Genomic DNA, 144179 nt, shown 5'->3' with positions numbered 1-144179 from the left:
CAACTCCTAATCAAACTTATGAACATTCCAAACCTTCAAATTTCTAACTTTCGCTAAAATGCATTAAATCAATCCACAGACCTCTAAATCCAAATCCAAACATACATCTAAGTGTAAAATCACCATACGAAGCTATTGGAATCATCAAAATACTATTCTGGAGTCGTCTACATAAAAGTCAAACTCCGGTCAACCCTTACCACTTAAACTTCTAAAACAAGAATCATCCTTCTAAATCAATCCTGAATCATCCGAAAATCAAACCCGACCATATAAGCAATTCACAATACGAAGCTAGTCGAGACCTTAAGCTACTGAACGAGACGCTAATTCTCAAAATAACCGGTCGAGTCGTTACAGTTATTCATACATGCCATTCGATACCTCATAATAATGACAAAAAGTAATCCATTATGTCTATGAAGCTTGTATGGCAATATAAATAAATGAAAGGCTGAATACATACGGAGACACTTAAAGTTGACACCATTTTTCATTTAGACACCTACACTGAAGGATGTTCCTATTGAGCACTTATACTACACTAAACTTGTTACAATTAGGCACTTCTTGCTGAGTTGGCACATAGAGTTTCACTCAATATAGGCGCGTGAAGAGCCCAAAAAATAGATTTTTTCTTCTTTTTTGTCTTTTTTATTTCCTTCTTCTTCTTCTTCTTCTTCTCCTTCTTCTTTATGTCCACCACCTTTCCACCATTGCCTCCTCCACTTTCACCGTTGTTATGCCTCCACCATTGATTTAGCTCGAAAGTTTGAACCAACCCTTCATCTTCACACAAAAAAGCAGTCGCCAGCCCCTTCTCCAAACAACCAGTCACCGCCAAGCTCCCCCTCCTTACCACCGAATCCTCCACCACACCATTAGACTCAGCTTCCACAAAAAGCACCCCCTACTCTTTATAGTCAATCCCAATACGACCATCTTCGTCCCTACACATCCTCCCCGCCATAGGATAAACGGCACAGGTGCTTTGCTAAGTGCCTCCTTTAGCACTTTTTCGTCAAAGAAATTTGGGGATCCCGTCGGCCTGTAAAAATAAACACTTGGCGTGTGGAAATTAGGTGCGATCAAATCCACATTAGAGTTCCACAGCCTCTGTTGTAGCGTCTCCGCCGCCGGCTTCACCATCGTCGATTCTTCCACTACGATCTTCATTATTGATCAACCGGTTCAATTCCCTGAAATGAATTCCAAAACTTCTCTATAATAACTAATTGACTACTATGAATGTGATCGTCCACCTACTTTCCATGTCAAATACCTATTATTAAAATAGTTTTTCCTCTTTTTTTTAAACTCAAAATGGTATATATCCTTTTTTTATTTATCATTCGCCACGCCAGCCGCGAGTGCATTACACACACTTTGTAGGTTTGGCTAATTGTCAAAAAAATGCCTAATTGGAACAAGTTTAGTGTAGTATAAGTGCTCAACAGGAACAACCTTCAGTTTAGGTGTCTAAATAAAAAATGGTGCCAACTTTAAGTGTCTCCGTATGTATTCAGCCTAAATGAAATGACGGTGAAAAGAGTCGCCGACTATACCTAAAAAAGAATATAAATGTCTCTAACATCACAAGAGTACCCCGAACATGAAATGGGGCTCACCAAAAGACTAGGAGATGAGGAGCTACCTAGAGAGGGTCCACGTCATCCAAAGTATCAAGACTTACATCCACAAAAGAGATGCAGCATCCTAGTGCAGGGATATGAGTACATATCGACAAGTACTTGTATGCATCTTTGACTCCCTCACATAAAATGGGACAGAACATTTAAAGATAAACATGAAGAAGTAATATTTAATTCAAAACACTATAAATTTCATTTAGTAAAATATTATAAAGTTGAGATTTAAACAAAATTGTAGCTTTTAGTAGGAGGTGCATTAATCACTCACATATTTATTAAACCACCATGTGTATGGTTTGGAGTCCGATCTCGAACCAATTGGTTAAGCCATCTCATCATAGTGTCATGTGGTTCGACATTTATTATCTAGTACTTTATTAATCCCAACCAAGGGAGACTATCTAAATATCCAAACCAATGATGCGACCATAGTACTACACCAGCACCTGCAACTTCGGGTATTTGGTACCTTTGGCAAATATCTTCTCAGTTATTTATGTGACTCTCAAATTGTTTTATTTTATTTGGCACCTTTAGTCCTTAATCATAATCCTTAACTTAGGCTCAATAGCCAATATATCCTTCTTATAACATTTGTATATTCATTTACCTTTATCATTTGAAAACTATAGAATTACATCCATGTTCTTTGAAAAACTTTATCATCATATTAATTTTCATTTAAAAACTTGAAGCATTTATAATCATTTTGTCATGTGAAGCGTAGTACTTGAAACTATAATATTTGAGTGCAAATATGAATAGTGTATAATTATGTGCCACCTACAATTATATACTAAGAATTTAAAATTCATTTTGTCATATAGCTATATTTAGAAGATGTGAGCACGTGATTTTTGTTTCGCACGACAATCGCTCCAAAAGGAAATAAAAAATAATAATTGGCCCTGCTGTACAAATTTTGGATTTCTGTGCGGCACCTTGTTGATTTATTTGTGACTTCGGCCCATTTTTATTTATTTACTTTATTAAAACAAAATTCAAAAATATATGTGTCCTGCATAATTAGAACCGTAATCCGGTCGTTAAATAGAAAATCATGAATAGGCATCTTCGTCCGTGATTTTATTTTATTTAACTTTACCTGTTTTGAAATATTTTAGTGTGCAAATAATTGTATTGAGTGTGTATTTAATTTTAATTTGATTTTTGGCTTAGTTTTGTTTTAAAATAAAAAGGAAATAAAAAAAATATATATATAAAGAAAGGACCCCTTCCCTTCCGGACTTGGGCCAATTTTAACAAAATTGGCCCAAACAAACAGCCCAAGACCCAGGCCTGCCCGGTCCAGACCACCTGATACCCAGGGTGTCCAAACGACGTCGTTTGGTCGTGCGCCGTTGATCTCAGAGTGATCGACGGCCAAGATCAATTCCCCATAACCCATCAACAAACCCGACCCGTCTCACCCGGACCGAACCCAAACCCTCAAAACGACACCGTTCCATTTAAGCCTTCAGATCCAGACCGTAGATCTAGATTGATCTAACGGTCGAGGTTCACCCACCCACTAACTATATAAACCCTTCACCATACCCTGCCCCCCCTAGCCAACACCCCTGCCTTCGTCTTCACCAAACTCATCCCCTTCAAACCCTAGCCGCCCCTGCATACCTTCACCAGAAACCCGGCGGCCTGAACGCCGGTGACCTCCACCTGAACACCATAGAACCCCCATGCCATCCTGAACCTAAATCTACCAACCACACACTTAGAATCCTACCCCACCTTCTCGAATCTTCATTTGAAGATTCGAGTCGGAACCTAATCTACACCAACCAACCCAAGCTTCACACCAGACACTCCCCAGACTCTTCTCGTGACCAAACCATACTTGGTTTGGTCCGAATCTGATCAGGGAAGCCTGAATCCCAGATCTAAGTTTTGAAAGTTTTGTGTTCTTTCATCACTGGCCCATGCCAGTCCGAGCCAAAGAGATTAAGGTCTAATGGACCTTAATCGAAGTGTTTCTCATCTGAGAAACACTTCGATTAAAGTCCGTTCAGCCTTAAGAAAGGTCTGTCCAAATCCGGGTTCAAACTTTTTAACTTTTCAAGTTTAAGGTGAGTCTGCTTTCTTTCCTTTATTTGTTTTTAGTCCGTGTGATTTGTTTTAAAAGACTGTTCATATTTGTTTTAATTTTATCAACTTTTGTTTGTCCACTTTGTTTGAACCTCTGTGTTTGTTTGAATCCCTCCCCTCCTATTCTGATAAGGCATGTGTATTGGTTGTATTCCAAATTTGTACTGACTAACTGATTCCTCAAAGTACAATTCTATTTTAATCAGTATAAGTCGAGTCATGTGTCCCATACTTCTGAATGTCTGATTTTTGGCTACGATTGTGTATGTTAATGCTAATATAGTCGAGTCGACATGAGTCGTCAATTAGTTTCAACTGTCTGAGCATAGTAAATCGATTGCTTCTGTTAAACATTTGTTGAATCAATTAAGAACCAATTTTGTTTATTTATAACTGTTGAATTGATCAGTAATGTAAAAAGGGATGTTTGGTTTAAATTCTGAATTGGGAGGCATGTGCACTCGTGCACAGCATGTGCACTGCTGCACCTCATGTGCTTTGTGCACAGCCTGTGGCCTGCATAAAGGTCTTTGCTAAGTTTTAAACAATTTGACAGCATATGCTGTCAGATACATCCTACTGCCCATACTTGGCTTTAGTTTAAAGAAGTATTTAAACCTTTTAAAAGTTAAATCTGCCAGGGAATGTTGATGGGGTTTAATACTTAATTAGCTAAAGTTGGAATTGAAAATGGAAGGCACATGGGAGGGGTACTGGGGTATTCTGAAAACAGGCTGTTAAAAGAGATAGTTTTGAGGTTTATAAAGGGAGGGAGATATACAGAATTGGGGAAGAAGAAGATATACACATTGAACCTTAAGAGATGAAGAAAAAAAAACAAAAAACACAGATAGAGAGAGGTGAAGGGATAGAAGCTGTACAATCAACAATCAGAAACTGTTTCCTCCTATTATTGTTCGGGTCTCAGCTGTTCAATTTGTTCAAAATCAATTCTGATTCTTTGAAATTCCAGTTGTGTCTACTAGTCGAGTGCTTTTTGGTTCACTACTGGCTTGGTCTGTCTGGAGTCCTGAGTCTACTCCACTGGGTGTTGCTGTCATTTGGATACTGCTTTCTATTGGCCATAGTTGCACTTCTGCACTCGAGCTTGTTTCTTGCTGTATTGCTTTGTCTGCTGCTATTCTGCCCTGCTGCTACTGATAGTGCTGTGATTGCTGCTGCATTCTGTTATCATTGTACTCTACTGATTTCCCTCTTCTTCAATTGCAAATATTCCCAGGTACACAACCTTTGAACCATGTATTGTTGAAAGTTTGAAGTTGAAGCAGAAATAGAGAAATGAATATCAGTTTATATTATAGCATTGGTGTAAAAGATAGTTCGAATGTTAGTTGGGCCTGTATTTTTACTGCAAACTGCAAATATTCTGCATAAGCTAGCATACATTCTGTTTAAAGTGAACTGTTAGATAGCATGGCTCAACAGTAATGACAGTATGACCTAGACAGCATGTTTGATTTAGTATACATTCAGTTTAGTATAACACTTGTTTGGTTTAGTTATGACTGTATAACATAGAGCCATGGTAAGCACTTGTATGTATTTTACATAGACCTCTGAATTGACAAATCTATGGTATTAAGTCCGGGATAAATGTATCCCAAACAAACCCTCATGCAGTCACATTAAGAGTTGGCTATGAAGGCCAGCTTTTCCTGTCAGATTATGTGCTCCAATATAAGTTCGATATCGGGTTTCGGTATAGATTCTTTGTTTCGAAATAATGTGATGATTGTTGGGAGAAACTAATAGTCATTTCGAGTTCATTTAGTAGTAATTTTCCTAATAAACAGCCGATTTCGTTTATCAATTTCAAATAGGTTAGAGTGCTAAAACGGAACTTGGAGGTCGTTAAACATAACTCAATATATGTTGTTAGTTTGTTGCAATCTCACTTAGCAAATTAAGAAGCGTATTCACTCGATGAAGACAAAGCGTGAGGCAACTCTCACCTCATGAACAATCAATCAGGTAATCAAACAAGTTTAGGTTCGGCAAACATAATAAGGATTCAGTCTGTATTTGTTCAAACAAGTAAAATTTGGCATCGTCCTTCTCTTTTAAGAATAACGTAGTAGAAATGTAGCCACTGTAGGGTACCCTTCTAAAATAATGAGACGAGCCTCGCCGAATAAAAATGCAAATTGCGGGGCCCTCAATAATTGATCATGATAAATACTTAGAATTTGGGACGGACTGTTTAGTGAATTCCACTGCCTTCCCCAAAGACAATATTGCGTTTAGATTTCTTTAGGCGCGACTTTAAGTAAATTATATTCTTAAAAATCGGGTGCACATTGATGTGATCCAAATCCAAGTCTCAACGGAGTCAAAAATGTGTTAACAACTACGGGTGCATTGATTGTGACGTGGTTCGAGATGCATTTTCACGACGTTGCAATTCTATAAAATAAATGATAATAATAAAAGCGGTTTAAACTCAATAAAAGCATATAGGTCACAACCTGTATTTAAATCAGATATTTAGCCATTAGAACAATTTAAGCGACCGTGCTAGAACCACGGGATTCGAGGGTGCCTAACACCTTCCCTCGGGTCAACAGAATTCCTTACTTAGAATTTCTGGTTCGCAGACTTCATTTGGAAAATTCAAAAATTTCCTCGATTTGGGATTCAAGATAAACCGGTGACTTGGGACACCAAAAACCAAACCTTTCCCAAGTGGCGACTCTGAATTAAATAAATAATCCCATTTCGAATATTGTCACTTAAATTGGAAAAACTCCACTCGCGCATCTTACCCCTCGGGGCGGGCGCGCAAAAAGGAGGTGTGACAGCTCTGGCGACTCTGCTGGGGACGGTTGAACCCAGAAACACTGGTTCAGGGTTCAAGAATTCGAGCTTAGAATAATTGTTATATTTGGCTTTATTATCTGGTCTTTATTACATGTTTTTTGCATAACTTGCTAAATGTTGTTTTTTACCGCTTTGATATTATCTGAACTGTATATAAACTGTGCCGAAACCCTTCTCTTCTTACCACCGGGGAGAAGCTCGCTGGTCGAGACTCCCTATTCTGTTAGTGTCAATGCCCGAAATAAGAAAGAGGACGGATAAGTTACGAAGCCGGACGGCCTTTTGGTTCCCGGTAAGTTGCCCCTCCTCGACTCGAGTTGTCCGCTCAGGTACACAGTCTAGAACAAATACCAAGGTTTAAACCTAGTATAACTCGGCTTCATGCCGGATCCCTAGTAGGAACGCTTATTTGCATCATGTTGCATTTGACTTAGGGGGCTCAACACAGGGGTTGGGTCCATCTAGGACAAGCAACCTGAAATGAAAAGACCACCCTGCTGCATCCTATTTGTTTTGCGCATTTATTTGCTTCGGTTCCGCATGCTGACCGGTTTCTAAAAAAAAAAGAAAAATAGCAGCGTAGGGAGATAATTACTTATTTTGGAAAAATAAAACCAATGTCCAAGTAGTGTCGAAACCTCATCGGAATTTTTCTAAAAAAAAAAGAATAAAACCAAAAGTTGCCTTTTAGTTTGATTTATTAAAAAAAACATATAAAAATTGTTCTTTTCTTTTAAGAAAAAAAAGAGGGTATTTATTTCAAAAAATAAACAAAAAATGGAAAACTCATAATTCAAAAAATGTGTTGTTTCTTTTGTAGTACCCTTTTATGAATTCGGACTAATAGTCCAAATATTACAAAAAACAAAAAAAATATATATTTTTTAGTATTTATCTTTCTCCAAAAATAATACTTATTCTTGATTGCTAGGTTTATTTGATTTTCTCTATTCACGATATGACCGAACTACGCCGGTTTGATTCTCGCACGGGGTGAGATACGTAGGCAACCCTCGGCGGGTCCAACCTCCCGTTTTTGCAAAAAAAAAAAAAAAATCTAGATAATTTTAATTTTTGAGTCTAATAAAGTTTATCGCCCTAAATAAATGTGCATGATGAGCACGATACAAAATGAATCGTTCTCAATAATGACCAAGATCCCTTTTGAGTTGCGATTATGGTGGAACGACTTAGGCAAAGAGGGGCGAGGCAAAGTGAGGAAATATCTGAAAAATCTCCCGGATTTACTAGACATTCAGCCTCGGGGTGATATTATCAGATCATTGGTCACCTACTGGGATTCGGCGCACAATGTATTCCATTTTTCAGACTTCGAACTCACCCCGACGTTGGAAGAAATAGCGGGATACATTGGGGGTGATGAAGCTCCGTTAAGGTTCAAGTACTTGATTGCACCTAGGGCCGTCACGGTACACCGATTTTTGGATTTTCTGAAAATACCCCGAACATTTCACCATCCAGATCTTTCCAAAGGTTTCTGCAGTCTCCATCTCATGTATGCTAGATACGGTCATGAGGGCGGGTTCAATAAGCCGGATTTCAAACTATGTAGTAAAGGCAACCGACAAAAATGGGACGAACACAGGCAGTTGGCTTTCATGACGGCTTTCTTAGGTCTTATAGTGTTCCCGAGGAAGGACGGCAACATCGATCTAAGAATAACTGGGGTTGTCAGTACTTTGCTTACCCAAGATAAAAGTACTCTGGCGCCTATGATTATGGCTGACATTTTCCGGGCTCTCACTGTTTGTCGAGCCAGGGGTGACTTTTTCGAAGGATGTAACCTACTGTTGCAAGTGTGGATGACCGATCATTTATGTCATCGCTCCTCACTTTTGGGTTATGGTTCGCCAGAGAAAACTTGTATTGGAGAATTCTACACGAGAATCAAAGGGCTCAATTTACCTGAGGGAGTCACATCATGGACCTCATTTCTCCGAACTCTCACCGCCAGCCAAATCCAATGGACGCTCGGATGGTCACCTATCGAGGAAATCATATACATGCCGGCAACCCGGCCTCACTTTCTGTTGATGGGACTGAAAAGTATCCAACCCTATGCACCGTATCGGGTTTTGAGGCAACTTGGGAGGTACCAAGTGGTACCGAAAGATGAAGATTTGAGTACCCAAGTGATTGAAATCAGTCCGAACGGTCATTTCCCTGAAGAAGAAGTTCGCCAAATCTGGAGTGAATGCCAACATCTGACAGCAAACACTTGTGTGATCGATACGGCAAAAGGGGAAGTCGCCCCAGGATATCACGCTTGGTTTAGAGGTAGCCTGTCTTACGAAAGACCGGCTAAGAGGCCGCATCTCAAAGATTTCGTAAAATCATCCCAAGGGCAATGAAACTGGTTAGCAAAAGAGAAGGGTTATCGAGCAGAGATTGGCGATTTGAAGCTACAAATAGATAGTTTGAAATTCGATAACAGCGTACAAATCGCGGCGGATCGAAGCGAAAAGAATAGGTTGATCCAAGAGAATGAAGAACTTAAGGCCCAAGTCCAAAAATTGAGATTGTCTCTTGATGAGCAACCCAGAAGTCAATCAGACCAGCGGTTGATAAAGGGTTTGAAAAGAGAGATCACGGAATGGCGAGACAGGTTAGAAGAATCCGAAAAGGTCATGACAGAGTTCAAGGAACGGTGGGAAACAAGAGTAGATAAGCATCGCCGATGTTTGAACCAATTGAAACGTGACCACGAGAAGGCTGTTTCCAAAATAAAGAGGGAGATGGCCACACTTGAGTTTAAAGCAGTTAAGCAGGCCAGGGATTTCCAAATGGAGAGTAGATACTGTTACGACTTGTTGGCCCAAATGAAGGAAGAAGTGCGGCAGCTGAGGGATCAGCACATACAAGACTCACAGGTATTCAAGACGTGCAGCGATCAGATAAAGCACCTGCTTGTAGAGAAGAAGCAAACCAGGGATAGGATAAAAGCCATTGCCCATGCCATCATCAGACGATGTCTGCGATGTGAGAACATGTCTAGTGTTACCTTCCCCTCGGCAGTAATGGTTTATGTCAAGCAGACTATGCACAAGCTGGAGCAACTTGAGAGGGATCTCACGCCTAGGACTGCGGCGAGGCCGAACGATGCCCCGCGGAAACCAATTTTTAAAACCATAATGCATTCATAGGTCAAATCTGTATTTTAGCATCTTCTGCCTGTTTTTTCATCAAGGTGATTTTCAGTCTATTTTGAGTCTAGGTTTATTTTCAAAGTTTGCTCTTTCTTTTGCAAAATGTAGCTTGTAATAGAACGTTTCAACAATAAAGAGGTTGTTTCTTTTACGCTCATTTGTGTTTTTCGAACTACGTAATGATCTGATTCACGTAGGCATCGTGATACGTAAGCAATCCTCATCGTATCCGGTCGCATTTCTTTTACTATGAAAAAAAAAATAATAATAATAAAAGGAAAAGAAAAGAGAAAAAGAAAAGAAAAGAAAAAAGGGGAAAAACTAATAAGAGAAAAAAATGCCGGAATGATGCATGCTCTCGTAGCAAACATATAGTAATCCACTTAACTGTATAGGTGCATCATGCCCAACGTGAGATTAACTATCTGTTATTTGCTGCAAATTAACCGTGCGTTTGTCATTGAGCATTTTCTCAGGGTTTTTGAAAAGACGGTTGGTTTGGTGAAAGTCTGGCCTCGCACTCATACTTCATGAGGTCAAGGAGAGGTGTTCAACTACCTGTTGTTAGGACCAGAAGCAGTACTCACACTTACTTCACCAGGTCAAAAGGAAGTGTGGAAATGTCTTCGGAAATTCCATTGCAAACAGTCCCCGTCTCTGAGGAGAGCTCAATCTCAGCCGTCCTCACACCTGAATCTGCAACTGCGGAGGAAAATAGAATCCTACGGCTCCGCATGATGGAAATGCTGGATGACTGGAACAATGGGAAAGAGCCGCCAAGTGTCATCCCCGGATTCCCTGAATTATTCTCCAGGTCAAGTGGGACTTCTAATGTCCCCATAAATTACCCTGCTACCCCATTTGGATACCCAGCCATCTCTGCCTTCTATGCAGGATCACCTTCTGAGCCTCATCCCCGAATGTCGGCCACTGATGCAAGCATGAACATCTTTACTGCATCGCCTTGCCCAGCTACGGCACAGCCTGCCACATACAAGCCAAGCTTTGACTCATCCTCTTTTACATTCCAAGCACCATCGTTCTCAATGGAACCAACTAGGTTCGCTACCAGTACTAATCCTCTACCGCCTCAGTGCGAGCTCGCACCAGGACAGGATCAGGACCCCAGAGTTGTAGAACAAAATGAGATTGCCAAGAGAATGAGAAGCCTTGAACAAAGTCTGAAGAATATGCAAGGATTGAGCGGACAAAAGAGCGTCTCTTACGCCGACCTGTGCATGTTCCCTCACGTGCACCTGCCAACGGGTTTCAAAACCCCCAAATTTGAGAAATACAATGGGCACGGTGACCCCATTGCACATCTTAAGAAATACTGCAACCAATTGCGGGGAGCCGGCGGAAAAGAAGAACTGCTAATGGCATATTTTGGGGAAAGCCTAGTAGGGATAGCTTCGGAATGGTATATGGATCAGGAAATGTCCCGATGGCATATATGGGATGATCTCGCCAGAGATTTTGTAAAACAATTCCAGTATAACATCGACATTGCGCCAGACCGAAACTCTCTGTCGAATTTGAAGAAGAAGCCTTCGGAAAGCTTTAGAGAGTATGCTATTAAGTGGCGTGAACAGGCGTCGAGAGTAAAGCCTCCCATGGATGAAGTGGAAATGGTCACTACCTTTCTCCAGGCTCAAGAGTCTGACTATTTCCAAAACATGATGTCGGCCATGGGTAAGCCATTCGCGGAAGCGATCAAGATTGGAGAGATGGTGGAAAATGGTTTGAAAACGGGTAGGATTCTGAGTCAAGCAGCCATAAGGGCAACTTCCCAGGCCGTCCAAATCGGGTCTGGAGGAATGACAAGGGGAAAGAAGAAAGAAGAAACGACTATGGCAGCCTCTGAAGCAAGGGAGTATCGTCCTCCCAGGCCCCATTTTCCGGAAAGAGCCCCACAACACTACTACCCCCACTCAAATGTGGCATATGCTCATCAACCTTATATGATCATGAATGCCCAACCTTATAACCATTCACCACAACAAACCAACCGAGGCCCAGCTCCACCTCCCAGAAATCAGCCTCCTTACCGCAACCACTATAACCCACAACCCCCGCAGAATAATTACCGCCCCTAGGAACCACCCCGACGGCGGACTTTCACGCCCATCGGTGAACAATACTCTACTTTGTTCCCTAAGCTAGTCCAGTTGGGTTTCTTGCAACCAATTCCCCAAACGAGGCAAAACCCAACATCGCCTTCTTACAAAGCCGGAGTCAGATGCGCCTATCATTCAGGAGCCGAGGGACATGATACAAACGACTGCTGGTCATTGAAAAGAGTGGTCGAAAATTTGATAGAGCAGGGGAAAATAGTGCTAAGAGATGAAGAGATCCCAAATGTGACTAACAATCCATTGCCCGCTCACAATAATGGGCCGCTGATCGGCATGATTTGTGAAGACAAAGAGTTTGACCCTGCTTTGAAAGCCATAATTGCCATTGTCGACACGGGGAAGAGGCCTGAAATAGACCAGAAATCAGAAAAGGGGGAGGAGGCCAAGGCTGCAGAGAGCAAGCCTGAAAAGAAGGTGGAGAAGAAAGTGGTACCAGCAAAGGGTGGAGTTCTTTACATACCACGAGGTCAAGCCAAGAAGACGCAGAACTTCGGGATCAAAAAGACAAAACCTATGTACGTGCCTAAAGGGGCCTATGTGGTCCGGGGAACGATTCAACCACCTCGGCTGAATGAGCCAGTGGTTATCGGACGCGTGCCACAAAAGCCTATGACCAACCCGTCCACAGTGCCGTGGAATTATCAAAAGACTTTGGTGATGTACAAAGGTAAAGAGGTCATGGGAGAACTCCCAGAAAATACTTTCGTTGGAAGGTATTCAAATACCCAAGAACTGAGCAACGCCACACAAAGGCGCTTCCCGCCAAAGAAGCCCGTAAGTGTTGAGGAAGCGGAATTGTTCTTCCAACAAATGAAAATGCCGGATTACGAAGTGATAGATCAGCTGCGCAAGTACCCTGAGCAAGTATCCATGCTGTCATTATTGATGAGGTCAACCGAGCATCAAAAGATCCTGCTGAAAACCCTGAATGAAGCATATGTACCGGTTGAAACCTCAGTGGAGCAACTAGAGCGGATGACAGAAAGATTCTTCGCCGTCAATCAAATCTCTTTCAGCATGAATGATTTACCCCCAGAAGGAGCGGCACACAACAAGGCTTTGCATCTAACAGTTAAATGCGAAGACTATTATGTCAAGAGGGTAATGTTGGATGGAGGCTCAGGCGTTGACATTTGCCCACTCTCCACGCTGCAAAGAATGGAAATTGGGGCCGAAAGAATCCGACCTAACAATGTCTGCGTAAGAGCTTTCGACGGCATCAAGAGAGACACTTTGGGAGAAATAGACCTGTTGTTGGTCATAGGACCAGTCGAATTTTGAGTAACCTTCCAGGTGATCGACATGGACACATCCTACAATTTTCTCCTTGGCAGACCTTGGATCCATGCGGCAGGAGCCGTGCCTTCCACTCTTCACCTGATGGTGAAGTTCGAGTATGAAGACCGAGAGATCGTGGTCCATGGGGAAGATGAGCATGCCATTTATCGGGACCCATCCATCCCGTACCTTGAACCGAGAGAAGGGAGCGAACATACGGTCTATCAAGCTTTCGAGGTTGTACTGGCAGAGCAGCACGAAGAGGGAATACCCTGCCCCCAGCCTTTCTTATCTAACGCTTCAGTCATGGTGGCCAAAGAGATGATCCGGCACGGATTTAGGCCAAGGAAGGGACTTGGACGAACCCTTCAGGGAATAACATAACCCATTACTTTGCCAGTCATCAAGAAACCTTTTGGACTAGGTTTCAAACCTACTCCAGCAGATGAAAAATGGGCAAAGAAAAGAAGAAATGAGGGCTGGAAGTTGCCTCAACCACTGCCAGATTTATATGCGACTTTCGTCAGGCCAAGGTACGCTTAAGAAGAAGATGATGAGGTCTTCACAGCTGAGGAAATCGAGGAAATATGTGGGGCGATGAGAGAAATGCTCTACGAGGTCCACATGGTTCAACCAGGTGAAGGCACAAGCCCTGCTGAGATGCTGTACATGGGACCGAAGGCCCAACTTCAAAATTGGGAGGCCACGCCATTCCCGACTAGACAGAAGTCCGGGTAGACCTGCCCTGCCACCTTTCCTGTATCACAAGTTATCTCCGGGACATAACTTGAACGTTTTCTTCTTTTCAATTGTTGTTTTGAATTCCTAGTTGTAAACATTGTTGTCTTCCAACTTCCCAAAGAAAATATACAAAAATACAAAAAAAATCATCATTGCTTTCCTATTCTTTCTTTTGTTCTGATTTTTATTACTTTTCCTCTTATCTTCCTTTTCAGTCCTAATAATACGGCTTTAAATATGACATGCTTGCGGACTTCACGCCCAGATCACAATGAGCTATTTAAATGTGAATTAATGAACCCAGAACCAGAATATGATGCGGAAGAGGCTTTTAGGGAGATAAACCGAGAGTTGGAATATTTCGAGAATAAACCTAAGCCAAATCTGAATGACACTGAACCGGTAAACTTAGGAACCCCGGAAGAAGTCCAGGAGACCAATATAAGCATTCACACGGACAAGAAAACGCGAGAGGCAATAATTCAACTTCTTCTTGAATTCAAAGACGTGTTTGCTTGGTCATATGATGACATGCCGGGACTAGGTGTTGATCTAGTGGTTCACAAATTGCCGATTCATCCTGATTGTCCTCCAGTTCAACAAAAGCAACGAAAGTTCAAAACTGAGGTCAGTGACAAGATTAAAGAGGAGATCACCAAGCAGCTGAAAACGGGAGTGATCCGGGTAGTCCAATACACAACATGGCTGGCGAATGTGGTTCCAGTACCGAAAAAGGATGGGAAAACTCGGGTATGTGTAGATTACCGAGATCTGAACAGAGCAAGTCCTAAAGATAATTTCCCGCTGCCTAACATCCACATCCTCGTTGATAATTGCGCCAAACAGGAGATACAGTCTTTCGTAGATTGTTACGCTGGATATCATCAGGTGCTGATGGATGAAGAGGACGCTGAGAAAACTGCTTTCACCACGCCTTGGGGCACTTACTGTTATCGGGTCATGCCATTTGGTCTAAAGAATGCTGGGGCTACTTACATGAGGGCCATGACCGCCATTTTCCATGACATGATGCATCAGGAAATAGAGGTGTACGTGGACGATGTGATAGTCAAGTCCAGGACGCAGGATAACCACATCCAAGACTTGAGGAAATTCTTCGAGAGGCTAAGGAAGTATGACTTGAAGCTAAATCCAGCCAAATGCGCTTTCGGAGTTCCGTCGGGCAAACTTTTGGGTTTCATCGTAAGCAGGAGAGGTATCGAGCTAGATCCAACTAAGATAAAATCCATCAGAGATTTGCCTCCTCCAAGAACAAAGAAAGACGTGATGAGTCTTTTGGGCAGGTTGAACTACATCAGTCGGTTTATTGCCCAGCTGACAAGCACGTGTGAGCCCATATTTAAGCTGTTAAGGAAAGATGCGGCGATTAAGTGGACAACTGAATGTCAAGAAGCCTTTGATAAAGTCAAAGAGTACCTTTCGAATCCCCTGGTCTTGGTCCCTCCAGAACCGGGAAGGCCACTTTTCTTGTATCTAACAGTCTTGGAGGACTCTTTCGGCTGCGTCCTCGGGCAACACGACGTAACCGGAAATAAGGAGCAAGCAATCTACTACTTGAGCAAGAAATTCACTGGCTACGAGGCCAAATACACTCTCTTGGAAAGGACATGCTGCGCTCTCACATGGGTTGCACAAAAGCTGAGGCATTATCTCCAAGCCCACACTACATTCCTCATAAGCAGGTTGGATCCTTTGAAGTATATATTTCAGAAACCAATGCCTACTGGGAGACTGGCTAAATGGCAAATCTTGCTTACGGAATTCGACATAGTTTATGTCACCCGCACGGCGATGAAAGCCCAGGGTTAGCAGATCATTTGGCCGAAAATCCGGTTGATGAGGAATACCAGCCATTGGATACCTACTTTCCAGATGAAGAGGTAAACACCGTAGAAGTGATCTCGGAGGAAGCTCATGTTTGGAAGATGTTCTTTGACGGAGCCGTGAACGCCAAGGGTGTAGGGATTGGGGCAATTTTGATCTCGCCTTCCGGTCAGCATTATCCCGCCACAGCTAGACTTCGTTTCTTTTGCACAAACAATACAGCCGAGTATGAAGCCTGCATCATGGGCATGCATATGGCAATCGACCAGGATGTTGAAAACTTACTGGTTTTGGGAGATTCTGACTTGATTATCCGACAAGCTCAAGGCGAATGGGAAACTCGGGATGTCAAACTTATCCCATACCGACAACATGTGGAGGACCTCAGCAAGCGTTTTACCTCAATAGAGTTCAGGTATATTCCGAGGTGTCACAATGAACTGGCAGATGCACTTGCTACTTTGGCTTCAATGTTACCCTACCCGGGCAACGCCCACGTCGATCCTTTAGAAATCCAAATCAAGGAAAGACACGGTTACTGTAGTGTAATCGAGGCGGGATCAAATACGCAGCCTTGGTACCATGACATTAAGAAATTCCTGAAGACACAAGAATACCCCGAGCACGCTACTGGAGATCAAAAGAGGACCATTAGGCGACATGCAAGTGGTTTCTTTTTGAGCGGTGAATTGTTATATAGGAGGACCCCAGACCTCAATCTCCTAAGATGTGTCGATATCGAGGAAGCGAGGAAAATCATGCACGAAGTACACGCAGGTGTGTGCGGACCTCACATGAACGGGTATGTCTTAGCAAAGAAAATCCTTATAGCAGGTTATTACTGGATGACCATGGAAAAGGATTGCTTTGGCTTCGTTCGGAAATGCCATCAGTGTCAGGTGCACGGTGATTTGATTCATGCACCTCCCACGGAACTGCATCCCATGTCTGCGCCTTGGCCATTTGTCGCTTGGGGCATGGACGTCATTGGACCAATTGAACCAAAGGCTTCGAATGGACACAGGTTTATACTGGTTGCCATCGATTACTTCACAAAATGGGTAGAAGCCGTCACTCTCAAGTCGGTCACTAAGAAAGTTGTGGTGGATTTTGTACACTCAAATCTTATCTCTCGCTTCGGTATTCCTGCGACTATCATTACAGATAACGCAGCGAACTTGAACAGTCACTTGATGGGAGATGTATGCGAGCAATTCAAGATAACGCACAGGAATTCCACTCCCTATCGGCCGAAAGCCAATGGTGCCGTGGAAGCAGCAAACAAAAACATCAAGAAGATTTTGAGGAAGACTATCCAAAGTTCCCGACAGTGGCATGAGCAGTTACCTTTTGCATTATTGGGGTACCGCACTACGGTACGCACATCGGTGGGAGCGACTCCTTATCTTTTGGTTTATGGGACCGAGGCTGTAATACCGGTAGAGGTAGAAATTCCTTCCCTTCGAATTATTGTCGAAGCAGAAATCGAAGACAGCGAGTGGGTCAAGGCTCGATTGGAGCAATTGACGTTGATTGATGAAAAGCGAATGGCCGCAGTTTGTCACGGACAGTTATACCAACGAAGGATGGCCCGTGCTTACAACAAGAAAGTCCGACCCCGAAATTTCGAAGTAGGTCAGCTAGTACTGAGGCGTATTCTGCCGCATCATGAAGAAGCAAAAGGAAAGTTTGCCCCAAATTGGAAAGGCCCATACATTGTAAGGAAGATACTGCCGCGAGGAGCATTGTATTTAGGTGATATCGAAGGAAATGACCCCGACACAGCAGTAAATGCAGATGCAGTCAAGAGGTACTACGTCTAAATCAAACTCCAGTGGTCCTGACACATTTGAAAATGGCGAAGGTTTTATTCCCCACTACTCCCCAAACACTACCCAATCCTCTCTACAAAAAGAAAAAAAGAAGAAAAAAAACAAAGAAAGAAAACAAAAACAAAATTTGATTGAGGCCTGAACTACGTTTGACTTGATTCCGAAAGGATACGTAGGCAGCCTCTCCCTGAGGTTCAGTCACACCAACAATAAAATCCCATTCGCCCTGAAATTGAAACCGGGGCACGTCGAGCAGTTTAGAAGTTAGTATCATCTACCTTTTCTTTACCAAGCACAAGCCTTCAAATCAATTACCAAATATGGTGGGGGACCAATAAGCGTCACGAATGGAGACCAGCACACTCTGATTTGAGAAAGATAAAATGAGAGAGTCTCGACGGTGAAAACCTTCGGGCACCACGAGGCGACGGGAGTAGAGAAACCAAAATGAGAGAGCTTGTTTAGTAAAAACTCGCAAAGAGTGCTATCAAGCGATGACAGGAAGAGAAATGAGAGAGGTCAGCCAGCGAAAACCCGCAAAGGGCGCTGTTGGCCGAAACGAATGACGCCATCCCAAGAAAGTTTCGGCAGAGTGCCACCAGTTTGGAATCACAGATCCGTTCTGGTTCAGGAAAACGCAAGCTCTTAGAAGGTCAGACGTCTAGTCCAAAAAGCATGTCATGTCATTGAAAGCCAGCGTTATCTTCCTCAGATAAGTCTTTCTCATCCCGAAAAGGGTATTCCTTTTCTGATTTGTTTTCCCCTTTCTTTGTTTCTTTTCGAATCCCTTTCGCATTTTAACCCCGAGTTCAGGACACACCGGAAAGGACAGGTGGCAGGTTTGTTTGCACGGAATCCCGTCTCATGAAGGAAAGCACCTCATCTCGTTGATATGATTACCCAAGCATGATGAATCATGACGTTTGATGGTGTTCCGGAGTAAAGAAAAAAGAGAGAAATCTTGAAATCTTCCCCAGCAAGTCCACCTTCGGACAAATCCCCACAGAGTCTCCCCCTGTACAATCTCCCACAAAGTATCCCCAGTACAAAAAAAAAAAAAAAATCCCCGTTGGAATTTCATCAGCACATCCCCAACGAGTCCTTTTGTAAATATTCCCCAACAAGCATACCCCAACAAACCCTGGGAAACCCGTTTTGAAACAAAAACCCAGCACACCCCATTGTACAGAATTCGCACAAAGGATCCACTTTGTAAATATTCCCCCCACATAGCTTCCTTTTGTACAAGATTCAAAAATATATGTGTCCTGCATAATTCGAACCGTAATCCGGTCGTTAAATAGAAAATCATGAATAGGCATCTTCGTACGTGATTTTATTTTGTTTAACTTTACCTGTTTTGAAATATTTTAGTGTGCAAATAATTGTATTGAGTGTGTATTTAATTTTAATTTGATTTTTGGCTTAGTTTTGTTTTAAAATAAAAAGGAAATAAAAAAATATATATATAAAGAAAGGACCCCTTCCCTTCCGGACTTGGGCCAATTTTAACAAAATTGGCCCAAACAAACAGCCCAAGACCCAGGCCTGCCCGGTCCAGACCACCTGATACCCAGGGTGTCCAAACGACGTCGTTTGGTCGTGCTTGATCTGGGCCGTTGATCTCAGAGTGATCGACGGCCAAGATCAATTCCCCATAACCCATCAACAAACCCGACCCGTCTCACCCGGACCGAACCCAAACCCTCAAAACGACACCGTTCCATTTAAGCCTTCAGATCCAGACCGTAGATCTAGATTGATCTAACGGTCGAGGTTCACCCACCCACTAACTATATAAACCCTTCACCATACCCTGCCCCCCTAGCCAACACCCCTGCCTTCGTCTTCACCAAACCCATCCCCTTCAAACCCTAGCCGCCCCTGCACACCTTCACCAGAAACCCGGCGGCCTGAACGCCGGTGACCTCCACCTGAACACCATAGAACCCCCATGCCATCCTGAACCTAAATCTACCAACCACACACTTCGAATCCTACCCCACCTTCTCGAATCTTCATTTGAAGATTCGAGTCGGAACCTAATCTACACCAACCAACCCAAGCTTCACACCAGACACTCCCCAGACTCTCCTCGTGACCAAACCATACTTGGTTTGGTCCGAATCTGATCAGGGAAGCCTGAATCCCAGATCTAAGTTTTGAAAGTTTTGTGTTCTTTCATCACTGGCCCATGCCAGTCCGAGCCAAAGAGATTAAGGTCTAATGGACCTTAATCGAAGTGTTTCTCATCTGAGAAACACTTCGATTAAAGTCCGTTCAGCCTTAAGAAAGGTCTGTCCAAATCCGGGTTCAAACTTTTTAACTTTTCAAGTTTAAGGTGAGTCTGCTTTCTTTCCTTTATTTGTTTTTAGTCCGTGTGATTTGTTTTAAAAGACTGTTCATATTTGTTTTAATTTTATCAACTTTTGTTTGTCCACTTTGTTTGAACCTCTGTGTTTGTTTGAATCCCTCCCCTCCTATTCTGATAAGGCATGTGTATTGGTTGTATTCCAAATTTGTACTGACTAACTGATTCCTCAAAGTACAATTCTGTTTTAATCAGTATAAGTCGAGTCATGTGTCCCATACTTCTGAATGTCTGATTTTTGGCTACGATTGTGTATGTTAATGCTAATATAGTCGAGTCGACATAAGTCGTCAATTAGTTTCAACTGTCTGAGCATAGTAAATCGATTTGCTTCTGTTAAACATTTGTTGAATCAATTAAGAACCAATTTTGTTTATTTATAACTGTTGAATTGATCAGTAATGTAAAAGGGGATGTTTGTTTTAAATTCTGAATTGGGAGGCATGTGCACTCGTGCACAGCATGTGCACTACTGCACCTCATGTGCTTTGTGCACAGCCTGTGGCCTGCATAAAGGTCTTTGCTAAGTTTTAAACAATTTGACAGCATATGCTGTCAGATACATCCTACTGCCCATACTTGGCTTTAGTTTAAAGAAGTATTTAAACCTTTTAAAAGTTAAATCTGCCAGGGAATGTTGATGGGGTTTAATACTTAATTAGCTAAAGTTGGAATTGAAAATGGAAGGCACATGGGAGGGGTACTGGGGTATTATGAAAACAGGCTGTTAAAAGAGATAGTTTTGAGGTTTATAAAGGGAGGGAGATATACAGAATTGGGGAAGAAGAAGATATACACATTGAACCTTAAGAGCTGAAGAAAAAAAAACAAAAAACACAGATAGAGAGAGGTGAAGGGATAGAAGCTGTACAATCAACAATCAGAAACTGTTTCCTCCTATTATTGTTCGGGTCTCAGCTGTTCAATTTGTTCAAAATCAATTCTGATTCTTTGAAATTCCAGTTGTGTCTACTAGTCGAGTGTTTTTGGTTCACTACTGGCTTGGTCTGTCTGGAGTCCTGAGTCTACTCCACTGGGTGTTGCTGTCATTTGGCTACTGCTTTCTATTGGCCATAGTTGCACTTCTGCACTCGAGCTTGTTTCTTGCTGTATTGCTTTGTCTGCTGCTATTCTGCCCTGCTGCTACTGATAGTGCTGTGATTGCTGCTGCATTCTGTTATCATTGTACTCTACTGATTGCCCTCTTCTTCAATTGCAAATATTCCCAGGTACACAACCTTTGAACCATGTATTGTTGAAAGTTTGAAGTTGAAGCAGAAATAGAGAAATGAATATCAGTTTATATTATAGCATTGGTGTAAAAGATAGTTCGAATGTTAGTTGGGCCTGTATTTTTACTGCAAACTGCAAATATTCTGCATAAGCTAGCATACATTCTGTTTAAAGTGAACTGTTAGATAGCATGGCTCAACAGTAATGACAGTATGACCTAGACAGCATGTTTGATTTAGTATACATTCAGTTTAGTATAACACTTGTTTGGTTTAGTTATGACTGTATAACATAGAGCCATGGTAAGCACTTGTATGTATTTTACATAGACCTCTGAATTGACAAATCTATGGTATTAAGTCCGGGATAAATGTATCCCAAACAAACCCTCATGCAGTCACATTAAGAGTTGGCTATGAAGGCCAGCTTTTCCTGTCAGATTATGTGCTCCAATATAAGTTTGATATCGGGTTTCGGTATAGATTCTTTGTTTCGAAATAATGTGATGATTGTTGGGAGAAACTAATAGTCATTTCGAGTTCATTTAGTAGTAATTTTCCTAATAAACAGCCGATTTCGTTTATCAATTTCAAATAGGTTAGAGTGCTAAAACGGAACTTGGAGGTCGTTAAACATAACTCAATATATGTTGTTAGTTTGTTGCAATCTCACTTAGCAAATTAATAAGCGTATTCACTCGATGAAGACAAAGCGTGAGGCAACTCTCACCTCATGAACAATCAATCAGGTAATCAAACAAGTTTAGGTTCGGCAAACATAATAAGGATTCAGTCTGTATTTGTTCAAACAAGTAAAATTTGGCATCGTCCTTCTCTTTAAAGATAAACGTAGTAGAAATGTAGCCACTGTAGGGTACCCTTCTAAAATAATGAGACGAGCCTCGCCGAATAAAAATGCAAATTGCGGGGCCCTCAATAATTGATCATGATAAATACTTAGAATTTGGGACGGACTGTTTAGTGAATTCCACTGTCTTCCCCAAAGACAATAATGCGTTTAGATTTCTTTAGGCGCGACTTTAAGTAAATTATATTCTTAAAAATCGGGTGCACATTGATGTGATCCAAATCCAAGTCTCAACGGAGTCAAAAATGTGTTAACAACTACGGGTGCATTGATTGTGACGTGGTTCGAGATGCATTTTCACGACGTTGCAATTCTATAAAATAAATGATAATAATAAAAGCGGTTTAAACTCAATAAAAGCATATAGGTCACAACCTGTATTTAAATCAGATATTTAGCCATTAGAACAATTTAAGCGACCGTGCTAGAACCACGGGATTCGAGGGTGCCTAACACCTTCCCTCGGGTCAACAGAATTCCTTACTTAGAATTTCTGGTTCGCAGACTTCATTTGGAAAAGTCAAAAATTTCCTCGATTTGGGATTCAAGATAAACCGGTGACTTGGGACACCAAAAACCAAACCTTTCCCAAGTGGCGACTCTGAATTAAATAAATAATCCCATTTCGAATATTGTCACTTAAATTGGAAAAACTCCACTCGCGCATCTTACCCCTCGGGGCGGGCGCGCAAAAAGGAGGTGTGACAGCTCTGGCGACTCTGCTGGGGACGGTTGAACCCAGAAACACTGGTTTAGGGTTCAAGAATTCGAGCTTAGAATAATTGTTATATTTGGCTTTATTATCTGGTCTTTATTACAAGTTTTTTGCATAACTTGCTAAATGTTGTTTTTTACCGCTTTGATATTATCTGAACTGTATATAAACTGTGCCGAAACCCTTCTCTTCTTACCACCGGGGAGAAGCTCGCTGGTCGAGACTCCCTATTCTGTTAGTGTCAATGCCCGAAATAAGAAAGAGGATGGATAAGTTACGAAGCCGGACGGCCTTTTGGTTCCCGGTAAGTTGCCCCTCCTCGACTCGAGTTGTCCGCTCGGGTACACAGTCTAGAACAAATACCAAGGTTTAAACCTAGTATAACTCGACTTCATGCCGGATCCCTAGTAGGAACGCTTATTTGCATCATGTTGCATTTGACTTAGGGGGCTCAACACAGGGGTTGGGTCCGTCTAGGACAAGCAACCTGAAATGAAAAGACCACCCTGCTGCATCCTATTTGTTTTGCGCATTTATTTGCTTCGGTTCCGCATGCTGACCGGTTTCTAAAAAAAAAGAAAAATAGCAGCGTAGGGAGATAATTACTTATTTTGGAAAAATAAAACCAATGTCCAAGTAGTGTCGAAACCTCATCGGAATTTTTCTAAAAAAAAAAGAATAAAACCAAAAGTTGCCTTTTAGTTTGATTTATTAAAAAAAACATATAAAAATTGTTCTTTTCTTTTAAGAAAAAAAAGAGGGTATTTATTTCAAAAAATAAACAAAAAATGGAAAACTCATAATTCAAAAAATGTGTTGTTTCTTTTGTAGTACCCTTTTATGAATTCGGACTAATAGTCCAAATATTGCAAAAAACAAAAAAAAATATATTTTTTAGTATTTATCTTTCTCCAAAAATAATACTTATTCTTGATTGCTAGGTTTATTTGATTTTCTCTATTCACGATATGACCGAACTACGCCGGTTTGATTCTCGCACGGGGTGAGATACGTAGGCAACCCTCGGCGGGTCCAACCTCCCGTTTTTGCAAAAAAAAAAAAATCTAGATAATTTTAATTTTTGAGTCTAATAAAGTTTATCGCCCTAAATAAATGTGCAGGATGAGCACGATACAAAATGAATCGTTCTCAATAATGACCAAGATCCCTTTTGAGTTGCGATTATGGTGGAACGACTTAGGCAAAGAGGGGCGAGGCAAAGTGAGGAAATATCTGAAAAATCTCCCGGATTTACTAGACATTCAGCCTCGGGGTGATATTATCAGATCATTGGTCACCTACTGGGATTCGGCGCACAATGTATTCCATTTTTCAGACTTCGAACTCACCCCGACGTTGGAAGAAATAGCGGGATACATTGGGGGTGATGAAGCTCCGTTAAGGTTCAAGTACTTGATTGCACCTAGGGCCGTCACGGTACACCGATTTTTGGATTTTCTGAAAATACCCCGAACATTTCACCATCCAGATCTTGCCAAAGGTTTCTGCAGTCTCCATCTCATGTATGCTAGATACGGTCATGAGGGCGGGTTCAATAAGCCGGATTTCAAACTATGTAGTAAAGGCAACCGACAAAAATGGGACGAACACAGGCAGTTGGCTTTCATGACGGCTTTCTTAGGTCTTATAGTGTTCCCGAGGAAGGACGACAACATCGATCTAAGAATAACTGGGGTTGTCAGTACTTTGCTTACCCAAGATAAAAGTACTCTGGCGCCTATGATTATGGCTGACATTTTCCGGGCTCTCACTGTTTGTCGAGCCAGGGGTGACTTTTTCGAAGGATGTAACCTACTGTTGCAAGTGTGGATGATCGATCATTTATGTCATCGCTCCTCACTTTTGGGTTATGGCTCGCCAGAGAAAACTTGTATTGGAGAATTCTACACGAGAATCAAAGGGCTCAATTTACTTGAGGGAGTCACATCATGGACCTCATTTCTCCGAACTCTCACCGCCAGCCAAATCCAATGGACGCTCGGATGGTCACCTATCGAGGAAATCATATACATGCCGGCAACCCGGCCTCACTTTCTGTTGATGGGACTGAAAAGTATCCAACCCTATGCACCGTATCGGGTTTTGAGGCAACTTGGGAGGTACCAAGTGGTACCGAAAGATGAAGATTTGAGTACCTAAGTGATTGAAATCAGTCCGAACGGTCATTTCCCTGAAGAAGAAGTTCGCCAAATCTGGAGTGAATGCCAACATCTGACAGCAAACACTTGTGTGATCAATACGGCAAAAGGGGAAGTCGCCCCAGGATATCACGCTTGGTTTAGAGGTAGCCTGTCTTACGAAAGACCGGCTAAGAGGCCGCATCTCAAAGATTTCGTAGAATCATCCCAATGGCAATGGAACTGGTTAGCAAAAGAGAAGGGTTATCGAGCAGAGATTGGCGATTTGAAGCTACAAATAGATAGTTTGAAATTCGATAACAGCGTACAAATCGCGGCGGATCGAAGCGAAAAGAATAGGTTGATCCAAGAGAATGAAGAACTTAAGGCCCAAGTCCAAAAATTGAGATTGTCTCTTGATGAGCAACCCAGAAGTCAATCAGACCAGCGGTTGATAAAGGGTTTGAAAAGAGAGATCACGGAATGGCGAGACAGGTTAGAAGAATCCGAAAAGGTCATGACAGAGTTCAAGGCACGGTGGGAAACAAGAGTAGATAAGCATCGCCGATGTTTGAACCAATTGAAACGTGACCACGAGAAGGCTGTTTCCAAAATAAAGAGGGAGATGGCCACACTTGAGTTTAAAGCAGTTAAGCAGGCTAGGGATTTCCAAATGGAGAGTAGATACTGTTACGACTTGTTGGCCCAAATGAAGGAAGAAGTGCGGCAGCTGAGGGATCAGCACATACAAGACTCACAGGTATTCAAGACGTGCAGCGATCAGATAAAGCACCTGCTTGTAGAGAAGAAGCAAACCAGGGATAGGATCAAAGCCATTGCCCATGCCATCACCAGACGATGTCTGCGATGTGAGAACATGTCTAGTGTTACCTTCCCCTCGGCAGTAATGGTTTATGTCAAGCAGACTATGCACGAGCTGGAGCAACTTGAGAGGGATCTCACGCCTAGGACCGCGGCGAGGCCGAACGATGCCCCGCGGAAACCAATTTTTAAAACCATAATGCATTCATAGGTCAAATCTGTATTTTAGCATCTTCTGCCTGTTTTTTCATCAAGGTGATTTTCAGTCTATTTTGAGTCTAGGTTTATTTTCAAAGTTTGCTCTTTCTTTTGCAAAATGTAGCTTGTAATAGAACGTTTCAACAATAAAGAGGTTGTTTCTTTTACGCTCATTTGTGTTTTTCGAACTACGTAATGATCTGATTCACGTAGGCATCGTGATACGTAGGCAATCCTCATCGGATCCGGTCGCATTTCTTTTACTACGAAAAAAAAAATAAATAAATAAAATAAAAGGAAAACAAAAGAGAAAAAGAAAAGAAAAGAAAAAAGGGGAAAAACTAATAAGAGGAAAAAATGCCGGAATGACGCATGCTCTCGTAGCAAACATATAGTAATCCACTTAACTGTATAGGTGCATCATGCCCAACGTGAGATTAACTATCTGTTATTTGCTGCAAATTAACCGTGCGTTTGTCATTGAGCATTTTCTCAGGGTTTTTGAAAAGACGGTTGGTTTGGTGAAAGTCTGGCCTCGCACTCATACTTCACGAGGTCAAGGAGAGGTGTTCAACTACCTGTTGTTAGGACCAGAAGCAGTACTCACACTTACTTCACCAGGTCAAAAGGAAGTGTGGAAATGTCTTCGGAAATTCCATTGCAAACAGTCCCCGTCTCTGAGGAGAGCTCAATCTCAGCCGTCCTCACACCTGAATCCGCAACTGCGGAGGAAAATAGAATCCTACGGCTCCGCATGCTGGAAATGCTGGATGACTGGAACAATGGGAAAGAGCCGCCAAGTGTCATCCCCGAATTCCCTGAATTATTCTCCAGGTCAAGTGGGACTTCTAATGTCCCCATAAATTACCCTGCTACCCCATTTGGATAACCAGCCATCTCCGCCTTCTCTGCAGGATCACCTTCTGAGCCTCATCCCCGAATGTCGGCCACTGATGCAAGCATGAACATCTTTACTGCATCGCCTTGCCCAGCTACGGCACAGCCTGCCACATACAAGCCAAGCTTTGACTCATCCTCTTTTACATTCCAAGCACCATCGTTCTCAATGGAACCAACTAGGTTCGCTACCAGTACTAATCCTCTACCGCCTCAGTGCGAGCTCGCACCAGGACAGGATCAGGACCCCAGAGTTGTAGAACAAAATGATAGTGCCAAGAGAATGAGAAGCCTTGAACAAAGTCTGAAGAATATGCAAGGATTGAGCGGACAAAAGAGCGTCTCTTACGCCGACCTGTGCATGTTCCCTCACGTGCACCTGCCAACGGGTTTCAAAACCCCCAAATTTGAGAAATACGATGGGCACGGTGACCCCATTGCACATCTTAAGAAATACTGCAACCAATTGCGGGGAGCCGGCGGAAAAGAAGAACTGCTAATGGCATATTTTGGGGAAAGCCTAGTAGGGATAGCTTCGGAATGGTATATGGATCAGGAAATGTCCCGATGGCATATATGGGATGATCTCGCCAGAGATTTTGTAAAACAATTCCAGTATAACATCGACATTGCGCCAGACCGAAACTCTCTGTCGAATTTGAAGAAGAAGCCTTCGGAAAGCTTTAGAGAGTATGCTATTAAGTGGCGTGAACAGGCGTCGAGAGTAAAGCCTCCCATGGATGAAGTGGAAATGGTCACTACCTTTCTCCAGGCTCAAGAGTCTGACTATTTCCAAAACATGATGTCGGCCATGGGTAAGCCATTCGCGGAAGCGATCAAGATTGGAGAGATGGTGGAAAATGGTTTGAAAACGGGTAGGATTCTGAGTCAAGCAGCCATAAGGGCAACTTCCCAGGCCGTCCAAAGCGGGTCTGGAGGAACGACAAGGGGAAAGAAGAAAGAAGAAACGACTATGGCAGCCTCTGAAGCAAGGGAGTATCGTCCTCCCAGGCCCCATTTTCCGGAAAGAGCCCCACAACACTACTACCCCCACTCAAATGTGGCATATGCTCATCAACCTTATATGATCATGAATGCCCAACCTTATAACCATTCACCACAACAAACCAACCGAGGCCCAGCTCCACCTCCCAGAAATCAGCCTCCTTACCGCAACCACTATAACCCACAACCCCCGCAGAATAATTACCGCCCCTAGGAACCACCCCGACGGCGGACTTTCACGCCCATCGGTGAACAATACTCTACTTTGTTCCCTAAGCTAGTCCAGTTGGGTTTCTTGCAACCAATTCCCCAAACGAGGCAAAACCCAACATCGCCTTCTTACAAAGCCGGAGTCAGATGCGCCTATCATTCAAGAGCCGAGGGACATGATACAAACGACTGTTGGTCATTGAAAAGAGTGGTCGAAAATTTGATAGAGCAGGGGAAAATAGTGCTAAGAGACGAAGAGATCCCAAATGTGACTAACAATCCATTGCCCGCTCACAATAATGGGCCGCTGATCGGCATGATTTGTGAAGACAGAGAGTTCGACCCTGCTTTGAAAGCCATAATTGCCATTGTCGACACGGGGAAGAGGCCTGAAATAGACCAGAAATCAGAAAAGGGGGAGGAGGCCAAGGCTGCAGAGAGCAAGCCTGAAAAGAAGGTGGAGAAGAAAGTGGTACCAGCAAAGGGTGGAGTTCTTTACATACCACGAGGTCAAGCCAAGAAGACGCAGAACTTCGGGATCAAAAAGACAAAACCTATTTACGTGCCTAAAGGGGCCTATGTGGTCCGGGGAACGATTCAACCACCTCGGCTGAATGAGCCAGTGGTTATCGGACGCGTGCCATAAAAGCCAATGACCAACCCGTCCACAGTGCCGTGGAATTATCAAAAGACTTTGGTGATGTACAAAGGTAAAGAGGTCATGGGAGAACTCCCAGAAAATACTTTCGTTGGAAGGTATTCAAATACCCAAGAACTGAGCAACGCCACACAAAGGCGCTTCCCGCCAAAGAAGCCCATAAGTGTTGAGGAAGCGGAATTGTTCTTCCAATAAATGAAAATGCCGGATTACGAAGTGATAGATCAGCTGCGCAAGTACCCTGAGCAAGTATCCATGCTGTCATTATTGATGAGGTCAACCGAGCATCAAAAGATCCTGCTAAAAACCCTGAATGAAGCATATGTACCGGTTGAAACCTCGGTGGAGCAACTAGAGCGGATGACAGAAAGATTCTTCGCCGTCAATCAAATCTCTTTCAGCAAGAATGATTTACCCCCAGAAGGAGCGGCACACAACAAGGCTTTGCATCTAACAGTTAAATGCGAAGACTATTATGTCAAGAGGGTAATGTTGGATGGAGGCTCAGGCGTTGACATTTGCCCACTCTCCACGCTGCAAAGAATGGAAATTGGGGCCGAAAGAATCCGACCTAACAATGTCTGCGTAAGAGCTTTCGACGGCATCAAGAGAGACACTTTGGGAGAAATAGACCTGTTGTTGGTCATAGGACCAGTCGAATTTCGAGTAACCTTCCAGGTGATCGACATGGACACATCCTACAATTTTCTCCTTGGCAGACCTTGGATCCATGCGGCAGGAGCCGTGCCTTCCACTCTTCACCAGATGGTGAAGTTCGAGTACGAAGACCGAGAGATCGTGGTCCATGGGGAAGATAAGCATGCCATTTATCGGGACCCATCCATCCCGTACCTTGAACCGAGAGAAGGGAGCGAACATACGGTCTATCAAGCTTTCGAGGTTGTACTGGCAGAGCAGCACGAAGAGGGAATACCCTGCCCCCAGCCTTTCTTATCTAACGCTTCAGTCATGGTGGCCAAAGAGATGATCCGGCACGGATTTAGGCCAGGGAAGGGACTTGGACAAACCCTTCAGGGAATAACAGAACCCATTACTTTGCCAGTCATCAAGAAACCTTTTGGACTAGGTTTCAAACCTACTCCAGCAGACGAAAAATGGGCAAAGAAAAGAAGAAATGAGGGCTGGAAGTTGCCTCAACCACTGCCAGATTTATATGCGACTTTCGTCAGGCCAAGGTACGCTGAAGAAGAAGATGATGAGGTCTTCAAAGCTGAGGAAATCGAGGAAATATGTGGGGCGATGAGAGAAATGCTCTACGAGGTCCACATGGTTCAACCAGGTGAAGGCACAAGCACTGCTGAGATGCTGTACATGGGACCGAACGCCCAACTTCAAAACTGGGAGGCCACGCCATTCCCGACTAGACGGAAGTCCGGGTAGACCTGCCCTGCCACCTTTCCTGTATCACAAGTTATCTCCGGGACATAACTTGAACGTTTTCTTCTTTTCAATTGTTGTTTTGAATTCCTAGTTGTAAACATTGTTGTCTTCCAACTTCCCAAAGAAAATATACAAAAATACAAAAAAAAAATCATCATTGCTTTCCTATTCTTTCTTTTGTTCTGATTTTTATTACTTTTCCTCTTATCTTCCTTTTCAGTCCTAATAATGCGGCTTTAAATATGACATGCTTGCGGACTTCACGCCCAGATCACAATGAGCTATTTAACTGTGAATTAATGAACCCAGAACCAGAATATGATGCGGAAGAGGCTTTTAGGGAGATAAACCGAGAGTTGGAATATTTCGAGAATAAACCTAAGCCAAATCTGAATGACACTGAACCGGTAAACTTAGGAACCCCGGAAGAAGTCCGGGAGACCAAGATAAGCATTCACACGGACAAGAAAACGCGAGAGGCGATAATTCAACTTCTTCTTGAATTCAAAGACGTGTTTGCTTGGTCATATGATGACATGCCGGGACTAGGTGTTGATCTAGTGGTTCACAAATTGCCGATTCATCCTGATTGTCCTCCAGTTCAACAAAAGCAACGAAAGTTCAAAATGGAGGTCAGTGACAAGATTAAAGAGGAGATCACCAAGCAGCTGAAAACGGGAGTGATCCGGGTAGTCCAATACACAACATGGCTGGCGAATGTGGTTCCAGTACCGAAAAAGGACGGGAAAACTCGGGTATGTGTAGATTACCGAGATCTGAACAGAGCAAGTCCTAAAGATAATTTCCCGCTGCCTAACATCCACATCCTCGTTGATAATTGCGCCAAACACGAGATACAGTCTTTCGTAGATTGTTACGCTGGATATCATCAGGTGCTGATGGATGAAGAGGACGCCGAGAAAACTGCTTTCACCACGCCTTGGGGCACTTACTGTTATCGGGTCATGCCATTTGGTCTAAAGAATGCTGGGGCTACTTACATGAGGGCCATGACCGCCATTTTCCATGACATGATGCATCAAGAAATAGAGGTGTACGTGGACGATGTGATAGTCAAGTCCAGGATGCAGGATAACCACATCCAAGACTTGAGAAAATTCTTCGAGAGGCTAAGGAAGTATGACTTGAAGCTAAATCCAGCCAAATGCGCTTTCGGAGTTCCGTCGGGCAAACTTTTGGGTTTCATCGTAAGTAGGAGAGGTATCGAGCTAGATCCAACTAAGATAAAATCCATCAGAGATTTGCCTCCTCCAAGAACAAAGAAACACGTGATGAGTCTTTTGGGCAGGTTGAACTACATCAGTCGGTTTATTGCCCAGCTGACAAGCACGTGCGAGCCCATATTTAAGCTGTTAAGGAAAGATGCGGCGATTAAGTGGACAACTGAATGTCAAGAAGCCTTTGATAAAGTCAAAGAGTACCTTTCGAATCCCCCGGTCTTGGTCCCTCCAGAACCGAGAAGGCCACTTTTCTTGTATCTAACAGTCTTGGAGGACTCTTTCGGCTGCGTCCTCGGGCAACACGACGTAACCGGAAAGAAGGAGCAAGCAATCTACTACTTGAGCAAGAAATTCACTGGCTACGAGGCCAAATACACTCTCTTGGAAAGGACATGCTGCGCTCTCACATGGGTTGCACAAAAGCTGAGGCATTATCTCCAAGCCCACACTACATTCCTCATAAGCAGGTTGGATCCTTTGAAGTATATATTTCAGAAACCAATGCCTACTGGGAGACTGGCTAAATGGCAAATCTTGCTTACGGAATTCGACATAGTTTATGTCACCCGCACGGCGATGAAAGCCCAGGCGTTAGCAGATCATTTGGCCGAAAATCCGGTTGATGAGGAATACCAGCCATTGGATACCTACTTTCCAGATGAAGAGGTAAACACCGTAGAAGTGATCTCGGAGGAAGCTCATGTTTGGAAGATGTTCTTTGACGGAGCCGTGAACGCCAAGGGTGTAGGGATTGGGGCAATTTTGATCTCGCCTTCCGGTCAGCATTATCCCGCCACAGCTAGACTTCGTTTCTTTTGCACAAACAATACAGCCGAGTATGAAGCCTGCATCATGGGCATGCATATGGCAATCGACCAGGATGTTGAAAACTTACTGGTTTTGGGAGATTCTGACTTGATTATCCGACAAGCTCAAGGCGAATGGGAAACTCGGGATGTCAAACTTATCCCATACCGACAACATGTGGAGGACCTCAGCAAGCGTTTTACCTCAATAGAGTTCAGGTATATTCCGAGGTGTCACAATGAACTGGCAGATGCACTTGCTACTTTGGCTTCAATGTTACCCTACCCGGGCAACGCCCACGTCGATCCTTTAGAAATCCAAATCAAGGAAAGACACGGTTACTGTAGTGTAATCGAGGCGGGATCAAATACGCAGCCTTGGTACCATGACATTAAGAAATTCCTGAAGACACAAGAATACCCCGAGCACGCTACTGGAGATCAAAAGAGGACCATTAGGCGACATGCAAGTGGTTTCTTTTTGAGCGGTGAATTGTTATATAGGAGGACCCCGGACCTCAATCTCCTAAGATGTGTCGATATCGAGGAAGCGAGGAAAATCATGCACGAAGTACATGCAGGTGTGTGCGGACCTCACATGAACGGGTATGTCTTAGCAAAGAAAATCCTTAGAGCAGGTTATTACTGGATGACCATGGAAAAGGATTGCTTTGGCTTCGTTCGGAAAGGCCATCAGTGTCAGGTGCACGGTGATTTGATTCATGCACCTCCCACGGAACTGCATCCCATGTCTGCGCCTTGGCCATTTGTCGCTTGGGGCATGGACGTCATTGGACCAATTGAACCAAAGGCTTCGAATGGACACAGGTTTATACTGGTTGCCATCGATTACTTCACAAAATGGGTAGAAGTCGTCACTCTCAAGTCGGTCACTAAGAAAGCTGTGGTGGATTTTGTACACTCAAATCTTATCTGTCGCTTCGGTATTCCTGCGACTATCATTACAGATAACGCAGCGAACTTGAACAGTCACTTGATGGGAGATGTATGCGAGCAATTCAAGATAACGCACAGGAATTCCACTCCCTATCGGCCGAAAGCCAATGGTGCCGTGGAAGCAGCAAACAAAAACATCAAGAAGCTTTTGAGGAAGACTATCCAAAGTTCCCGACAGTGGCATGAGCAGTTACCTTTTGCATTATTGGGGTACCGCACTACGGTACGCACATCGGTGGGAGCGACTCCTTATCTTTTGGTTTATGGGACCGAGGCTGTAATACCGGCAGAGGTAGAAATTCCTTCCCTTCGAATTATTGTCGAAGCAGAAATCGAAGACAGCGAGTGGGTCAAGGCTCAATTGGAGCAATTGACGTTGATTGATGAAAAGCGAATGGCCGCAGTTTGTCACGGACAGTTATACCAACGAAGGATGACCCGTGCTTACAACAAGAAAGTCCGACCCCGGAATTTCGAAGTAGGTCAGCTAGTACTGAGGCGTATTCTGCCGCATCATGAAGAAGCAAAAGGAAAGTTTGCCCCAAATTGGAAAGGCCCATACATTGTAAGGAAGATACTGCCGCGAGGAGCATTGTATTTAGGTGATATCGAAGGAAATGACCCCGACACAGCAGTAAATGCAGATGCAGTCAAGAGGTACTACGTCTAAATCATACTCCAGTGGTCCTGACACATTTGAAAATGGCGAAGGTTTTATTCCCCACTACTCCCCAAACACTACCCAATCCTCTCTACAAAAAGAAAAAAAGAAAAAAAAACAAAAAAAAACAAAGAAAGAAAACAAAAACAAAATTTGATTGAGGCCTGAACTACGTTTGACTTGATTCCGAAAGGATACGTAGGCAGCCTCTCCCTGAGGTTCAGTCACACCAACAATAAAATCCCATTCACCCTGAAATTGAAACCGGGGCACGTCGAGCAGTTTAGAAGTTAGTATCATCTACCTTTTCTTTACCAAGCACAAGCCTTCAAATCAATTACCAAATATGGTGGGGGACCAATAAGCGTCACGAATGGAGACCAGCACACTCTGATTTGAGAAAGATAAAATGAGAGAGTCTCGACGGTGAAAACCTTCGGGCACCACGAGGCGACGGGAGTAGAGAAACCAAAATGAGAGAGCTTGTTTAGTAAAAACTCGCAAAGAGTGCTATCAAGCGATGACAGGAAGAGAAATGAGAGAGGTCAGCCAGCGAAAACCCGCAAAGGGCGCTGTTGGCCGAAACGAATGACGCCATCCCAAGAAAGTTTCGGCAGAGTGCCACCAGTTTGGAATCACAGATCCGTTCTGGTTCATGAAAACGCAAGCTCTTAGAAGGTCAGACGTCCAGTCCAAAAAGCATGTCATGTCATTGAAAGCCAGCGTTATCTTCCTCAGATAAGTCTTTCTCATCCCGAAAAGGGTATTCCTTTTCTGATTTGTTTTCCCCTTTCTTTGTTTCTTTTCGAATCCCTTTCGCATTTTAACCCCGAGTTCAGGACACACCGGAAAGGACAGGTGGCAGGTTTGTTTGCACGGAATCCCGTCTCATGAAGGAAAGCACCTCATCTCGTTGATATGATTACCCAAGCATGATGAATCATGACGTTTGATGGTGTTCCGGAGTAAAGAAAAAAGAGAGAAATCTTGAAATCTTCCCCAGCAAGTCCACCTTCGGACAAATCCCCACAGAGTCTCCCCCTGTACAATCTCCCACAAAGTATCCCCAGTATAAAAAAAAAAAAAATCCCCGTTGGAATTTCATCAGCACATCCCCAGCGAGTCCTTTTGTAAATATTCCCCAACAAGCTTACCCCAACAAACCCTGGGAAACCCGTTTTGAAACAAAAACCCAGCACACCCCATTGTACAGAATTCGCACAAAGGATCCACTTTGTAAATATTCCCCCCACATAGCTTCCTTTTGTACAAGTTCCCACAGAACACCTCCAATAAAATCCCCGTTGAGAACCTTCAATCAAAACGGGACACAAAAAAAAAAGAGGCCTTACGAAGCAAATCATCACAGAATCCGGAAATACAAGCCTGAGTAGTCTAAAGGTTTCGCCATTCGAATCAAATCAATGGCGGGACTTCGCAACAGAAATAGAGACGCAACAAAGCAATTGGGAACGATCAAGGTCACCGAACCAACCGTCGTTTCCGAACTAACAATTTTTCTTTGTCTGAAAAGTTGAAACAGGAATGATCCAAGACAACCATGCAAGAAGCGGGTGTCGCCCAAAGAAGAAGGTACACGGGTACAAGAAACATTTTGGCAATAAACAATTCACTCAAAAGGTAAGTTCCCGCAAAACTCCCTTTTATCTTCTATTAAAACAAGAAAACTCAAAAATAGATCGTGTAGTATTCTCGAGCTTTATCTCCAGCCAATCAGCATTAGGGTTTTAAACCCTAAACTGAATTTTCCTTTTAGTCAGCATTAGGGTTTTAAACCCTAAACTGAACTTTTTTCTTTCAGCCAGCATTAGAGTTTTAAACTCTAAACTGAGCTCTTCCACGCAATCAGCATTAGGGTTTTAAACCCTAAACTGAATTTTCCTTTTAGTCAGCATTAGGGTTTTAAACCCTAAACTGAACTTTTTTCTTTCAGCCAGCATTAGAGTTTTAAACTCTAAACTGAGCTCTTCCACGCAATCAGCATTAGGGTTTTAAACCCTAAACTGAATTTTCCTTTTAGTCAGCATTAGGGTTTTAAACCCTAAACTGAACTTTTTTCTTTCAGCCAGCATTAGAGTTTTAAATTCTAAACTGAGCTCTTCCATGCAATCAGCATTAGAGTTTTTAAACCCTAAACTGAATTTTCCTTTTAGTCAGCATTAGGGTTTTAAACCCTAAACTGAACTTTTTTCTTTCAGCCAGCATTAGAGTTTTAAACTCTAAACTGAGCTCTTCCATGCAATCAGCATTAGGGTTTTAAACCCTAAACTGAATTTTCCTTTTAGTTAGCATTAGGGTTTTAAACCCTAAACTGAACTTTTTCCTTTCAGCCAGCATTAGAGTTTTAAACTCTAAACTGAGCTCTTCCATGCAATCAGCATTAGGGTTTTAAACCCTAAACTGAATTTTCCTTTTAGTCAGCATTAGGGTTTTAAACCCTAAACTGAACTTTTTTCTTTCAGCCAGCATTAGAGTTTTAAACTCTAAACTGAGCTCTTCCATGCAATCAGCATTAGGGTTTTAAACCCTAAACTGAATTTTCCTTTTAGTCAGCATTAGGGTTTTAAACCCTAAACTGAACTTTTTTCTTTCAGCCAGCATTAGAGTTTTAAACTCTAAACTGAGCTCTTCCATGCAATCAGCATTAGGGTTTTAAACCCTAAACTGAATTTTCCTTTTAGTTAGCATTAGGGTTTTAAACCCTAAACTGAACTTTTTCCTTTCAGCCAGCATTAGAGTTTTAAACTCTAAACTGAGCTCTTCCATGCAATCAGCATTAGGGTTTTAAACCCTAAACTGAATTTTCCTTTTAGTCAGCATTAGGGTTTTAAACCCTAAACTGAACTTTTTTCTTTCAGCCAGCATTAGAGTTTTAAACTCTAAACTGAGCTCTTCCATGCAATCAGCATTAGGGTTTTAAACCCTAAACTGAATTTTCCTTTTAGTCAGCATTAGGGTTTTAAACCCTAAACTGAACTTTTTTCTTTCAGCCAGCATTAGAGTTTTAAACTCTAAACTGAGCTCTTCCATGCAATCAGCATTAGGGTTTTAAACCCTAAACTGAATTTTCCTTTTAGTTAGCATTAGGGTTTTAAACCCTAAACTGAACTTTTTTCTTTCAGCCAGCATTAGAGTTTTAAACTCTAAACTGAGCTCTTCCATGCAATCAGCATTAGGGTTTTAAACCCTAAACTGAATTTTCCTTTTAGTTAGCATTAGGGTTTTAAACCCTAAACTGAACTTTTTCCTTTCAGCCAGCATTAGAGTTTTAAACTCTAAACTGAGCTCTTCCATGCAATCAGCATTAGGGTTTTAAACCCTAAACTGAATTTTCCTTTTAGTCAGCATTAGGGTTTTAAACCCTAAACTGAACTTTTTTCTTTCAGCCAGCACTAGAGTTTTAAACTCTAAACTGCGCTTTTCCATGCAATCAGCATTAGGGTTTTAAACCCTAAACTGAATTTTCCTTTTAGTCAGCATTAGGGTTTTAAACCCTAAACTGAACTTTTCCTTCCAGCCAGCATTAGGGTTTTAAACCTTAAACTGAGCTTTTCCATGCAATCAGCATTAGGGTTTTAAACCTTAAACTGAATTCTTCCTTTGTTCGGCGTTAGGGTTTTAAAACCCCAAACCGAACCTCTCCCCAGCTAGCCGGTGTTAGGGCTCCAACCCTGAACTGAGCATGCATATCCTCTTTCATCAATTTTATGAACTTCCTGGTGAATAATTAACGAAATTTTCCTAGTGAAACTGGGGCAGAAAATTTCGTTCGTTTGTTTGTTTTTTCCGCAGGTCTATCCTCGATCCACACGAATTGAAATGACCTACGAGATGAGTCTCAACTCAGAATCAAAGAAGAAAAAGACAAAAGAAGACATCCCGAGATATCAGAGTGAATGGAGAGCAGATCGACTCCCACATTTGACTAAGGCCCTGAACCCTACCAATCGCGTCTCACTCAGTATCCCGGAGATTAAACAAGTCGCCGCAACTCGCAAGCATCAAGATTCAGGTCGAAGTCTACAAGCAAAATCAGCTAAGACCCAAGATCAAGTTGTAAAAGAATCATAGATAGGAATTTTGTAACTAGCAGTTGACATGCATATAAGTAGTTAGTTCAGTTTCCAATTTTCGTTTGGTTGTAATAAGGCGGTCAGTAACGTAGCAGTGACAACAGCAGCAGCAGTAGCAGCAAGCATCGCAATCCCATGGTAGTCCCAGCTACCAAAACTTCTCGAACTACATTGACCTGATTCCTGTTTAGCCCAGGATATGTAGGAAATTTTTGAAGCGAGATTCGGTCAGATCTTTCAAAAAAAAACATGCTTCATACGGAGTGGTCTATAGGCAAAAATCGCTCATACACGCTCACTTTATCTTTGCACGAAAACCCTTCGTGTTTCCGAACAAAGAGGGGCAGCTGTGAGCACGTGATTTTTGTTTCGCACGACAATCGCTCCAAAAGGAAATAAAAAATAATAATTGGCCCTGCTGTACAAATTTTGGATTTCTGTGCGGCACCTTGTTGATTTATTTGTGACTTCGGCCCATTTTTATTTATTTACTTTATTAAAACAAAATTCAAAAATATATGTGTCCTGCATAATTCGAACCGTAATCCGGTCGTTAAATAGAAAATCATGAATAGGCATCTTCGTCCGTGATTTTATTTTGTTTAACTTTACCTGTTTTGAAATATTTTAGTGTGCAAATAATTGTATTGAGTGTGTATTTAATTTTAATTTGATTTTTGGCTTAGTTTTGTTTTAAAATAAAAAGGAAATAAAAAAAATATATATAAAGAAAGGACCCCTTCCCTTCCGGACTTGGGCCAATTTTAACAAAATTGGCCCAAACAAACAGCCCAAGACCCAGGCCTGCCCGATCCAGACCACCTGATACCCAGGGTGTCCAAACGACGTCGTTTGGTCGTGCTTGATCTGGGCCGTTGATCTCAGAGTGATCGACGGCCAAGATCAATTCCCCATAACCCATCAACAAACCCGACCCGTCTCACCCGGACCGAACCCAAACCCTCAAAACGACACCGTTCCATTTAAGCCTTCAGATCCAGACCGTAGATCTAGATTGATCTAACGGTCGAGGTTCACCCACCCACTAACTATATAAACCCTTCACCATACCCTGCCCCCCCTAGCCAACACCCCTGCCTTCGTCTTCACCAAACCCATCCCCTTCAAACCCTAGCCGCCCCTGCACACCTTCACCAGAAACCCGGCGGCCTGAACGCCGGTGACCTCCACCTGAACACCATAGAACCCCCATGCCATCCTGAACCTAAATCTACCAACCACACACTTCGAATCCTACCCCACCTTCTCGAATCTTCATTTGAAGATTCGAGTCGGAACCTAATCTACACCAACCAACCCAAGCTTCACACCAGACACTCCCCAGACTCTCCTCGTGACCAAACCATACTTGGTTTGGTCCGAATCTGATCAGGGAAGCCTGAATCCCAGATCTAAGTTTTGAAAGTTTTGTGTTCTTTCATCACTGGCCCATGCCAGTCCGAGCCAAAGAGATTAAGGTCTAATGGACCTTAATCGAAGTGTTTCTCATCTGAGAAACACTTCGATTAAAGTCCGTTCAGCCTTAAGAAAGGTCTGTCCAAATCCGGGTTCAAACTTTTTAACTTTTCAAGTTTAAGGTGAGTCTGCTTTCTTTCCTTTATTTGTTTTTAGTCCGTGTGATTTGTTTTAAAAGACTGTTCATATTTGTTTTAATTTTATCAACTTTTGTTTGTCCACTTTGTTTGAACCTCTGTGTTTGTTTGAATCCCTCCCCTCCTATTCTGATAAGGCATGTGTATTGGTTGTATTCCAAATTTGTACTGACTAACTGATTCCTCAAAGTACAATTCTGTTTTAATCAGTATAAGTCGAGTCATGTGTCCCATACTTCTGAATGTCTGATTTTTGGCTACGATTGTGTATGTTAATGCTAATATAGTCGAGTCGACATAAGTCGTCAATTAGTTTCAACTGTCTGAGCATAGTAAATCGATTTGCTTCTGTTAAACATTTGTTGAATCAATTAAGAACCAATTTTGTTTATTTATAACTGTTGAATTGATCAGTAATGTAAAAGGGGATGTTTGTTTTAAATTCTGAATTGGGAGGCATGTGCACTCGTGCACAGCATGTGCACTACTGCACCTCATGTGCTTTGTGCACAGCCTGTGGCCTGCATAAAGGTCTTTGCTAAGTTTTAAACAATTTGACAGCATATGCTGTCAGATACATCCTACTGCCCATACTTGGCTTTAGTTTAAAGAAGTATTTAAACCTTTTAAAAGTTAAATCTGCCAGGGAATGTTGATGGGGTTTAATACTTAATTAGCTAAAGTTGGAATTGAAAATGGAAGGCACATGGGAGGGGTACTGGGGTATTCTGAAAACAGGCTGTTAAAAGAGATAGTTTTGAGGTTTATAAAGGGAGGGAGATATACAGAATTGGGGAAGAAGAAGATATACACATTGAACCTTAAGAGCTGAAGAAAAAAAAACAAAAAACACAGATAGAGAGAGGTGAAGGGATAGAAGCTGTACAATCAACAATCAGAAACTGTTTCCTCCTATTATTGTTCGGGTCTCAGCTGTTCAATTTGTTCAAAATCAATTCTGATTCTTTGAAATTCCAGTTGTGTCTACTAGTCGAGTGTTTTTGGTTCACTACTGGCTTGGTCTGTCTGGAGTCCTGAGTCTACTCCACTGGGTGTTGCTGTCATTTGGCTACTGCTTTCTATTGGCCATAGTTGCACTTCTGCACTCGAGCTTGTTTCTTGCTGTATTGCTTTGTCTGCTGCTATTCTGCCCTGCTGCTACTGATAGTGCTGTGATTGCTGCTGCATTCTGTTATCATTGTACTCTACTGATTGCCCTCTTCTTCAATTGAAAATATTCCCAGGTACACAACCTTTGAACCATGTATTGTTGAAAGTTTGAAGTTGAAGCAGAAATAGAGAAATGAATATCAGTTTATATTATAGCATTGGTGTAAAAGATAGTTCGAATGTTAGTTGGGCCTGTATTTTTACTGCAAACTGCAAATATTCTGCATAAGCTAGCATACATTCTGTTTAAAGTGAACTGTTAGATAGCATGGCTCAACAGTAATGACAGTATGACCTAGACAGCATGTTTGATTTAGTATACATTCAGTTTAGTATAACACTTGTTTGGTTTAGTTATGACTGTATAACATAGAGCCATGGTAAGCACTTGTATGTATTTTACATAGACCTCTGAATTGACAAATCTATGGTATTAAGTCCGGGATAAATGTATCCCAAACAAACCCTCATGCAGTCACATTAAGAGTTGGCTATGAAGGCCAGCTTTTCCTGTCAGATTATGTGCTCCAATATAAGTTCGATATCGGGTTTCGGTATAGATTCTTTGTTTCGAAATAATGTGATGATTGTTGGGAGAAACTAATAGTCATTTCGAGTTCATTTAGTAGTAATTTTCCTAATAAACAGCCGATTTCGTTTATCAATTTCAAATAGGTTAGAGTGCTAAAACGGAACTTGGAGGTCGTTAAACATAACTCAATATATGTTGTTAGTTTGTTGCAATCTCACTTAGCAAATTAATAAGCGTATTCACTCGATGAAGACAAAGCGTGAGGCAACTCTCACCTCATGAACAATCAATCAGGTAATCAAACAAGTTTAGGTTCGGCAAACATAATAAGGATTCAGTCTGTATTTGTTCAAACAAGTAAAATTTGGCATCGTCCTTCTCTTTAAAGATAAACGTAGTAGAAATGTAGCCACTGTAGGGTACCCTTCTAAAATAATGAGACGAGCCTCGCCGAATAAAAATGCAAATTGCGGGGCCCTCAATAATTGATCATGATAAATACTTAGAATTTGGGACGGACTGTTTAGTGAATTCCACTGCCTTCCCCAAAAGACAATAATGCGTTTAGATTTCTTTAGGCGCGACTTTAAGTAAATTATATTCTTAAAAATCGGGTGCACATTGATGTGATCCAAATCCAAGTCTCAACGGAGTCAAAAATGTGTTAACAACTACGGGTGCATTGATTGTGACGTGGTTCGAGATGCATTTTCACGACGTTGCAATTCTATAAAATAAATGATAATAATAAAAGCGGTTTAAACTCAATAAAAGCATATAGGTCACAACCTGTATTTAAATCAGATATTTAGCCATTAGAACAATTTAAGCGACCGTGCTAGAACCACGGGATTCGAGGGTGCCTAACACCTTCCCTCGGGTCAACAGAATTCCTTACTTAGAATTTCTGGTTCGCAGACTTCATTTGGAAAAGTCGAAAATTTCCTCGATTTGGGATTCAAGATAAACCGGTGACTTGGGACACCAAAAACCAAACCTTTCCCAAGTGGCGACTCTGAATTAAATAAATAATCCCATTTCGAATATTGTCACTTAAATTGGAAAAACTCCACTCGCGCATCTTACCCCTCGGGGCGGGCGCGCAAAAAGGAGGTGTGACAGAAGACATCTAGTTTTGGAGAAATTTTTTATAGAGGGTTGAACTCAATATAACTTGAAATCCCCAAAGTTAGCTTACCTCCTTGTGTTCCAATCGACTTAGTAAGAATTTAACCAACACAATATAATAGGGACCTAGACATTTATCATCCAATTTTAGAATCTGTTTCTACCTATTTACTATTCATCACAAATCCTAGTTCATAAGACCCATTAAGAACTTGTATCCCCTCTCATTCAAATAACAATTCTCAACTTATTATACTTCCTAAATATCCATCTCATACTTGCATTTGAACACATGATAGAAACATTACTTTTGAGTTCAAAACCCTAGCTTGGGATCCTTGTAGAGATTCTTAAAATGGAGCGAAATCCTATGAATTTTGATCCATAAATAGGTTAGGTTTATTACAGAATGATATTACCAGATATTACTTTGGGGAGGGAGGGGGTGTATTTATGGTGGAAGAGATACTCCTCTCGAGGATTAACGTCCAAGTTCAAAATCCAACTCTCTCCCTCTCTCTCTATCTATCTCCTCTTTCCCCAACGACGCTCTTCTTAAAAGATCTGAAGACCGTGTGTTGGCCCGCTATCCACCTGCCTAACTGTGCATAGGCTGGCCCTTCCTCTTGGCCATTTTGGTTAAGCTTCTAGAATGGCCTATGCATGATGCATAAAAGCCTACAAGGACTTGCGTAGGAGCAACCGGGGGGGGGGGGGTTGCGTAGGTAGTGTTGGCCTTACATAAGCGTGGTCCAACGTGCATAGGTGAGCGCTTCTCCGTGCGTGGCTTGATTTGGGCGTGCTTGGGTTGGCTCCTCTCACGCATAGGAGGTTCTCTCAATGCGTAGGAGGCTCATGTCTGTGCATAGGAGACCTGAAGGTCTCTTCCTTTGCTCTTTTTTTTATTGGCTACGCACCATGCATAGCCTGATACTTCGCCTTAAGTTCCTTTGATCCGTACTTGGTCTTTTAAGCCCGAATTGATTCTTGTTACATATGGTAATTTATGAGTTTTTACACTAAATTACAGAAGAGAGGAAAAGAAAGGAAAAAAAGAAAAAGAAAGAAAAATGAGGCTGAGGTATTATAGGGAGAGTCAAATGCCTTTCACTTATTTATTTCACTTGCCATGTCATAGACGATTAACGACACATTTTTTTAAATGTTAAGAGATTTGAAAAGCTGTTTAATTGATACAATTTCGGCAAACATGAAATGTTTAATAGATACTAGGAAAGATGACATGCCAACATGAATTTTTTTTGTCAAGTTTGCGACGCCATTGATGTATTCAGCCTGCAATCAAACTTTAACATTAATTCTTTTCTTTTGAAAATTTATTCATGTTTATTACTTAAGGGGCCTGCAATATAACCCTTATCAATAGTAAAATTTTGACTGTTTCGACTTAAATATATAAAAAGAAATTGAAATTAACAGTTTAACGCTTTTAATAGATTCTAGAATCTAGATTCACAAGTTTTTACTTTTATCATATGCAAATGAAAAGGAGACAATAAAATGAAAAGAGTGGAAGCGGTATCCATAATTGAATTTGAAAAGGGGCGGGCTTGCGCCTTTACCTTACAGACCCCACGAGGCCACCACTGATTCTGAATGGGGAATGCTCTCTCTTTCTGCCACACTGCACTTATTTTCCCATATTCAAAGGCTACTCCATTCATCTTCATTGTCCTACAAAAACCCTAGTCTAATTTGACATTTGAAAGTTGCGAGCTATGTCCAAAGATGCTTCTTCTTCATCTGTCAGATCCGCTGCTGCTCGAACCCAGTTCGAATCAAATGAGAACGACTTTGACAATACCGAATTTCCCTTCCTTACTCCTACTCGAACGCCTCTTAATTCCATCACCGACCCATCTCAATGTCTGGCCCTAGCTCAAGACCTCCATCCCACTAAATCTGAAACAACCCGAGCTGTTCGAGATGGAAATGGAGTTAGAGGAAAAGCTCATTCTGAACCCAATTCAGCTCAAACTACTCCAGTTAGGAGAATTTGTAATGTGTTTACACCCTCCGGGGCTAGGCATGCTCTCCATACTGGAGGTAAAGGGACTACTTCATTATCTTCTAGAAATTCAAAAGGAACTCTTTTCATCAACTCTGAGCCTTCTGTCCACTTTGAGCTGTCGGAGGATCCTTCTTTCTGGAATGATCACAATGTGCAGGTTCTCTTCACCAATTATGCTTGCTACATCAAAATTTTTTGTTTTTCAATTTGAATTATTAGAGTTACACATTGATAGAGAGTATAGTCAATGGTCTCATACATGGTCTTGGACATTCATAGAACTTGCTGATGGATTGAGTTTGGCTCAGGTCCTTTTTCTCTTAACAAGACCAATGAAAGTGAGTACTTTATTCATGTAGGTATTGATTCGTGTTAGACCATTAAATAACACGGAGAAAGTATTACATGGATATGGTAGATGCTTAAGGCAAGAGACTGCACAGACACTGGTTTGGCTTGGTCATCCTGAAACCAGATTCACCTTTGATCATGTTGCATGTGAAACTATATCGCAGGTTCGAAATACTGTAATTTGTATCTGTATGCATTTGCATTATGAAAGGATGAATGGACCATATGTGGAGTAGGATGAGATAACTCAAGGTTAATTAAACTGTTTCTTGAGCTTTGAGCAGGAAAAGCTTTTCAAAGCTGCAGGGTTGCCCATGGTGGATAACTGCATGTCCGGTTATAATAGCTGCATGTTTGCATATGGCCAGGTGTGGGACAGTGCTAATTCTTGGTGCTTGATATAATTCAAAATAGCCAATTACTGATTTACAGGTTTTGAATTTATTCCATTCTTGCAGACTGGAAGTGGAAAGACTTACACAATGATGGGTGACATAGGCGAAATCGGTGGAAAGCTAAGCGAACAATGTGGGATCACTCCTCGTATATTCGAGTACTTGTTTACTCGAATTAGACAGGTTAGATATGAAAAAGATGATTTAGCTGTTACTTTGCGTGACAAGTTTTAAGCGCTATTTCCTTATTCTAATGCCTTTTAGGAAGAGGACGATCGAAAGAATGAGAGATTGAAGTATAGTTGCAAGTGTTCTTTCTTAGAGATATATAATGAGCAGATAACGGACCTCCTTGAGCCTTCATCGACTAATTTGCTGGTAAGTTCAATTTTGTTTGATGACAATTGCTGATGTGTTGCACATTCATATGGAATCAGTCACTACATATGCTGATATATGATAGCTCAGAGAAGACTTGAAGAAAGGTGTATACGTTGAAAACCTCACTGAAGTTAGCGTTAGTTCTGTTGATGACATTCTCAGAATTTTGTTACAGGTGAAACTTAATGCTGAACCTTCATCTCTAAGCACTTTCCACATGAGAAAATTGTTTTGATGATCTTGTCTTCCCCAGGGGGCCGCAAATAGAAAAATGGCAGCTACTCATATGAATGCTGAGAGCAGTCGATCTCACAGTGTTTTCACATGCAACATAGAGAGTTGCTGGGAGAAAGACTCTATGAAGCACTTCAGATTTGGAAGGTTAAATTTAGTTGATCTAGCTGGTTCTGAAAGGTAATTTTTGACTTCAATAGCATATAATCTCATTCAATTGCGTTTTCATGCTTACACAATTTCCGGTTATTTAGGCAGAAAAGCTGTGGCGCAGAAGGAGACCGTTTGAAAGAAGCTGCAAATATAAACAAGTCTTTATCAACTCTTGGGTAATGATGATCTTAAGATATTCTTGAGTAAATTAGGGCTGAAATTACTGTGCCATGCCTATTTGTTTTGTTGATTCTTTTGAATTTCCCCCAAACACTGCTGGATGAATACTGCGGATGACACTTTGCATTATTTGATTTTCTCCTCCAGGATCATGTATTCTTCATGCTCATCATAATACTATTCTTAGTTTATCATAAGATGCTTTAGATTTCTTTTGATAATGCGGGAAGTCCAATTATGAATCTTTACTGGATCATTAATGATTGATTAAGCAAAATATATGCACAAACAATTTCTAGTATTTGCAAGAAAAAGCTTTGTGGATTGCCTTTGAGTGACTGAAATCGTGGATAAAGTTTCTATCCAAAATTGGCATAAATTTGAACTGAGAATTATGGGGGTGGACTTAACATAGCATGCACAATTGAGTTTCTTAATAGTGGCACATTGCACTCATGAATTCTGAGTAGTCACAAGATCCAAGAAACATTATGAAATAAGATAAACATCGTCCAATTAGTGATCCTCGTTGAATTGCTAATTCTCATAGCAAATTCTCATCTTGCTGTGAATTATGATAAGCCCTACATCAGATGTACATATATCAATCAATCAATTGTGCTGTAATCTCAAACAAGCTGGGGTTGGTTATATAAAACACTAATTTTCCCACTAGAGAAAAGAGCTATTCCTAGAATGCAATTTGCTCTTCATTAAGTTGAGTATCCAAAGATGCAAAATCTTTTTTTTTTTGTGAGATGAAGAGCAGATGGATCCTATCCCCTATATCGAACACTCGTTCCTATTGTGAGAAATAATGACACAGAAAAAATATATTATTTATGTATGTTAGGTATTACAATAGCCGTATTTATATACAATGTTTACATATACCTAAAGCCTTCTATATCAATATGAGATACTATACATAAATTAATTCTAACACTCTCCCTCAAGCAGGTGCATATAAGTTATATGTACCGAGCTTGTTACATATATTACTAATACGGAGACCAGTGAGAGAGTTGGTGAAAATATCTGCAAGTTGATCATTAGACATACAAGGCCATTAGACTCCCCCTGAGCAACAAAACCAAGTGGTTGCCGATAAACAGAAGTTGGCTGAAAGGTCGCGGGAAAAATTTGAAAATAATGAGACTAAGCCGAATTCCATACTACAAAATAGGTTCTAAAACACCACCAGAAAACGGAAACTTTTTTGGAAATTACTATTCCATATATTTTTCTCCCATGCTTTCTCACACAACATTTAGTTAGTTGGAGGCCTACTCCCTTCTTTCTGACCTCTTCATTTCAATTCAAGGGCAAACCTATTTCCTAGTTACCGGGCTGACCGCACCTTTGGTCAATAGGGCGAGCTATTTGATAGTGACTCCTTTCGTTTCGTGGGGCGATGAAAGGTTACTTCAATGACGGAACAGTCGGAAACTGGAGAGGGTCGCCTTCGGAGAAGCGTTTGCCAAGATCCAAAGCCTCACTCTAGTTATGTCGTGAGGCTGACTGAATCCAATCCATAAACCCGGAATTGAAACGTTGTTCGTTCCCTTTCGTCAAGTAGGCAAAGTAGGCATCCGAACCACTTTGCCTTAGACTCTATTGGTACTGTTAGATAGTTATGTGTAAATAGTCCTAGTCCTACATGTAGTAAAAGTAGAATATGTCCTAGTGCTACATGTAGTATGAGTAGAATATATCCTAGTCCATATGTAGCAGGAGTAGAATATGTCATAGTCCCATATGTAGTAGGAGTAGGATATGTATTATATATAGGGCTTATTGTATCATTGTTAAAAAAATAAATTTTTCTCCCGTGCATTCTCATATGGTATCAAAGTTTCAGTAAGAAAACTATCGTTGTGCGTCATTCCGGGAAGAAAGATCTATCGCCGTGCAATATTCCGGCAACTTCGTCTTGTTCCAAGAGTTTATCACTGCTACAACGGTACTGTGCATATACCACTACCACCATCAGATCCGAAACCCGTGTGCGACTAAACCCTAGAAATTCCAATCCCATCGGAACAGAAAAGTCAGTCACCATGCGTTTTTCCGGTTGACGACTCAAGATTGATTTGCGTTATCTCCTCATCGGTAAGTGTTGTGCGAAAACCAATACTACCATCTTGTTCGGAAAAGTCAGGCGACAAAACCCCGACAGAAAGTCACGCGCCTCCACGCGCCGCCAGAACTAGAGTTCCGGCGAGCTACAGTAACTTTTTCGGCACGTGTGAGCCATTCCGACCATATTTTGACAACTTCTTCAGGACAACTTACTCGCCTAGTGATTCTGGCGTGAACAGTGCACTTTTCCGGATTTTCCGGTGTGAATAGTAATTTGCAAAAAAGTTTCTGTTTTCTAGTGGTGTTTTAGAACCTATTTTGTAGTGTGGAATTCGGCTTAGTCTCACTATTATCAAATTTTTCCGGCGACCTTTTGGTCAACTTTTGTTTTTTCAGCAACCACTTGGTTTTGGTGCTCAGTGGGAGTCTAGTGGTCTTGTATGTCGAATGATCAACTTGCAGATATTTTTATCAAGTCCCTTACTGGTCCTCGTATTAGTTACATATGTAACAAGCTCGGTACATATGATTTGTATGCACCAGCTTGAGGGGGAGTGTTAGATAGTTATGTGTAAATAGTCCTAGTCCTATATGTAGTAGGAGTAGAATATGTCCTTGTCCCATATGTAGTAGGAGTAGAATATGTCCAAGTCCCATATGTAGTAAGAGTAGAATATGTATTATATATAGGGCTCATTGTATCATTATTAAAAAAATAGATTTTTCTCCCGTGCATTCTCACAGGTACAAAGCAAAGACATCATAACAGCCAATGACATTATTCATTTGAGTTTCTGTAAGATAAATTTCACGTATTTATGGATAACACACTGATTTGCTTAATGCTTAGTTGGTAGCGTTTTCTTGACTCAGCAAACTACAGAGCATATGTGATTTTAAGTGAAATAACGTATATGACTTTAAAGTAAACTATCTTATGTTTTGAGGGTATCTCCAGAGTGACAATAGATGACTTGTGGTTTTCTGGGCAGTTTGTCTGCTCATAGAGTTTAGTCTGTTCTTTAACTTTGAGGCCTAAATTGGATTGCACGTCTTTTGCTATATGTTAATGTGATTTGCAGTTTCTATGTTTGAGCGTTCTCATGATCCTAAAACTAGAAAGTAAAGCATATACTTAATCTTCTAAATGATAATGAATATATTCGTATCTTTTGCATAATTCTCTGTGAACGGAGTAACTTAGCAAGTAATATGAGTTTATTTGAACCGCTGGAAGTTAACAAGTTGCAGGAGCTGGTTTAAATTACAAAAGGAACATTTTAGACTGCAGAGTCTCATTATCCTCTGTTGTAAAATGCTCTTATGCTTTGTCTTACTGATCTCTTTTCTACTATATTTTGAAGTCATCTTCAAGCCAGCCTTATGCTGTCCTACTTTGCTAAGTTTTGTTCTAAATTTTTGCCTCGTCTGCGCATGCAGACTCGTCATCATGTCCTTGGTGGATTTGGCACACGGCAAACATAGACACGTTCCATACAGGGACTCTAGGCTAACTTTTCTCCTTCAGGTGAGAAGTATCTCATGACTATTAGGCATAAAAAATACTGGACTGTTAAATTATTGAATTTCTCAATAAGAGAAGGCTATCTTTTCTTCCTCCCTGGATGTAGGATTCTCTGGGTGGGAACTCGAAAACAGCAGTAATCGCCACCGTCAGCCCATCTATTTGGTAACAGGATAATCTCTGTTGTGATTTTGAAAATGCAATAGTAGTGTTGTAATAACTAATTTTTATTCTCTGCAGTTCTGCCAGTGAGACACTAAGCACTCTAAAGTTTGCTCAGCGCGCAAAACTTATTCAGAACAATGTATGAACTTCCAGATATATGCAAACTTTTGTTTGGAAAAACCAAAATTCTGTAGTAAAATTCCAAGCTATATTTTCTATGCTATGCTAACTTTTGTTTGGAAATCAAAAATCTTTAGTTTTTTAAGTTTTGACCTTTATTTTGCTAGGCTAAAATAAATGAAGATGCTTCAGGTGATGTTTCAGCATTGCAGCAGCAAATCCAACAACTAAAGGCATGTAACATGCTCTATTAAAGGTGTATAATATTGTGTTGTATGAAACGTGTAAAATATTCAATGCTCTCATGCATACTTGAAAACTTGTTGAACAGGGTCAGTTGTCCTTTCTACTGAAGCATCAGGGAACGGAGAATTATTTTCCAGAAAGTGTCCCATGTTTAGATCAATTCAGCTTGTGCGAGTTTCCTGAGAGCTTTGACCTGTCTGAGGAATTGAATCTGCACACTGATTGTGGTCCACAACATGGAAGAAGTGACTCAGTAGTCTTCTACTCCTTTCGTGATTTGTCTATTAGCATCAAGACCATATATAATATTGTCCCATGAATTCAATGGCAGTTACATTATCTAAAATCAACTTTGCTCAATGCCGTGAGGAGAGAAAAATTGGCTGCGACGGAAGTTTGGAGATTAGAGGCTGAAATTGAAGCGATGAAACATTTGGTATGAATAACTGTGACATCTCTTATGCACCTTGTGTTATTAGAAAGTGCACCTTAGGTGAATTGATATTTATGCATATAGTAGTCATGTTAAATAAAAGTGAAGGAGTGTTTTGCAGGTTCATCAGCAAGAAGAAGAGGTTCAACTTAGTAAAGACATAATGAAACTTAGAGAAGAAAAAATTGACCGATTGGAATCACTTGGAAATGGAATAATCTCCGCAGACTGCTTTATCCTGGAAGAAAATAATGCTTTAAAAGACGAGATTCGGCTGCTTTGGGCTAGAACTGAACAAAATCCAGAATCGACTCGACTTGCACATGAGAACATTAGCCTCCTTAAGCAGCTCAGATGGTAATTACTATGAACATTTGACTTGCCAAAGATGGACGCTCTCTATTCTATGGCAATTTAATCTTGCATCTGTCTTTTTAGGTTTAAAAACTTCTATGGGAACATGAAGACTGGAACACTGGTTGCTGAAATGCCAGAGTTATGTGAACAGGTCAAATTTACTCTGATGACTTTTTTGTTTTGTTTTTTCTTTCAATACATCTGTTCTTTTTCCTGAAATTTACTCTGGGTCAAGTTTTTGGAATTAGCCATGGTATCCTAGGAAGCCTGTACCTACTTCAAGAGAAGAAGATCGGATTAGTGATAAGGTGACTGTTGTGTATCATTTGACATGTGCGAACTGCATCCCAAATGCAGGAAAGAATCGCTGCAGGAGAGTTAAAAGAATGCAGAGAAATGAATTCAAAACTAATCAGGTAAGTCTCTGCAAGTGCAAATCCAATAAGGATATATGGGTATGCACAACTAAATCTTCAGCTTAGCCTGAAATTACCCCTTACATGCATGTGAACTTGCAATAAACAATTTAAAATTGCTTTGGTGTTTAAACAGTATGGTCCTTGTAAGTTCCTATATTCAGTGAATTTTGTTGGAAGCTCCTATATTCAGTGAATTTTGTTGGTAGACCTAAATAAATAATACAAAATTTTCTCCCTAACACCTTAAACTTTCAACTGAGGTGTTCTGTCAGGAACTCACTCAGTTAATGAAGAAGTCAATCAAGTTTTGGGACAATCTTCTCTGTTGTATTGAAATGAAGCAGTTGCGATTACAAACTAAATAACTGGATGGAAAACTAGTAAGAAAAATGGAAACTAAGCTAATCGAGATTCCATAGCGAGCTGCAGATCTGTAGAAGAGAAGAAGAGAAAGGATTAGAAGAGAAGGAAGGAGATGAGATTTGAGAAGAAAGAGAGAGAATTGGGCAAATACCCGTTGGTTCAGCGATACTCTGCTCGACTGGTTTGCTGAGCTTTATAACAAACTCGTCCAGCTGGCAGCTTTTGATCCTTTGAAGCTCATTAAGTGAAATTTAATCTCGGCCGTCGATTTAGCGTTAGTTATTCCTGTACTTCCCTCCCAGCTTCGAACTCCCCTAGCGACATTTCGTTTATTGCTGCATTTCTCAGGTCATGAGATACACTTCTCCTTCATATAAACCTTGTCCTCAAGGATTAGTATCAAACTCTGGAAATTGGACTTGATAAACTCATGGTCCTCCCATGTAGCAACCTCAGGAGGTAAGTTCGACCCCTGGATAAGCACCTTAACAGCAGCCACATTTCCTTTTTGAACAAGTTGTCTTTACAATATTGCAACAGGCTTCACTAGGAATTGGCCTTCTCCACTGGTCATAGGTAAGACTGATTGGACGACCGCCCTAGAGCCAATTTTCTTTTCAACAATGAAATGTGGAAAACAGGATGGACCTTAGAAGTAGGAGGCCGCAACATCTTATAAGTGTGAGAAATAATACACTAGAAAATTATTCTATTGATTTTTAACAATGATATAATGAGCCCTATATATAATACATGTTCTACTCCTGCTACATATGGAACTAGAATTATTTAACACTCCCCTCAAGCCGATACATACAAATCATACGTACCGAGCTTGTTATATATGTAACTAATACGAGGATCAGTGAAGGACTTGGTGAAAATATCTGCAGGCTGATCATTCGACTTCACAAACTTTGTAGCAATGTCCATGAGAGAATCTCAATGTGTTTAGTTCTCTCATGGAACACCGAATTTGACGCAATATGAAAGGCATCTTGATTATCACATACAAGTTCCATCTGGCTGATTTCATCAAATTTCAACTTCTTGAGCAACTATTTGATCCAAACTAGTTCACATGTTGCCATAGCCATTGCTCGATATTCTGCTTCTGCACTAGACCGAGCAACCACATTCTGTTTCTTGCTCATCCAAGGTACCAAATTACCTCCTACCAAAATACAATATCAAGACGTAGAACGTCTATCAGAAGGTGATCCTGCCCAATCAACATTTGAGTACCCAACAATTTGTTCATGGCCTCGATCCTCAAACAATAACCCTTTGCCTAGAGCTGACTTTACATTCCGAAGAATACCGACGATTGCATCCTAATGACTATCATAGGGAGAATTCATAAACTGACTTACAACACTTACATGAAAGGAAATATCAGATCTAGTCACTGTGAGGTAATTTAATTTACCAACTAGCCGCCTATATCTTGTAGGATCGCTAAGCGGCCCCCCCGTCCTGGCAGAGCAGTGGTGGTGAGATGCTTCCCTGAGCCAGAATACAGCCAGAGTCACCGTGCCTCAGTTTTCCGGCGACTTTTCACGACTGTCTTGCGTTATCTCTCTTTCCGTCAGTATTGTACAAGATCCAACACTACCACAATGTTTAGATGGTTGTTATATATCATTTCATAATATATCGTATAATATTGTATTGTATTGTATTGTACTGTATCGTTTTGATATATACAATGTTTGGAACAATGAAGAAAAAACTTGCAATATTATAAAGAAAAAATAAGGTATGGGGTGGAATTATTATATAAAAAGGTTGGTTAAAAGATAAAATAGAATTATTTAATAATAAGGAAGGGCAAGATGAGAGGAAAAAATAAGGTAATGATGCGACCACACCAAATCGGTTGTTCCATAAAGTGACACTTTTTATCGTTACGTAACGGCGGATTTAATGATATGATAATACAACAGGTAACAACCATCCAAACAAGCTGTTATTCTTTTGACAAATACCACATTCAGTAAAACAACTAAGCCAATCTCTTAAAGGTCCCTAGTTGTCCTGAATGCCCTCCTACTGAAGAACCATGGAAGATCTTAATCAGTTGTTGCCTGAGAGTGCCAGTGGCCCCAATGTAAATTTTGCCCTTTCTCCTCAAGACTACTACCAGATCTGTGGCCCTTGAAGATCAACTGTGAGTTGTGCAATCAACTCATCAGCTAGTGCATCCTCTTCATAGCTTGCACCAATTTCTTGCACCCAAATTGGCACAGTCGTGCTGATGGCATTAAGTGTTGCGTGGGGATCAACTTCAGCAGATAAGGTCTCAAACTATCTAGAAAGTGCAACAACCACTGTGTTCTCCGCCCCTCTTTTGTACTGGACTTCATAGTTTAAGCCTAAGAGCTTAATCAACCCCTTCTATTGAATGGCTTAGGTAACCTTCTGTTCTAACAAGTATTTCAGGCTATGGTGATCAGTCCTTACCACAAAATGCTTATATTGAAGGTAGTGTCTCCATTTATCTACAGCATATGTACTCTTGATTTTCATTAATTGAAGATTGAGTCGTATCAAATTGTTCTCGTATACGTCGTCACCATTCATTTTCCTTTCAAATTCACCGTCGACCGGAACCCTCGAATTTTTAGGTATTAATTTCTTAAACCATTTTCATTATACAATTTGTTATAGTCTCTCCGTAGAAGAATCTTCAGCAACATAAAACTCAATTTTTTCATCAGCTTTAATGGTAATTCTTCTTTCTCTCTTTCTTTATATATCTTCTTAATTTCAGATTTTAATTTAAACAACCATTTTATTGTTAATAATTGTTTTATGTACATTAAAAGAAACCCCATTAGAAATTTGATACTCCGGTATCTTATTTTATATCCACTAGAGTTTTTCGGCGAATACTCCGCCGGGGACCCCATTTGACTTTGGTTAATGATATATTCTTCTTGTTTTATTTCCCTTTTGTTATTTTTGGAGTTCTCATTCGGTTAAAGCTATAGGCGCACTGAACAGTTTGAAAAAATTGCGTACGGCACTGGCGTTTAAAGATTCTCGTTCTCATCAACTGACTCGGAAAAATATTTCGTTAGCGTTTCCAGTCACCGGAAAAATCTGGACAAAAAAAAATTTGATTGAATTGGATTGTTGTGGATATCGATAGCATTTGATTTATAATTCATTCTTCAGGTTTCTTTCATTTCTTTTTCGGTTTTAGGAAAAAGAAAAGTATCTTTTTCGTTTTTGGGGTCTAGAAATCAGTACACAATTTTCATCCCAGTTCACAAACCCTAGCACTAGTTTAGCCGATCGCCGAGCAGTTTCCCAGTTCACCTTGCCGGAGCACACAGGTTCGGGAGGTACCAACATTCACCGAACATCCCCGACTGTAATCCAGGTTCCATCTTTCTTGAACTGTATTTGCGCACATCTATTTACCGTTGCCTTGCCGACAATTTTTGTTTGTGTACACATCTATTAGTTTTGGTTGCCTTGCCGGTAACCCGTAGTTGGATCGATTGTTTTTAGTAGACAGTATTTGCTTGTTTTTCTCTCTTTTCTACTAGTGTTTTAAGCTTAAGGTTTCATCTATCCCTTTTAATTCCTTGTTTGCATAGGGGTAGTTTCTTAGACGTGGTATATTCACTGTTCTAGTGCCTGCTCGCGTTACTGTTCTCGTAGTATCGCCTTTGAGTAATTTTTAGCTCTCGGGTTCCTAGCGTGTAGTCCTTCGTTCCCACTACTTGTTCTTAGTGGTAGTGTTTACCTGATATCTTTTGCTTATAGTGGCGGTAGTGTATGATGTGAGAGTAAGGTCATGTCCTCGGATGGGGCTGGGGGTGGGGTCCAGGGGTGGGAAAGGGGGTAAGAAAGCCTTTAGGCTGAGAGTTGGGTCTTGGAACATTGGGACGTTGGCGGGGAAGTCTATAGAGTTAGTTAAGATTCTTCAGAAGAGGAAGATCAACATAGCGTGTGTTCAAAAGACTAGATGGAAGGGTACTAGGGCACGGGATATAGACGGATTTAAACTATGGTACTCAGGAAGCTCTGGGGGTAAGAATGGGGTAGGTATTTTAGTAGACAGGGACCTCAGGGAGCTCGTGGCCGAGGCTCGGAGGGTAAATGATAGGTTGATGAGTATTAAACTTGTAGTTGGTGGGTTTACTGTAAACATGATTAGTGCATACGCTCCTCAGGTAGGTTTGGACCAGGAGGTCAAGAAGCGATTCTGGGAGGATTTGGACGAGATGGTGCATAGTATCCGCACACAGAGAAGCTGTTCATTGGCGGAGATTTCAATGGCCATATTGGGGCTAGTGCTAGGGGTTATGATGATGTGCATGGCGGGTTCGGTTTTGGATATAGGAATGAGGGAGGTAATTCACTGTTGGATTTTGCTAGGGCTTTTGATTTGGTTATAGCTAACTCGAGTTTTCCGAAGAGGGAAGAGCACCTGGTCACTTTCCGGAATTCAATGGACAAGACTCAGATTGATTATCCTCTCTGCAGGAAATGCGGTAAAGGTCTGTGCATTGATTGCAAGGTCATCCCAAGTGAGCACCTCACGACCCTACATAGACTCCTAATTATGGGCCTGGAGATCAAGAGGAGTAGGAGGAAGAGGGCGTTTTGCATGCAACCTAAGATCAAGTGGGGTAACTTGACCAAAGACAAAGCCCAGGAGTTAGGGGAGACGTTGTTGGCTATGAGGGCTTGGATGAGTAGGGGGGACGCATCTAGTATGTGGGTCACGACTGCGAATTGCATTAGGGTAGCTGCTAGAGAGGTCTTAGGGGTCATGAAGGGCTCTCCCGGGGGTCATAGAGGGGACTGGTGGTGGAATGGAGAGGTACAAGGTAAAGTGAAAACTAAGAAAACTGCTTATTTGAAGCTAGCAGAGAGTACAAACGAGGAGGAAAAAAGAATTTATCGGGAGTGTTACAAAAAGGCAAAGAAAGAGGCAAAGTTAGCAGTTACAACGGCTAAAAATGTGGCGTTTGCTCGTTTGTACGAGGAGCTCGGGGGCAAAGGCGGGGTCAAGAATTTGTACCGGTTGGCCAAGGTGAGGGAGATGAAGGCCCATGACTTAGACCAAGTCAAGTGCATCAAGGACGAGGATGGCAAAATATTGATGGACGAGGCACTTATTAGGAGAAGATGACAGGCATACTTCCCTAAACTGTTGAACGAGGAAGGGGATAGATGCATTGTGTTAGGTGAGTTGGAGCACTCCGAAAGTCGGCGGGATTTTGGGTACCGTAGGCGGATTACGGTAGAGGAGGTGGAAGGGGCGATGCGTAAGATGTGCAGGGGCAGAGCGACGGGGCTAGACGAAATCCCGGTGGAATTCTGGAAGAGCGCAGGGCGAGCAAGTTTAGGAGTGGCTCACTGGGCTGTTTAATGTTATTTTTAAGACGAAGAAGATGCCTGAAGAATGGAGGTGGAGTACGATGGTTCCGCTTTACAAGAACAAGGGTGATATCCAAAATTGTAACAATTATAGGGGTATCAAGCTGTTGAGTCACACTATGAAGGTTTGGGAGAGGGTGGTGGAGGCCAGGGTGAGGAGGTGTGTGTCTATTTTCGAGAATCAATTTGGATTCATGCCGGGGCTTTCGACTACGGAAGCAATTCATCTGGTTAGGAGAGTAGTGAAGCAGTACAGAGAGAGGAAGAAGGACTTGCATATGGTGTTTATTGACCTTGAGAAAGCGTACGATAAAGTCCCGAAGGAGGTCCTGTGGAGGTGTTTGGAGGCTAGTGGCGTTCCGGTAGCGTACATTAGAATGATTAAGGATATGTATGTTGATGCTAAGACTCGAGTGAGGATTGTGGGTGGTGACTCGGAGCATTTCCCTGTGGCGATGGGGTTGCACCAGGGATCGGCTCTTAGCCCGTTTTTATTTGCCTTAGTGATGGATGTACTGTCGCGACACATCCAAGGAGAGGTGCCTTAGTGCATGCTATTTGTCGATGATATAGTGTTGATTGACGAGACACGAAGCAGAGTTAACGCGAGGTTGGAGGTTTGGAGACAGACCTTGGAGTATAAAGGTTTCAAATTGAGTAGAACCAAAACAGAATACTTGGAGTGCAAATTCTGTGACAGGACCCATGAAGTAGACGTAGAAGTAAAGCTTGATGCTCAAGTTATCCCCAAGAGAGCGAGTTTTAAGTATCTCGGGTCTATTATCCAAGGTAACGAAGAGATTGACGAAGATGTTGCACACCGCATCGGAGTGGGATGGATAAAGTGGAGGTTCACTTCCGGTGTTTTATGTGATAAGAACGTGCCGCCAAGACTTAAGGGCAAGTTTTATAGAGTGGTGGTTCGACCGACTATGCTGTATGGGGCTGGGCCAGTCAAGAACTCCCACGTGCAGAAGATGAAAGTAGTAGAGATGAGGATGTTGAGATGGATGTATGGGTGTACCAGGAGAGATAAGATTAAGAATGAAGTTATCCGAGACAGAGTGGGAGTAGCCTCCGTGGAGGATGAGATGCGAGAGTCGAGGCTGAGATGGTTCGGACATGTTAAGAGAAGAAGCATTGATGCCCTGTTAGGAGGTGTGAGAGGTTGGCCATGGCGAGTTTGAGAAGAGGTCGAGGTAGGCCTAAGAAGTATTGGAGAGAGGTGATTAGACAGGGCATGGCGCTGCTTCAACTTGTTGAGGACATGGCCCTTGATAGGAGGGTGTGGAGGTCGAGGATTAAGGTAGAAGGTTAGTGTGTAGTTTTTAGTTGCTCACCGATAGTCTTAGTAGCACGCATGTCCCTTCATATTCTTAGATTTTTATTATGTTATGTGATTTTGTTCGCCTCAGGTAATGTATTCCTTGTTGCTAGTATTTGGTACTACTTATTCTTTATCTTTCCCTTTTTCTTTTCTCTTCCCTCTTTCTTCCTTTCTCGCTATCCACTTCTTCTCATTACCCTTCCTGAGCCGAGGGTCTATTGGAAACAACCTCTCTACCTGTTAGGTAGGGATAAGGTCTGCGTACAGACTACCCTCCTCAGACCCCCTGGTGGGAACATACTGGGTTTGTTTATGTTTATGTTATGTATATATTGAGTAAGGCCATATATTCCTTCTCATAGATAGACTTATCGCTGTACCTTAGAGCTAGCACCTTGCTAAAATAAGCTACTGGTCTTCCATTTTGCATCAGTACAACTCCAATGCCCGAATGGCATGCATTAATCTCAACCACAAAAGGTTGAGCGTGATCAGGTAAAGCTAATACTAGGGTCGTGGACATGGCTCTTTTAAGAGCTGTAAAAGCTTGATCAGCTTCCTCACTCCACCTGAACCCTTCCTTCTTCAAGAGATCTGTTAATGGTCTGCAAATCGCACCATAATTAGCCACACATTTTCTGTAATAGCCAGTCAGTCCCAAAAATCCCCTAAGTGCCTTGATTTTGGTGGACTTAGGCAAGTTCACCATGGCCTGTACCTTGCTAGGATCAGTAGCCACACCCTGAGCAGTAATGACATGCCCAAGGTATTCAACTTGTGATTTCCCAAATGAGCACTTAGTCCTCTTTGCATAAAGGTTATTCTTCTTCAATGTCTCAAATACAATGGATAAATGGTTTATATGATCTGCTAAGTACTGACTATACACCAAAATATCATCAAAGAAAACTAACACAAATTTTCTTAAAAATAAAATAAAAAACTTGATTCATTAAGGCCTCGAAGGTAGCAGGGGCATTTGTAAGGCCAAATGGCATCACCCTGAATTCATAGTGCCCTAAGTGAGTTCTGAAGGCATTTTTGAACACATCTTCTACCATCATTTGATTTGATGGTACCCTACTCCATGGCCACCTTGGAAAAGATTACTGAACTATGCAATTCATCTAAGAGATCTTCTACAATGGTTATAGGGTACTTATCCTTGATAGTAATGTCATTTAACCCCATGTAGTCTACCAAAACCTCCATGTGACATCTTTTTTCTTTACCGATAAGGCTGGAGAAGAAAAAGGGATTGGCTTGGCTGAATGGTCCCACTGAGCAACATTTCTGCTACCTGTTTCTCTAGTTCCTCATTTTGATAGTAATTATACTTGTATTTTCTCAGGCTAACTAGTGTAGCATCAGGTTTTAGTGGAATCTGCTGATCTGGAAGGGGCAATGCTTTAGGTTTTGCAAAAACTTCTTTGTACCTTTCAAGAACCTCTTGTGTTGGATCATCTATATCTTCCTGTTATGGTAGCTGGTTACACTTACCATGAACAAATGAGCCATAAGTGTTTGCCCCTTCCTCAATAATTTTCCCATAGAACTCCCATTAATACAGCTCAAACTGCCTGCTTCAAGTATGGCATGTAGCATATCTTGTTGCCCTTCCTCCCAATTGTAGCACACTTCTTTTCATGATCAAACTTGGTGGGATTATACTTTTTCATCCAATCATTGCCTAACACTATCACAACCACCCAATTGTATAATTCTCAAATCTTTCTGAAAATATTTATTTTGCATTTTCCAGCTAAAGCCTGCACACCTAGCATTGCACGTGACATAATTCCCATCGGCAATAGTCACCTTCATTGGGGGACCCTAAAATGACACATGTCCAGTGCCCTTCACTATTTGCTCATCAATAAAACTATGTGTGCTTCCAGAATCAACCCAACACTGTTGGGCTCCTTTTCTTGCTAATGACCTTGACCAAAATTGAATTCACGACAGAACTATTTCCTGCTAATGCACTAATACAAATGGCTTCCAACATCTCCTGTTGCCTCTCCTTCAATTATTATCTCAGCTAAATTAGGATCTCCTGTTTGAGTCTCAGGCGGGTCCACTACAGCTTCAGGGCTATCATCACTCTCCCCAACCAAACAGTTTAGTTGCTTGTTTCTATATTGGTGCCCTGGTCCATACTTCTCTCCACATCTGAAACATAGGTGATTAGTCTTCCTATACTCATAAACTTCAGGACTCAGTCTATAAGTGCCTTTTCTATTAGCTGGCATGGTTGAAACCTTGTGAGTTGAGGCAACTCCGGTGTTCGAGTAAGGGGTTTTACAATGGTTTTGTCCTTCTTGCTTACTGCCTCAAGGGCCTTCTCTTGCATTCTAGCCTGTTCTATTGCACCATTTAAGGTGGTTGGCTTAAACTACTTAAACAAATAAAGAGCAGCCGCTTTAACCTTAGAATTCTCAATGGTTTTGTACAAGTTGAAATATCGCTTGAATTTTCTAAGCTATACCTTGGTTCCTTGCCTTCAAAACTTGGCAATTCCCGCTTGGGAGGTGGAACTGTAAATCTAGCTTGCCTATTCTGTCTTGCCTCAAGCATCAACATAGGAAGTAAACCTCCCCCGTTTGGATTTGCTGGTGGTCTCTCCAATGCAATCAATCTGTCCAATATTAATTCCAAGCTTCCTTGAATGCCAAGCTGTGTCTGCTGCAAAGTTTGTTGCCCAGTCATCAACTCAGCTAGCACCTTCTCGTGTTAAGTAATCCTCGCATCCATAGTTTGCATCCTAATGCCATCCACCATTGTTTAATCCACAGGTTGCAGGTTTGAGAGCTTTGATACCAATTTTCAGGAACTCACTCAGTTAATGAAGAAGTCAATCAAGTTTTGGGACAATTTTCTCTGTTGTATTGAAATGAAACAATTGCGATTACGGTAGATTTTGTGAAGAAGAAAAGGCTTCGGTAGATTTTGTGAAGAAGAAAAGCCTTCTTGTATTTCTGTGTATTTTTTTTTGATAAGGTAAATTGTATTAATCAAAAGGGAGAGAACTCCCGTATACAGGAAGTATACCAAAAAGTAGAGAATTTACATCAGAATATGATTCTCTACAAAAGACACCCAATCTTCTATACAAATAGGGGCTATATGAGTGCACCAAAAAGCGATCAAAGATAAAAGACTATTTGTAAGATGTGAAAAAGGAGACTCAATCCCCTCAAAAGCTCTCCAATTTCTCTTCCTCCTAACTATCCACATGAGAGCTAACGGGGCGAACTTCCACGCCTTTTGCTTTCTTCTTCTACGGAGACCGGCCCAGCTGTATAACATTTCCTTTACAGTGCTTGGCATCACCCATTGAACACCAAAAAGGTTCAGGATCGCCCTCCACAAAGCCGAGGACACAGGGCAATGAAACAAAAGATGATCAACTTCTTCCCTGGAGCTTTTACACATATAGCACAAACTAACAAGTGTAATTCCTCTCTTTCGCAGATTCTCCGCAGTCAAAATCACTCCCCTCGCCGCTAGCCATGCAAAAAAGCACAACTTCGTGGGCGCTTTAGGAATCCAGATCGAGGAGTATGGAAAAGAGACCTCCTCTCTCACCAACATACTCTGGTAAAAGGACTTTACGATGAACAGACCATCGCCACGCAAACCCCATCTCCAAGAATCACAAGATGGCTGGGGCCTGTCTTGCCCATATAGCAGTGTCAATAAATCTTGGAGCTCCGCAATCTCCCAATCTTGCATGTTCCTTCTAAATGAGAGGTCCCATACTACCCCCCTTCATGCTCCTTATAAATCTGTTGGACCATCAATTCCTTCTGGTTTGAAACTCTGAAGACATCGGGGAAGGAGACCCTCGGAGTATCCTCTCCATACCACCTATGATTCCAAAAGCTAATTCTCCTTCCATCTCCCACCCTGTAAGAGATGTTGCCACTGAAGGATTCCCAATTCTTCATGATGCTCCTCCACATGCCACACTCGAAAGGTGTTGTGATTGCCTTGGTCCTCCAACCCCCTCCCGTGGAATCGTACTTTTCTACTATGACCTCCCTCCATAGAGCATGCTCTTCTACCCCGAATCTCCACAGCCATTTCCCCAACAAAACTCTGTTCAATACCCTAAGATCTTTTACTCCAAGTCCACCCCGCTTCTTTGGGGAAGTGATTGTCTGCCAATTCACTAGATGATACTTTCTAGTTCCATCCGTTGCATCCCAAAGAAAATTCCTTTGAAGCCGCTCCAGTTTTTCGGTGATGCTCACAGGAGCTTGCAACAGGCACAAGTAATAGTTGGACATACTCGATAAAGTGCTTTTAATGAGCACTTCCTTTCCGCCTTTTGACAAATACCATTTCTGCCAGCCTGCTAATCTTTTTTCAACTCTTTCGATCACCGAATTCCAAACCGTAGCATCCTTATGCGAAGCGCCCAATGGGAGACCCAGGTAAGTAGTGGGAATAGAGCCCACCTTACATATGAGAACATAAGACAAAGCATCAATGTTAGTAATCTCACCCACCGGGAAAATCTCACACTTGCCGAGGTTCATTTTGAGACTTGATACTATGTGAAACCACTGCAGGACCTGCTTTAGGTAGGTCAACTGATCCATATCGGCATCACAGTAAATCAGGGTGTCATCCGCAAAAAGCAAATGAGAGACTCTTCGGGCACTGGGCACCCCGATCGGAGCTGAAAATCCTCTCAAGAAGCCTCCGCCGGCCGCACGATCCATCATTTTACTCAGTATCCATCACTAGAATGAATGGGGGATAGGGGGTCTCCTTGCCTGAGACCCCTGGAGCTGCCAAAGAAACCACACGGGCTACTATTAACCATGACCGAGAATCTGACTGAGGAAATGCAGAACTTGATCCATCTCCTCCATCGTGTCCCAAACCCCATCCGCATCATAATAAAATCCAGGAACTCCCAATTAACATGGTCGAAAGCCTTCTCAAGGTCCAACTTGCATAATAAGCCGGGATCTCTATTTTTTCTTCTGGAGTCTACAAGTTCATTTGCCACCAAAGCGGCATCCTGGATCTGCCTACCTTCCACAAACGCATTCTGGGAGGACGAAATAGACACGTCAAGAACCTTCTTGAATCTGTTGGAAAGCACTTTAGAAATAATCTTGTAAATGCTCCCCACGAGACTAATAAGCCTGTAGTCACTGATACAAGATGCACCTTCTTTCTTAGGCACAATAGTAATTGTGAGAAGGCACGGGAGAAAATATGATATATATTGCTATATTGTGTGTGATGCAATACAAGAGGTGCTATTTATAGCTACTCTATACAAAGGGGATACTACTCCTATTCCAATGTGGGACAATTACATAGCTATCTCTAACACTCCCCCTCAAGCCGGAGCATATAAATCATATGTACCGAGCTTGTTACATATATAATCAATGCGAGGACTAGTGAGGGACTTGGTGAAAATATCTGCAAGTTGATCATTCGATCTCACAAACTTCGTAGTAATATCTCCTGAGAGTATCTTTTCTCTGACGAAGTGACAATCAATCTCAATGTGTTTAGTTCTCTCATGAAACACCGGATTTGATGCAATATGAAGTGCAGCTTGATTATCGCACACAAGTTTCATCCGACTGATTTCACCAAATTTCAACTCCTTGAGCAATTGTTTGGTCCAGACTAGTTCACATGTTGCCATAGCCATTGCTCGGTATTCTGCTTCTGCACTAGACCGAGCAACTACATTCTGTTTCTTACTTTTCCAGGACACCAAATTTCCTCCTACTAAAACACAATATCCAGACGTAGAACGTCTATCAGAAGGTGATCTTGCCTAATTAGCATCCGAGTACCCAACGATCTGCTCATGACCTCGATCCTCAAACAGTAATCCTTTACCTGGAGCCGATTTTATATACCGGATAATGCGGACAACTGCATCCCAATGACTATCACAGGGAGAATTCATAAACTGACTTACAACACTCACAGGATAAGAAATGTCGGGCCTAGTCACTGTGAGATAATTTAATTTACCAACCAGCCGCCTATAGCTTGCAGGATCGCTAAGCGGCTCCCCTGTCCAGGCAGAAGTTTAGAATTCGGATCCATCGGCGTGTCAACAGGTCTGCAACCTGTCATCCCTGTTTCCTCAAGAATGTCTAACACATATTTCCTTTGAGAAATAACAATACCTGAGCTAGATTGAGCAACCTCAATACCTAGAAAGTACTTCAATCTGCCTAGATCCTTAGTTTGAAAGTGCTGGAAGAGATGCTGCTTCAGATTAGTAATACCATCCTGATCATTGCCCGTAATAACAATATCATCAACATAGACTACCAGATAAATACATAGACTTGAAGCAGAGTGGCAATAAAACACAGAGTGATCAGCTTCACTACGAGTCATGCCAAACTCCTGGATAACCGTGCTGAACTTACCAAACCAGGCTCGAGGAGACTGCTTTAGACCATAAAGTGACCGACGCAAGCGACATACAAGGCCACGAGACTCCCTTGAGCAATAAAACCAGGTGGTTGCTCCATATAAACCTCATCCTCAAGATCACCATGAAGAAAGGCATTCTTAATGTCCAACTGATAGAGGGGCCAATGACGAACTGCAGCCATGGATAGAAAAAGGCGAACTGATGCCACTTTAGCCACTGGAGAGAAGGTATCACTGTAATCTAGCCCAAATATTTGAGTGTATCCTTTGGCAACAAGACGTGCCTTAAGTCGATCAATCTGGCCATCGGGACCAACTTTGACTGCATAAACCCAACGACAACCAACGGTAGATTTACCTGAAGGAAGAGGAATAAGCTCCCATGTACCACTTGTATGTAAAGCAGACATCTCGTCACTCATAGCCTGTCGCCATCCTGGATGAGACAATGCTTCACCTGTAGACTTAGGGATGAAAACCAAGGACAATGAAGATATAAAAGCATAATGGGGAGATGACAGACGATGATAACTCAAACCAACATAATGAGGATTAGGGTTTAGTGTGGTCCGTATACCTTTTCGAAGTGCAATCGGTGTACTAGGAGCAGGATCCGCAGTAGGAGCCGTGTCAGGTGCAGGACGAGAACCAGATGGGCCTGATGTAGGGCGCGAACGACGATGATAAGTCAAGAGTGGTGTTCCTGTGGCTGGGGAACTAGGAGGGATAACACTGGACTCCTCAAAAGTTGGTATGGGTGAAACCTCTGTGGTTGAAGGTGGAGGAGGATTACTAAACTCCTCAAAAGTCGGTATAGGTAAGACCTCAGATATGTCATGGTGGTCAGCAGAAGTGACATCAGTTGTGAAGAAAGGTTTAGACTCGAAAAATGTGACGTCAGCTGACATAAGGTACCTATGAAGATCAGGTGAATAACAACGATATCCCTTCTGAACACGAGAATAACCAAGGAAGACACACTTGAGAGCACGAGGAGCTAACTTATCTTTCCCCGGGGCTAAGTTATGAACAAAACATGTGCTCCCAAAAACCCGAGGTGGAAGAGGGTGCGAAAGAAGAAGAGAAGAAAAATGGTGAATAGAGTGCTTGATTATTCCCTCAAGCTGTTGGGTTTAAATAACCTTTGACAGAAATACAAATAAGGAAAGACTACAATTACAAGCCTACAAAATCTCCTAATTACTTAATTATAGGGATTTGTGTATCTTTTCATATTTACATAGTATCAATTCTTGCCATATTTAACACTCCCCCTCAAGCTGGAGCGTACAAGTCATATGCTCCTAGCTTGCTACAGATATCGCCAATTCTGGATCCTCGGAGTGATTTTGTGAGGACATCTGCTAGTTGGTCTTTTGAGTTGACAAAACTCGTAACAATGCACCCGGACTCAGTCTTTTGTCGAATGAAGTGACAATCTACTTCAATATGCTTTGTTCTTTCATGAAATACTGGATTTGAAGCGATATATAATGCGGCTTGATTATCACAAATCAATTTCATCGGCTCGTCCCTTCCGATCTTTAACTCCTGTAGAAGTTGCCTTAGCCATATAAGCTCGCAAGTAGCCAATGCCATAGCCCGATATTCTGCCTCTGCGCTTGACCTAGCCACCACATCTTGCTTTTTACTTTTCCAGGATATTAGGTTGCCTCCAATTAAAATACAATAACCTGAAGTGGACCGTCTATCAGAGGGAGAACCTGCCCAATCTGCATCAGAATACCCAACAATGTCTGCATGTCCCTTGTTTTCATACAATAAACCTTGTCCCGGAGAACCTTTGACATATCTTAGGATGCGAATTGCTGCATCCCAATGACTGTCACAAGGTGACTGGAGAAACTGGCTAACCACACTTACAGCAAATGAGATATCAGGTCTCGTGATCGTAAGATAGTTGAGTTTGCCAACAAGTCTCCGATATCTTCCTGGATCTTTTAGAGGTTTCCCTTGTCCCGGAACAAGTTTAGTATTTGGATGCATAAGACTGTCCACAGGTTTGCAGTTCAACATACCAGTGTCTTCCAAAATATCCAAGGCATACTTCCTTTGTGAGATGACAATGCCGCTGCCAGATTGTGCCACCTCAATGCCTAGAAAATATTTTAGTTTTCCCAGATCCTTAGTCTGGAACTGACTTGAAAGATGCTGCTTAAGTTGGATAATACCTTCATGATCATCACCTGTGATGACAATATCATCAACATAACCAATTAGAAAGATACATTTACCATGAGATGAATGCCTATAGAATACTGAATGATCAGCTTCTGTTCGGGTCATTCCAAATTGTTGGACAACAATTCGGAAACGGCCAAACCATGCCCTAGGAGACTGTTTGAGACCATAAAGAGATCGACAAAGTCGACAGACTAATCCAGACTCCCCCTGAGCAACAAACCCTGGTGGTTGCTCCATATATACTTCTTCAACCAGTTCTCCATGAAGAAATGCATTCTTAATGTCCAACTGAAAAAGAGGCCAATGATTCATCGTTGCCAAAGAGATAAGAAGACGGACAAATTCCATCTTTGCAACTGGTGAAAAAGTATCACCATAATCAATGCCATACACTTGAGTATACCCTTTAGCAACCAGTCTTGCTTTAAGGCGATCAACTTCTCCGTTTGGACCTACCTTAACTGTAAACACCCATCGACAACCAACTGTGGTTTTCCCTTTAGGTAAAGGGACTATCTCCCAAGTACCGTTATCGTGCAAGGCAGTCATCTCTTCAATCATAGCCTGACGCCAACCTGGATGGGCCATTGCTTCTTCCACAGTCTTTGGAACCTTGACGGTGGATAAGCTAGTAATAAAGGCATGATATGAAGGTGATAAACGATGATAACTTAAAAAGGTATAAGAGGGAGTTTGATTGGCAGTAGTTCTGGTACCTTTTCGTAGAGCAATGGGGAGATCAGTAACATTTGATGAGTGCTCAACCGAAGCATGAGACATTGCTGGAGGAGGCAATGAGTCACCCGATGGGTTTTGTGTACCTGCATTAGGATCAGAAGCATCAACTGGATTAATAGGTTGAGAATTAGGTCGAGGGCGTCTAGAATAGACTTGGAGTGGTGGAGCTGGAGCTGGAGTTGAAGGCGAAAAGGTTGGAACTGGAAGAACTGTGGATATGGCCTTCTGATTTAATGAATTAGGAGAAAAATACGGGGAAGTCTCAAAAAAGGTAACATCTACTGAGATTAAGTACCTATTTTTAGATGGATCAAAGCATTTGTATCCTTTTTGTAGACGAGAGTACCCTAAAAAGACACATTTGATAGCCTTTTGCTAAAGTTTATCTTTTCCCGGGGTAAGGTCATGAACAAAACAAGTACAACCAAACACACGTGGAGGAAGTTGGAACATAGGTTGTTCGGGATAAAGGACTGAGTGTGGACTTTTGTACTGCAAAATAGAGGAGGGCATACGATTAATTAAATAACACGCAGTAATAACTGCATCACCCAAAAAACGTAAAGGAATATGATTGTGAATAAGTAATGTCCGAGCCGTTTCAATGAGATGTCTGTTCTTTCGTTCTGCAACTCCATTTTGTTGTGGAGTATGTGCACAAGAAGACAAGTGTAATATACCTTGTGATGACATGAAGGAAGAAAGAGAAGAAGAGAAGTATTCTCGGGCATTATCACTGATTAATTTCTTTATGGAAACACCAAATTGATTGCGAATCTCAGTATAAAAGTTCTGAAAAATAGAGAACAATTCAGATATGTTTTTCATTAAAAATAACCAAGTGCACCGAGAATAATCATCAATAAATGTAACAAAATAATGAAATCCTAGTGAAGAACTGAAACGACTTGGACCCCATATGTCCGAGTGAATAACTTCAAACATAGAGGATGACCTATTATTGACACGCTTTGGGAAAGAAGCACGAGTGTGTTTCCCAAGCTGACATGACTCACATTCTAACAAAGGTAAACTAGATAGGGGACCATCTTCTGCAACTTTGAAAGACTTGGATGTCCCAATTGACAATGAAGCAAATCAGAGGAAATAGCGGAAGTGAAGGCACCTGGTGGTTTTGGAATAGATAGTTTATATAGACCGTGTGACTTATGTCCTCTTCCAATCACCTGTCCCGTACTCCGGTCCTGCACAAAAACAGAATCCTCAGAGAAGATTACAAGACACTTGAGGTTCTTGGTTAATTTACTAATGGAAATAAGATTATACGGACACTCAGGTGCAAAAAGAACTGAGGTTAAAGGTAAAGAAGGTAGAGGGTGAGCTGCACCTATTCCTTTGATAGCAGTCTTTGATCCATTAGCTAAGGTAATAGTAGAAAAGACAGATGGAGAATTAAGGACAGAAAGAAAATTTTGGTTACCGGATATATGATCAGTAACCAGAGTCAAGAATCCATGGTCCAGGAAAGGAAGACTGTGCGACATAGGCAAAAGAGTTACCAGGTTGCACTGTGCAAGCTGTAGATGAGGTAGATGACTGTTGCTTTGATGCCTGGTACTGAAGATAATCATTATAATTTGTTCCAGTCAAAGTGATAGAGTGAGATGATCTATCCTTGACATCTGGTGTAGGTAGAATACCATCTCCGCTGTGAGCCACACTGATTGCATGTTGATGACGATCATTATTACGTGGAGGCTTACCATGAAGCAACCAACAAACATCACGTGTATGTCTTCCCTTATCACAGTATGTGCAATGTTTAGTGTTTTTCCCTTTTCCTTTTCTGGGTCCATTTTGAAAAGTGTTAGTTTGTACAACCATTATAGAAGTGTCATATGAGTTTACCTCTGGTGTAGATGTGATGCGCAACAATCTGGCAGATACTTCCTCCAAGGTAGGAACGGATGCGCTAGCAAGAATCTGGTCTCGAACTGAGGAGAGATCAGATCTTAATCCAATCAAGGCTAGAACCATAAAAAATCTGTCTCTCTGTCTCTCCTGATCATCCAACTTGTCAGTAAAAGGCATAAGAGAATCAAATTGATCCTTTAAAGATTCTACCTGACCAAGATAGCTTGCCATGTCTTGTTGATTCTGTTGCAGGTGGACAATGTCTGAGACTACCTTGTAAATAAGTTGTATATCATTTGTATACAAGGTTTTGGCCTTGTTCCAAACCCTGCAACATGTCTTACATGACTGAAAAAGATTAAGTAGCTTACTGTCAAGAGAGTTCCATAGAAGACTGCATAATTGAGCATCTATTTTAACCCAAGTTGGTCTGTCAGATGCTCCAATCTCTGTATAATTCTTGATCAAGTGATCTTCATATCCTTGACCTATGAACCACAGTTGTACAGAAGCTGCCCAAGAGGTATAATTTCCACTTCCATCCAACTTAACAGTAGTAATTGTTGGAGATGGTGAAGAGGAAAAAATCGACTTTCCAGTTATTTGATTTTCAACTGCTTTATCATCTCCCATTGTTGTATTTATTACACAGGAACAACTGAAAGTGAATGAGAGTAACTACAAAAAACAAGAGAAACAGGAAGAAATAGAGAAAACTGAAGAGTCGACCAAGGAGGATCTGGTTCTTATATAGTCTTTTAATTCAAGGAAGAAAAATGAGATGGAGCAGGGACTAAAAAACCCTAGCTCTGATACCATGTGAAAGAAGAAGAGAAGAAAAATGGTGAATAGAGTGCTTGATTATTCCCTCAAGCTGTTGGGTTTAAATAACCTTTGACAGAAATACAAATAAGGAAAGACTACAATTACAAGCCTACAAAATCTCCTAATTACTTAATTATAGGGATTTGTGTGATTATAGGGATTTGTGTATCTTTTCATATTTACATAGTATCAATTTTTGCCATATTTAACAGAGGGTATAAGGCTGACTGGGGAAACAATATTGAATGTGGAATCTGACCCTTGATGGGAGATGAAGACATCCTATTAATCAAATAACAAGCTGTGAGAACTGCATCGCCCCAAAAACGCAGCGGAACACGAGACTCAATTAGAAGTGTGCGAGCAGTCTCAATAAGGTGCCTATTCTTTCTTTCTGCAACCCCATTTTGCTGAGGGGTATAAGGACAAGATGTCTGATGAATAATTCCTTGAGAAGACATAAACTGCTGAAACTGAGAAGATACATATTCTAAGGCATTATCACTGCGAAAAATGCGGATAGAGACACCAAATTGGTTTTTGATTTCAGCACAAAAACTCTGGAATATAGAGAATAACTCAGAACGATCTTTCATTAAGAAAAGCCAAGTACATCTTGAGTAATCATCAATAAAGCTAACAAAATAACGAAATCCCAAGGTTGAACTGACTCTACTAGGACCCCATATATCAGAATGAACCAAGGAAAAAACAGACTCTGCATGACTCTCAACACTACGCGTAAAGGAAGCTCGGGTATGTTTCCCAAGCTGACACGACTCACAATCTAATCTAGACAAACTGGATAAACTAGGCACCATCTTTTGAAGTTTGGATAAACTCGGATGTCCTAAACGTCTGTGGATTAGATCTGGAGGATCTGTAACTAGACATGTTGTGGAAGGACTGAGCGAGTTAAGGTAGTAAAGACCTTCTGATTCACGACCTGTACCAATTGTCCGTCCCGTACTGCGGTCCTGCATAATAAAAGAATCATCAATAAAATATATACCACAATTGAGGGCACGAGTCAAACGACTAACAAATGCAAGACTAAAAGGACAACCAGGAACATAAAGAACGGAATCTAGGGTGATAGAAGACAATGGGTTGGCTTGTCCAACTCCTTGTGCCTTAGTTTGACATCCATTGGCTAAAGTAACAGTAGGAAGAGACTGTGAATATACAATATTCGACAAAAGTGATTTATTACCAGAGATATGATCAGAAGCGCCTGAGTCCATGACCCATGGTCCAAGAGTACTAGACTGGGAAACACAAGCAAAAGAATTACCAGCAATAGGAGTGTCAGTCTGGGCAACTGAGGCTACTTGTGGAGATGTTTGTTTACTTGCTCGATACTGAAGGAGCTCATTATATTCTTCTTTAGATACAGAAAAGCCCTGGTTACCTGTAGTCTCGCTCTGAGCAATGTAGGCATTGGGTGGACGGCCATTTAAGGAATAACACATTTCGCGAGTGTGTCCAAGTTTGTGACAATAAGAACACTTGGGTCTAGATATCCCAAAACGACCGCCTCCTCGTCTATTCTCCATAGCTTGGGATGCCCGAACATCCACTGTCTGGGATGCAAGAACAGAGGAATCAAGTATCTGTGATGAAATCACTGGGTGACTTGGTGCTGCAGCAAGGCGAAGTAATCGAGAGAATAATTCATCAACTGTAGGGACAGTCGGACTCGCCAAAATCTGGTCTCGTACTGAATCAAGATCATGAGGAAGTCCAGCGAGTGTAAGAACTAGAAACATTTTCTGTCGCTGCTCTTGTTGTTTTGACACACTAGCAGAAACTGGCATCAATGTCTCAAATTCCTCCATGACTGCCTGTACCTGACCCAAGTAAGTAGACATATCTAATTCTTGCTTCTTTAAGTTTGTCATCCGTGATATCACATCATAGAAGCGAGATATATCATTAGTGTATAACGTACGAGCCTTTGCCCAAACCAAATAACATGTCTGGAATGGCCGAAACAAAGGCATCAACTTAGAATCAATAGAACGCCACAAGATGCTACATAATTGAGCATCAATTTTTGCCCAAAGCGCTATCGCCTTTTCATCTCCTTCGCTAGACTGTTTAATCAGATGATCTTGCACACCTTGACCTTTACACCACAACTCGACAGATGAAGCCCAAGCTAAGTAGTTTGAACCTCCCATTAAAGGTTCTGAGGTAATCATGACATTAGAGTTTCCAGAACTCATGCTTTTAGACCCAAAAACATCAATTCCCAAAGACATCTTGTAAATTATTACCAAATAAGAGAAATAATCAACTGTAATCCACTGAAAATAGAGTAAGAAACACTGAACCAGAATAGCAAACTACTGTAGCAGTTGGAAAGTTACTGTTGCAGCCGGAAAATATTCAAAGTAGTCGGAGTGAAATAAAAACAGTAGGGGTAGGATCGGAATTACCAGAAGATCCAACTGTTCTGAAGGAACTTTTTCAAAAAATGGCCGGAAGTCCACCTTTTTTTTGAAATCACTATTCACGCCGGAAAAATAAAAAAGTGGTCGGAATTTGGTGTAACCTGGATGGGTAGGCTCGGAATTGCAAGGGAAATAATCTGTCCTGAAGAGTCGTCGCCAAAAAATGGCCGGAAGGTGGCCCACACAACGTTGGAACTTCGCCGGAAAATTTTCTTTGGACAACTACAATACCGCCGGAGATTTTCACTGGGATTTGGTCGCCGGACAGTGACTACTCTTGTGGTAGTGTTGGATTTTGTGCACAACACTGACCGAGACAAAGCAGACGCAAAACAACTTTGAAAGTCGCCGGAAAAAAAAAAGGGTTCCGGTGACTGATTTTACTTCCCGGAATCGCTGGAATTTATGCACAGCGATAAATCTCTCACGATAGCTCTGATACCATGTGAGAAGGCACGGGAGAAAATATGATATATATTGATATATTGTGTGTGATGCAATACAAGAGGTGCTATTTATAGCTACTCTATACAAAGGGGATACTACTCCTATTCCAATGTGGGACAACTACATAGCTATCTCTAATAGTAATAAAAGAAGCATTGACATCTGTGTATTTCTTACATCCCTAAGCAAATGTATTTATACACTAGGTCTTATGACTATTTTAGAAAGATAAATAAATTACAATCAATTTGCAATCAATTACAATCAATCAGAATAAAATCAAATCTCAATCATAATCAAATATATCTCAATCAGAATCAAATCTTTCCTAATAATTAAGCCAATCAACACTTTTCAAGTTAGTGCAAAGATGTCACACATGCCCAACTTGCTAACCAATGTATGAAAAGTCTGTCTGTTGAGACCCTTAGTAAACACATCAGCTAGCTGCATTTCTAATGACACATGAAACAAGCTCAAGTAACTTATTCTTTGATGAAGTATCGATCAATTTTAACATGCTTTATTCGGTCATGCTGCACTGGATTATGAACTATGCTGATGGCATCCTTGTTTTCACAATATAAGGAAAGTTTTCGCTTTCCAGACAGTCTCAATTCCTCTAGTAACTTTAGTAACTAAAGAAGTTCACAGACATCCTAGGTCATAGCTCTATATTTTGCTTCCGCACTTGATCTAGTAACTACACTTTGCTTCTTGCTTTTCCAAGTAACCAAATTCCCTCCTATGAGTGTACAGTAACCGGATGTAGATCTTCTATCATCTAAAGATCCAGCCCAATCCGCATATATAGGCTTCTACCTGAAGGTAACCATGTTTGGAGAAAAGCAGACCTTTGCCTGGAGCAAACTTAAAATACCACAAAATGTGAAAGACATCTAGCATATGAGGATCTGGGGATCATGCATGAACTGGCTCAGCAAGGTGACTGAATAGGCTATGTCAGGTCTAGTATGAGAGAGATAAATGAGTCTTTCGCCCGACCTTTGATATCTCTCCTTATCAATTGACTCTCCAACTCTTGTTTGTAATTTGTGATTACTTTCAATGAGCGATTTTGCTGGTTTGCAATTTGCTATACCCGTTTCTTTTAAGAGATCCAGAATATACTTCCATTGAGAATTAAAGATTCCTCTTTTTGATCTAGCAACCTCAATTCCTAAGAGGTACTATAATTTTCCTAGTTCCTTGATCTCAAATTCTTGTGCCAACAATTCTTCAATCGGGCCAACTCTCGTGTTGTACTATGTCATCAACATAAATTATGAGAAGAGTGAGTTTACCCGTTTGATGTCTTATGAAGAGGATGTGATCAACATTGCTTTGTTGGTAACCGAAGGAGATCATTGCTTTGCAGAATCTGTCAAACCAAGCTTTGGGAGATTGCTTCAGTATGTACAAGGCTTTCTTCAATCTGCATACCTTTCTTTGACTTTGTGCAGTATCAAATCCAGGAGGAATCTCCATATACACCTATTCTTCTAAGTCTCCATAAAGAAATACATTCTTCACATCAAACTATTGCAAGTCCCAATCAAGATTAGCTGCACAAGGCAAAAGAATTCTAATAGTTTTCATCTCAGCAACAGGGGCAAGTGTCTCTTGATAATCCACTCCATAAGTCTGTGTAAATTTCTTAGCCACCAATCTTGCTTTGAATCTTTCGATCGAGCCATCAGCTTTGTACTTCACAGTGAAGACCCATTTGCAGCCAACCAACTTCTTATCGAGGGGTAAAGTGACAAGTTCCCAAGTCTCATTTTTTGACAAGGCCTTCATTTCTTCAATCATAGCCTGCTTCCATTTAGGATCTGTTAAAGCTTCTCTCCAATTTTGGGGAATAGACACAGAAGAAATAGACAAAACAAAGGTTCTATAGGAAGGAGACAAAGAATTATAAGAGACAAAATTAGATAGAGGGTGTTTGGTGGTGCAAGATGTGACTCCTTTTCTATGAGCATTAAGCACATCTAACTCTTTAGGAAATGTAGATAACTCATCAGTAGAAGAAAGTACAGCTTCAGTAAATTGCATGATGGCTTTTTCTGTTCTATTTCACCTTGAGTAAGTTTTCAAATCAGGCATATCCAAACACCCAATAGTCTCCCCTTGAATTCTTTCTCCAATTTCACTTTCCCCTATGACAATGTCATCAAGAGATCCAGTAATGAAACTAGGTAGAATCACCTCTTCCTCCTTATTGCTCTCCCCCTAAAGAGGCGATGAGGTAATACTGAAATATGGTTCAGATTCTCGAAAGGTAACATCCATGCTAACAAAAGATCTCATAGAGGGAGGATGATAATAGTTATAACCTTTTTCGTGTTGGAGAATACCCAATGAAAACACACTTTATAGCTCTAGGATCAAGTTTCCCATAATTCCTAGGGTGTACAAAGCAAATACACCCAAACACCTTTGGAGGAGCAATATATTCATTCTTACCCTTTAAAGCTTTCAGAGGACTTTTAAAATTGAGGATCTAAGTGACATTCTATTGATAAGATAGGTAGTCACTAGAATAGCATCATCGCATAAAGGTTTTAGTAGATGCGTGGTGAACATAAGAGATCTTGCTACTTCTAACAAATGCCTATTTTTTCTTTCAACGACCCTATTTGTGGACTTTTTTTTTAAAGTCCCCTACCTCGTATATTAACATGAGATTCGTACATTGAAAAGGGACATAAAACCATGACCTCCAGAAAAAGAAATTACAAAGGTGGTTATTGTTGGTCTTAACCTTTTACAGCATGGTACATAGCACTGCCCCATTTTTGTGGACTATTGTAAGGACAATTAGTCTAATAGACTATCCCATTGGACTCCAAATAAGCACCAAATACTTTAATCTGCCCAGATCCTTAGTCTGAAAGTGTTGATAGAGATGTTGCTTCAATTTACTAATGCCATCCTGATCATTGCCGGTAATAACAATATCGTCAACATAAACGACCAGATAAATACAGAGATTTGAAGTAGAATGTCGATGAAAAACAGAGTGATCAGCTTCACTACGAGTCATGCCAAACTCCTGAATAACTGTGTTGAACTTACCAACCCAGGCTCGAGGAGACAGCTTCAGACCATAGAGGGACCGGCGCAACCGATAGACAAGGCCACTAGAGTCCCCCTGAGCAACAAATCCAGGTGGTTGCTCCATATAAACCTCATCCTCAAGGTCACCGTGAAGAAAAGCATTCTTAATGTCCAACTGATAGAGGGGCCAATGACGAACTGCAGCCATGGATAGAAAAAAGGCGAACTGATGCCACAGGAGAGAAGGTATCACTATAATTGGTGGACTAAGTGGACTAAGTGGTGGCACTGGAGTTGTAGAAGGTTGAACTGGACTAGGTGGTGGTATTGGAGCTATAGTTGGTGGAACTGGACTAGGTGGTGGCACTGGACTCGGTGGTGACACTGGAGCTATAGGTGGTGGAGCTGTAACTGGAACTGTAGGCGGTGAAGCTATAAAGGAAGATGAATGGGAGATAGGGACTGAATCTCCAAAAGAAGGAACAAGTAGCACCTCAGAAATATCTAAGTGATTAACTGGACCTGTGAAGTATGATTGAGTTTCAAAGAAGGTAACATCAGCAGGCATAAGAAATCACTGAAGGTCAGGAGAATAACATCGATATCCCTTTTGCGTTCTCGGGTAACCTAGAAATATGCACTTAAGAGCATGAGGAGCTAACTTATCTTTTCCTGGAGTAAGGTCATGAACAAAGCACGTACTCCCACAGACACGGGGTGGAAGAGAGAACAAAGGTAAGTGGGGAAACAGGATAGAAAATGGAACTTGATTTTGGATAGCTGAAGATGACATACGATTAATAAGATAACAAGATGTAAGAACTGCATCCCCCAAAACCGCAGCGGAACATGAGATTGTATGAGTAGGGTACGAGCAGTTTCAATAAGATATCTATTCTTTCTTTCAGCTACCCCATTTTGTTGGGATGTGTACGGACAAGATGTTTGATGAATAATCCCATGGGAGTTCATAAACTGCTGAAATGGGGAAGACCAATACTCTAGGGCATTATCACTACGAAATATGCGGATAGAAACCCCAAATTGATTTTGAATTTCAGTGTGGAAGGTCTGGAAAATAGAAAACAACTCAGATCGATTTTTCATCAAAAATATCCAAGTGCACCTGGAATAATCATCAATGAAACTGACAAAGTAGCGGAATCCTAAGGTAGAACTAACCCGACTAGGACCCCAAACATCTGAATGGACTAAAGTAAATGGTGACTCTGCTCGATTGTCAAGATGCCGCGGGAAATGGGAGCAGGTATGCTTACCGAGCTGACACGACTCACACTCTAGAGTGGACAAGTGAGATAAGCCAGGTACTATTTTCTGAAGTTTTGACAAACTGGGATGTCCTAACCGTTTATGTAATAAATCTGGTGAATCAGTAACGAGAGAAGTTATTAGAGGAAGACAAGATGCGAGTCCATGTGATTTTGCAAGGATAAGGTAATAAAGTCCATCAGATTCACGTCCGGTACCAATGATCCGCCCTGTACTGCGTTCCTGTATAAAAACAAGGTCATCAAGAAATAAAACAACATATTTAAGTGATTTGGCTAAGCGACTAACGGCTATGAGATTAAAAGGACTACCAGGAACATAAAGAACTGAGTCTAAAGGTAAGGAAGGAAGTGGACTTGCTTGACCTATTGCAAATGCCATGGCTTGAGACCCATTGGCCATTGTGATTGTTGGAGGAGATTGGGAATATGAAATACTAGTGAAAAGAGATTTGTTACCAGAAATATGATCAGATACACCTGAATCAATGACCCAAGACTCAGAAGTTAAAGATTGGGAGACACAAGGCACGTTACTATCTGTTGGAACAACTGAGGCTAATCCTGAAGATGTCTGTTTATGTGCTTTGTACTGAAGGAACTCAATATAATCTGGTAAAGAAACCATCTGGATTGGATTCAACGAATTGGATCCGACGGATTGTGAGTTAAAGGCTTCTGATACGAATGCCATTATAATGTTGCACCGAAAAAGCAGAAATTTTCTAGAAATTACTGTTCACGTCGGAAAAATCACTGTAGCTCGCCGGAAAATTCCAAAGTTGTCGGAATCTGTCGGAAATAGTACCAATGGACTCGGAATTGCTGTGCGACCAGGCTGTCCTGAAGAAGCTCGGCCAAAAAATGGCAGGAAGAAGCCTCACGCGCCGGCGCGTGAGGTCGGAGACTTGCCGGAAAATATTCTCCCGGCGGCGCGTGAGGGCGCGTGGAAGGGTTTCTGTCGGAGAAATTTTTAGGGTTTGGTCGCCGGAAGATGATCTATCTCGTGGTGGTGTTAGTTTTTTGCACAACACCAATGGATATGGACTTTTTCTGCGGACAATACTGTTTTGCTGGAAAAAGGCTATATTTTTTTCTTTCTTTCCTCAGTCTCACCACCACACAAAAGCTAAATTATTTTAATGTGCTTGGCCCAAGAAAAAGAATTAGTGCCGGCATGTGAGGGTCGTGTTTTAGACCTAAATAAATAAATAAATGGAAGTGTCTCCTCTCTAACATTTTAACTTTTAGATGAGGTGGTTCAATGCTATTCAGCAAATTTAATTTCTTTCGGAGCACAAAGATTGCTTATATCGCTTACCAAATGAGTGGAACTCATATATGTGTGCGGGTGTGCGAGCGTTCATGGGTATTTGTCAAAATACATATATTAATTTTACCCTTCTAAGTTATAATTTCAAAACTATGGTGTGACAAGATTGATACTTTCTTTCTTGACATGATTGAACTTTCTTTCTTGACATCCAAACAAGTAACAACATGGCAATCTCTCATAGTATTGCCTCAATGAAATGAGAGTTCAAATTTCATTACTGTTCTCATTCAAAAGCTTTCTTTTGGTTCTGCTTCTGATCTGTCTTTCGGTTTGCAGTGAGGTTGATGAATTGCAAGGTGAATTGGGAAAACATGTGAACTTTAACCAAGCTGCATTTGATTTTGTAAGAGGATCCTACATTTTTTCTTTAACAAGGTTTAAATTTTCCTCCTTGACATATAGAAATCCCAAGCTGGAAAATTATTTGCAGATATAGAGGGCAGGGAAGATAAAATCAATTGAGATACTGAACTCTTTGTTTATGCTGTTGTCTAACCGGTACTTTAACAGGTGGAGACCATGTCAACTGAAGCTGATAAAGTAAACAGGGCATCACAAGACCCGCTAGAAGGTGGAAAATCCAAATATCAAGAAGTTGTCGAAACTGATTGGGCCTCCATTTCGCAGCATAAAGATATCATGAAACAGTTGGTTGAAGCAAGATCCTCGATGGAAGCAATGGAACAGGAACAAGTTAAGCTAATAGAAGAGCTAGAATTCACAAGGGAAGAAAATCAAAGGCTGTCTAAGCAGCTGCGTGAAACTGAAAGGGCTGGGATACAACACAGGCATAAACCTGATAACCATGAGTCAAGAGGCTCTGTTTTTGAAAATCAGGACAGTAATGGAGACCTCTGCATGGTGGCTTTGCAAGCTAAGTTGGAGAAAATGTCCAAGGACCTTGGGGAGGCTCGCTTGCTTAATAGCCAATATCTGGAAGATCATGCATTAAAGTTGTCAGAGGAACACCAAACTGAGTTAGTGCGTGAGGAAGTTGAAGCAGAAACAACTAAAGCGATTCTTCATATGCAGGTAGAGATTGTTGCAATGAAGTCCGAACTACAGGAGAAATTATGCTTAATGGCTGATGAAAACATGAGTTTAAAGAACTATCTGGCAGCTAAAGAGGAAGAAATAGAGGTGCTGTGCATGGAATGGGAAAGAGCAACTTTGGAGCTAACATCCTTTCTAGTAGATGGTTCTAAGTCCCTGCGAGATGCTTCCTCCCACATAGAACATATAGCTTGCTCATTTCCTGACATCAATGCTTGCATTGGTGAACATGTTGAGAGAGCTGCTAAAATTTGTGTTGAGAAGGAAGAAACCATTCTTTTGTTAAGAAGGAGTTTAGAAGAAGCACAACGGGGCATATTGCAAATGGATGGGAAATTGAATTCTCTGAAAGGTGCAACAATGACTTTTACTCAAGCTCAGCAGTTAGACAATGAGTCAAGCGACAAGGAAGCATTCCAGCTAGTTTCTTCTTTAGATGATCAAATCAGTAGGTTGGAATCTTTAGAAAAACATCTGCTGCACAAGGGGAACCACACCGCTGAAGTTCATGCTGCTTCATTTTCTGCAAATGATGGATCTGATAGTCTTGACAGAAACCTCACAAAAGGAGACAGTTCAAGTGAAAGTGTATTAGCATTGATAGCTAATGAAAATAATATTGAGTTGGCAAGGTTAAAGCTACTGGAGGTGGAGAATGCTGTAAATGCTCTTTGCTTTGATGCACAAAACTATCTGTCAGGCCTCCAATCAGACGACTATAAAATGATTTGCTTGTTCAAGGAGTTCAATCAAGAATTTCTAGATCTTATCCATCAGATGAGGAATAAGTTCTATGATCTAATGGAAAATGGTAGTTCTCAGTACCATGCAGTTGGATTTCCATCAAGTGATACCAGTAAGCTTCATGACCATAACAAACAGCAGAAACTGCTGCATCAGATTAGGTATGAACTTGTTGAAACAAACGAGAAACTGAATCACATCACAGAAAATCTTAGCAGGATTTTAAATTTGCATCTATGCCCTGATACAACTGAAGATCCAAGTGAATCAGATGGATGGACAACTGACTGTTTGGCTTCATGTTCTAATCTTTCAACTGAAAGTGTTGCTTCAGGAAAAAGGTCAAATACATCTCCCCACAGTGGTAATTCACAAAGCATACCGAAGAATTTGAATCTAGAAGGCACAACACTACTGCATTTGAGGAGGAATTTTAAAATGGCATATGGTGCTTTTGCCAAAGTAAATGCTCAGTTTTATTCCGTTTTCAATGAGAAAGAAGAGGGTTCACCCCCAGTGATGTATCTCTCTGATTCAGCTGAACTTGCAAAACTGAATGACCAGCAGCCAATCAAGAATCAACAAAATGAAATAATTCAGGGTCATAAAATGATGATGCATGGAGCTGAATTTAGCTGCAACTACAGGAGAGAGGTAATACAGATGTCAAATAGTTTTTCAATAAACTTAAATTGAATTCTGAAACTTAGCATCCTTTTATGCTTAGGTAAGAAAAGAGGTCAAATTGTTGTGGTTTTATCTTTGTATTACTAGATAAAGTAGTTCCCTGCTCTCATAAGTTCTGAAAATTCACTATTGTTTTCTTGGGGGTCATTCTGAGCTTGCAGGAAGAAGCTGGTGACGAAATCACTGAAGAGAAAAACTTCTTTAAGAAGTTTGAGCAAGCCTTCTCAACCATCAAAGAAGTAGATTACACGTTAAATACTCTGGTTAAAGTGAATGAAAATGAAAAAAAGTTGACTTCTATGTTGAGACAAGCAGAAGAGGAATTACTGGAGCAGAAAGCAAGCCTGGTTGAAGATGTCAAACAACTTAAGTCCTCCATTCGACAGAGAGATGAAGAAATAGGAATATTACAGGATGAGGCCTGTTGCAGCTTGCAAGAAATTTCAAATACAATGTCCTTGCTTGAAGGGTCTTTCTTGGATATGCAAAAAGATGTGGAGGAATTTTTGAAAACATTGTTTGCTGATGCTTTTAGAATGGCAGAAGAGACACTGAACCTCATTGGCAACTCAAATTTATTACTGGAAGGTATTGTTTTTGACACTATGAAGAATGGTATATCCTCTTCTGTGCTATACCGTTGCGAAGCTATAGATTCTATACATGACTTGGGGAGAAGTTGCGGAAGTTGTAATATTGGCATGATAATGGATAAAGAAGAACTGGATGGAATGACAAGCTTTGGACAAATGGAGGATAAAGAGTTGGGTTTAGACCAGATCAACAGCAAAAATGAAAACTTGGAGCTTAGAAAAGAATTGGAACGAAAAGAAGCTTTGCTGAAAGGTTTGCTATTTGACATTAGCTTATTGCAAGAATCAGCTTCTAGCAGAAAGGATATCACGGATGAAGTTGACAAGTTAATTGCAGCTTTGGATCAAGCTCAAAATGAGTTATCTACTAAAGAACATCAACTAGATGAAATGCTCATTCAGCACAGAACTCTTGAAAATCGGCTGAAAGAGATGGAGAGTGATCTATTTGCCTCAAAATCTGATCATGAAGGGACTAGAAGAGAATTGGATACTTTCTCAAATCAAAACTCTGAGTTGAGAGCTCTTTTAGATGATCTTTGTATGAAGAAGTCTCAAACAGAGGATGAGTTGGAAGAACAAAGGGAGATTGTGAAAAGCCTAGAAAATGAAATTCTTTGGCTGACCTCCTCTGCAGAGAAACAACTGATACCATCGATGACAGATAAAGATACAGAAGATGATCTCAAGAGGGTTACTGGAGAAAAGAATCAGCTTCTTGAACAACTCCGGTTCCTGCAAGACAGGCTTGATATGGCATGTTCACTAGCTGATGAGAACGAAGCTATTGCTGTACAAGCTCGCCAGGTTTGTATTTTCTGAAGAATATTTAACTAGTTAAACTTTGATGGACATGTCCTGCACTGATGACTTACTTCTTAATTTACCAGGCATCAGAAGCCAGTAAAATGTATGCTGAACAAAAAGATGAGGAGGTTAAGATTTTAGAACACTCAGTTGAGGAACTTGACGGCACCATAAATGTACTGGAGAATAAGGTAAGCCTTTCCACATTTTAATTATGTTCAGACTTGAAAATGCTAACTGTTCATTGGCCCCTGACAAAATCAGGAGTAGTACAACTTTTTAATTCAAGTTGAGCTCTCCTTTAAATGTGGAATGACCTTTTAAAATAAAACAAACAATATAACATGCAAGCTTTATTCTTTTGGTTTGATGTTAAGAAATTCAAGTCCTTTATTTTATCCCCTTTTTGAGGTACATGAAATGGAAGAAGAGGTAGAAAGAGATCGCCTGATTAGAGATTCATTAGAACTGGAACTTCAAGCGCTAAGAAAAAGATTATTAATGGTTGAGAACTCTCGAAGTATGGACATGAAGAGCTTAGGTGAACTATCCACAAAGGATCAATTTTCGAGGTCAGAAAGTTCATGTGGTTTAATTGCATACAGGATGATTTGATACATAACCATGATATGGTATATGATGTGACATTGATCAAGAAACTATATGGCAGGTTCGTGGAGCCTACTGAGTTTTATTACCGAATAGGAGATCTGGAAGAAGAAAAAGCAGAGCTAACTAAAGAGGTAGGTTCTTGTGTCACAGGTTGATATCTTTCATTATAAGACTTTTTGTCCAGCCATATTTTCCACATAATATTTAGCTTTGGTTTATATGTTGTAGATAAAACAATACAAGGAATACATTTCAGAAATCTTGTTGCACGCCCAAGCCCAAGCATCACAGTATCAACAAAAGGTATTGTAAAGCATAGCAAGTCCATATAACCTATAGTTGTGAGCAAGTAAATAACAAAATCAAGCAGCAAAACCTCTGTATCTCTAATTCGTTTCTCAGGACGAGATTTCAAAATCCACATTTTAGGCCTAGTGCTAGGGAATCCACTGAATTTACTTCAGGCGTTAAAATTAATTCTGCAAAGTGAAACTTGTGCTGTGGCCGAGGCCCGAGGGTCTATCGTAAACAGCCTCTCTACGCCCCAGGATAGAGGTAAGGTCTGCGTACACACTACCCTTCCCAGACCCCACTCGTGGGAGGGATTTTACTGAGTTGTTGTTGAAACTTATGCTGTGAGTTTCTTCTTATGGAAAATCTTTGAATATTGCCCAGACTAGACTTAAAAATTTCTTTGAACTCACAGCTTTTTATGGGAAAGGAATTTATAATTACAATTGGAAAGGAAAAACCATTTACAATCTTCTAATGTAAGTTCCACGCTAGAGACTGCACAGTCCACTTGGAGCTGTAGCCAAATCTCTGTGCCGTAGTTTTCTGTATGGTGATATCATGCTTATAAATAAGAGACAGTTATCAGCTCTCATTCGCCATTTGTGATATCAGTACAAGGAGTTGGAGGCAGTGCTGCATGGACTTGAAACTCACTCATTAAACACACTAAATGGAGGACCAACTTCAGATAAGACAGAGAAGTGCTCAAGCTCAACCAGGACAAGAGGTTCAAGCTCACCTTTCAGATGCATTTCCAGTTTGGTTCAGCAGATGAATAGTGAGAAAGACCAGGAACTGTCAGCAGCTAAATTTCGCATAGAAGAGCTAGAGGTGTTACTGGCTCAAAAACAGAAGGAGGTATGTACTTTTAGATAATAAAGTTTTTCATGCAGGAGTCATATTTTAGACATGGTAGCTGCAGAAAGCTAATGCCTTTGCTCGTGGGGTGGTTCCTAAATATGATACTTAGCAACTTTTGGGATGTTGTAAATATAGTAATCCACATCAAATCTCATCAGTAACACTATGTAAAGTGTTCTCATTTACCTAAGCCTTGGTATGCAAAGTTACTTGGTACTTGTACTGGTGGGAGGTAGCAAGAAGCAGATGGATTCCTAAGGTGCATCAAGACTAGACCAGACACCACCGTTAATGAAAAAGAACTGCCATTTTACTGCCTAAGCTCTACAAAAAAAATGGGGAATTCTGTTACTGTACATATTTTATATGTTGCTCCTCCTTAATAGGAGTTAAGGGTGGCAACCGCGGGCCAAACGGGCTTCTGGGCCTAAACGGGCCTGAACCGGTTAGAACCGTGTACGTGGGCCTGGTCCGAGCTTCTGGGACGATTCTTCACTTTAGGACCGCTAGGCCCGGGACTGTTTGGGACCGGGACCAGACCGGTCCTTGGCGGGCCCAAACGGTCCCAAAGGTCAAAATTCAAAAAAAAATAAAATTTTCCGTTAGGCTTTGAAAAATCTGGCCGTTGGCCTTTAAAAAATAGCCGTTGGCCTTTAAAAAATAGCCGTTGGCTATTTCCAAAATAGTCATTTAACCCGCCCAACTTTGTTTTAACCCTAAACTTTTTATAATTACACTTTTTCCTTATTTTCAACTATAAATACCCCCTCATTCTTTTATTTTTCTTACAAAATGATCAATCTATCACAATCTCTCTCTAATTTTCTTCTATAATTGCTACTATTGCTTACTTTATTGTTACAATTTGTGAAAACTTTTTGAAGTTGGTGAATTGAAGTTTTCAAGTCTTCAACAATAATCAATTTTCAACAAGTTGTTCGTCAATTCGGTAAACTCGTTCCAACTCTTAAGTTTTAATATTATAGTTTTATCTGTTTTATTTATTTTCTATTGCTTAATTAATTAAGATGGCTTCCTTAAAAAAACCTTTTGGTAAAATAAGGAAAAATCCAAGAGTGGCGAATCTAGTGGTCAATCTGTTCTTCCTCCACTGCCCCCGTGTACTCGATCCAAACCCCATATCCGTCCTACATCTGTTATTTTTGATAGCGATAATAGTTTATTACAATTTACTGAGAGTCAATTTTACCATAATGTTGGAGCTGGTGAACAATTAGGCCATGAATTAATGAATTCACTTTATTATAATCCAACTATTGATGAAAATGATGAGGAGGAAATAGATTTTGATGAAACTCAACCGGACGACGATACACCCACTAGTCCTGCTCCTGAAGTTAACCCAACTAGTGATAATCCAAATGATGCCCCGTCTGATACTCCTGTTAATGCCCCTACTTTTTCTAGACAACGTACCAAACGGACAGAAACATTTATTGTTTGGCCATTTTTTACTCAACTAATTCCAGAAAATAAGGCTAAGTGTAAAACTTGTGGCAAGGAAGCTTACGAAGAAATGCTAGCTGAACTTGCGGAGGATTCTGCTTCGCCCGGAAGCGGTGATGACCAAGCTTCTTTTCCGCCACCACCAATGGAAATTCCTCCGGACCTTAATGGATTTATGAAGTTTGTAAGAGATACCATGTAACTTGTATGAACAAAAATTAGTACTCCCTCCGTTTCAGTTTATGTGAACCTATTTCCTTTTTGGTCAAAAAAATGACCCCTTTCTAAATTTGGAAATAATTTAGCTTAAACTTCCAATTCTACCTTTAATGGAAAGCTTTTATAACCACACAAATACTCTGGACCCCTTTTTGACTTGTTTAGGACCACAAATTCTAAAAGTCTTCATTTTTTCTTAAACTCCGTACCCAGTCAAACAGGTTCACATAAATTGGAACGGAGGGAGTATGTATTATGTAACTTGTATTTTGGCACATCTTGATTAGTTTCTTTTTCTTCTCAATGGTGGTATTAGCACCGTGTTGAGCTCATTCCATAGGGGGAGGAAGACTAAGAAAGATATTGCCATATTTTTTTTAATGCTATAATAAAATTATAATGCATTGCTTTGAATATCTCTTATTGATGTTCCACATAGCATCTTCGTCCTTTTATTTTACTTTTGTGATATTTTTAAATTGTTGATTTATTTGTTACATTTATTTTTAGTTGCGTCATTGTTCCAAGATCAAAGATAAGCATGGTCATGTTAAACGCCATATATTTTCACTGCAAAGAAGCTTAGATATTTTTTTTCATGTTTTAATTGTGATTTCTCATGTTAAAGATATTTCTCCATCTTCTAGAATGTGCATGCTTGTTTGGAGTTGTAAAGCAAGTACATAACTCATATAGCGAATTTCCACTAAAGAGTTGAAGATTTCTATAAATCAAGGTTCTTGCTTTATTGAGTTGACTAAATATGATTAAGAAACTTGCATTTTTCCTTTTATCGACTTTAATTTTATAACTCACATATTTTTAAAACTATTTTATATTGGTACCCAATAATGTGAGGTATAAGCACAACGCGCGTGCCTAGAAACTAATAATAATATAAAAGTAGCAGGAGATCTTTGAAACTTGGAAGTGCAGAAGATGAACAGATAGTTATAGCACTGTTGAGACAATAACCAAGAGTAACTTTGTTGGTTTTCTGAAATGAGAAGTAGATGCAATTGCATATTTGCCACTTAAGTCATGTACACCCGTGATTTGGTCTTAAATTGTGCTACCTATTGAGATTGCTTCAGTTCATGGAATTGAACAAGGTTGTGATAGATTGCCTCTATTAGATCTTTGCTAATATACTTCACAAGTTCTTAAATATATATCAATAGCCTTTACTCCTATTAAGGGTGGCAAGTGGGACGGTCCCGGGCTTAAGTGGGTTGGTCCAAACGGTCCCGGTCCCGGTCCTGGGCTGGTCCCAAATTAAACGGGCCAAACGGTCCCAGTCCCGGTGGTCTTTTTGTAGTAACCGGCCCAGGATCAGGCCCACGAACTAATGGTCCCGGGCTAAACGGTCCCGACCTGCGAGCTAAGTGGACCCTAGTGGGCCTAATGGGCCCAACGGATACCTTTTTTTTAATAAAATTTTTATGGAAATTAGAGAAAAAAAAGATGTTAATAAAAATATCTAAGGCAATTCCTTGTAAATTTTATTATAGAATTATGACCTCAATTTCTTAATTCAAATTTAAAGACAAAAATATTGTACATCAAAGATTGATATCAAGTAAAAACAAACAAAAGACATAAGCCAAGAGTGGTTCGCAAAAGAGGAAAAAGGAAAGTAAGGACAAAAAACAGAAAAAACAACTTTGCTGTTACACAAATTGAATCCATGAGATCTCAACATAAGAATATTTTTGTCAAAAGAAATAAAAAGGAAACTACTAATAAGTGATAAAAACATCAAGCATAAGCATTAAATTATCTTTCTTCAATACCATGCTTCCGAAATGTACATGGCATAGCATGTCTAATTTCCCACGCTATGATACTGGATGTATTATAGAAAGTTCTTCATCTAGAAATGTCATTGCAAAACTAATGGCAGTGAATGAATTCTCAGGAAAGGGGATTATAAAGCCACAAAAGTTAATCCAAACAATTATTTGACTTTTTATCTCCCATTCATTCCAAATGTAACCTCCGCCCATTCAGTTGTCCTATATTTCCTTGTATTAAAGATGGAACTTTTAACTGCCACATTAATATTTCATGATCTTTAGTTGTGAATTCACACATTCTTTTTTGGACAAAGAACACCATACACATTGAACATATTTTTAATGCCAACATAAGTTTTCCTACCACTCCAAGCTAGACTTTATAATCCAACATCAGATATTTGAAATTAAAAAGTTTGTATAGAGGAATAGAAAGGAGGGAGAAAGAGGTGTAAAACATTTAATGAGAGATATATTAGAGGGTAAATTAAGAGGGTGATATGGTCATTCAATTTCTGAAGGATATTTTAATAGAATAACTTCAACTAAAACTCCTCGCATTTACAATATAGTATGATTTGATATGATTACTCTTTCTGCACATATTTATGACTGTATATGTTGTCAGATTTGTATGCTGAACAGTAGACTGGCTGCAACAGAAAACATGACACATGATGTAATTCGGGATTTGCTTGGTGTCAAGCTGGACATGACTAGTTATGCAGTAAGTTCCCAACTAAAACCTCTTTATTTTCTTGTGTATTTCTGCTTCTGAGTTTTTAAGGACCTTTTTTCTGTATGTTCTAGAATTTGATAAAGCAGTATCAACTGCAAAAATTTGTGGAGGCTCAACAACAATCAGAAGAGCGCATGGCAATGGTATGCTTAATAGGAAACAAATACTTATTTTCATTGTGAGCCTTAAACAAATACTTATTTTCATTGTGAGCCTTACACTGGTTTATGTTATTACAGGAGAGACAACTTTCAGATCTAAGGAGACAAATTGATGATCTAGTTGAAGAAAGAGAGAGGTAAGTTACTTTTTGTCTTCCTCATTCTTAAATTTAACCGGTACTGAGTAGACAAGGAATGATATGTCATATTAGTAATATGATTGGCAGTGGAGTGTCTTATTGAATGAGAGGCCAATCAATTAAATGGTGTTTCTCTTGGAGTTACTCAAATTATCATTCAAGTTCTTCCAGAAAGTGCGTAGGATTGATAAATCTTCTAGTATTTGAGAATAACCAGTATAATCTTCTACTTAGATTCTGGTTGTAGGATGTTGTATGATGGGTTCTGACTATTTACCAATTTTTAGATACATTTTGGAAGTGAAAAATAGTGAGGCAGACGTGTTATCATCCCAGATGTGCATAGAACAGTTACGAGAACGTGATCAGTTGCTGACTGCTCAAAATGAAATGCTGAAAGTATGAACTTTTCTTCTCTGGCCCATATTAGGAGATAAATGTTATACTGGTGAATTAGTTAATAATGATATTGCTGTTCCTTTTCCCACCGTGTTCACAGATGGATAGGACCAACTTACAGAGAAAAATTGTGGAACTGGATGATATGGTAAAAAGGCTCTTGGGAAGACAGACTCAAATGGGCGCCTTGGCAAGATTGAAAGAAATTGATCTTAGCCAAAGGCTGGGTCGTCCTCAGAAGTTGGTTTTAGGAGCAAGGGACAAACTTTCTCTGGCTCGTGAGGCTGATGACCTTGGTACACGTGACAACCTGAATAGTTGTGGTAAGGAAACAAAATTCAGGTGAGCTCAATATAGGTCTGGCATGCGGGAGTCTCTGCAATACAGCTCCTATGTATTACAAGGATAAACAACTGCCAAACAAAGAGAGCAATTATCAATCATAGGCCGTCTGCTCAGAATCAAGTTTCATAAGTTCACGAAAGCAAATATCACTAATAGAAATTCAGAGCTGCAGATAATGGTTTAATGTGCATATAATTGTTAGTATTATTTTGTTGGAAGGTAATTATCAGCTGTATCATATACTATATGTATTTTTTCTTAGGTTGGGTGATGTTGGCTTCTTGAGTGACTTTGAGTCCGTAGGAAAGTGGTGACCAACCTCCTTCCTGAACAACCGGAATTGGGACATAGCGTGTGGTTATTGTCATTAGCACAAATTCTAATTGTTGTAATTATGTCTGTAATTACATATCAAAAGCAATCTATGATGATACGAACTGCTTCAGAATTGAAGTGTAATTGGTGTATATTAATTGGTGTGTTTACTACATACGACCAGATCCCCGTCATTATTTTACAGCATTTTGTACCCTTTTTTTTGGTTTTATAAATAATAAAAGTATTGTCCAACTCTATAAGCTACTGAATCCGTTACATGCGTGAATTTGAAAAGAAGCACATGAACTACGCAGAGGAGTATCCCTTGGACGAAACCAGAAGTATCTGGAGCATATGCAGGCCCTCATTCACCACACATTCGCAAAAGGTGTTACAGCTAGTTGCCGACCATCAGGCAATGACAGCTGAGGGGGACTGCGCTATAATTGATTATCCAACTGAACCTAAGGTGCTGCATTTTCCGAGCGAGTAAAAGAGCAGCACGTCCTCAATACGCTATTGAGAGTGGCCCGATGTGACTAAAGAATATTTGCGTAAATCCCTGAAATAACTATTGCTGTTTGGATTTCTGCGGACTTATAATATCAATGTAACGATGATCGATCGTTTTGAGTTTTAGCATTTTGTTCGGTGGTTTGAGACTTTGAGCAGCTTCATAAGATGTACCATGACTTGCGTGTATGGTTAGTTTTGATGTTCGAGGGATTCAAGACTGTTTGGTAGAGTAATTCTTAATTTGGAAGCTTTAAGTTGACAGAATTTATCAAGGTTTGACTTTTAAGTAAACAATCTCAGAAACGAGATTTCAAGGATTCGATAGATTCGTATGGTATTTTTAGATTTGGGTGTGTTCAGATTTGGATTTAGATGTTCCTAGAAGGTTTTGGTTCTATTTGGCAAAAGTTGGCAATTTGAAGAATTTGAGAGCTTTTGACTTTGGTGTTATTGGACTCATGATGGTAGGCTATAATCCTATGTTTTAGTCGCTTATTGCACTCTAATTCACCGCACTTTACTTGCGTTTAAGCTTTAATTGGTAGTATTTTGCACTTATTGTGTGTTTTATGCCTTGTAGGAGTGATTTCGAGTTGTGTAGATGTTATGGAGCTACTTCGAGCTATTTGGAGCTTTGAAGTCTGAGTATAAGCCTAAGGAATTAAGCTGGGATCGTGTTCGGGGGTCGAGTACCAAGTCTGGACATCAAAAATCAAGTTTGAAGCCGAGCTCTGAAGAATTTGCACTGCTATGGGGCGTGGTGCGATGCAACAGTGCATTTCCTGTTGCTTGACAAAACGGCATGCTATCTGATAAGTCCCACTAATGCCTCGCGAGGAGCGTCGCCCCATGTAGCGTGCTTGTGTATTTTTCCCAGAGTTATTTTCCTATTCGGCTAGGAAAGGGTGATTTTGTCTGGGCCCGACCTTACTTGATATAAACATATGGAAAAACGTTATTTTTTGGACTTTTGACATGCTTTCGACCTAAGGAGGCTAAGGAGGAGTTGGAAGAACAAAGTACAAGGATTGCATCATTCCTTCCTCACTCAAGATCCGAGTTTGGATTGAATTTATGTTTTCATATACTTCAGTTATATTTGTGATGAATTTCTCCATTTCTATGGAGTAGTTCACCTTAGGTTTTGATGGATTTGGTGTATTGATGATTGTTTGTGGATTATAACTCTAGTTTTATGTATTGAAGCGTTTTGGATGATTTAATTGTTGCATCTATATTCACTAGTTCATGTGATTGAGAGAGGCATAACTTGTGATATCTTTGCATTATATTATTGGTTGAATTCATAGATCCTTCTAAGTAATCGAAAGAGGCTAGCTGAATCATTGATTAAACCTAGTTAAGAGAATAATCGAAAGAGGTTTTCCTAAGGACCAATCCACTACGCATTCTTGCATATCTTAATAGTGCTTAATTTGGTTCATCTCGTGAGGTTGAGACTTAATCGAGAGAGGAGTTTCTGCTAAACGTTTAAACTAATAATTGTGTGAATTCGAGAGACTCACTTGAACATTAGAAGTGAATTATCTAGAGTTAAGGAGATAGTTAGAAAGTGTCAACATAGTGGAATTGAACTCTAGATGCAACTCCAGGACTTTTGGGATGGATTGACACCGGCCCCGCGTAGAACATTGCACAATGCAGCCGGAGGCCCTTTGATGAAGAAGACTCCAGAGGAGATAGTTTCAATTCTTGATGAGTTATCTGAAGATGCTAATCAATGGCCCTCTGAGAGTGCTGAAAGAAGAAGATCAACTGGTGTTCACCAAGTTGATGCTAATACATCTGTGCATGTACAACTTGATGCTATGGCTAAAGAAATATGAAAGCTGACCTTAGCCACGATACAAAGTGAGCCTCATGCAGCTTGTGATATATGTGGAAGAGGACACCCTACTCATAAGTGTCAAGTCTTAACTGAGGAAGTGAATGCTGTGGGAAATTATAATCTTAATGCAATGGGTCAGAAGCACCCCGATTTTTCATGGATTTCACCTGCGGGTCCTGCAAATGCATAGCAACAAAACAGCCCCATATTCCAAGGAAAATGAGCTCCTAGTTTTATGAATCAGCCGCGACAACAGTTTCAGACTCAACGGCCCAATCAGTCTGGTCTAGAAGATCTCATGAAGGCCTTCATTATGAAAACTGATGAAAGATTTGAAGTATAAGGGGCATCAATTCAAAATTTATAGAAGCAAGTGGGACAAATTGCAACAATATTATTTGAGAGAATTCCAGGAACTCTTCCTGATGATACTGAAAGAAATCCCAAAGAAACAATGAATGTTGTAACTTTGAGAAGTGGCAATTGTTGAAACATCTCACCCTAATCCAAAAAGATGTGAGACTTGAAAAAGAAAGTGGGGAGAAGCTGAAAATTGATGTTAATAAGAAGAAGAAAGGCCAAAGGAAAGCTGAGAAAAAGAAGAAGAAAGAATACTCGAGAAGGGAGGAACCTGAGGAGCGCAAGCATATGCCTGTTTTACCTTTCCCCCAAAAGCTATGTAGAGAAAAGCTGGACAAGCAGTTTGAGAGATTTCTGGATGTACTGAAACAAGTTCATGTAAACTTACCATTCACAAAAGTGCTCTCACAAATGCCTACTTATGCTAAATTCTTGAAAGAAATCCTTACGAAGAAGAGGAAAGTAGAGGAGACCTCAGCGGTCAAGCTCACAGAGCATTGCAATGCGATATTGCAAAATAAACCCCCACAAAAGTGTGGAGATCCAGGGAGTTTTACTATACCTTGCTCTTTAGGAATTATTAATTTTGATAAATCCTTATGTGATTATTATGCCTCTATCTATCTACAGGAAGCTGGAGAAGGAGATTGGAGAGAAAAGGTCTACACCCATATCATTATAGCTGGCAGATCAAACAACTATAACACCTGAGGGGATAGTGGAAGATGTGTTAGTTCGGGTGGATAAGTTCGTATTTCCTATGGATTTTATAGTGGTGAATATGGAGGAAAACAAGGAGGTCTCCCTCATCCTAGGAAGACCATTCTTAGCGACGAGCAAAGCTATATTAGATATACAAGAGAGAAAACACATGCTTAGAGTGGGTGAGGAGACTGTGACTTTTAAGATGGATGAAGTAAAGGGGGTGCAAAAGGACAAAACAACGATAATTGTTGAGTAGAAAGTAAAGGGTTCGAAAGAGAGGCATGCGATGAGCAAGAAAGATAAGTGTGGGGTGTACCCAAATAAGGCTTAGAAGAAGTTGACCGCATGGATTTGTGCATTAGTTCGGGCGCGAGGAATGGAGCCCGACTTCGACTCAGACCCCGACTAAATTGTCACGACCCAAACTGGAGGGTCGCGACGGGCACTCGGGGCCTTACCCAACCGAGTACCACCGTAATGTATCTTTCTTATCATACCATTATGGGTAATTAGGCCAGAAGGGCTGTCATGAGATAACCAGAATAAAACAATAAGGGAATACTAAATGTAGGACGACCCGACATGATATAAAAACTTATACATGTGACATACGGGCCTATAAGGCCGACATTATCATTTGTATACTCAAAACATAGGCCGACAAGGCCATAGAAGTATGTATACTCAAAACATAGGTCGACAAGGCCATACAAGTTTCAATATACATGACATATGTCTACAAGCCTCTAAGAGTACATAAATATCATAAAGGTCGGGACATGGCCCCGCTATACCAATCAATACATGTCCAAATCATATTGATCAAATAGGAAACTCCGGAGCAAATGGAGTGCACCAATACCTTTTGCTGAGCTGATAGCCTACTAGGATGATTGTCAACCTGTCTATCGGGACCTGCGGGCATGAAACAAAGCATCCCCAGGGAAAAAGGAAGTCAATACAAATAAAGTACCGAGTATGTAAGGCATGAAAATTAGTATATAACAAACATTAAAGAAAGATGGAGTAAAGGACTCAACCTGTAAGTCTGAATAGCTCTGTGAATCATGAAACATTTATAATGTTATGAAAATGTGTATAAATGTCATATCTATATGCATACACAACATCGTCAAGCCTCTGTGGACATCCCATCATATCATCTCGGCCTCTGTGGGCAAAATCATCAATGTATACCAGCTGATCAGGTTGTGGTGCATATATAAAGCCATAACCTTTCCCCATACCCCATATATATATATAATATACGCGTATATAATGCCATCTGGTCATGGGTCAATGTACATGTATAAATGGATGCAATGCATAAGAAGTAAGTCAATAAGATCTTTCGAGATGTCATAAGATCAATATGCCTTTGGTTAATATCATGAAATAAACTTTATCAACTTATGTATATCTGAGATGTTACAACCCATATCCGCATGTGTTAGTTCATGCCATATATTAGTTAACATAAATCCAAGAAGGAATTATCTTTGAGATGATAAGAAGTCAATCCTATTGGTCTTAAGTGATACAAGAGTGTATAAGGGTGATTAACCAGTATTAGAAGTTAAACGAATCAAGGATGTTGTAACTCGTATTTTCAGGTAATCTAGCGGTGCTTAATACACTCAAGAGGTCATTTATTAAGGTATTTTAATCATATAATATCCGTATCATAAGTCTTGAAGTCAAAAGAGTTATGAAACAAAAGTCGACAAAAGTTGTCGCAACTTAGGTTCATAATTTTACTTAAACATTAGGTCAAATGTTTCTAATCTTTTCTCATAATTTACAAGGAATTACGGGGTGATATACCAACCAAATTAAAGATCTATGAGTCTAGTTTCCAACGAATTAAACCGTTCATCGATACGATCTCGGAGTAGAGAGATATTCTCATTTTCGCGAGACTGCGCCAAGCACCTCTCTATGGGGCCCACTAAGTCGGTTTAAGATATTTGGACCTATATAGGATGACTCCAACCCATTTTAAGTCATTTATTTTCACTATTTTCAGACCTTAGAACCCTAGGAACATCCTCTCAAGGTTCTCTCAAGATTCAAGACCCAAAAAAAGGGGCAAACAACACAAATCAAGTGTCGGGAATTCCGTGGCGCTAGTAAGTCTCTTGTTCTTCTTGTTGTTGCTCATTTTTGTGTTGTTCCAGCTCGTGTGGGAGGTTGTTTTAAAGGGTTTATGTTCTGTAAATACTCCCTCATGTTCTTAATATCAATCCTAGGTGATTTCAAGCCTTCTAAAGTGATTCTAGTGCCGAAAAACACTAATTGATCGCTAGTTTCGCTCGCCACTCCGAAAGGTTTAGAATGTGATTCCATGAGTCGAGCATGCATTATATATATGTATCTATTTTACTCTACCGAGCCACGCTATAGTTGGCCGGGTACGGCACCTATTGTGCAACCACTGATCAGTTGGGTTTTACCGAGCTCCACGTGGCCGGGTACGATTCTACCGAGCCTATTATGGCCGGGTACGATATGATGATGATGATGCCCACAGAGGCGAATGCTTTAAAGGTTTATGTATTTATACATATGTATCATGCATTTCATGTAAGTAGCCCTCAGAGGTACTAAGATGTTACAGGTTGTATATTCTCTATCCTTGCTTACATTACTGAACGCATTTATGGTTCCTTGCCTTACATACTCAGTACTTTATTCGTACTGACGTCCTTTTATTTGTGGACGCTGCATGTCGTGCTGCAGGTCCTGATAGACAGGCAGGTGCAGCTCCCCCACCACAGTAGACTGTCCAGTTCAGCGGTGATTGGCGAGATCCCTTCTCCGGACTTGCCTTGGTCTTGGTATGCAATTTTTGTTATAGACATTATGGGTATGTCGGGGCCCTGTTTCGGCTATGTTGCAACACTTATGTTCTGTTAGAGGCTCATAGACAGGTGTCGTCTCATGTATAGTTTGGTATGCCTTGTCGGCTAGTTTTTGTTGTATAGTCTTTCATAGTAGCGAGGTAGCTCATATCTTATACGTAGTTTCTTGATTGTCTGGTCATCCCATGCTATGTATGTTCATACCGTCATATTTTATTGCTGGTTGTCCATGATCTAGGTCTACCATTTATATTGATCTCGTCAGCCTTAAAAGATAATAATGAAGGTTAGATGAAATGTACGTTGGTGCTCGGCAAGTGTGGTCGGGTGCTAGTCATGGCCCTTCAGTTTGGGTCGTGACAAACTTGGTATCAGAGCAAGTCTGTCCTAGGGGTTGTCTATGAGCCGTGTCTAGTAGAGTCTTGATTATGGATGTGTAGCGCGCCACATTTATAATCAGGAGGCTACATGACATCTAGGGTTGTTACCTTCTTCCTGAATCTAGATCGTGCGTAGAGTTGAGTCGTAAGTGTTCGTCTCTAATATTCACCTTGTTTTTTTCAGTGATGCCTTCGACTAGGAAGCAAACGATTAGTAGACGGCTTGATACAGCAGCAGGAGAGGGTACCAGTCAGGTGCCCCAAGTCAGAGCAGGACAAAGTGAGGCTCAAAGTGAGATGCCCTCTCATACCTCATCTACTCCATCTCCTCCAGAGGATATTAGAAGGCACCCAGCGCCTCCAGTTCCTCCGTCTGGCACTCCAGACCAGGATATGCGGAGTGCTTTGCAGTTATTGACTAGCTTGGTAGCTGCTCAGGCTCAGAGGCAGAATACAGGTGCTGCTGAGAAACCAGTTAGTACAAGAGTTCGTGATTTTATTAATTTAGACCCTCCAGTGTTTACCGGATCAGACCCCAAGGAGGACCCACAAACTTTTATTGACCAGGTTTATCGTACACTTCGGGTTATGCATGTTAGTGATACAGAGGCAGTAGAGTTGGCTTCTTATCGGCTACGGGATTTAGCGGTTCTCTGGTATGATAGTTGGGAGAGATCCAGGGGTCCGAACCCTCCTCCAACTGTGTGGAAGGAATTTTCTGAGGCATTTCTTCGTCACTACTTGCCAGTTGAGATACGACGAGCTAGAGCTGATAAGTTCTTGAACCTTAGACAAGGTAATATGAGTGTGCGAGAGTACAATATGCAGTTTGATTCTTTGGCAAGGTATGCTCCCCATATGGTGGCCGAGATGAGTGATAGGGTGCATATGTTCGTGAATGGGTTGGGACCACATCTAATAAATGAGTGTACGACAGCCTCCTTGGTGGAGGGCATGGATATTTCCCGTATTCAAGCTTATGCCCAGACCCTAGAGGATCGTAAGCGCCAGCAGAGGGCAGTTAGGGAGCAGGATAGAGGCCAGCATAAGAGGGCGAGATTTGCAGGGTATTCTGATGACTTCAGAGGCCGCATCAGGCCACAGTTTTCGAGGAGTTCGGCGCCACCTGTAGCTAGTGCTCCTCCACAGTTTCAGAGGCCTCGATATGATCGATCCTATTCTGGTCCAGGTCAGAGTTCGCGGGCATCTGGCTCGCAACATCACAGGGATACTAGTCAGATGAGACCCTCAACACCACATTGTGATCAGTGCGGCAAGGCCCACTTTGGACTGTGTCGTCGAGGTTCTGATGCATGCTATTCGTGCGGGCAGCCTGGCCATATGATGCGGGATTGTCCTAATAGAGGAGGTAATGGTATGGCTCAGCCGACTGGATCTGTGTCTGGTTCTTCCTCATCAGTTCGACCTCCAGCACGGGGTTTTCAGCAGTCGACAGGTCGTGGTAGGGGTAGAGGTGCAGTGCCGAGTTCGAGTGGTGCTCAAAATCGAACCTATGCTCTAGTAGGTCGACAGGATCTCGAGTCGTCTCCAGATGTTGTTACAGGTATTATATCTGTGTTTTCTTATGATGTATATGCGCTGATTGATCCGGGATCTACATTATCATATGTTACACCATTTGTGGCTAATAAGTTTGGCATTGAACCTGAATTGATAAGTAAACCCCTCGCGGTATCTACTCCTATAGGAGATTCTGTGATTGCTAGAAGGGTATATAGAGGTTGCACTGTGATGATTTGTAGTCGTCAAACCTCGGCAAATTTATTTGAGTTAGAAATGGTTGATTTTGATGTGATAATGGGAATGGACTGGTTGGCCTCATGCTATGCAAATGTTGACTGTCGTACGAAGATGGTTAGGTTCCAATTTCCGGGTGAACCCGTCATTGAATGGAAAAGGAACATTGCTACACCGAAAGGTAGGTTTATTTCCTATCTTAAGGCAAGGAAAATGATCTCAAAAGGTTACATTTATCATCTCGTTCGCGTTAGGGATGCGGAGGCGAAACCGCCTACTTTACAATCAATCCCTGTGGTCAACGAATTCCCAGATGTTTTCCCAGATGAACTCCCAGGCCTTCCTCCTGAAAGGGAGATTGAGTTTAGCATTGATGTGTTGCCTGACACTCAACCGATCTCTATTCCTCCATACAGAATGGCCCCGATAGAGTTGCGAGAGTTGAAGGTGCAGTTGAAGGACTTGCTGGATAAGGGCTTTATTAGGCCTAGCACTTCACCTTGGGGTGCACCAGTCCTATTCGTGCGGAAGAAAGATGGGTCATTACGGATGTGTATCGACTATCGACAGTTGAATAAGTCTACTATAAAGAACAAGTATCCACTTCCAAGAATTGATGACCTGTTTGACCAACTCCAGGGTGCCAAGTATTTCTCTAAGATTGAGGGTATCATCAGGTGAGGGTTAGGGAGAAAGATATCCCAAAGACGGCCTTCCGGACAAGATATGGGCACTTTGAGTTCTTGGTGATGTCGTTCGGGCTAACAAATGCCCCAGCAGCTTTTATGGATCTCATGAATACTATATTCAGGCCCTATCTTGATGTGTTCGTGATTGTATTCATTGATGACATTCTAGTGTATTCTCGTTCGGAGGCGGAACATGCGGGCCACTTGCGGATAGTATTACAGACGCTTCAGGATCGTAAGTTATATGCTAAGCTCTCCAAATGTGAATTCTGGCTGAACTCAGTAGCATTCCTTGGCCATGTGATATCTGATGAGGGTATTAGTGTCGACACTCAGAAGATCGATGCAGTAAAGAATTGGCCGAGACCTACAACACCATTAGAAGTCCGCAGCTTCCTAGGGCTAGCAGGATATTATAGGCGGTTTGTAGAAGGATTTTCCTCTATATCATCACCATTGACTAAGTTAACACAAAAAGCTACCAAATTCCAGTGGTCTGACACTTGTGAACGTAGTTTTCAGGAGTTGAAGAATCGATTGACATCTGCACCAGTGCTCACTCTTCCTGAAGGAACAGAAGGTTATGTGGTATATTGTGATACCTCAGGTATAGGTTTGGGGTGCGTATTGATGCAGCGTGGGAATGTGATTGCTTATGCATCAAGACAATTGAAGAAGCATGAAAAGAATTATCCAACCCATGATTTGGAATTGGCTGCAGTAATATATGCTTTGAAGATATGGCGGCACTACTTATACGGCGTCCATGTTGACATCTACACAGATCACAAGAGTTTACAATACATCTTCAAGCAGAAAGAGTTGAATTTGAGGCAGCGTAGGTGGCTTGAATTATTGAAAGACTACGACGTCGAGATATTGTATCATCCCGGTAAAGCCAATGTTATGGCAGACGCTCTCAGCCGTAAATCAATGGGAAGCTTAGTACATATTGAGGCAGGTAGATGGGGGTTGATTAAAGAGCTTCATCAGCTAGCCAATATGAGAATCAGATTGTTAGACTCTGATGACGGAGGTGTTACTGTACAGAATACATCAGAATCATCTTTGGTAGCTGAGGTAAAAGCACGACAATATGAAGATCCTATCTTAGTACGATTAAGAGAAAGCATTCAACAGTGTAAAAGTATGGCTTTTGGGATCGGAAAAGATGGGGCACTGAGATACTAGAGCCGATTGTGTGTGCCTAATGTGGCAGGGTTGCGAGAGAAGATTATGAATGAGATTCATCAATCCCGATATTCCATCCATCCCGGCTCGATAAAGATGTATCATGATGTCAAGGAGCAGTATTGGTGGGATAATATGAAGAAGTCTATTGCAGAATTTGTAGCCCAGTGTCCCAATTGTCAACAAGTAAAGATAGAACATCATAAACCCGATGGATTGCTTCAAAATATAGAGATTCCGACCTGGAAGTGGGAGGTGATTAATATGTCATTATTGGATTACCTCGCTCTTATCATAAGTTTGACTCCATCTGGGTGATAATTGATCGACTTACAAAATGTGCCCATTTTCTGCCAATGAAGACAACTTACACGGCTGAAGATTATGCGAAGTTGTATATCAAGGAGATTGTTAGGCTTCATGGTGTGCCCATATCTATTATATCAGATGGAGGAGCTCAATTTACGGCTACCTTTTGGAGGTCTTTCCAGAAGGGTTTAGGCACACAAGTAAATCTTAGCACTGCATTTCATCCGCAGACTGACGGACAGGCTGAACGTACCATTCAGACGCTGGAAGATATGCTACGAGCATGTGTTCTAGATTTTAAGGGGAATTGGGATGATCATCTTCCACTCATAGATTCGCCTATAACAATAGCTACCATTCCAGTATTAAAATGGCCCCATACGAGGCACTATACGGGAGGAGATGTAGATCACCAGTTGGATGGTTCGAAGTTGGTGAAACAGAATTATATGGGCCAGATTTGATTCACCAAGCTATTGAGAAGGTGAAAGTGATATATGAGCGATTGAGGACGGCACAAAGCAGGCAAAAATCTTATTCTGATGTCCGACGTCGTGATCTAGAGTTTGAGGTTGGTGATTGGGTTTTCCTGAGGATCTCACCAATGAAGGGTATTATGCGTTTTGGGAAGAAAGGTAAGCTGAGTCCAAGGTATATTGGGCCGTATAAAATTCTTCGACGGATTGGACAGGTTGCTTATGAGTTAGAATTGCCATCAGAATTGGAATTTGTCCACCCGGTATTCCATGTATCTATGTTGAGAAAATGTATTGGAGACCCTTCTCGAGTCATCCCTATCAAAGATGTACAAGTTACAGAGGACCTATCATATGAAGAAGTGCCAGTGGCGATATTAGATCGGCAAGTCCGCAAGCTGAGAACAAAAGATGTAGCTTCCGTCAAAGTATTGTGGAGGAACAAAAATATGGAAGAAATGACATGGGAAGCAGAAGAGGAGATGAAGTCTAAATACCCTTACTTATTCCAGAATGAAGATAACAAGGATGCTGGTGGAAGACAGGATATATTGGAGGGTGAAACGGCTCTATGAGGTAAGCAATAATTTGAGAATACTTCTCCTTAATACAAAATGGTGATATGTAGATAATGTAAATACGCATAATGCTTTGTGTAGCCTTGTGAAGCCATATGTTGGGCTTAATTACTTGCAAGTTTTGCTAGTGACCATTTTATAGGGGAAAATTGATCGGAAATTTCCATTGGAATCCACGATGATTTAAACTCCCCATAAACCCTTACATTCGAGGACGAATGTTCCTAAGGGGGAGGTTGTTACAACCCATATCCACATGTGTTAGTTCAATGCCATATATTAGTTAACATAAATCCAAGAAGGAATTATCTTTGAGATGATAAGAAGTCAATCCTATTGATCTTAAGTGATACAAGAGTGTATAAGGGTGATTAACCAGTATTAGAAGTTAAACGAATCAAGGATGTTGTAACTCGTATTTTCAGGTAATCTAGCGGTGCTTAATACACTCAAGAGGTCATTTATTTAGGTATTTTAATCATATAATATCTGTATCATAAGTCTTGAAGTCAAAAGAGTTATGAAACAAAAGTCGACAAAAGTTGTCGCAACTTAGGTTCATAACTTTACTTAAACATTAGGTCAAATGTTTCTAATCTTTTCTCATAATTTACAAGGAATTACGGGGTGATCTACCAACCAAATTAAAGATCTATGAGTCTAGTTTCCAACGCATTAAACCGTTCATCGATACGATCTCGGAGTAGAGAGATATTCGCATTTTCGCGAGACTGCGCCAAGCACCTCTCTATGGGGCCCACTAAGTCGGTTTAAGATATTTGGACCTATATAGGATGACTCCAACCCGTTTTAAGTCATTTATTTTCACTATTTTCAGACCTTAGAACCCTAGGAACATCCTCTCAAGGTTCTCTCAAGATTCAAGACCCAAAAAAAGGGCAAACAACACAAATCAAGTGTCGGGAATTCCGTGGCGCTAGTAAGTCGCTTGTTCTTCTTGTTGTTGCTCATTTTTGTGTTGTTCCAGATCGTGTGGGAGGTTGTTTTAAAGGGTTTATGTTCTGTAAATACTCCCTCATGTTCTTAATATCAATCCTAGGTGATTTCAAGCCTTCTAAAGTGATTCTAGTGCCGAAAAACACTAATTGATCGCTAGTTTCGCATTTTTGTTGTTGTGGCAGCATTGGAGGGATATTTCATGGAAATTTAAGGTCAAATTGGAGTTGTTCTTTCTGTATAAAGGTAAGGAACCTCTTACTCTATATGTATTTAAGATTATCCAAGTTGCGGCTAAGCCATTGAAGCTAGAACTTGTGAGATATATATCGAAAGGCTTGGTAGTAATGTTATTGTTTTGTGGACTGTTTTGCGTTGTTGTTGGGCTGCGTATTTTACTACTATCTTGTGGAGTTTTGGAGGAGGAAGGGTGTGGAGAAACACCATATATATGTAGGGTTATGGGCTGATAGTTATTCGTAACATTTCCAGGTTGTTTGACACGACTACGGTGGTCGTCGTATGTATGGAGTGATTAGGCTATGTGTGGACTATTTTGGGAGGCTCAATATGTTTATTATTGATGTTGTTTGGGCTGTTTGGTGACTGTTTTGAATGGTGTGAGGTCATATATATAGGGGAGGTGCTGTCCGTTTCCTCGTAAAATAGGTTGTGGTCGATACATAATAGTTATGACGCTTAAATGATAACGATAGTATCGTTTCTCTTATTGTAGACTAAGGAGTTTTGACAATTGCATAGCTTGAGATTGGGGCAGTATATACAAGGTATGTGAGGCTATCCCTTTCCTTCTTTTGCACGACTCCGATTGTATGTAATGTAATGAACGAGCTTCCAAGATACTCTACTCTTAGAAGCTAGCAGTACTTACATTGTTTTCCCTCTTATGGAACGATTGATGTTAATGTTGCTTCTCTTATTCTTATGTTATCAATGTTGTTGGTACTTCCTGATTCTTATAAGGTTCATAGTGAAGAGTTAGTCCTAATAACGTGTACAGAGGATACCGACCTTACGTCACTCCGAAAGGTTTAAAATGTGATTCCATGAGTCGAGCATGCATTATATATATGTATCTATTTTACTCTACCGAGCCACGCTATAGTTGGCCGGGTACGGCACCTATTGTGCAACCACTGATCAGTTGGGTTTTACCGAGCTCCACGTGGCCGGGTACGATTCTACCGAGCCTATTATGGCCGGGTACGATATGATGATGATGATGCCCACAGAGGCGAATGCTTTAAAGGTTTATGTATTTATACATATGTATCATGCATTTCATGTAAGTAGCCCTCAGAGGTACTAAGATGTTACAGGTTGTATATTCTCTATCCTTGCTTACATTACTGAACGCATTTATGGTTCCTTGCCTTACATACTCAGTACTTTATTCGTACTGACGTCCTTTTATTTGTGGACGCTGCATGTCGTGCTGCAGGTCCTGATAGACAGGCAGGTGTAGCTCCCCCACCACAGTAGACTGTCCAGTTCAGCGGTGATTGGCGAGATCCCTTCTCCGGACTTGCCTTGGTCTTGGTATGCAATTTTTGTTATAGACATTATGGGTATGTCGGGGCCCTGTTCCGGCTATGTTGCAACACTTATGTTCTGTTAGAGGCTCATAGAAAGGTGTCGTCTCATGTATAGTTTGGTATGCCTTGTCGGCTAGTTTTTGTTGTATAGTCTTTCATAGTAGCGAGGTAGCTCATATCTTATACGTAGTTTCTTGATTGTCTGGTCATCCCCTGCTATGTATGTTCATGCCGTCATATTTTATTGCTGGTTGTCCATGATCTAGGTCTACCATTTATATTGATCTCGTCAGCCTTAAAAGATAATAATGAAGGTTAGATGAAATGTACGTTGGTGCTCGGCAAGTGTGGTCGGGTGCTAGTCATGGCCCTTCAGTTTGGGTCGTGACATGAGACCCATGAATAGATGATATAATAACAGGACACACGGGGAATCAAGAACATAGGCACCACTATCACTTCTAAAAATAGAGTCATTTGTAAAAGTTCCACGTTTGCTCGTTTCATTTGTATCATATGGATCGTGCCAAAAGGAAAGAAGGGATAGACTTAACGTACCTTAACCCCGTTGATTCCTTAATACCTTCTAAGAAATTTTTCAAATAACTCACCTCAATCTACCATAACATAAGGAGATTCAAAATTAGTGCTGAGTAAAGGCTAAGTCCACAACTTAAATTAGTAGCTCGTTTATGCAAATTTGGGCTGCATCTCCCCTGTAACAAGGGGCTCATCCAATACCATATACCAACAACAACGACGAGAGAAATACAACAACATATAAATATAAAAAACAAGAGACCATATAGCATCAACAAGTCACAACTACTTCACGACGAGCGGCGAGCTCCGATTGGAGTCCATATACCCCCATATCACCCATTATAGACTTGTTAATTTAACTTACCAGTATCATTAACATGATAATGAAGTCATTAATCAATGATTCCAGCATTATACCATATATTTATAACAAATAAAACAATCCACAACTCCAAATATCTTCAATTAGCAACTTTGTTCACTAGTTCATGTCTAGCCCATCCTTTTTAACTTAATCAACATCAATATAACCTTAAGCACATGCAAGAACACAATATACATAACTCCCACAGTAGCTTCAAGTCAAAATCCAAGTTATATTTAGCTTACTACAACCCTCAATGGCAATACAACACCATAGAACTGACTTAAGTTAATCCAAGTATTATCTTATAGTTTATCATCCTAACAACTTAACTAACATACAAGAAAGCTTAAGAACAATTAGTAGGATGTTATAATCACCTTAGACAGCAACAAAAACTTGAAATTTTAGCCAAACACAACCCACAACAATCCTCAATGATAACACAACCTCAAAGAGGTGTTGACTTCACTAGAACTAACTTTTGATGTTGAAATATAGTGTAATCACTTCAAATCCTTATGGTATCTGTTTACGAGGGTTAGGACAAGTTTGGAGATGAATTTGAGCCGAAAATTGTCATGACCCAGATTTTCCCACCCTCAGGAGTCGTGATGGCGCCCACTAGTGAAAGGTAGGCAAGCCAACCATTACAATTATTTACCTTTTTCCATTTTTAATCCTTTAACAGTTGTGAGTTAACTTTATATAAATAGCAGAATTCAATAAGCGGAAGAATGAAATGTAACAATTTAAATATTACCAATACAAATCCTTAAATATAAGCTACCCAGAACTGGTGTCACAATTTCACAAACTGTCTAATAGTACTACAAATAAGGGTTTAAAAGATAAATACAAACTGTTTGAGAAATACATAGAAGAAACAATATAGAAAGATAGAAGGAGATGCCTAGGCCTGCGGACGCCTGCAGGACTACCTCGGGTCGCCTGATGGATCGAAGCAACAATCTCACTATGGTCCAAAAGCTATAGCACCGGGATCTGCACACAGTACAGAGTGTAGTATCAGTACAACCGACCCCATGTGCTGGTAAGTGCCTAGCCTAACCTCGGAGAATTAGTGATGAGGCTAGGACAAGACTACCAAATAAACCTATGTAGTTAACTCATATACAACGGAAAAGTAAAGGGAGAAATTTACAGTTAAGGATGTGAGGGGGAAACATGCTGCAGGGGAACAACAAGTAACAATAGAAAGACATTAGGTAAATGTAAAGAACACCAAAATTTAATTATCAACAAGAATCAGAAATCAAAGACAAGTGCACAGCATCACCCTTCGTGCTTTTACTCTCGTCCTCACTATAAGAATCAACATAATCGACACGACATCACCATTCGTGCTTTTACCTCACATAATCATGGCACGGAATTATCCTTCATGCATTATCACTCATATCATGGCACGACATTGTACATCGTGCAACACGACATCACCCTTCGTGCTACACGGCATCACCCTTCGTGCTTTTACCTCACAATATTGGCATGGCATCACCCTTCAGGTATTAACACTCTAAAAAATCATACACATCATCGTCCTTCGTGATTTACACTCTTCCTTACCCAAGAAACAATCACAAAGCAATTTGGGCAAGGGAATCAATAATATTTAAATAAAATCCTGGCTAGCGAACAATAACATATCAACAATATCCCGACAAGGGAAACAATATCATGAATAATAACATCCCGTCAAGGGAGACAATATCATAAACCTCTTCTCTTTTCCATATTTACTTCACAACTCAATTCTCAACTTGCGCCAACGCTCTACAATGTCCAATTACCAATAATACTTCCACAAGCCTTGTTCAACAATAGGAATCATCATATAAAGCATGAATAATACGAAAAGAGTCACATTAATCATAGTATAAGACTCACGGGCATGCTTGACACCAACGTGTAGATACTCGTCACCATGCCTATACGTCGTACTCAACAATTAACACATAGCAAATAAGACACAACTCCTAATCTCTTAAGCTAAGGTTAGACCAAACACTTACCTCAATGCCACGAATACAATTCAAGCCTCAACTACCGCTTTACCTCTTGTTTCCACCACCAATTCGCTTGTATCTAGCCACAATTTACTTAACGATATCAATAAATGCTAAATGAATCAATTCTAATGCATGAAAATAGGTTTTCCAATGATTTCACCAAAATGTCAAAAATCGACCCCCGACCCACATGGACAAAACCCGAGGTTCAAACCAAAATCCGATTACCCATTCACCTACAAACTCAAATATATAATTTGTTTTGAAATCGGACCTCAAATCGAAGTTCAAATCCCCAAAATTTGAAAAACCTAAGTTCTACCTAAAACACCCAATTTCCCCCATGAAAACCCTTGATTTTGAGTTGAAATCATGTAAAAAGATGTTATAGATTTAAGAAAATGAGTTAGAAATGACTTACAATTGATTTGGAGAAGAACTTTTCTTTAGAAAATCGCTCAAGAAAGTTTAGGTTTTGAGAAAGTTTGAAAAATGAAGAATTTTTGGCTAAGTTATGATTTACACAGGCGCAGATATTGCATTTGCGATGAGATGTTCGCAAATGTGAACTCACAATTGTGGCCAAAGCTTTGCAATTGCGAAGGATGGCCTATGTATGCTTTCTTCGCAAATGCGAACAATGTTCGCAATTGCGGTGCCTGTCAAGGTCGCATTTGCGACATAAGCTTCACAAATGCGAAGGTTTCCTATCCAGCCCAGTCTTCACAAATGCGGTGGGTTTTCGCAAATGCGAGCTCGCAATTGCGAGCCAGGCTTCGCAATTGCGAAGCCTACAGACCTCCAATATACCAACAATTTTCCTAAGTCAAATCTCATTCCGTGGCCTATCCAAAACTCACCGAGCCTTCGGAGCTCCAAACCAAATATGTACCCTAACCTAAAAACATCATACAGACTTGCTCGTGCGATAAAATCATCAAAACAACATCAACAACTATAAATTAAGCCTCAAATTCATGAAATCACTCAAAAACATCAAAATTTCCAGTTTTTCTCAAATAAAGGTCTGATTTATACTAAACGGACTCCGATTCTTACCAAACTTCACATATTCAAATTAATTATTATTTCAAACTTGTACCGGGGTACATGCCCGATACCATCAATTTCAAACAGTCTTTCATTTACAAAAACTCTTATATTTTCCATAAAATAATTTTCTTTAAAAATTCATTTCTCGGGCTTGGAACCTCGAAATTCGATTCTAGGCATATGCCTGAGTCCCAAATTTTACTACGGACCCTATGAGACAGTCAGACCACGGGTCCGGGTTCGTTTACCAAGAATATTGACCAAAGTCAACTCTATTCAATTTTAAAGGCCAAATTCCTTATTTCACTTAGTTTTCACATAAAAGCTTTCCAGAAACGCGCCCGAACTGCGCGCACAAATCAAGGTGAGACAAAAAGATGTTTTAAGGCCTTGTAACACATAATCGACTTGTAAGACAAGTGATGACCTTTTGGGTCATCACATTCTCCACCTCTAAAATAACCGTTCATCCTTGAACGAACACAGAAAAGAAGTACCTGAGCCGGAGAAAAGATGGGGATATCGGCTCCGCATATCGGACTCGGACTCCCAGGTCACTGCCTCAACAGGTTGACCACTCAACTGAACACAAATAGAAGGGAAACTCTTCGATCTCAACTGGTGAACCTGCTTGTCTAGAATAGCTACAGGCTCCTCCTCATAGGACAAGTCCTTGTCCAACTGGACAATGCTGAAATCTAACATGTGGGATGGATCGCCGTGATACTTCCGAAGCATGGACACATGAAACACTGGATGCACGGCTGATAAGCTCGGCGGCAATGCAAGTCTATAAGCCACCTCTCCTACTCGATCAAGAATCTCAAAAGGACCAATGAATCTAGGGTTAAACTTGCCCCTCTTCCCAAATCTCATCACGCCCTTCATAGGCGATACCCGAAGCAACACCCGCTCGTCGACCATGAATGCCACATCACGAACCTTATGGTCGGCATAACTCTTTTGCCTAGACTGAGCTGTACCAAGCCTATCCTGAATGATCCTGACCTTGTCCAAGGCATCCTGTACTAGATCCGCACCCAACAACCGAGCCTCCCCTGGCTCAAACCATCCAATCGGCGACCGACACCGCCTACCGTATAAAGCCTTATAAGGATCCATCTGGATACTCGACTGGTAGCTATTGTTGTAGGCAAAATCCGCTAAAGGCAAGAACTGATCCCCCGAGCCTCCAAAGTCAATGACACAAGCTCGGAGCATATCCTCCAAAATCTGAATAGTGCACTCAGACTGACCGTCCATAGGAATAAAATGTGCTGACTTGGTCAGCCTATCAACAATAACACACTTTATCACACTTCCTCTGAGTCCGTGGGAGTCCAACAATGAAGTCCATAGTGATACGCTCCCACTTCTACTCAGGAATCTCAATCTTATGGAACAAACCACTAGGTCTCTTATGCTCGTGCTTTACCTACCGACAATTCAAACACCAAGCTACATATGCAATAATATCCTTCTTCATCCTCCTCCACCAATAATGCTGCCGCAAATCCTGATACATCTTAGCGGTGCCCGGATGGATAGAGTACGGGAACTATGGGCCTCCTCTAGAATCAACTCTCGAAGTCTATCCATGTTAGGTACACAAACTCGGCCCTGCATCCTTAAAACTCCATCATCTCCTAATGTAACTTCCTTAGCACCTCCGTGCTGCACCGTGTCTCTAAGGACACATAAATGAGGATCATCATACTGCCGATCTCAGATACGCTCAAATAATGAAGAACGAGCAACTGTGCAAGCTAACACACAGCTAGGCTCAGAAACATCCAACCTCACAAACTGATTGGCCAAAGCCTGAACATCCAAGGCAAGCGGTCTCTCACCGACCGGAATATACGCAAGACTGCCCATACTGGCTAACTTTCTACTCAAAGCATCAGCCACCACATTGACCTTTCCCGGATGATATAAGATGGTGATATCATAGTTTTTCAATAGCTCCAACCACCTTCTCAGCCTCAAATTTAGCTCCTTCTGCTTGAACAAATACTGCAGACTCTTGTGATCTGTAAACACCTCAATGACACGCCATACAGATAATGCCTCCAAATATTCAATACGTGAATAATGACTGCTAACTCCAAATAATGAACTGGATAATTTTCTCATGAATCTTCAACTGATGTGAAACATATGCAATGACCTTGCCATCCTACATCAACACCGCACCAAGTCCAATACGAGATGCATCACAATAAACTGTATATAGCCCTGAACCTGTGGGCAAAACCAACACCGGCGCCGTAGTCAAAGCTGTCTTGAGCTTCTGAAAGCTCGCCTCACACTCGTTCGACCACCTGAACTGGGCACCTTCTGGGTCAACCTGGTCATCGAGGCTGCAATAGATGAAAACCCCTCCACAAACCGATGGTAATAGCCTGCCAAACCCAAGAAACTCCGGATCTCTGTAGCTGAAGTGGGTCTAGGCCAGTTCTTGACTGCCTCAATCTTCTTCGAATCTACCTGAATACCTTCTTCTGATACAACATGACCCAATAATGCAACTGAACTCAACCAGAACTCACACTTCGAAAACTTAACATACAATTGGCTATCTTTCAAAGTCTGAAGAACCACTCTCAGATGCTGCTCATGATCCTCCCGGCTGCGGGAATAGATCGAAATATTATCAATGAAGACTATGACGAATGAATCCAAGTAAGGCTTGAACACTCGATTCATCAAATTCATAAAAGATGCTGGGGCATTTGTCAAACCCAAATGACATCACCAAGAACTCATAATGCTCGTACCGAGTGCGGAAAGCTGTCTTAGGGATATTGGATGCCCTAATCCTCAACTGATGGTAGCCAGATCTCAAGTCAATCTTCAAAAATACCTTAGCACCCTGAAACTGATAAAACAAATCATCAATCCTTGGCAATGGATACTTATTCTTGATTGTAACCTTGTTCAACTACCGGTAATCTATACACATCCTCATCGATCCGTCCTTCTTTTTAACAAACAACACCGGCGCACCCCAAGGCGAGACACTAGGTCTAATGAAGCCTTTATCAACCAAGTCTTGCAACTGCTCCTTCAATTCTTTCAACTCAGGTGGGGTCATACGATACAACGAAATAGAAATGGGCTGAGTGCCCAGAGCCAAATCAATGCAAAAGTCAATATCCTTGTCGGGTGGAATACCCGACAAGTCTGAAGGAAATACCTCAGGAAACTCACGAACAATAGGCACAGAATCCATAGAAGGAACCTCAGCACTAGAATCACGAACATATGCCAAATAGGCCAAACACCCCTTTTCGACCATATGCCGAGCCTTCATATATGAGATAACCCTATGGGTACAATGACCAGGAGTCCCTCTCCACTCTAAACGAGGTAAACCCGACAAGGCTAAGGTCACAGTCTTGGCATGACAGTCCAAGATAGCGTGGTAAGGTGATAACCAGTCCATCCCCAATATGATATCAAAATCAACCATGTCCAAAAGTAACAAATCTACTCGAGTCTCAAGACCCCCAATCACAACTGTATATGAACGATGGACACGATATACCACAATAGAATCACCCACCGGTGTAGACACATATATATGAGCACTCAAAGAATCACTAGGCATGACCAGATACGGTGCAAAATAAGATGACACATAGGAGTACATAGACCCTGGATCAAATAGAACTGAAGCATCCCTACTACAAACCAGAACAGTACCTGTGATAACCGCATCAGAAGCCTTAGCCTCAAGCCTGGCTGGAAGAGCATAACATCGGGGCTGGGCCCTACCACTCTGAACTACATCTCTGGGATGACCTCATGCTGGCTGGCCTCCACCTCTAGCGGCCTGGCCTCTACCTCTAATACCTCTACCTCCACCTCTAGCACCCCTACCTCTACCTCTAGCTGGTTGGGCGGGCGGTGGAACACTCGGTGCCTGGACCGCTGCACGGGAACCCTGATGCTGCTCGGTGCTCGAGGGCAAAATATAGCAATATGCCTCGTATCACCACATGTATAACAAGCCCTTAGCTATTGAGACTGCTGACCCTGACGACCCGAATAGCCACTTTGAAAACACTGGAGCGGAGGTGCACTGATAGGAGATGGCAGTTCACTGTAGGGCAACTGATCAGAATAATACATATGAGAACCACGGCCACCTGGAGCACCGTGAGAAGCCTGAAGTGCTGAATGAAACGGCCTGGAAGGATGGCCCCTACCAAAAGAATCCCTGCCTCCAGATGAGGCATCACTGAATATGCCCGAATGACGAGGCCTTTTGTCAGACCCCTGACCACTCCCCTACGATAGAACCATCTCAACTCTTCTAGCCACATTGGCCGCCTCTTGAAAAGAAATCTCGCTCCCCATCTCCTTAGCCATCTGCAATCGAATAGGCTAAATGAGTCCCTCAATGAACCTCCTCACTCACTTTCTCTCTCAGTGGGAAGTATAAGAAGAGCATGTCTGGTCTTGTGCTGAGTAACAGTCATAGAACTCTGTTGGAGACGCTCAAACTGCCTCCGATAGTTCTCCCTCTAAGTGATAGGAAGAAACTTCTCCAGAAATAGCTGAGAGAACTGATCCCAAGTCAAAGCTGGTGACCCAGCTGGTCTAGCCAAACAATAATCTCTCCACCAAGTCTTGGAAAATCCAGAAAAATGAAAAGCAGCAAAGTCAACCCCAATGGTCTCCACTATCCCCATGTTCTGAACAACCTCATGAGAACTGTCCAAATAATCCTGGGGATTCTCAGAAGAAGTACCACCAAAACTAGTAGTGAAGAGTTTGGTGAACCTGTCCAACCTCCACAAGGCATCAGCAGACATAGCTGGCTCCTCTCCAGTCTATGCCATAACACCAGGCTGAACTATCCTAACTGGCTGAGCTACTGGAGTCTAAAACTGGGGAGCCATTTGCTCCGGAGTGCGAGTAGCAGGAGTCTGGGCTCCTCCTCCAGCCTGAGAGATGGATGGTGCTATAGGAAACAAGCCTGCCTGGGAAACACTCTCCATAAGGCCCACTAGACGGACCAGAGCATCCTGAAGTACCGCGGTGGCGATGAACCCCTTTAGGACCTGAGCTGGTCCTGCTGGAACTATCTGGACTGGAACCTCATCGTCAAACTCAACCTGAGGTCCGCCGCGGGTGCTGCTGCTCGAGCTCTGGGCTGAGCCCTGCCTCTGCCTCAGGCCCTAGCACGGCCTCGACCTCTGCCCCTCGCAGGAGCTGCTACTGGGGGCTCGAGTTGCTGGTCAGCTGATGAAGCGGTATGTGTTCTCACCATCTGCGAAACAATAGAGTGGAAGTTCAATTAGCATTGAGAAATCAAGTCGCACGACAGGAAAGAATAGATGTGAAGTTTTTCCTAACTTTGTAGCCCTTGGGGGATAAATACAGACGTCTCCATACCGATTCCTCAGACTCTACTAAGCTTATCCGTGAATTGTGAGACCGAAGAAACCTAGTACTCTGATACCAACTTGTCACGACTCGAATTTTCCCACCCTCGAGAGTCGTGATGGCGCCTACTAGTGAAAGCTAGGCAAGACAACCATTGCAATTATTTACCTTTTTCCATTTTTAATCCATTAACAGTTGTGAGTTAACTTTATATAAACAGCGGAATTAAATAAGCGGAAGAACGAAATGTAACAATTTAAATATTACCGATACAAATCCTTAAACATAAGCTACCCAGAACTGGTGTCACAATTTCACATACTGTCTAAGAGTACTACAAATAAGGGTCTGAAAGATAAATACAAACTGTTTCAAAAATACATAGAAAAATAATATAGAAAGATAGAAGGAGACGCCAAGGACTGCGGACGCTTGCAAGACTACCTCGGGTCGCCTGATGGACCGAAGCAACAATCTCACTATGGTCCAAAAGCTATAGCACCGGGATCTGCACACAGTACAGAGTGTAGTATCAGTACAACCGACCCCATGTGCTGGTAAGTGCCTATCCTAACCTCGGCGAAGTAGTGACGAGGCTAGGACAAGACTACCAAATAAACCTGTGTAGCTAAATCATATACAACGGAAAAGTAAAGGCAAAAATTTATAGTTAAGGATGGGAGGGGGAAACATGCTCAGGGGGAACAACAAGTAACAACAGAAAAATAGTAGGTAAATGTAAAGAACACCAAAATTCAATTATCAATAAGAATCAGAAATCAAAGACAAGTGCAAGACATCACCCTTCGTGCTTTTACTCTCGTCCTTGCTATAAGAATCAATATAATCGACACGACATCACCCTTAGTGCTATTACCTCACATAATCATGGCACAAAATTATCCTTCGTGCATTATCACTCATATCATGGCACGACATTGTACATCGTGCGGCACGACATCACCCTTCATGCTTTTACCTCATAATATTGGCACGTCATCACCTTTCGTGCATTAACACTCTCAAAAATCATACGCGGCATCACCCTTCATGCTTTACACTCTTCCTCACCCAAGCAACAATTACGAAGCAAGTTGGGCAAGGGAATCAATAATATTTCAATAAAATCCCAATAAGGGAACAATAACATAACAACAATATCCCGACAAGGGAAATAATATCATGAATAATAACATCCCGACAAGGGAGACAATATCATAAACCTCTTCTCTTTCCCACATTTACTTCACAACTCAATTCTCAACTTGAGCCAATGCACTACAATGTCCAATTACTAATAATACTTCCACAAGCCTTGTTCAACAATAGGAATCATCATATAAATCATGAACAATATGAAACGGAGTCACATTAATCATAGTATAAGACTCACGGGCATGCTTGACAGCAACGTATAGATACTCCTCACCATGCCTATACGTCGTACTCAACAATTAACACATAGCAAATAAGACACAACTCATAATTCCTCAAGCTAAGATTAGACCAAACACGTACCTCGATGCCACGAACACAATTCAAGCCTCAACTACCACTTTACCTCTTTTTTCCATCACCAATTCACTTGTATCTAGCCACAATTTACTTAACGATATCAATAAATGCTAAATGAATCAATTCTAATGCATGAAAATAAGTTTTCCAATGATTTTTCCAAAAAGTCAAAAAGCAACCCCGGGCCTACATGGTCAAAACCCGAGGTTTGAACCAAAACCTGATTACCCATTCACCCACGAACCCAAATATATAATTTGTTTTGAAATCGGACCTCAAATCGAGTCCCAAATCCACAAAATTTGAAAAACCTAAGTTCTACCCGAAACACCCAATTTCCCCCATGAAAACCCTTGATTCTGAGTTGAAATCATGTAAAAAGATGTTATAGATTAAAGAAAATGAGTTAGAAATGATTTACAATTGATTTGGAGAAGAACTTTTCTTTACAAAATCGCTCAAGAGAGTTTAGGTTTTGAGAAAGCTTGAAAATTGAAGAATTTTTGGCTATGTTATGATTTGCACAGGTGCAGATATCACATTTGCAATTAGATGTTCACTAATGTGAACTCGCAATTGCGGCCAAAGCTTCGCAATTGCAAATGATGGCCTATGTCTGCTTTCTTCGCAAATGCGAACAATGTTCGCAATTGCGGTGCTTGTCAAGGTTGCATTTGAGACATAAGCTTCGCAAGTGCGAATGTTCCCTATCCAGCCCAGTGTTCGCAAATGCAATGGGTTTTCGCAATTGCGAGCTTGCAAAGGATGCAGACCTGCAATAATACAGCAGTTTTCCTAAGTCAAATTTCACTCCGTGGCCTATCCAAAACTCACCCGAGCCCTCGGGGCTCCAAACCAAACATGCACCCTAACCTAAAAACATCATACGGACTTGCTCGTGCGATCAAATCATCAAAATAACATCAACAACTATGAATTAAGCCTCAAATTCATGAAATCATTCAAGAACATCAAAATTTCTAATTTTTCTTAAATAAAGGTTCGATTTATACTAAACGGACTCCGATTCTTACCAAACTTCACAGATTCAACTTAATTATTATTTCAAACTTGTACCGGGCTCCGGAACCAAAATACGGACCCGATACCATCAATTTCAAACATTCTTTCATTTCCAAAAACTCTTATATTTTTCAGAAAATAATTTTCTTTAAAAATTCATTTCTCGGGCTTGGGACCTCGGAATTCGATTCCGGGCATATGCCCAAGTCCCAAATTTTACTACGGACCCTATAAGACTGTCAGACCACGGGTCCGGGTCCGTTTACCAAGAATGTTGACCAACATCAACTTTATTTAATTTTAAAGGCCAAATTCCTTATTTCACTTAATTTTCACATAAAAGCTTTTCGAAAATGCGCCCGGAATGTGCACACAAATCGAGGTGAGACAAAAAGAGGTTTTAAGGCCTTGGAATATAGAATAGACTTGTAAAAGAAGTGATGACCTTTCGGGTCATCACAAAAATGATCAAAAAAATAGGCGTCCAAATCGTTTATAGAGTAAAGTAGGTCAACCACCGCCAAAGTGGGTCCCATTTGGAGCTTCTTGTGCGATCTCGCGAAAATATGGAGATCTCTCTACTCTGATGTCATATCGATAAATGGTTTAATGCGTTAGAAACTAGACTTATAGATCTTCTATTTGGTAGGTAGATCACCCCTTCAGTCCTAGTATATTTGGAGAAAAGCTCAGCTACATTTGACCTAATTTTCAGCATATTCATGAATGTATCTTGTGATGACCTTTGACAACTTTTGATCCACAACTTGCTTGACTTCAAAACGTAGCACATTACTATCGTACGAATAAAATAACTCATAGAATAACCTCCCTATCATGTTAATAACCTTAGTATCAACCCAAAGTACATGTTATAATATTTCAAATTTATCGACTTTCGACGAAACTTATTTTTTTAAATTGGTTTAGCTTCTAAGCTTTTCAACCCTCTTGGTACTTGTTATTTATGATCTTAAATATTTGTAACCTCCAAGGTAACATGATTAACTTACTTTATATGATTCAAAATATAATCTCATTTCTGAGCTTACATCAATTGACTTACGACGTACTCTTACATACGAAAACATAGGGTATAACATACATGTTCAGGGAAGTTTTCTTTACCTTATGCTTTTTAATTGTGTGCCATGGGGACATGCTACAGCTTAAAGTGTGGGGTGGGGGATATTTGGATATATGTATATTAGTTTTCTTTGCTTAGTTTAGTAGTTACAGATAGAATTTTTTTTTAAAGTTTTTGATTTTTCCCGACGATGGATATCATCGACAAGTTTCTTGAGGGATTAAAATAATAGAAAAAAAGACAAAAAAGTTTTTCTTTTGTTAGGTAATGTAATAAGCCCCCCTTGGTTTTTTTTGTGCCGCGGTTCTTTTCCAAGGTTTTTTTGGACCGTGTGCAGATAGTTTTTATTTTTCTTTAGGAGTAGGAATCTTTGTGATGTGATTTAAAATGAAAGCAATATCTCTTGACTTTATTATGTATCGAGAATAGTAAGTGCTTTAATTGTGACCCTTAAACTCAGTTTTGACTCTTTTATAAGTACCTTAAATTGTATAATTTTAACTTTGCTTAACTGCTTTGACTAAAGTATCTTGACGAGTCCAATCCTGAGTGAGTTATGTGCCATGTGTGTGCGAGGTTTTTTGTTATTCTATGCATTGCAATTGATGTCTAGAACTTGTCCCGTGTGTTTGCAAAATGAAATAATAGTTTTATTTAGTCTTAGAAGTGATACACGCATTTCTTTGTTGAGCTAGATATATGTTTTACCCACCTAATTGTTATGTATCTTAGTTAACCCCTTTTAAGCCTGTAATCCTATTTCTTTGGCAACTACATTACAAGCCTTACCCATTTATTTGAATTGACCATCTATTTGAACCTTGTACCTCTCGCGAGCATTTGCATTTGTTATAAACTTTGTAAAAGTTAAAGTGTGGGGTGTTGGTTTGGCTTTTGAGTGAAACTATTGAAACAAGGAGAAAGGTGCACTATTTTGAAAAGTAAGAGCCACTTGAATTGAAAAAGAAAATGAAAAAAAGAGTTGTATTGTTGTGCAAATATTCCTTGATAGTGGTTACTCTTGATACAATTGTGTGTGGAACTACTCCCTATTGCTATGTAAGGGTGATCGGAGCCAATCCTACACAACTACAAAGTAGCGAGAGTGGTCGAAGCAGCTTTTACCCAAGATGGTCGGGATCGAAACCATAGGGAGCTAGAAGTGGGAATTGAATTCCTATCTAAACTAGAGATGTGTAATTGCTCTTAATTACTCTTCCAAACATCATTGGTCTTTTGATTGCTTCTAATATTATGCTAATAAGATGCTAAATTAAGCTAAGAGTGAGATGCTTGAAAGGTTGTCTAAATGGTTAAGGAAGCACTAGGGGAGTGACTTTCTCCTAGGTGAATACTTGACGGGTTCTCTAATCTAAGGCAAGATTGTCATGTTGGGGATTACGATATAAATAATGCACTAAACTTCTCGCTCTATACCTCTCGGTAGTTTGAGTGATTTTGCCCTAGTTGACTTTCTCAAGACCAATTGGGTATGATAATTTGTGCAAGCAATTTAGGTTCAAGTCGGGTATTACTATCTCTAGGTTTAACCCTTTAATTGGGGCTATCAATCTCTTGAATACGCCACAATTCCTTGTTGGACTAATTTTCCTAGACTCAAGCTCTCTTTCTCAAGAAGAGCCCAAGTCAAAAAGACACAAATTAGTATTTGCAACCACTAATTCAACATGGAAAATATAAATTAGTCCAAATATCAAATACCCATAGACACTCAAGCCTTAAAACTCAAGACTCATCAAATACCCATACTAGAGTTAAGCCACAACTCTAGCTAATGGGTCTAGCTACTCATAATAATGAAAGAAAACACATAAATAGATGAAGAAAAACCCATAAGATTTAATTACAAACTAAGATAAAAAAACTTAAGTTAAAGTAGCCACAAATTACTCAAAATGGTCAAAAACCACAGTTCCCGAGCGCAGCTCAAAGTTAGATTACAACTGATGACCTAAAAATGGGAAAAGAAAGTATTTATACTAGGCCGAATTTTTTGGACAAAAATACCCCTGCGGGGGTACCGCAGACCGCAAGAAATGGAGTGCGGCCGTGGTGAGGCTATTTGGCTTCAAGTCTATGCTCTCTGAACTTGGCCACCGTGGGCCGCATAAAATGCATCACGGCCGCGGTGGCTTCAACTGCGGTCTGCACAAAAAGGACCGCGGACCGCATTGGCATTAATCTCCAAAACTCCTACTCTCTGAACTCCTTCTTTGGGGACCGTACAATCTCGATTGCGGTCAAGGTGAGGCCATTGCGGTCCACACAAACTTCTTTGCGGCCACATTGCTTGAGTTTCCGAAATAAGCACCTCTCTGAATCTCCTCACTGCGGACCGCACTAAATGGAATGCGGCCGAAGTGGATTTGTTGCACTATGCTTGGACTTGTTCTTGGTACTTGTGCATGTTTCACTCCTTTTTGAGCTGGTTATGACTAATTGTCACCTTTTTCACCAAACCCTGCAAACAAGTACAACATGTAATCCTTTCGGACTATTTTGTACATATTTTTAGTCAAAACTCAAGTAAGAAGGAGTGTAAAATAAACCATAATCCCTAGTTATCAACTCTCCCAAACTTAAGCTTTTGCTTGTCCTCAAGCAAACAAAATAAGACCCACTTCCTTAAGAGTAAATCCAAGAAAATTCAGCTAACCTAAAGTGACATCATCTAGCATCAATTGGGACTAACAATTGCCCTCAATTTAAATGAATCATTGACAACATTCGACTTTCTAAACACCATGGATTTAGTGCGACACAAGAGCATCAAGAATTGACTCAACCCATCAAAGAAACTCTTTCTACTACTTTGGTTATTGTGGAACCCAAACTCATACTCCTCAATTCTCTATAAGCAAACCTCACTTTTAGGATTGTAGCCTCCCTAAACACATCAAAGAAAAGTCACAAGTTTGGCTTTAAGTACCATATGCTTGCCCCTTATGTAAGCCACTACTAATGTAAGCTTCATTCAACTCAAGATCATATAGGGCTTTTGTGGAGATATAGTGAAGGCTTTTGGTTCAGGGTAGGAAATGTTTGGTCTAAGTAGGTTCCATCTTCCCTTTAGCACTTCAATTTGCTTCATTTTGGCACATATTCTCTTGACTTTTTAAGTCATTTAACTCCTTTCTTAGGGGTTAGAGAGACACACTGTCACTCTTTCTTGTTCATTTCAAACCTTTTTCTCCTTTCTCAACTTTCCACACCTTTCATCGCTTTATTTTTATTGACTCCCTTCATTTTTTTCTACATTGATCATTCTTTTTGTCTTTTTGATTTTCTTTCTTTTTCATTGCCTTTCCTTTTCTTTATTTAGTACCTTTTACCACTTTGTTGTATTCCTCGTCTCTCCCCCCAAACTTATGCTTTTGCCTTGTGCTAAGGAAATATCGGGTGCCAAGAGAGGGTATTTTTAGAACGGGTAAAGGCTTGTATCGCGGTTTTTGAAATAAGAAGGTCTATGGATCAAAAGGGTTGAGTAGGGATATTATCATTGGTAGGCTATGTAAGTGTTCAAGATATCATTCGGATCAAGGAGAGCCTATAATCACATCTCATGTCAAATTACACTTAGGATTTCGCCTAGACAAACATTCAGGGCAAGTTCTAGACTAATGGCTTGGGACTTGGACTTGCAATTCAAATTCTCACCACACAAGCTATGGGATTGCTAAAGAGATAGAGTCGGGGGCCCACAACAACCTTAGCAAAGATTTGAGCAACACAATGGTCTCGAAAAACCACTTGATGATTATCGGCCAACACAAGAGTCTCAAGGTCACAACTTTCACCATCCTATACACAACAATTTGTTTTTGACCATAGGATCAAAGGCAAATGTGTTAGGCTCAAGTGAAGCTTTGCTTGAGGCAGCATTACTCACTAGCTACTATTTACACAAAAAAGCAAAAAGAAAACAAACTCAAACCCTTAAGAAGGTTGTCATGCCATCCATCATTGGGAAGAGCCACCCGATTTCACACAAATTCCACCTTTGGAAAGAACCGTGGCATTAAGAAAACCAAAGGCTTATTGCATGCAAAAATTCAAAACAAGAAGTTACGAAAATAAAATAAGAAGCTATGAAAGGAAAAATGCGGAAAGTAAAATGAATATATACAAGAGGGGATTTAGTTGAATATACATAAGGGAGAATGAATATATACATTAGAACGTAGCTTTATATACAAACCAAAAGTAAAAAGTACGAAAAGTGCAATAAAATGATAAAATTATATACATACCAAAAGTAAAAAGAAAGCATAAAGAAAAAGGTAATGTCATATATACAGTCATCCAAATAGGGCTACCCCCTCAAATGAAAGCTAGAATTGTACTCAATGTTAACTAACCAAAATAAGCACAAGAAAAGATAGAGAGGAAAAAGAAACTCCCTGTTGGCCCTCTGTCTGCATAGGATCCTAAGTCTGGGTCCCTGGGTCCTCAGTCTGCTCGGGAACCTGTGACTGGCTCCCTATAATCTGTGTCTCCACTGGAACCTGGGCCTGTACTGAGTTCGGGCCTGTACTAGAATCTGGGGATGGCTAGAGAAGCCTCCCTGCGGGTCCTCCAACTCTATAATAGCATCATCCGTACTTGGAATCATCCTCTTCCTCTTGGGTGGCCTCTCTGTCTCCTATTCCAGCTCAGGCTGGGCTGCTGGAGCCGGGTCATGCAATAGAAGGTCCAAAGTCAAGTTGTCTGCCTTCAGCCTCTCCACCTCCACTCTCCACTCTTTCACCGACTCCTTGGATGCTCGAGTCTTCCTTAGTTTCTTTGCTTCTTTGGCCAAATCCTTCAATGCTTTTCCGTGTGAACCCACAACGTCCAATATTAATTGCTGGTTCTCCAAGAGCTTTTTCTGGTTCTCAAGAAGCTCCTTGAGAGTGTCCTCCACTGACTGTGGGACCTGTGGCTGAGGAAGTGCAGACTAGGTTGCCACCGAAGTAGAAAGTACAGACAGCTTAGAAGTGGCTGTCTACATCCAGTTGTTGATACTGGCAAGGGTCTGGCTCAAACGGTGGGCAGTCAAAGGATATGCTGCAGATGAGGGGATATCTAGAACTATAGAAGTGGAGGGTCTTGGGGCCATGTCTGGTGTGGCTGAAGAAGGCTGAGTAGGAGCCACTACTACTACTGGCTCTTCAGACTGGCCAGTTGAAGTAGTGGCTTTGCCTTTAGGGTCCTTGGGGTTGTCAGGACCCTTGGTGTTGTACCAGGAGAAAAGTGCCTTGGCTTTTACTTTCATATCAAATATTCTCTTCTCACATCTAGATCCTCAAAATACATGGTCAGGAAATTTGGGAAGGGGTAGGATCTATCACCTTCGTTCACCACCCGTGTAATCACCCTGGACATCACATTCCCGATGTTGATCGGGTACCCCGCCATGATAGATGCCACCAATATAGCCCGGGAGATAGGAAGAGAGTTGCCGTGAGTTGTGGGGTCTATCCTGCTACAAACAAATGTCTCCCACCCTTTTGCTTCGAAGTTCAGGGTCCTCCTCAGAATTTTCACTCCCGCGGTCAACCAAGTTGGGGTGGTACCTGGGATTGCTAAGTACTCTGCTAACCAAGGACGAGTTGCCTCACCCAATTCCACTTTGTCTAAGTACAATGTCTCATCCTCCTCCGAGAAGCCCTGATAGTCATTTATCATTTTGCCATCAAACTTTACTTTCAAGTTTCGCACCTTAGTCACTGTGGTGCCCTTTTTAATGTGGGCAACATTGGTGTAGAACTCCTTGACTAAGTTCTCATTGGCATCTTCCACATGGCCTATGAAATAATCCCAGCCTGCTCTCTCTCTGAACTGCCTCAACACATTGGGGTTGTGAGGCAAAAGGTCTTTTGTAATTAATTTCCGCTCAGGTATCAACTTCCTCTTGGGCCACCATTCTCTGAACTTGTGGTAGGCCACTTCACTCACAAACCTATCTTGCCATGCCTCCGGGTTCCTGGTTCTCTCCACCCCTCCTACTTAGGGCTCACCCCCTGCTTCTTCTTCTACGGGATCCTCACTGGATAGTGAAGCTGTAGGTGAGGTAGAATATGCATTGTCACTGCCCGCAGCTGAGCCATCAGATGACTCAGAAGATATATGCACTGATGCTTGGGTAGTAGGAGAGCCCGAAGGTGTATCCCTCAATCTGTTCCTCTCTAGCCAGTCAGGAACATATTCTGGCACGGAGTCTGAGTCGGACGCCTCCCGGGAGGGCACATACTCACTCTCTGAGTGGTCAATAGCTCTATCAGCAGCCATTATGATCCTTCTAGTGTTTTTGATGGCTTTCCGGGCTTGGGGGGTCAATCTAATCGTGCCTCGTCCCCTACCCCAGGAAGACTTTCCTTTCCCTGTCTGTTTATTGCCTCTGCCTCATGATTTCACCATTATCTGCAAGGAGAATGCATTCTGTTTTTGTTAGTATCCCAGTATTAGATAAAGCAGTGCAGAATAAAAGTGCAGACAGTTGAAAATGAAAAACAAAATTGCAGACCACGGACCGGACAAAATGAAGTGCGGCCGCAAAGAAGCTACTGCGGACCGCAAAAATAGCATTGCGGTCCGCATTGAGGCACCGCAGACCGCACAAAATCCATCGCGGTCGCGATCCTCAATTATCAGCTTTTAGAAGTTCCACCACCGCGGTCCGTACAAAATAGTATTGCAGACCGCATTGAAGCACTGCAGACCACACAAAATTCACCGCGGTCCGTGGTAAGTTATGCTCAGCAACACTAACCTAAGGTTTCAATTTTGCACATTTTTAGTCCAATTTTTCACCTATTATTGATCCCCTAGGTGTTCAATCAGTGTTTTTAACTAATTAGTCCTAATCTAAACAACTGATAAAATCCTAAGCTAAAAATTAAGGAAAAAAGGGAGAAGAATCGAAGACCTACAATTTAAAAGAAAATAAAATACATTTAAAAGCTAGGGAAAGATTAAAAGTACCAGGAGTGAGATGCAGTGTAGATGAATGAAACTCAACCAATTGAATTCGTGCAGTTAGACATGATGAACAGTATTTTTTTTACTATTGAGAGCAAAAGGGTCAAAAAGTTTGAAATGAGGGCCTCAGGACCTATTTATAGAAAAAGGAACTGGGGCCCATCTCACCTACCCACCGCGGTCCGCGATACTCAGAAATAAGAGGCATTGGGGAGATGTTCACTGCAGACCGCAAGAAATGCAATGCGTCCGCAGTGGTCCACCACGGACCGCACAAAATGTATTGCGGCCACGATAGAAAACTTCAGAGACTCCTCATTTTGACCAATTAACTATGCAAACTGCATTGAAATGTTGCACCCGCACAAAATGCACCGCGGTCCACATTGCAAACTTCAGAGAGTGTGCATTTTTCTAACTTGGTCCTGCACTGCATCGAAACAATCCTACAACATCTCAAAACCAGTTAGTCCAAAAATAAATCCTACACTAAGAAGAGAATCAAAGAAAAATAAAAAGAAAGACACATGGGTTGCCTCCCAAGAAGCGCCTAATTTAACATCGCGGCACGATGATGGTTTCCATTAAATCACTTTAGATGGAGCAGTGCCACCACGTGGCTGTCATCAGTCTTGCCCAAGTAGTGCTTGACCCTGTACCCATTAACTCTGAAAACCTCCCCATTTTTGTTCTTCAAGTCAAGTGCACCAAACGGAGTCACAAACACCACTTCAAAAGGTCCACTCCATTTCAACTTAAGCTTTCCTGAAAACAGATGTAACCAAGAGTTGAACAAGAGAACCAAATCACCCACCTTGAACTCCTTGCCACGAGCAAATTTATCATGAATGTACTTCATCTTGTCCTTATACAAGGATGAACTGGAGTAGGCATGGAATAAGAATTCATCAAGTTCATTAAGCTGCTCCACACAAAGATTTGCTGCCACATCCCATTCAAGATTCAGCTTCCTCAAAGCCCACATGGCCTTGTGCTCTAACTGAACTGGTAGATGGCAAGCTTTCCCAAACACCAACCGATACGGAGACATACCAATCGGAGTCTTGTAAGCAGTCCTATAAGCCCATAGAGCATCATCCAACTTCTTTGACCAATCGGTCCTATTTGCATTGACCGTCTTTGACAATATACTCTTGATTTCCCTGTTTGAGACTTCAACTTGGTCACGCTTGAGGATTATAAGGAGTAGAAACTTTGTAATTGACACCATACTTTGCAAGCGAAGTGTCAAAAACTCTATTACAAAAATGAGACCCCCCATCACTTATGATTGCACGAGGAGTGCCAAACCTAGTAAAAATGCTCTTCTTGAGAAACGCAACAACACTCCGGGCCTCATTGTTGGTTAAAGCCATGGCTTCAACCCACTTTAAAACATAGTCAACCGCCACAAGAATGTATGTGTTCCCATACGAGCTAACAAATGGGCCCATAAAATCAATGCCCCATATATCAAAAATATTAACTTCAAGGATGGTATTGAGAGGCATTTCATCTTTATTCGAAATTCCGCCCGCTCTTTGACATTCGTCACATCTCTTCACAAGTTCACTTGCATCTTTGTACAAAGTTGGCCAATAAAACCCACAACTAAGAACTTTTGAAGCCATCCTCGCCCCGCTATGATGACCACCATAGGGAGAAGAATGACAAGCCTCTAAGATACTCAATTGCTCCTCCTCCGGGACACACCTTCGGATCACACCATCCGTGCAGATCTTGAACAAGTACGGCTCATCCTAATAGAAATCCAAACTATCCCGTTTGAGCTTATTTTTTTGGTTAGAAGAGAGCTCACACAAGATTATATCATTTACAAAGAAATTAGCAACGTTAGCAAACCATGTCATACCATTCACCGACAAGAAAGGAGTTGTTCGTCGGGAAATGAATCATTGATCTCTAGGCCATCACGGGCCTCCCCTCCTCCTCCAAGTAGGACAAACGGTTCGCCACTTGGTTTTCACTACCCTCCCAGTCCACAATCTTCAAATAAAACTCTTGAAGTAACAAGACCCATCGCATCAGTCTAGCTTTGGAATCCTTTTTCGTCATCAAGTACCGGAGTGCGGCATGATCGATATAAACTATGACCTTGGCACCTATGAGATACGGCTGAAATTTCTCCATTGCGAACACAATAGACAAAAGCTCTTTCTCAGTCACCATGTAGTTCACTTGAGCATCATTCATTGTCTTGCTCACATAGTACACCAGATGAAACATTTTGTTCACTCTTTGACCAAAGACCGCCCTAATCGCAACATCACTCGCGTCATACATAAGCTCGAAAGGCAAGCTCGAATTGGTTGCGGTAATAATAGGAGTGGTGGTCAACTTTTGCTTGAGAAGTTCAAAGGCTTGCATACATCTCTCATCGAACACAAACTTGACATCTTTTTCCAATAACTTGCATAAGGGGTTCACTACCTTCGAAAAGTCTTTGATAAATCTCCAGTAGAACCCCGCATGCCCAAGAAAACTTCTAACTCCCTTGACAGAGGTAGGGAGAGGGAGCCTTGAAATCACATCAGTTTTTGCTTTGTCCACCTCTATACCATGCTTTGAAATTTTATGCCCAAGAACTATGCCCTCCTCAACCATGAAGTGGCATTTTTCCCAATTAAGAACAAGATTGGTTTCTTCACAACGGGCCAACACTCTATCAAGATTTTTCAAACATTCATCAAATGAATTACCCACAACACTAAAGTCGTCCATGAACACCTCCAAAATATCTTCCACCATGTCAGTGAAAATGGCCATCATACACCGCTGGAATGTAGCCGGTGCATTGCACAACCCAAAAGGCATACTAGAAAAGGCAAAGGTTCTATGTGGACAAGTGAATATGGTCTTCCAGAGCAATCAAGATTTGGTTGTATCCAAAATACCCATCCAAGAAATAGTAGAAGGCACACCCAGCAAGTCGATCTAACATTTGATCAAGAAAAGGCAATGGAAAGTGATGCTTGCAGGTCACTTTATTCAACTTGCGATAGTCTATGCATACCCTCCACCCGGTGACGATCCTGGTGGGAATCAACTCATTTTGCGAATTTGCAACCACGGTCATGCCACCCTTCTTCGGTACACATTGCATCGGCGAAGTCCAAGAGCTATCAGAGATGGGGTACACAACCCCGACATCCAACCACTTGATCACCTCCTTTTTCACAACTTCTTGCATTGCCCCGTTCAACCTCCTTTGATGTTCCAAGGAGGGCTTTGCATCATCTTCCAGAATAATCTTGTGCATAGAGAATGCAGGGCTTATACCCCGTATATCAGCTAAGGTCCATCCAATTGCCTTCTTCCACTTTTGAAGCACCGCCAATGTGGCATCAACCTGCATGTTAGCAAGACAAGAAGAAAGAATAACTGGCAAAGTTGAACTAGGGCCTAAGAACTCATACCTAAGGTATGAGGGCAACGACTTTAACTCCAACATCGGAGGTTCCTCGATTGAAGGTTTTGTTGGTGGAGTCTTCCTATTCTCAAGATCCAAAGAGAGTTTCCTAGGCTCATAAGAGTAAGAGCCCATTCCATGTAAAGCATTCACGCACTCCACAACCTTCATCCTCATTTACATCAAGATTCAACAATACTGCCTCTAGAGGGTCCTCCAAATTGATCATTGCACTAGTATCATTAACTATCACTGCCGTGACAAGGTCCACAAAGGAGCACACCTCAAAACTGTTGGGCTGCTTTATTAACTTGCACACATGAAAGACCACTTTCTCATCACCCACCCGGAAGGTGAGTTCCCCTGCTTCCACATCAACTAAGGCCTTCCTAGTAGCAAAGAAAGGTCTTCCCAATATGATTGGAACTTCATAATCTACCTCACAATCCAAGATCACAAAATCAGCCGACAAGATAAATTTGTCCACCTAGACAAGAACATCATCAATGATACCCAATGGTCTCTTCATAGTTCTATTCACCATTTGTAATCTCATGGAAGTCAGCCTCGGTTTCCCAATACCCAAAGTATCTATTACGTGTTCCCTAGATGGGTTCACGTTATTCTGAGTCTCCACCTTGGTATCTTGAATGTAAATCCACACTTATTCATTTTCTTATCAATCACATTTTCAACCACCAAAGGAATCTCATCTTCTTGCAACTCAACTTCATCACTCAAAATTTCTTTTTGCTTGGAGGCATTCGCATCACCGCCTCGTCCACTTCTTGTAGTTACCGCCATAACATGATTGTTCCCACCCTTTGGGTTAACTACCGTATCACTTGGTAGAGCCCCCTTAGGGCGAGTATTCAAGGATTGTGAGATTTGGCCTAATTGAACCTCCTAGTTTCTGATTAAAGTATTGTGGGAAGCCAACTGAGCATCAGAGTCCGCATTCTTTTTCATCATCTGTTCAAACATCATTTCAAATCTCCCCATTTCATTGTTGGAAGAACTAGGACCTTGGGATGGAAATGTGGGTAGATTGTTCGGTAGTTGATACATTGGGGGCCTTGGAAGGCCTTGCCCCCGATTTCCATGATTGCCATTGTTCCAACCATCCTGATTGTTGTTACCACCCCAATTATTGTTGTTGCCATTCCAATTACCCTGATTGTTCTGATTGCCCCAATTGGAATTTTGCTTGTTGTTCCCCTAATTACTATTTCCTTGTTGTTATTGATTGCCCCAACTGTCTTGAGGTCTCCATTGTTGTTGGTTAGAAGAATTGCCCCTTTGGCCCTGATAATTGTTCACATATTGCACTTCTTCATTCTGCCCATCATAACCATCATCTTGGAATCCACCAAAATTATTGTCAAATTGATCCGGACTCCCTTGGTTCTGTTGACCTCTTTGTCTTCTTTTGTTCACTAGCATGTTGACACCCTCCATAGCATTTACTTGGCGTGGATTTTGAACCTATTGTAACTATGCCTTCACTAGTTGGTTTATTATTGTTGTCAGCTCTACTATAGCCTGCCCATCATGTAGCTTTTTGTGAAAGCGAGTGACGTGGGGTCACCATGTTGCAAATTGGCTCTACTTTTCCAAGCGGAGGACGTGTCAACCATCTCATCAAGAATGTCACAAGCCTCATCATAAGACAACTTCATGAAATTACCCCCAGCAAGTTGGTTCACTACACACTGATTTGTTGTGTTAATGCCCCGGTAGAAAGTCTGTTGGATTATTTCCTCAGTCATATCATTGTTGGGACATTCCTTTACCATGGTTCTATATCACTCCCAAATCTCATGTAATGGTTCGGTGTGCTCCTGCTTTAAAGCTAAGATCTCATCTCTCAATGATGCCATGTGCCCCGGCGAGAAAAACTTTGCAATGAATTTATCCGCCAACTCATCCCTAGTAGTGATGGAATGGTTGGGAAGTCATTCAAGCCAATCCAATGCCTTCCCTCTAAGTAAGAAAGGGAATAGTCTCAACCAAAGTGCATCCTCCAACACATTGGTTTGCTTGCTCCCCCAACAGGTATCCACGAAACCCTTGAGATGCTTGCAAGCATTCTGATTGGCAGTGCCCGTGAAATACCCATGCTGCGCCAGCAATGTCAGCATCACATTTGTAATTTTAAAATTGCTCGCCCGGATCCGTGGTGGGACAATTGCACTAGCATATCCTTGGTTGGGAAGCACTCGAGGAGCCACTCTTGGAGGTGGCGGGGGAGGGTCTAGAATATTATCATTGGCCTGGAGGCCTCTCATTTGTCCTTGAGGCACAATATGAACCTCATCATCAATATTGTCATCTACCTCCCCCCTTCCCCCGGTGGAAGATCTCCAAGAGGTGCGTTGTTTGCTGCCATTTTGTACCTGAAGTTGTGACACACACAAATTAGTAACGCAGAAAGAAAGAAGAAAAATACACAAAACTATTTAGATAGATAGACAAAACCGTTAGCTCCCCGGCAACGGTGCTAAAAAGTGATCGGAGCCAACCCTACACCACTACAAAGTAGTGAGAGTGGTCGAAGCAGCTTTTACCCGAGATGGTTGGGATCGAATCCACAGGGAGCTAGAAGTGGGAATTGAATTCCTATCTAAACTAGAGATGTGCAATTGCTCTTAATTACTCTTCCAAACATCATTGGTCTTTTGATTACTTCTAATATTATGCTAATAAGATGATAAATTAAGCTAAGAGTGAGATACTTGAAAGGTTGTCTAAATGGTTAAGGAAGCACTAGGGGAGTGACTTTCTCGTAGGTAAATACTTGATGAGTTTTTGAATCTAAGGCAAGATTGTCATGTTGGGGATTGCGATATAACCAATGTACTAAACTTCTCGCTCTATACCTCTCGGTGTTTGAATGATTTTGCCCTAATTGACTTTCTCAAAACCAATTGGGTATGATAATTTGTGCAAGTAATTTAGGTTCAAGTCGGGTATTACTATCTCTAGGTTTAACCCTTTAATTGGGGCTATCAATCTCCTGAATACGCCCTAATTCCTTGTTGGACTAATTTTCCTAGACTCAAGCTCTCTTTCTCAAGAAGAGCCCAAGTTAAAAAGGCACAAATTAGTGTTTGCAACCACTAATTCAACATGGAAAACACAAATTAGTCCAAATATCAAACACCCACAGATACTCAATCCTTAAAACTCAAGACCCATCAAATACCCACACTATGGTTGAGCCACAACCCTAACTAATGGGTCTAGCTACTCATAATAATGGAAGAAAACATAGAAATTGATGAATAAAAATCCATAAGATTTAATTACAAACTAAGATAAAGAAACTTTAGTGTTAAAGTAGCCACAAATTACTCAAAATGGTCAAAAACCACTGTTCCCGAGCACAGCTCAAAGTTAGATTACAACTGATGATCTAAAAATGGAAAAAGAAAGTATTTATACTAGGCCAAATTTTGTGGAAAAAATACCCCTGCGGGGGTACCACAGACCGCAAGAAATGGAGTGCGGCTACGGTGAGGTTGTTTGGCTTCAAGTCTATCTCTCAGAACTTGGCCACCGCGGGCCGCGGTGGCTTCAACTGCGGTCCGCACAAAAAGGACCGCATTGGCATTAATCTCCAAAACTCCTACTCTCTGAACTCCTTCTTTGCGGACCGCACAATCTCGATTGTGGCCGCGGTAAGGCCATTGCGGTCCACACAAGCTGCTTTGCGGCCGCATTGCTTGTGTTTTCGAAATAAGCACCTCTCTGAATCTCCTCACCGTGGACCGCACTAAATGGAATGCGGCCGCAGTGGATCTATTCCACTGTGCTTGGACTTGTTCTTGGTACTTGTGCATGTTTCACTCCTTTTTGAGCTATGACTAATTGTCACCTTTTTGACCAAACCCTATAAACAAGTACAACATGTAAGCCTTTGGGACTATTTTGTACACATTTTTAGTCAAAACTCAAGTAAGAAGGAGTGTAAATAAACCATAATCCCTAGTTATCAGAGGGCACTTGATTTACAAAGGAAAGGTAATGTCGTTGACATCTATGTTAGAGCAAGTGAAAGGGTTGTGAAAAATGCGTGGTGCTTTTGAGTCAAATCTTGAGTCGAGGATGTTACAGTATTTTGCTTAATTTGTTTAAATATTCTTGGTATGATGAGCTAGGAGAGATCTTTGAAAAGGTCATGTCTATATGAAGTTTAGTTTGATTGCTCAAGGACGAGCAATGGTTTAAGTGTGGGGTGTTGATGGTCGGCTATAATCCCGTGTTTTAGTTGCTTATTGCACCCTAATTCACTGCATTTTACTTGCTTTTAAGCTTTAATGGGTAGTGTTTTGCACTTATTGTATGTTTTATGCCTTGTAGGAGTGATTTCGAGTTGTGTAGATGTTATGGAGCTACTTCGAGCTATTTGGAGCTTTGAAGTCTGAGTATAAGCCTAAGGAATTAAGCTGGGATCGTGTTCGGGGGTCGAGTACCAAGTCTGGACATCAAAAATCAAGTTTGAAGCCGAGCTCTGAAGAATTTGCACTGCTATGGGGCGTGGTGCGATGCAACAGTGCATTTCCTGTTGCTTGACAAAACGGCATGCTATCTGATAAGTCCCACTAATGCCTCGCGAGGAGCGTCGCCCCATGTAGCGTGCTTGTGTATTTTTCCCAGAGTTATTTTCCTATTCGGCTAGGAAAGGGTGATTTTCATCTGGGCCCGACCCTACTTGGTATAAATATGTGAAAAATGTTATTTTCTGGACTTTTGACATACTTTCGACCTAAGGAGGATAAAGAGGAGTTGAAAGAACACATGCACAAGGATTTCATCATTCCTTCCTCACTCAAGACCCGAGTTTGGATTGAATTTATGTTTTCCTATACTTCAATTATATTTTTGATCAGTTTCTCCTTGTTTATGGAGTAGTTCACTTTAATGTTTGATTGATTTGGTGTATTGATGACTGTTTGTGGATTATAACTCTAGTTTTATGTATTGAAGCATTTTGGATGATTTAATTGTTGCATCTATATTCACTAGTTCATGTTATCGAGAGAGGCATAACTTGTGATATCTTTGCATTATATTGTTGGTTGAATTCATAGATTCTTCTATGTAATCGAAAGAGGCTAGTTAAATAATTAATTAAACCTAGTTAGGAGAATAATCGAAAGAGGTTTTCCTAAAGACCAATCAACTACGCATTCTTGCATATCTTCACAATGCTTAATTTGGTTCATCTCGTGAAGTTGAAACTTAATCTAGAGAGGAGTTTCTGCTAAATGTTTGAACTAATAATTGAGTGAATTCGAGAGACTCACTTGAACATTAGAAGTGAATTATCTAGAGTTAGATCCCAAATAATTATCTTGCACCTATCCTATCAAAACCCTATCTTCTCTCACTGATAACCTTATTTGCTCATTCCTTGTCTCGATAGACACTAGTCAATAGCTTTAGATTCTTAGCTAATTTTAATTAGTAATCATATAAATCTCAGTTGTTGATCCTCCTGGATAGAAATGAAGCTAGAAACTACAAGAATACTATTTAAATCCAATCCCTGTGGATACAATATTATACTATACTATACTATATTTGATTAATGAGCATAATTTAAGATTGTGCTTTGAACTCGTCAGTGCAAAGTCTGGTTGTGATACGGGATGTTTAAGTGTGATTCAGACACGTTTGGCGAAGTTGGATTGTTTAAAAGTTAAGAGGTGGATTTTGATCATCAATTCGTGGTTTTTATGTTATTTGTGGTGTTTTGAGCCTTTGGATAAGTTTGGATTAGATAATTGGACTTGTTGGTGTGATTGGACGGGGTCCTGAGCGGATCGGGTATATTTCGGATTGGTTTAGGACCATTTTGTAGTGTTTGGCATTTGTTATTTTGGTGCATCACACCTGCGGATTTTTGTATGTATGTGCAAAGTCTCACATGCATGAGGTTTGTCACATCTGCAAAATTGGCCAGACTTAGTGGCTTGTCGAGTCTACGGAGGCTGGGACACAGGTGAGTTATCGCACTTGCGATGACATGAGTGCACCTGCGATTTTCGTTGTTATGATATGTGGTCGCTTCTGCAAGACATGTTGCATAGACGTGGTGCCGCTTTTGTGAAGGTGTTGTTAGCACCTGCGAGGTGTGGTCTAATGTTGGGAGCTCGCAGAAGTGAGCATGTGATAGCAGATACGGTGCTCGTAGATGCGGTAGAGTGGGCATAAAACCGAAGACCCTGATCGCATGTTATATTTCGAGGGCTTGTTCATTCTTTATTATTTTTAATTTTGGAGTTCGGTAAGAGGTGATTTTGGAGGATAATTTTACCAATACTTTGTGGGTAAGTAATTTCACTTAGATTTGATTATATATATCTTGTTTTCCCATGGATTTATATACTTTAAACATGTAATTTTGAAGGAAAATTTGGGATTTTTTCCTACACTTTAAGAGAATGTATTTTAGGAATTTGAGTATCTATTTGGAATCGGTTTTGGAATTGAATAACATATTAGATTCGACAGGTTATGGGTCATTGAGATTTAGTTTTGGTTTCAGATTTTTGGCACACGGGTCTGGTTGACTTCTGTTGACTTTTTGGAAGTTATTCAAAAATCAAAGCTTTATGGATTGGGATCGCTTCCTATAGTATTGTTTGACTTCCTTGGTTAATGATTGACTTGGATTTGCGTGATTGGAGAGCTAGAGCGAGGTTTTTACAAGGTTTGAGGTTGAAGGCTAGTCCGGATGAGGTAAGTATCTTGCCTAATTTTATTGAGTGAATAACCCTTAGGATATGACCTTACTTGTCTAATTGGAATGTATGAGAAACGGAATAAATATGAGGTGATGAACTTATATACAAGTATCATGTATGATTCATGACTGGAGTATTCTTTAGGCTAAACCATGCCTTGTTTTGGATGATGTGGTTCCTAATATCATGCTTATTATGTTTGTACGATTACGTGAACCTCTTGAAACATGCTACAGATCAGGTGTAGGCGTTGATTTCCTATTTGAACATGATAATTGCTATTGTACGACATATCCTCCTATCTAAATTATAGTTGTACACTTTGCACATGCATACATCATAACAAGATATTTTGTCAGAACATGAGTATGTGATTTGATATTCGTTGTTGTATACATATATTCTATATATGCTTTCTATGTGATGGACTGGATTGACAACACGTAAGTTGTCCGTGCGGATGTTATTAGTTATTACACGTGAGCTGTTCGTGTGGTCGTTATGATTATAGAAGGTGAGTTATCCGTGCAACGTGTGGATAAGGGTACATCCCCCTAGAGTCGTCCTCTCATATTTCTCCTTGATGACAGACACACGGATTATGGAAAACTGATAAGTGGTTGAATTTTATGTATCTTCTCTATATGCAGACTCCTTGGATGCATACATGATTTTTATCACATATCTTCTCTATATGCTAGCTCCGAAATGTATACATGCCTTTTATGTATATCTTCTATACATTTTGCTTTACTTGATGAAATAATTCACAGTACATATCTTTTCTATATGTTAGTCTATTTAACTTGACTTGCTTATTCATGCATATCTTTTCTATACGTAACTGTTGCTAAATTTTTGATAATTCATGCCCATCTTCTCCATATGCAACTGTTGATGATTTCATGATGCTAGCCGTATATCTGCCCCATATACTGATTTAGTAAATTGGTACATTACTGTGCATATCTGCTTTAGATGAAATTGTTGACGAGTTATTTGACCTCAAGTGTGTTTATTTTTCATATGTTGAACTATTAGTTGGTTTATCATACTTGAGCATATCTTCTCTAGGTGCACCAATGACCTTATCTATACTTCATGCTTAGAGTTTGCCACTATTGCTATGTACATGTTTATGCTATTGATTCATACATGTTAAGTAAAGAGAGTATCACGTGACTTGAAAACCTCATCACTATTTCATCGAGAATAGTCAAGATACTTACTAAGTATATGGGGTCTGTTGTACTCATACTATGCTTCTGCATCTTGCGTGCAAATGATGGAGCTGAGCTGTTGTGGATGACGAAGGCTAATATTGGAGCTTTACCAGCAATCCAAATTCAAGCTACCACTTGTTCATGGTAGTTTAGGATTTTAATTTTGTTTATGTAAACTTTAAATACATATTATATTTATTTTTCATACATGTTTTGTAAATATAAATCTTAGTGGCTCATGACCTGCGCTACCAATCCTTGGGATATTGTATTAAATTCAGCCACCTTATTTATTAATTATTTATGATCTTTCATTTTGGTTGTGTTATTTGTTGTTTGTCTTAACTAGGGAGTTGGTTAGGTGCCATCACGATTTGGTGAGATTTTTGATCGTGACAAGTTGATATAAGAACTCTAGGTTCATAGTTCTACGAGTCATGAAAATTGTCTAGTAGAGTCTTGCATATCGATATGATGACGTCCATACTTATCATCGAGAGGCTACACAGTATCTAGGAAACTTCACCTTCTTTCTTTCCTTATTGTGTGACCTTGATTCACCTTAAAGCCCGTATCTTTGATTTTTTTCCATTCACTCGTATGTGATGTTGAGAACTTGGTATCAACTGTGCACCGACGGCTTGTGATGTTATAGATGAGATGCAAGATGAATTTTTGTATTGTGAAGGAAGGTTAGTCTGGAGGACTTAAGGCCAGGTTTAGACCGCAACTGGGGCTCAGAAGTTCAGTTGTGTTAGTATGTGCCTCTGGACTCTTATGCCCAGTAGTTTCCCCATGAGTGGGATAGATGGCTCAGTGTGTAGGAAAGATAGCCATATGATGAGTATTATGTGAATGAGAACTGCGTGTAAATGGTTTGGATGTGACTAGAAGGATTCACTTGGGATGCGAAGGGCTATGGATTTTTGATTATCATCTTGATGTACAATACAATCATAGGTTGTGAGTGCATTGATGAGCCTTTCAGTTGTTCATTTGTGGAATGAAGTGGATGCTTGTACTTGTTGACAAATGTAGACTTGGAAAGATTAATTGATTGCATAATGGTTGTGACCATGGTTAGATAATAGAAGGATGTCGAGTGGAGGCTAAGGAGGTGGGTTTTCTCATGCGAGAAGGTCTGAGGTTGTATGGTTATTATAAGGTTTCTGTGGAGAGATTTCCTTCTACCCTGTGGAGTGCATGCGCTAAGATTAGAGTTCGAATCGCTTGAGGAAGTTGGCACAACCATCGCGAGGATGGGTAAACATTGGCAGATAATTTGGAGTATGTTTTGTCCAGTACTACATGAAATATATGAGGAATTCAATTGAACAACAATGCGGGACCATGACAGTTATGAAGGAAGAGTATTGTGGGTTATTAGATGATGTGTTTTGTGGCTTCGAGCCAAGTAGGAAGTATACTATCGATGATTGGATCACATGGTCATGTGCTACATAAGTTTTTGGACTGAGTCATACTTGTGGATCAGTTATAACTTAACGAGGATGACTTCAAGAATGATTCGAGTATGGGATTTGCTGGATGCAATATGTAATAACTTTATTGGTATATGAAAGTTGTGGAATGACTCAGGTTTGATATTCATTGTGGATATAGTGTGCATGGAGAAAGTATTTACTCGATTGCTTAAATATGGGGTTGCTTCTTAAAGTATTTGGGTGCTAGGGGAGCAGAAGTCGTTCGTCGCATATTGGTTATGCGTCGACGTTAGAGCAGAGTGGATGACTCTCGAGAATGTCTTAATGGTTTCAAGGTTCATATATTGTATCTAACGATTTACGGATTTTTGTGTCGTTAAGATCTGAGATTTGCATCGGAGGATGTCGAGACTTACATTTTTTTTAAATTATTATTGATTCTACATTACAATATTATAGAGATGAAAGAAACAACTTCAAATTCACAAAAGGTCTCTTTAGAGTGGGCATTTTGATTTGCAAATTTTTTACCGTGAGAATGGTAATAACAATTAAATTTGTTGATGGGATTCTAAAAATACATGATCTATTTTTATGCTAGTTTCTTAAGCAGTTGATGCTAAGTATGTGGGATTTAAGGACGAAATGGAGTTAAGGAGAAAGCTATAATCAAACCAATAGGCTGGCCACTCGGGGCCTGAGGCTTGTCAATTTCGGGCCTCGAGGTCGATCTCAGGGCTCAGCTACGAGCTATTGAGGGAAATTGGGGTAGGGATAATAGTTATGGGATAATTGAGGGAGGCCCTTTATGGCCAATGATAAGCAATAAATGAAGAACAAGTACGAAAACAATAAATGAGAGTAACAATATCAAGAGAGTATGTTAGAGGGAAAAGAGAAAGTTCTTGTATATTTCTTATGGAGCGGCTGGAGCAACCGAACCTTACAAAGTGAAAAGGATCCCCTTTATATAGGAGGGGAATACCATCATAGTACAACAAGCATTAATTACAAAGAAGCGGAGATGGGACAGCTAGAAGACATCCTGATTAAGGGCTAGGGTAGCTCTGTCAGTCCTAGTCATGTGCCTTGGGAACTTCCCGTTTCTTCCATGGCCAAGGCTAACATTGTCCCGAGGACGGGCCTCGACGAACCCCGAAGGAGGAGACACGATCATAATCTTGTAGTTTCAAGACTTTGAGATGTCCTTCTGAGGTGCCTCGATGTCGAGAAATCGGGCTCTCCAATTTCACCATATATAGATAGTCCCCCCGTTTCTTAGAGAGGAGTGATAAGAAACGACTTTGACATACAACTCTTTGGACTCCCCGCAATGATGTTACACTGATGATATCATACTTACAATGTAAACCTTCATGCTAACCGGTACGTCCTATGGACTTGTCTTTTTAGCATCATTCACTGTGCTATCGATTCCCATTATTCAAGGCGATCGTATCGCCGTCGATTCAGTTTCCAATGGAGCATTGATTGCGCCTGTCAATCCGTCTTGCAAAGGCATTGCTGGCATTGCTGGCTATATTATCATCCCCTCATGCTTTGTCACTTTTCGCCTCTTCATCATCCCCATTGAAGGCATCACTTTGGAAGACCGAGACGAGCCCCTCGAGGCGATGGTAGTAGAAGATACTGCCGCTTAGGATGCACACCCAAAGGGATAACGCTAGAGTGGATGGTGCTCGAAGATACTACTGCCGATGATGCACCTTTGATAGTAGGCTGGGGTTCTTAGGTTCGTATGCTTTCTTGCTTCTTTGTTTCTGTGTAAGGACCCCTCATGGGCTTTTGTAATCATATGTAAGGACCCCACGAGGGCTGGTATAACCAAATGTTTATGAATATAAAGACGTTTCCCCAATTCTGTCTTCGATGCTTGCTATATTTCCTTTCGTCTGTACTTATGGAGACTCTGAATGCGTGATTTTATTGGCTACTGCCAACGTCGAACCTAAATGAGAACATTTTTTCCGTCCTCTGATTGATTAATATGGCCTCACGCGGAACCTTTTGCGATACCTTGGATCGAACCTGGATCGGGCCGATGAACTCGGGTCGCCGGGACCTTGACTTCAAGTAGAATGAAAGTAATGCTTTGGGCCTTGAAACCATGATTTATTACTTAAACTCCCTGGTAACCTTTGAGAAGAAATCTGTTCGGAGGCCCGTGGACAGGGACTATTTTTGATCTCTCGAGGGCAGTCCCCAAGCGGAGGTTCATTCAAATTTGGACAACCTGGAAACTTGCTCTGAGCTCGGTGTAGATAACCTTAGGGTGCTGTAGATAGGTCTTGAAAGGGGGGTTTGTCCGATCTTAGATGGTACCCCGGGGCCAAGACCATACAGGTGGAGTTTAAATGCTTATTTCCTTGGAGCCTGATTCCCTTTGACGAAAACCTTGAGGTCGGGTACCACCTCGGGTCTCGTAATGATTCCATTGGTTTCCTAGAGCCTAACCTTCCCTTTGATGGAGATCCTCGAGATCGAGTACCACCTTGGTGCTGGCGAAGGCGTCATCGGCTTCCTGGAGCCTAGCCTTGTCTTGATGGAGGTCCTACAGGTCGGGTACCACCTTAGGACTGGCGATGTTGTCGGCTTCTTAAAGCCTAACTTCTGTTTGATGGGGGTCCTCGAGGTTGGGCACCACCTCGGGACTGGCGATGATGTTGTTGGCCTTTCAGGGGCCTAACTTCTTTTGGATGGAGGTCCTCGAGGTGGGGTACCACCTCGAGATTGAAGAAGGAATTATCGGCTTCCTAGAGCCCAACCTTATTCTGATGGAGGTCCTCGAGGTCGAGTACCACCTCGAGACTGGAGAAGGTGTTATTGGTTTCATGGAGCCTAACCTTGTTCTGATGGAGGTCCTCGAGGTCGGGTACCACCTCGGGACCGGAGAAGGTGTTATTGGCTTCCTAGAGCCTAACCTTGTTTTGATGGTGGTCCTCGAGGTCGGGTACCACCTCGGGACTGGAGAAGGTGTTATTGTCTTCGTGGAGCCTAACCTTTTTCTGATGGAGGTCCTCGAGGTCGGGTACCACCCGGGACTAGCGAAGGTGTTATTGGCTTCTAAGAGCCTAACCTTGTTCTAATGGAGGTCCCCGAGGTCGGGTACCACCTCGGGACTGGAGAAGGTGTTATTGGCTTCTTGGAGGCTAACCTTGTTCTGATGGAGGTCCTCAAAGTCGGGTACCACCTCGGGACTAGCGAAGGCAGCATCGGTCAGTGTTCTTAACCGGATTTGAGGTAGGCGAATTGTCGCCATTTTTTCTATACATAAATAGGGTTGTTTCGACCTTTTGGGGGGTCCCACCATTTTAAGCAGTTGCCCTTCTTTTTCTATGCTAGCCTTTCAGCACTTCGGTACCAATGCACTTGCATATATCCCCGCTTTAGTTTTCTAATTTCGTCATAGCCATTGTTGCTATGTCGGGGTCTGTCCGACAGAGAGGGGAGAGCTTCGCCTTCGGCCTTTAGGACCAACGAGAGTATGCCTTGAAGACTACTTCATTGATAGGAGAAGAGCACCTTGAGTTAGTTAGGAAAGACTGCGGATGGAGGGAGAAAGTCGTGTTGAAGGCATTTTCCTTGGGTGAGGGCATCACGGATCGTGCCGATGGATTCTTGATCGTATACACATACCCTTTCACATTGGGCCCCCTCGATAGGGTTGTGCTTTGACTTTTGCCTAGAGTATCCGGTTACCTTGGCGTAAATCCATCCGTCATTTTGGCGAATAGTGCTGCTAATGATATTTTTTGCGGAGAATGTGGGGCTTGACTTTACTCTTAGTCACCTTATTAGGATGTACCGGCCCTTCCACCATCGAGGTCTGCTGACCTTGCGATGCCGATCGACCACTCCCTTTGTTGTTGACGATGAGGAAGACAGAGATTGGGGGTGGATGAGTCACTTCGTCTGGGTGCGAACCGCCAACATTATCCCCGTGAAGCTCATGCCATTCCTTGAGGAATGGAACTATACTCGTAAGTGGTACATCTCGTGCTCTCTCAGTTCTTTCTATGACAAAAGCCCGGTTTCATAATCGTGCCTTCTTTTCTTTGCCCGCAACAATTTCATGTGCGTTGGGCGATGTTCCTGATTTGCCGGATTGGGTCCGAAAGTTGGCGACTTGCTCGACTTGTGACGAGAACAAGTGGTGAGCTGCGTCCCGGGGTAGATGGGACGCAAAACATCATAGTAAGTGTTGTGTTATACTTTCCCCTCCCATCCTTCATTTGGAGAGGCAGTTTCCCTTCATGCGTACTAAGTTTGCTGTTGTAGGCTTTGAAGAGACGTTTGAGCCGAGGCCGCGCTCCTCCGAAGAGGGGGAAGGGTTGCCAACTCCCGAGCTGAAGAACGACAACAATAAGGGAGAGATGTTTTTACAGGGGGATGGTGCTCAAAATAAGGCAGAATGAGATTGGGGCTTCAGAGCGGAAGAATCATTTGAGTCTGCCGTCTCTGCAGTTCCTGGTTCTGGAAAGAGGGTTTCTATGTTACTGTCGCCTTCTTTTTCCGTCGATAATACTTCGGGAGATACTAGAAACCCAGGGTCGCATAAACTAAGCGATCGTGCTTCGACTAGAGCCAACTCTTTCTAGGCTTAAGGAACTAGATTGGAAGGCATGCGCTCGGCCTTCGAGGAAGCCCAGCGGCTTCACTTTGTGGTGAGTTTCGGCATAGGTCTTTCGAGCTTCGCGCCTTTCCTTCCTTATTGGGATTTCTTTTGCAGACATTCGACAAGCTTAAGTCCAGGATGCTTTATTGTGAAGCCAGGCTACAGAAAGCTCTGGGTGAGGAGAGATCCCTTAGGCTCCTTTGTGATGAAAAGGAAGTTGAGCTGGTACGCCGGCAGTATGAGGGGGATCGAAGTCGGAGCTGCGAGAGCTACCTCGAAAGACATGTACCTTGTATTTCGTATTGATTTATGCTCCTTCTTTCTCTTTCAGAGGTTAACGTTCCAATATTTCAGTTGGAGAGAAAAATGAAGGAGCTGGAGCGACTTTGGGGGTGAAGTTGGCAGGGTCGAACATGAGCTAGACGAGCTGCAAGCCTGTATAGATGCCCAAGTTGCAGCCAAGGAGAGTGTTTTGGCTAAAGTTTCCACCCTGGAGATGCAAATTTGGACCACTCATGCGAGTGATTCTGTGTCGGCAAAAACATGATCGCAAGGCTCGAATATGAGCTTTCGAAGATGAAGGCCGAGGTGGTGAATGCCCGGGCCGAGGCTGTGATGAGTAGCACTAAGGCTGACCAGAGAGCGATGGCTTATTTGAAGAGTGCTGCCACTGCTATAGCTGAGCTAAGGAGAACCTTTGGTCGAGCAAGTAGCAGTAAAGAGTACGCAAAGTGCAAATCTTGGAGGGAAACTCTCGAGAAAGTTCATGCCAGGGGTTTTGATCTTTCGGAAAAGATCGAACAAGCCAATACAGGGGAGTATGATGCCAAGTTCCTTCTATCCGATGCTGAAAATTGCAAGGATGGGGCCGTCGGGCCATAGCCCCCAAGGGGGACGTTTGCTTTATTCTTGTTCTGGTGTATTTAGCTTTCATAGTATGTTGTAAATGGAGCTTGTATTGTATTACCTGTATGTATAAGAGGGGAACCTCACGGTTTTGTATCTTCTGGGTTTCTGTTTGCCAAGCTTTTAGCTAGATCGATCCAATCTCTTGAGTAAGGAGGAGTCTTTAGATTCGATGATATGACCCCAGGGATCGTTAGGCTGGCCCGAGGGGCTCTTATGTGCTAGGTCGATGAGACCTCTAGTATAAGCTGGCATTTGTGCTCTTATGCTTTTGTTCAACCATTTTGGGCTTAGTCTCCGAGTCGAGTTTAGACTCGAGCTCATTTGACCCTCAGGCTTTCACGTTTGCATGGGCTGGTGATAATGGCTCTTACGCCTTAAGTTGAAGTGGTCTTTTAATATAGGCTGGCGACAATGGCTCTTATGCCTTGGGCCGAAGTGGACTTTTAATGTAAGCTGGCGACAATGGCTCTTACGCTTTGCCCTGAGGCATATATGGTTAACTATTTTAGATTCAGTCTCTGAATTAGGTTACGACTCGAGCTCATTTTGACCCTCAAGTTTTTAGATTTCAGGCGGGCGATAGTGGCTCTTACGCTTTTGGTCGATGCAACCTTTTGTGTGTGTGGCCCTGAGGCTCATTAGGCTGGAGACAATGGCTCTTACGTGCTTGGTTGATGCAACCTTTTATGTAGGCTTTACTTTCCTCTCGTTAAGGACTTTTGAAGTATTTTTTGCCTGACTCATCGTCGGTTAGGAAAGAACCTCGATTTCAAGTAACTTGCGGTGATGTTCGAGCACCTCGGGGGGTTTGGCTCGGAGGCTGAGTAGCTCGAAGCTTATGATTTGGAGCTGACATGGTCGAAGCTCTTTTGCCTATGCCGAGGGTAGCCTGTTTAATCAGTTCTTTCCGAAGTAGATTCGGAGTAATTGAAGGCCTGTGTAGGCTAGCAACAATGGCTCTTACGCCTTGTAGTGATGGTCGGGCGTCCCCGAGTCGCGCTAGTTTGGCTTGTACAGCCGTATGGCTAGAGTCATTTGTGTTTGGCCGGAGCCTTTGAGTCTCAAGTAAAATAGTTTCGGCATCTATATTGAGGGTATGGCTTTTTAGGGGTCTTACAAGTTCGATATATAGCCAAAACTTTGGGATCGAGTCTATGCATTTAGCGAGGTCATACAAGTTTAACATGTCATTGAGGTCTTACAGGTTTTTCATGTCGTTGAGGTCTTACAGGTT

General features: G+C 41.3%; 2 protein-coding genes across 2 annotated transcripts; both read left to right on the top strand.

Moving 5' to 3' along the window:
* Positions 1-43839: 43839 nt before the first annotated feature.
* Positions 43840-90539, top strand: LOC107781469 (kinesin-like protein KIN-12C). The gene is made up of 30 exons (XM_075243818.1): positions 43840-44497; positions 44700-44855; positions 44976-45059; positions 45150-45269; positions 45351-45464; positions 45550-45642; positions 45721-45881; positions 45956-46030; positions 49557-49644; positions 49748-49806; positions 49882-49945; positions 50094-50159; positions 50258-50425; positions 50504-50608; positions 50727-50962; positions 51044-51113; positions 51320-51378; positions 79411-79477; positions 79645-81585; positions 81780-83018; positions 83102-83209; positions 83430-83590; positions 83689-83761; positions 83859-83933; positions 84537-84782; positions 88896-88994; positions 89078-89149; positions 89246-89304; positions 89595-89706; positions 89807-90539. The coding sequence occupies exons 1-30, from the start codon at positions 44048-44050 to the stop codon at positions 90050-90052; spliced, it is 6666 nt and encodes a 2221-aa protein (XP_075099919.1). The 5' UTR covers positions 43840-44047; the 3' UTR covers positions 90053-90539.
* A 6060-nt stretch (positions 90540-96599) lies between these two features.
* Positions 96600-117135, top strand: LOC142176017 (uncharacterized). The gene is made up of 3 exons (XM_075243051.1): positions 96600-96636; positions 97225-97885; positions 117132-117135. The coding sequence occupies exons 2-3, from the start codon at positions 97227-97229 to the stop codon at positions 117133-117135; spliced, it is 663 nt and encodes a 220-aa protein (XP_075099152.1). The 5' UTR covers positions 96600-96636; positions 97225-97226.
* Positions 117136-144179: the final 27044 nt, after the last annotated feature.

Source organism: Nicotiana tabacum, chromosome 22 (genome assembly GCF_000715075.1).
Source record: "Nicotiana tabacum cultivar K326 chromosome 22, ASM71507v2, whole genome shotgun sequence".
NCBI classification, from domain to species: Eukaryota; Viridiplantae; Streptophyta; class Magnoliopsida; order Solanales; family Solanaceae; genus Nicotiana; species Nicotiana tabacum.
The sequence above is the reverse complement of the archived record's forward strand: the minus strand, read 5'-3'. Positions and strand labels throughout refer to the sequence as shown.

Bases quoted from the DNA above. Each gene is read 5' to 3' on its own strand.
- LOC142176017 (XM_075243051.1), top strand. From the start codon at position 97,227: ATGCCTTCGACTAGGAAGCAAACGATTAGTAGACGGCTTGATACAGCA.
- LOC107781469 (XM_075243818.1), top strand. From the start codon at position 44,048: ATGTCCAAAGATGCTTCTTCTTCATCTGTCAGATCCGCTGCTGCTCGA. The intron at 83,934-84,536 runs GTATTGTAAAGC...TTGTGATATCAG, and splicing joins CATCACAGTATCAACAAAAG to TACAAGGAGTTGGAGGCAGT. The intron at 84,783-88,895 runs GTATGTACTTTT...ATATGTTGTCAG, and splicing joins TGGCTCAAAAACAGAAGGAG to ATTTGTATGCTGAACAGTAG.